Here is a 123,433-nt window from a genome sequence, read left to right as displayed (position 1 = left end):
CAACTCAGGAGAAAAGACAAGAAATTTTTTATCATCTTCCTGATGTTGACATTCTTGATATGTTAGAACAATTGTTGAAAGCCCGACTAATTCACTTTCCTGAGTCCAAACAACCAAATGAGATCCAAAAAGTGGACGATCCAAACTATTGTAAGTACCATCGAGTCATCAGTCACCCAGTGGAGAAATGATTTATTTTATTAGAGCCAATTCTAAAAATTGCTCGATAAGCATTGTGGAAGGAAGGAAACTAAGTATTTTTGTGAGTGATTTTCTAAAAGAAATAAGTGTTTTGAAAGCATTCTTTCTAAGTCTTTATGTTGTTGTAAATACTTAATGTATTGTATTATTGTTGATGATGTTGTTATTTGAAAAGAAAACTAATGTTTCTTTGTGATGATTATGATGCTTGTATACGAGTAAACAATTAGCCTTATTTCTATGAATAGATTAACTATTATGTGTACATAATGAGTAAAGGCAACCATGAGAAAAAGTCTTCATGGCAAGATGAAGTTGACCAATGCCTAAAAGGAGCGTATTGAGCTTGGCAGCTTGAGCAACGACAATGAACCAGAAAATTTCCCAAGGGATGCTGGTGACATGAATCTTAGGTCTATGCAAGAAAATGACTCATGTTCTTAGTGGAAAGGAATAAGTAGAAGCTAATATGTAATTGTGTTTTATTGAAATAAGGCGTTGAGGTCCTATTTATGAAAATGAATTTATTGATTGAACTATATTCTCCAAAAGAATTTTTAAAACCTCACTCACTAAATATTTGACTTATGTGTTAAGTTTTCTTTCCCAGGTATGAGACATTGAGGCCAAGTAAAGAATGATAGGATAAGCTGCTACTCATTGAGGCAAGCAAGCTAGTCGTTTAATTGAAGAAGCTTTAAGATAAAGTTTATGTTTTAAGCTTTGTTGTAAAGAGAGCATATTAATTGACACATGTTGTTAAGTTAGTAAAGAGAAGTTGTTTATTCCGCTGCGTTGTGTTATTTTTGACGATAAGCTAAGGTTCAAGTTGCGTTGAGATTGATTATTAAAGTAATTTCGCTTACTAGGCATTCACCGTGCTATCTCACGGTGAGATACGCGTTGAGTGTCTAGGTGGTCACGTCTCCACTTGGTCGCGGAAAGTGACACATGGGGCAGAGTGTGACAACATTTAACTTAACAAGACAAATAACGGAGAGTTCTCTCACATTAATTACTTCTTATGTCATTTACCCTTTTTTATTTAGACTTTAATAGTTATGAAAGATTAAAAAAAAGTGGGAGAATGAAAGTAGAAAGAAATTGCATTCAAACTTAAAACGGTAGGTCTTTTGGCCATTATGTTCAAATTACAAATACAATTATAAAATTTCCAAAATGAAAGTATAGAGATATGCATAGAGTCGTTGAGTATGATTTCTCATACTCATTAGCCAACTTTTTGCCTATACACTGAGGGGAAGCGAAAGGGGTGATCTCTCAACTCTGTTATAAGTTCTCACCTAAAACAAAGAAGAAAAAATGGAAGTTGGAAGTGAGCTTGCTCTTCAATAGAATTCACACACCCGTTCTTGAAGACGTAGCATTCTATTTATAGGCAAGGATTGACATGGCATGTCAAAGTTTATGTGTCACACCCCTTCCCGGAGCTCCTTTCCTGAACCTCTAACATAGCTCTAAAAGAGGGTGTGTGGGCTGCCATATCTTGACAACATTCACCAACCAACTAACCCGTCTAACTTAACTAGCAGTTACAACACAAATGCATGCTTGAAAGGAACAACAACACAAGCCACGTGCTTTTACTAACAATTTGAACTACTAGTTGCAACTTTTGCGATACATTAGCAGAAACTTAAACTTGATGATATTAATCTTTTCACTAATCTAACCCACAACTTTAAAACTTTAACTATAAATATTAGACATGTCCACTTTGAACCTTACTTACAGATCCAAGACTAACTTCCATTATATCTTAACAATTGCTATTATACTAAATGACCTGATAACAGTAAGCTCAATATTAGGGAATACACAATTCATACTTGAAATGTGAGAAATCATTTGAAAGAATAAGTCAAAAGACTTAGTGAGTGATGATTTTTATAAAACATGCATTTTAAATCAATTATGCGTAAATTCTTGGTTTATAAAAACAATCAAGCAGTTGAAAATCATTTCATAAACTTGATACTTGAACTTAATACATTTGATAACATTTGATCAATATTTCTTGATCATAAATCCACAACCCGTTCTTAGCATGAAATCTAGGTGTTGGTAACACCTCATCGTCAAAAGATGACCTAGATGGCAGAACACCTCATCATCAAAAGACAAACTTCTCTCAACATAGGAACAATTTTCACTTTATCCTTCTCCTCGTAGGTACAACAAAGTGTACTTTCCTTCATATATTTAAGCAACATTCTCTCAGTTGTTGGTTATGGCAAATAATCCTATCCTATATCCAAAGACAAAATGTAATGAACGAAGATGGAAGTGATCAATGAAGAGAATATTTGCCCTAAAACTCTAAAAGAATCATCAAAGAAGAAGTTGGAAAGTTCGACTAAAGGTGAAAAGCTTAGATTTACACTAACATTCTCACCAAACATTTATTCTCAACTAATATTTGTTGTTGATATCGAGAAAGGGGCAACAGTTGAGGAGAGACTTTTTAAAATCATGAGGAAAATGATCAAATATAATATTTTGTGCACACTTAGTAATTAAAAACAACCCATTCTTCACCTAACAATTTTGATAGTATTGATTAAACTAACTTAGTTTTCCCAAAACCACACTTTTTGAAAAAAGAAAGAAAAAATAGATCACCTTTGTATTGCACATAATGTCCAAACTTGAAAGTTGAAACCCACAACTCCACAAGTGATGAAGTCAAAAAGTGAAAGGTTGTAATATATATATATATAATAGCTTAGAACAGGGAACACATTGTGCGGCTAATACTTTTTTAACTTTTTGGGCTGCTCGGTCAATTCTCTTTTCTCCGTTGATAGTGACCAAAAAGCTAAAAATAATTCCCTAAAAAAAAGTAAAATAAAATGAACCCACCAAATTTCTAAATATATATATTTAGAAAGTAGTGGAAAATAGTAAACACTTGCAAAATAATAAAATTCTAACCGTTCAAAACAATCTTTCAAATGCTAATATCTTTATACACCAATTGAGCAACTTTTTATTTGACAACTTAATTTACTAGTTTATTACTATATACTATTTAGTAATGGTTAAATATAATGATTTCTTCACAAAGTTAACCTCTAATGATAATTAATTATTTATTTAGGATTTAGGGTAAATGTGTATGTAATTATGGATAAAAATAATTAATAATATTTAATTTTTTACTTAAATTTAAATTTTATGTCACTAACATTGGTTTTGAATAACTAATAACATATTTCTCAAGTGAAAAAAACTGAAAAATATTTGTAACATACCAAAATTTCAAAATCTATTGACGATATATACCGATTGATATTAATATCTATCAATATCAATGGAAGCCTATCATTGAAAATTGATATATTATAAAATTTTACTATAATGATAAAAGTTTTAATTTATTCTACTTGAAAAAATTCTATTAATAATTTTAAAATCACTCACAAACCGTAGATTGGACAATAAATAAAAGAAGTCTTTTCAAAAGTGACTTATTTGATTCTCCCTTCAACAAATATTCAAGGAAAATAAATATTTAAGTAAGAAAAAAAAGTTACAAATGGTACTTTTAAAACTGTTTTTTTAAATTTTATTCTAGTTCTTATAATCTGATAAAATCCTTATAAAAAGTCCTTCACGATCGATAAAATTGAAGAGATAGTTACAAATTTAGCAATTAGATTTAAAATAATTAGGTATATAACAACATTTAAAAAAATTGTAAATATAATAAAAGTTGTCTAATTCTATCAATGACAGAAGACTATCATCGATAGACCATGTTGTAAATATTGGTTTATCATAACTATAGATTTTGCTGTATTTGCAATTTTTTTAGATATTGTTTTATCCTTAAATATTATTCTTAAAATGACAATAAAAGAAAATGCAATCGTTGGATAGAGTTTTATTAGAAAAAGAGACCAAATTTGTTAAATAAAATTGGTTGGTGTTAACATTTACATGGTATTTTTTTGGGTCAAATAAAGAGAAAGAAAGCACGAAAGAATATATGTGTGTGTGTGTGTGATGTTGGTTGGTGTAGGGTGTAGCACTATAAAATATTTGAAACCATATTGATACGCTTTCACTAGCAGAGGAGAGGCGTGACCATTAAGAATCAGAAGTCAAAATTTGAAACTATATGATATGATATCATACGATTTCCAAACCCCAATAATCTTTGTCGCCAATCACAAAAGTTCAATTCCCACTTCTCAATTCCAACACCCATTTCGATGCGTAGCTTCCAATTTCTAAGTTCCTCCATCTCATAAGTCATACCCCAATAGACTAAAACGTCTATTTATGCACAGAGTGGAGTGAGGAAGCAAATGTTCTCTTTTCCTTTTCCAACAACAGCTTGGAAAAGTCAGCATAAATTCGCATTCAAACGGCTGCAATCATTCCTCTTTAGGTTGGGAACTCTTCTCATCCCTTGAATTTCACTACCCATCTCTTGTTTTCTCAAATATAATTCTATTCCTTTTATCCGAATACTGAATTGTTGGATTCCGAACGAAAGCTCCATCTGGGTCTGTTTGAGTTGTCCTCTTATGCACTGTTTTTCTTTCCCTCTTTTTTTTTCTTCTTGTTAGTTGGGTTCTGTGACTCATCACTCAATTTTGGTTTGTTCTCATCCGGGCTGTGGGATTTGTCTGTTCTAATCTTGTTTGAGCGTTAAAAACAAGAAGATAATGAGGAGTTTCAAGAATTTTTGCACGAAAAAGACCGTAATCGGTCTTGGGTTGGGACAATTTCTCTCTCTCCTTATCACTTCCACTGGTTTTGCATCCTCTGAACTTGCTAAAAGAGGTACATTCTTCCTAATTTTCTGCATCTTTTTGTTGTTTATTGTTTTTTTTCTATTGAATTTTCATGTACTTTTCTCAGTTGGGAACATGAGGCTTCTGTGCATTATAATTAATTTTGGTTTAAACTTCAACTTGTTTGTGAAGAACAGAGAGTTCTACCAAGTGCCATTGGAAGTCTTTGCTTTCCACTTTATATGTTCAAAGTTTTACTAAACGTTAAGAACATATATAAAGTTTCAGCTTAAGTTTTTTAATTTATTGATATTTTAATAGTTTTTGTTTTGGATTTTATGAGTTAAATTGGAACTCGATCCCACACATCAAGGGACATTCTTTAATATACCATAATGTATTAGTTATTAACATTGTCCTATTGTGCAGGAATTAATGCACCAACATCACAGTCCTTCATAAACTATGTCCTCTTGGCAATTGTCTATGGAAGTATAGTGCTCTACCGTAAGAAAGCACTCAAGGTGATTATGATTCTTTTTTTATTGGATTTCTTAAAAACTGATCCATTGGCTAAGTTGAACAATTGAATGTTTCTCATATTGTTGATGAAGTTTATGAGACTAAGTTTTCTGAATGTTTTTCTTGCTTCCTATTTCTCAACCCGCAATTCAACATACAATCATTTAGCATAATTTGTTTTCATGCCTCCTTTTTCCATTTGGTCACTTCGGACTTTTTTATACATGTAGATTAAAAAAAGTTCAAAATATTGAATCAGAGTACTTGCATGACACAAAGCATGGTATGGTGATGCTACCTTAAAAATCTAAAAAGTTCATTTTATGCATAAAACTTTTTAAGTTGTAGATATAAAAGATCAAATTTTCTCACCGTTTGTCTTTCTTTTTTGGGTGTGAAGTACAAAGATAACTTTCCCTGAAAAGGAGGTGATCTGGCCTTGTTTTACCCTATGCGTCTACCTTGTTTAGTTAGATGGCTAAAGGTGGCTGTCACATGTTATAGTGATTTAGTTGTTGAAGTAGAGCTATGAATTGTTGTGTGATCTTACTCATATTTGTTGAACTAGGCTTGAGTACAGCCATTGCTATTTCTTTGTCTTAAGTAGAAGCGACTGATAGTGCCAAAATAGTACTGAATTATAAGAACATTGAATCATAAGGTGACATGGGACTTGGGAGAAGTCCTTAATCTATTAGGAGTAAAACGTTTTTCACATAAAGATGTTAGAACTGCGTGTTGTTTTTTTTTTATATGCAGCCGATTTTAGTTTCTTTTGCTAACTCATAGCAATGATGTGTGAATTTCTTACTTGTCTTGTTTTCAAATATTTCAGGCAAAATGGTACTTCTACATACCACTAGGATTGGTAGATGTAGAAGCCAACTACCTTGGTACGGATATTTTTCTTGTCTTACTGGTTTTATTCTTTGAGAAATATTCTAACGAAGCTTTATATGACATGAGGATAAAAACCTTCTTCCTTTGTGTTTTCCTTGTAAAAGAGTATTTTTATGAACATTCTCCAGTAATCATTGGTCAAGAATCATGAGCATAGCCTATAGAAGCTTTATATATGTGGGTTTTGATCTTTTCTTTCATAATACTATGCTAACTGTTTGATAATGTGAAACTGGTGTTATTCTTATGTGAGGTGCAGTTGTGAAGGCCTATCAGTACACATCTCTAACAAGTGTCATGCTGCTGGATTGTTGGACAATCCCTTGTGTTATGCTGCTAACCTGGCTTTTCCTGAAAACAAAATACCGATTCAGGAAAATAGCTGGTGTTGTTGTTTGTGTTGCCGGCCTTGTCATGGTCATCTTTTCTGATGTTCATGCTGGTGATCGAGCTGGTAATGAAACAGGCCCCTTTATGCTCTCATTGGGTCATCCCTTACCCTCTAACTTGGTTTTTTAAGACATTTCACTATATCCATATGCATGGTCATGATGAACTTTGCAAATTGATATTTCCTTGTATTTACGTGCACCAATATGACTTGCAGGAGGCAGCAGCCCACTTAAGGGGGATGCTCTCGTCATAGCTGGTGCTACCCTTTACGCTGTTACTAATGTCAGCGAGGTAAAGATACATTTTGAAGTATTACTTTTCCCTTACTGGTAGGGTCAAGATATTTGATGACTGGGTCTCTCAAGACTTTTGGGACATTAATTGTTATTGCTCGCCTACTTGCGTGTCTTAGTTTGTGATATACAATTATTACACACTTTCTAACTGTCAATTTAACTTTCTGGTGAAGGAATTTCTGGTGAAGAATGCTGACAGAGTGGAGCTAATGGCTATGTTAGGTATCTTTGGTGCCATCATCAGTGCAATCCAGATGTATCCTTGGGTTCATAACTCATAATTGTCTTAATGTTCTTTGTTTTTTTTTTTTTTACCCTAGATTTTCTCTTGTTCAAAGAAAGAATTCAAGTGCAGACTCTCTATGGTTCAATATTGCTTTTGATCTTTTGTTCTAAGAAACGTCACATTATAAAATAGGCATTAAAGTAACTGCTGCTTCTAACTTTTTTTTTTGAAAAAAAAAATGTGTACGATGTTCTCCTTGACAGTTCATTTAGAAGCATAATTGAGCGCAATGAGTTGAAAGCCATTCGATGGACAGCCAAAGCAGTAAGTCCCTTCTCTCTCTCCCCCTAGCCTACAAACAACCTCAAATTGTCACACAGCATGACATCCCTCCTTACAAAATTATTTCGTAGGGAAAATGTTTTTTTGGTTAGAAAAAGGTGAGGTTTTCTTTAGTGATATCAAGGTGAAACAAAAATTTTGTGCCAAATGTAAAAATGGGGGGTGGCTGGAATCAACTCAAAACAAGCCATTTGAGTTTCATTCCTCCTTCCGTAACTCTTACGAACCCAAGCCATTAAATCAACGACTTTCTTAACTTTACATAACTTTAGATATGTACTACATGGATTGAGTTCCGATGTTAATCTCTCCTAGAATTTGACATTCTGATGTGTAACAATTGTTTTCATCTTATTTCTTTCAGGCAATTCCTTTTACTGGATTTTCTGTGGCTATGTTTCTGTTCTACTCGTTTGTCCCAATACTGCTTCAGGTATGGGTCAGAATATTTGTTTATGTTGTCTAGTTCTTTTCTTTGCAAGAAAGAGGACAATGTAAGATGTTTAATCCAATATAATGCAAGTTGATAGCTGAATGCTAATCATTGTTATCACGTCAAGTTGTAATCTTTTTAATTTTGTTATACACCATGAAGAAAAATTGTTTATAAGAACTAGATGTATATTACTTAGTTTTGCTTTAATCGTCTGATGTTTTGGTTATATAGATGACTTCTTTTTTTCACTCTTTATGAGAGTACACTGTTAGGTTTTTCTTAATCCTTGCAAACAGAAAAACCCAACAAATATCCAAAAACAGGGGAATAGCCACCCCAATCTTGTGATATATTGCAGAGAAACTAAATTACAAGCAAATAAGAAAGCTCCAGGATCAGGATATAAGAACAATGCAATAAAGAATAGTTTATTGGTATTTTAGATCTATAGCATATTTTATGTTAGAAATTGGTTCTAAGCATATGTATCTTTTGCAGATTAGTGGATCCACAATGTTGAACCTGTCTCTACTAACCTCAGACATGTGGTCAATTGTGATTCGCATTGTTGCTTATAATGAAAAGGTCCGTGATCATTTGTCACCATCATGGTGCACTTTCATGACTCGTATTCGGTGTTTTGTTTGTCTAAATCAAGTCATTTTCTGCAGGTTGATTGGCTTTACTACTTGGCCTTTGCTGCTGTTATCATTGGGCTCATTATTTATTCAGTGTATGTAATCTCTCTCATTTTACATTCTCTTTCGTTTACTTCTCTTGCAAAATGCTCGTAAAATAAGCATACATATTGCTCGGGAAGTGTCACTTGAACAATCCCGGGGTTGAATCATAGTTCCATTTCCTTTAGAGTATGGAGTGTTGTAAGCTGATGACTGGAGTGGATGATGAAGTTATTATATTTGGGTTGTGTTAGATGTATATTGTAATATAACATGAGAATCAGCCATTTTCACAAAGTAAGTTGACATACTAAATTGTTTGTTGCTCGGACTGCGTCGGAACTTCCATTCCATCCGAAATGTAACTATTTATTTAACAGACAAAAAACATGAAGAACAGCCATCTTACCTACTGCATATTTTGTTGCCCTTTCTTTTGTATAAAGTAATTACTGCTTAAGCATTTTTCGGCCGATAGCTACATAGATCGCCATTGCCTTTTGTCCTTGTTGATTGTGGCTACTATAGTTTTATACACGTCTGCTTGTTTAGAGTACTGTGATTCTTGGATATGTTGCTCTCTTTCCATCTTAGCTTAACTTTAATCTCTATGTGCAGGGGTGAGAAAGAAGAAGAAGATCAACTTCAAGCTAATGTTGGTGACGAAGAAGCCGAGCATGAAAAACGTCCATACAAGGAATGCCCATCAAGAAACCGGGTACAAGGAATATCAGCCAGCAGTTCAAAGATCTAGGATGGTAGAAAAAAAAAAGAAAATCTTAGGAAGAAATAAATATTTTGCTTCCTAGGATGAATTAGGAAAGAAGTATCTTATTCTTATCTAATCCCCATTTAGAGTTTGCTTATTTTTTGTTGGCCTTTGGATGGGGTTGTCATTGCTCAACATCCCATTGCTCATTGCTAACAATCTGGCTAAGTAATTATTGATGAAAGCTTTGATTTTCTGTTGTGGTCTGAAATTGAATTTGTCGGTTAATTAAATATGTGCAAGTTACAAAAACCATACTACAAAGTAGAATGATGATAGTTGTACTTGTAACTGCACCCTCAACTTTCAATAACTATTAAGTCCCTAGACTAAAATTAACCATCAAGCTTACAATAATGTTGTACGTAAGTTTGAGGGTTTAATTTCAAATTTTGAATAAGTTTGAAGACTTCAATTTTAATTTTGAAAATTTTAAGGGTATAATTGCAACTATCAACATACTTTATGGATGTTTTTTGCAATGTAAATATCATATGAAATACCAAGGATATAAATGAAACATAATCACCACAAAATGGCTACGAAGATATGTGTAGCAGAAAACATGATCAATTTTACCATAATTGTATCTAATCCTATTAGAAGTTAACATGTATTACTACCCTAATTAAAATTAAATTAGAGTTAAGGAAAACATACCTTTGAAGCATTCCATTCCTCATGATCTCTTCACAAACACGAATTCAAGACCACCACTAGTATTGACCTGCTATCCTCTAGACTCAGAATTGAGTTGTGGGACTTGTTAGGAGAAAGAGGAAGAGAAGGAAATTTGGGAGAGAAGTAATCAAAATCACTTAGAGGTGTAGGTTTTTTTTTTTTAAAAAAAAAACAAATTGTGCTTTTTAAAGTGAAAAATTACAAGAACCACTAAAAGTCTTCGACCTTTAACATAATTATACACAAAAATGCATGTAATTAGTTCACCAAAACACAACTTCTCACATTTCACTAACCATTAGTGGAATTTAGTGTATTAGGTGTCTACATCTCATGTAGCCACTTATGCTACTAAGAGTTAGTGGCCACTAAAAGTTAGTGAGATTATTCAACAAGATGTTGGTTTTTCCCACAATCTTTAATCAAATGGCCAAAATGACTATTTGACCTTCAAGTCAAAGTCAAAAGTCAACATTGACTTTTTACCATTTTGTTTGTCTTGACTAATTCCGATCTTATGAGCAGAAATCTGCATTCATATTTTAATATTTTAATACAAAGCTTTATCTCTAAACTGATGATCGATCATTATATCACATATATTTGTCAATTTCTATCTTCTTACCCAATTTGAACTATTTGAACTAATCCAACATACTGTTTTAAATTAATTTCATATGAACTAGTAAGATAACCTAATGGACCTATAAATCATGGGCTCTAACGATTCGAGATTAATTGACCAAACTCTTTTAGATCGAGATAATCATTATTTGTATACTAACGAGTCATTTCGCTAAAGTCTCGTAGTTGTACTCCCCACACCTTTTTTTTTTACATATTGCGAATATGACAAATAATTAGTGATATCAAATGACTATCATACGGTTATCAGATGGCTTTCAAAGGGTTATTGACTTTTAAATTTGCTACTTTTGCAATTTATAAAATGTAGTGACATTGATTCTATTATCATAAATATTTTTACTTTTCTTTTGCAAGCCCCCCTAAAAAAAATCAAAAGACATTTTAGGGAATATTGACAAAACTAGCACCTTTTTTGTTTTATATTTCAAAAGTAGCATAATTTTAGAAAACTGCTAATTTTGTTTTTCTCAAGATCAATCTTGGTCGAGATGTACCCCTAGATTCTTCCCAAAATTTAAAAAGCTCTTTGAAGGAAATTTCTCGATCTCTCTCGACCAAATGCGTCACTGAAATAATGCATTCTTTATTAAAAATTTGAAGTTTATTAAACATATCTCAAACAAAATTTTCCATGAGAGTCCCTGAGTCGAAAATGAAAGCATTTAGGTTAATAGTTCTAGGGCCATTATGACCCCGAGATGCACCAAGCTAAAAAACATAAGCAAATATGTCAATATCCCGAACCAGAGTTGTCCCAAGATGGTCCCAAACTAAAAAACCTAACCATTATGTAATATGATATCGGACTAAGATTGCCCCAAGGTATCTCAAGTTTTAAAAAAATGCTAAAATGGAAACAAAATAACTAAGACCTAGACAATTTTTTAGTTACTTTTTAGAAAAATATCTTAACCATAAGGAAAACTAAAAAGTAAGAAGATGACATATCGTAGGCAAAATGACCTCATCAAACCACTTTGTAAAGCTTCTAAGCCGAGATTGAGCCGATAAAAGCAAAATTACATTTTTTTAGAAAATGTACTACTTTTAAAATATGAAACAAAAACGAAGTGCTAGTTTCCTCGACTTCCCCCTTTGTGATGCAAAGGACGCCTCAAGTTACACATTTGCCCAATGTTATTTCCTTCTTCCCCTTTCACAGATCCTTCTTCCCCCTTCTTCCCCCAATGTTATTTGCCCAATGTAATTTGCCCAATGTGAGAGGCGAGAGTTGAGCATGAGTGAAGGTAAGTAAACGACCCATTTGTTTTATATATCAACGCAAGCAAGAACATGAATTTCATAATCATAAGTTCAATTTCTTCATACCAAATTGTCACATAAAAATTAATTAAACATTCAGCAGTTCCAGATTCAACATATTTTCAATAAAACACGATTTCATTTCTAAGGAACAAGATCCAAAAGAAAAAGTAAGAACTAGACAAGATTAAACTACGCAAGGATTCTACATATCAGACGCCAAGATGATGGTTCATCCATAGATCTCTAAGCTCTCTCGCCTCTAATCCGTCTGGCCAATTGAATATCTTTAGGCATAATGGTAACTCTCTTAGCATGAATCGCACACAGGTTAGTATCTTCAAACAATCCCACGAGATAAGCCTCCGCCGCTTCCTGCAGTGCCGAAACAGCGCTGCTTTGGAACCGAAGATCAGTCTTGAAATCCTGAGCGATTTCCCTAACTAGCCGTTGGAATGGAAGCTTTCGGATCAGAAGCTCCGTGCTTTTCTGATACTTTCGGATCTCTCTCAGCGCCACTGTCCCCGGCCTGAATCTGTGCGGCTTCTTTACTCCTCCAGTCGCAGGAGCCGACTTTCGAGCGGCCTTAGTAGCCAATTGCTTCCGAGGAGCCTTACCGCCGGTGGATTTACGGGCTGTTTGTTTGGTGCGAGCCATCGACGCGTTGGAGATGAAGCTTGTAAGGCAAGATTTGAATAAGCGTTTAGGATGTGCGAGACTTCGATAGCAGCTCAAGAAGTGGCAGAGAGGAGTATTTATAAGGGTTTATGGGGCTCTGAAGGGAGATTTTGGACTGTGGATTTAAGTTTGATTGACGGTTGAGATCTTGTTTTGAGTTGAGCACGCGGATCCTGATCCGTGTTTTTTGGCAGAAGAAAAATTCGGGAGAGGGAACCAAAATATACAAAGGGACGAAAAAAAAGTTTTGGCGCCAAAGATTTTGTGTAGTTATAGTTTTTTCCTTTTAAGATAGAAGAGAACGGGAAATTTCAAATAAGGCCCCAACATTTTGAGTTATGTTAATCAAAACTTTAAATTAATTCAATTTCATCCAATGTGTAGTTTCAAAATGGCAAAACATATATATGTGTGACTTGTTAAATAATTAATATTATTATTTGATTGTTAAATAATTAATACGTCTCAAAATTTTAAAGTTATCAAATAATATATTAAAAATTTATAGAGTTTTCATCCTTAATTTTACAAATAAAATACCAAAAGAATTTAGAGTTTTTTAAAAGGTATAACAAATTGGTAAAAATTTTACACTAGACCCAGATAGAAAATACCAAAAATGCCCCAATCAATGTGCGAGTAATCTTCTTCTAAATACATAATCGTGTAGTTCTCTTTAAAGATGTGGAAATAGACTTCAAATTTAAACGATCGTGCTGACCATAGCAAATGATCATATTGATCGTCATAGAAAACGATCGTGTTGATTATGGTAAGTGATTGTATATTCCAATGTACATGATCGTTAAACATTTCAAATCAAACGATCGTGTTAACTACGGTAAGCAATTTTTTAGATCATGTCCAACACAATCGTGTAGTTTGTTTTGAACGATTAAAAAAATGCTTTAAATTTAAACGATCGTGTTGACAATGGTAAATGATTGTTTAGATCATGTCAAAACGATATTTAAACAATAATCTTGATATTCTTGAATATGAGGAAGGTGGAGTAGTTTCATAGAATTTTGCTAAAAATGGTGAAGATGAAATAAGATATTTAAACAAAATAATAAATCGTTTTAAAAAAATATATGGAAGAGGAGGTGAAGAAGTTTAGAAGAGAAGATAAACAAATCGCAAAGCAGATGAAGAAAAAATGATTAATCGTCTCCAAAATTCAAGAGCAAAACTTGAAATTATGAAAATAATTTTTCGGCTTGATGGACTTTTATTTCTTGTTATAAAGGTCATAAATATTTTTTGGTTTTGTTACCTTTACATAAATTATCATATAGCAAACATCACATATGGTTTTAGAATTTTGTAAATATGGTAAAATACTTAATTTTTCATCCTTTCTCTTATCATTTTTGCAATTCATTCTTCCTCGTTCATTTTTATTGGTAGATTTCAATTAGCATGCTCATTTAAATTTTAAGTTATATTTCCATCATTAAAACGAACTACACGATCTTCTTGATTTGATCTAAACGATCATTTACCATAATCAACACGATCATCGATCATTTACGTTGGATTACACGATCGCTTACCATAATCAATACAATCGTTTTCTATGATCAACACGATCGTTTGTCATGATAACATGATCACTTAGCATGGTCAACACCATCGTTAAATTTAAAGCATTTTTCACTATATTTAAAAAAGAATTATTACACGATCGTGATCATGACTGTAGTACATGATAGTTCAGAAAAAGATCACTCATGCGTGTATGACCGATTAATCGTATGTTGACTGGGATATTTGGTATATTTTTAAAAAAATTCTCTAAGATAAAATTAACATATTATTGGTAACAATTTAATTTCTTTTTAAAGTGTAGATGGAAGATAACTACAAATCTTTTGATTCTTAGAACATAGATATCATTTGACCTAAGCTCTTACTGGACTACAATCATTCGAAAAAGATCAGAGAACAAGTTATGGAAAATTTTCATACTACCCTCGTTTATTCCTTTCATTCTTTTGTTTGACATAACCATAATTTATTCCTTGTTGCATAGGAAGGAGGTAGTATGTAATAGCAAAAGAGAATTTCCTATCGACTAGTTACAAAATTCATAATAATTCCCAAATTCAGAAAGAGCTTTAAGAAGAATTATTAGACAATTCGATCAAAGGTACAAAAAGCAATTAAAAACAGAAAAGAAAAAAATAATATAATGAAACACATCACAAACAAAGAATTAGAGCACAATGGAGAAAATTTTACAATCACATTCTGAATTCCAATTCAACAAACCTAAAGCCTCTTGCAAACCTCCTTCATCAAATCAGGATTAGCCCTCTGAAAATCACAGAGTTCCTCAAGCGAAATGTAACCGTTTCCGTCCTTGTCGATCTCCGACATTCGTCGTCCAACCTCTTCCGGCGCAGAGGAGCCAAGGGCGTGCAGAGCAGCCTCAAGCTCCGATAGCGAGATCTTTCCGTCTCCGTTGACATCGAACCGCTTAAAGATTCGCTCGCATTCCATTCTGTTTCCATCTGAGTCTGCCATTTTTTCTTTTCTTTTGGTATTGTTTTATATTCTTTGTGCTTCTTTGGACTGGATTTTGTAATGTGGAATTGTAATAACAGAAAGAGCTTTAGAATCGGAGGTTAGAGATGCTAGATGAGGCTAAAATGATGCAAAAGAGAGAATGAGAAAATGAGAGAATGAGAGAATGAGAGAGTTTCTCTTGCAAAAATAGTTAACTAAATTAGGAATCATTGGTCCAAATTTGTTTGAAATTAGACACCTTGATTATCTTTCTTTTTTTGATTGGTGACTTTTTAAAATTATTTTGTTTTTTTTTTGTAACTCCATTATTATCCATAAAAATGCTGTACACCTGTATATATTATAATTCTAGACATGAATACTATGATATCTATCAATATCCCATTCAAATTAGTGATAAATAATTAAGGATATGAATTGTTATATTTTATATATTTTATGTCTTTGAACACTGAAAGGGAAAGTTACATATAAGGACAATGCAGGGGAATGTCGGAGATTCGAATTTCAAATCATGGTCTGAATCCTTGGCCTGAGTGTTACATAGCAGTAGTTTAATCATTTTGAAAATGTGAGCTAAAGCCTAGTGATGACCAACTTAAATAAAACATACTTTGAAGCATATTAGTAAGAAATCCTAATCAAAACATTTCTCATACAAATACACTAACACGATTAATCATAAACCACTAAGTATCTAACTACGTTGTAGTATGGCACGCCGAATACTCTCAATGTCCTTGTCAAATTAGGACATGTCCGACACTTCTATTAGCATCGTTAGCATGGAGTAAACTCAACATCGAGAATGGAATACTCTTTGTGTGAACACATAATATACTAGCCTTTGGCTTCAATAACTCACTCATGCTGGTAGTGAAATTCTCATAAATTAATATAAAACTTTAAATCATGCTATCTAAATATAAATCATGCTTATCTCAAGATCATGCCTTATATTTATATCTCAAGCTTAACTTATACTCATGCTTTATAAATAGTTTAATTAAATCAGTAAGTAAAACATACTTAAACAACTTGCTCAAAATGTTTTAGCTTGAAAATCAGGTTTAGAATCGGAACTTAAATTTACTTTGTCACTCACATTTTGAAGCTAACGTCCTTAGGTCTATAAATTTTCTCAATCTCTTCTTGCTCTGAATACGATAATTTAACCTTAAATTAGTCCTTTTAATCGTAAAATAGTCTAAACTTTGCTAAAAAAAAAACTACTAAAACATAAAAAATGGCCCCATAGATGCCACAAGGCATGGTTGGCGGATGACTGGGAGATAGGGGGTTGCATGTGCAAGCACGACCTCATCAAGGTGTCAGGCCGCGTGCTAACCTCGTGTGGGCCTTGTCGTGTGCCCACCATGGCTGCATGCTTGCTTAACGCCTCAACTTACCCTCGCGTGCCCACCTACTTTATCATACATGGCCAATGCTCAACTCCACAACCTAATAACTTGTAAAAATACAAGTTATTATAGCATTTTAGCTAGAACAATGGAGTCAAAACACAGGATAAAATACCAAAATGCATAACTTTTACTTTACATTTATAAAGATAAGAGACTACAACTTACATAAGTCTTTATGCTTTATTTTCTATGCTTTTCAATGTTTTTATCGTAAGATAATGAAGAAATGAAGGAATATAGTGAATCACAAGAAGAATGCGTGCGAAAGCTGAAGCGATAAGAGGATTCTCCGACGATTAACATCATTAGGCGAGATGCCACTAATCATACAAAGAGATTCACTAGAAGACAAGAATGGTCGTTCGAGTTTGTGTTTCTTGACAGAGCTGCATTCGATGCTGACATGTGCAAAGGAATAGAAGCTTCCCGCTCAAAGTTGCTTATATAAAGTCTCCATCTCTACCATGTAAAGGAGATCTAAATGGACCAAAACCTAAAGAAGCTCCGATAGGCTTGTCTCCATGAGAGCTGGTGGAAAAGGATAGTCTTTTCACTTTTGTAGAAGTTTTCCCCTCTTCACCTTTTCTCGGTCAACTTCTAAGTGAGAGCTTAGAGAGAGATTAGGGAGAGAAATGACCAATCATTTCCCCTAACTTGTAAAAGAGCCAAGGAATGCATTTTTATGCATATTGCGGCTCGCTCCCCTTTTTTCTTTCCATTTTGTACTTTTAATGTAATGTCTCGACTTCTATATTTTCATGGTTGAAAGGTCTACATCTATCAATAAATTGCATCTTTTTTCAATGTCAATCTATCATTTCTTTATTGTTCATCTTGTTGAAGTATTATAAGTAGTTTAAGCTTGTGATAAGTGCTTGATAAGAGATCTTTACCCTATCGCTTGAGTTTAGATATTTCATACCGCCTAGAGGATAAGTAATCATTGTAGTTAAGTTTGATAGAAATTTCATATGCTTGACCTTGACTTACTTAGGAAACCTCTCGCTGAAGGGATTAAAGTCCTTGACAACAAAATATTATACAGAACCTTAGATCAATTTAATATGAGAATCCCAAAATACCAATATATTGACAATATTTAGAAACAAAATTTTAAAAGGCTAAGCATGATTTTAAATTAAAAGATACAAAGAATGAAATTCTCACGTAGTTTGACGCTGCTGAATCTACTAAAATAGTTCAAATTGGGGACACCACTCGTCAGGGCCTTCTTATCCTCTCAGATGAGATTGATTTGTGAAAACCAATTGAAATGGAAAATTTTTTAAGAAAAACTATTTGCAGAGAGGCAAAAGCATAAGTTGAAGAAAAATTGTTTTCTTTTGCATATTGTTATCTCTTGTTCCTTCGGGGAGTAGGAGAGTATTATGAAATTCTAAATTATTAAATTAATATAAATTTCAAATAAACTAATTAATTATTAATTATTAATTAAAAATAATTCATTAATTAAATTATATTTAATTAATATTTCATTTAAATCATATTGAATGAATATCTCTCATACAGCTTATAGTTTTAATTTAATTTAATAAAAGGAAACCAAACTATTAATTAATTCTCCATTTAATTAATAGTTAATTTAAATATATTGTATTTAACTTAAATTAAATTTGTAATCATATTCAAATATAAATTTGGTTTAATATGAATCTAACTCACATTAAATTAATATTTGAACTCACTCAAATACTTTATCTTTCATAAATTAATTTTGAATCATATCCAAAATTAAACTTTATCTTTTATAAATTAATTTTGAATCATATCCAAAATTAAATTTATACAAAAATTTGATTAAAATAGAAACTTTATATTATAATGTATTTATATTATAATGTATGATACATTATACTAATTTCCAAAGTAAATTTGAACATTTCAAATTATAACCAATATAAATAAATTTCATTACCTTTACGATCTAGAAAGAAGACCTAATGGACCTACAAATCAAAAGCTACAACGATATGAGATTAATTGGTTAAACTCATTAACCACATTAATCAATATTTGTTAATTGTATATACACTCTACTATAGACTCACAACTGAACTTATCTCACTACAGATATATTTATGTGTCCACGAAGAGATAGTCATCCTTAAATGTGAAATACTAGAAGATGCATCATGTGTTTCTTCTAGACATAGCTCGCCTAGCCATACTTGGTCATATGGATCTCTGAAAAGCAGTCATGTGTCGCATATATGCATTCGAGAGTTGCATGTCTTAATCACATGTGTGTTTTAGTAAGTTATCTCGCGTCAATGTTATCTTTCTGCTTTTACATATGATATCGTGTGGTCATTCCTACATTCTTTCCCTTAAAACAAGTTAGATACATTGTTCTATCTTTCTCTTCACATTGCATTACAGACTTTAGTCGTATATTTACTTCCAACCTGTGTTCAACCTTGGATCAAACAGGTAAACCTATTGTTTTGCTTGCACTTGGGCAAACAGTAGGAAAAATTGTACCCAACGAAGATTTAAGAGTCAAGCGATGAAGAGATACATTGTGAGCATCCTCATATGCTATAATCATACCCTATGATCCATCGCCTACAAGGGAAACGTGCGATATAGAGAGGTACAATGAGCGCATTTCACACAATGACCTGACTCAATGATGTATTGCATTTGCATTGATTGCAACAGAAACTCTCAAGTCCTTAACACTGGATAGAGAATAAACCACCAGCTCTTGCTTAAAACTTTACACGTGTAAATTTTGCATAAATCTTTAATCTTACACGTTAACCCTTGTCAAATCAGATTTGACATTTCCTTCGTCGGATCTTTCTTCTCGCCTAACTTCATTCCATGAATAACTTGAACCACTCAACATAGCTTTCAAAGGTTTTAAGGCAATAACTTTTTTTTTTCTCAAAACTTCCTCGCGAATTACCTTCTTAATCACAAAAGTTATATTTAAACATAAAAGTTTTTATCTCTTAATCCTTTTCGCGGATTGATTCATCCAACGTCAACTTCTTATTGCAAAGTGTTACTTCAACTTCTTGTTGCAAAGTGTTACTTCAAAACTTAAAAAAAGAATTATGCAATTTAGGTAAGATCATGATAGGTGTGTTCAAAAATTAAAGTGGTTGTGAAAGGTGCTTACCAATGCCTTGACAAAAAAAATATTTGTAGATTACCCTTTGCTCTTAGTGTAGGATCATGTAAGTATGAGTATAGAACTCAAGAGAGCGTATGATATATGCTTTCTTGAATGTAAGCTTGAAATGAATGAGATTATTAAAAATGAAAAGAATAGCATACAAAATAATTTGGGAGAAATCATTAAGAATGAGAATGAAAAGGAGAAATTTGATTTGCAATACAATTCCCCATAAAAGAAATTGAAGATTGAATTCCAAGAAGAGAAGTTGATCTAATCTTATCATTGAATCAATGATGGTAAAGGAATTTGAATCATGTTTAATTAAGAGTGGATTTTTTATTCAAAATCTTTCACAAGTTCAAATTGCTTGATCTTGGAAGAATTTTGAATCCAAATTCAAGAAAAGAGATGAATTTCATAGGGATTAGTTCAATTCTTGCAATTTTAACTAAACCCTTAAATTGTTCTTGAAACAAAATTATAAGATCATTCATAATTTTGCAGAAATTAATATATGCACTAGAAAAGAATGTAATTACTTTCCAAGAATTGACTAAGAACGAATTTTCGTGCAGATACAAGTAATTCAGTTAATGTTGCACAAGTAATTCAATTAATCTTGCACTAATTAATATATTTAGGTAACTTGCTTATAAACATTGAATCAAACGGATGTCAGATTAACCGACAAGATTGGCTTGCGAAACACACGTTTGATGGAAGCGAGAGAACTCACGGGACTTCGTCGAAATGATGACGGACGATAGTGAGAAGCAAACCAGAGCAATAGTGATGGAGAAGAAGTTGTGGGCGGCGACTAGGGTTTGGTGAGGAAGAAGGAATGAGGAAGAAGATGAAGGGCACGAAAATTCAAGGCATCCTATAATAATAATAATAATAATTATTATTATTATTGTTATTATTATTATTCAAATCTTTTCATTTTCCTTTTTCTTTTCCAAAACGTAAATCAAACTAACTTCTTCTCTCTCCTCGATAAGACCCAAGCAATTATCTTTTTGCTTATCTTTCAACACATCACTTTTCTCTTTCTCAAAACATAATTATATATTATCCTTAATATAATTATATTTTTCTCTTTCAAAAGGTTAATTTTATATATTTATATATAATTAATCAAAATCCTTCAATCCCACCCAATTGATTAACCAATATCAATCAACTTAAATCAAATTTTTTGCAACATTAAAATTGAAAATTTTAATAGTTAATTAAATATTCTTCCAAAAATATTTAATTAATTCCAACTTCCACCAAATCAAATAATCCTCCACAAAAATATCAAATAACTCCCAATAATTCCAACATAATTAAATTAAACCAAGATAATTCAATTTAAAATTTTATTATTTTTGAGGCACTACAAATAATTTGAATTTTTTATTAAAATATTTTATTGACATTACAAAAAAATTAGGCATGTTGGTATTTTTTAGTCGAGGAGAAATTGGATGGATATCACAACCAATTCATGATGGTAAATGATTGTTTGCATTGCTACAAGTTTTGGTCAAGTGAATGTGTATCTTCAACATTGATAAGTTCATTTACGTGCTGCCAAAGAGCACCATAAAATCGATGCTAGACAGTTGAGGTAGAGTACTATATTTTGATGGTGGATGTTTTGTGAACGGCGTCATGAGTTGTTGGTCTTGCGAGGAATCCATGGTCTTGGAAAGTTTAAGATGGCGGGGAATTATGGATGGTTAGTGTTTTGCTTGAAAAATTAAAGAAAAAGTTGATTTGGTTTGGGAAGCGTGATTTATTTAGGAGTATTTGGGTTTTGAGAATGATTGTATTTGGAAGATGAATTTTTTTACTAGACTAAATGCATTTAAGGCAATTTCGTAACAATATTTCTTTCATTTTTTTTTTTAATTTTCCTTATTAACAATTAAAATAAAAGAAATTCGTTTATCCAAAGTAAACTTTTAAATTTGCTATTTTTCCAGTGACCCTTTTCAAATTTCATAGGCTATCGACTTAATTTTGTTAATTATTTTTGCTAATGATGCAAGAGCCTAAAAGATTTTTCACTATAATGTTGTTCTAATAAAAAAAATAGAAAATTTGTTCTTCATTTGAACTCCAAATAAAACTTTAATAAATTAATGGACTAACAGAAGTAAGACTTTAGAAAATGGGAAATTATCATAAAAGGCAAAACAAAATAATGTTATGGAATCTTAGGAATTGATATATTATTTGTATTATATCGAATATGGTTCTAATATCCCATGTAGATGTTAAAAGTTTGTCTTATCACTTACCAATTACATGAATGAAGACCAAGAATCACACCCATGGAAAATGTTCATATCTTTCTTTTTAAAAAACAAAATTGAAATTCCAAAGTAAAAATTTTGAAAGATCACCATTCTTCCTAACATTATTGATTAACCTTGTATATAAATTGTTATTAAAAAGACAACCATAAAAAATCTATAGGAGCTATTTGGATTGAAAGAATTGAGATGAGAATAAGATTAATGGAAATTAAGGATGACTTACAATAATAATTGTGAGAATAAGATTTGGAAATTGTGATGGATAGTAAAATAAAAATAAAATATTTATAAAATATAGTAAAATAAATAAATAAATAAACAATAAATTGTTTCATTACCTATTTTTTAAAATATCCCAATTAAGAATAATGCTTTTGTTAGTGCATGAGAACATTATCGAGAATGTATGAAAATAGTTTTATTATTATTATTATTATTATTTGTGAAATGTAATCATGAAAGCTCTATCAAATTTGAATATGTTAATTGATAAACACTAGATCCAAATTAAAAGAAGATGCACAAAATTTGTCTTAAGATTATTATCAATATATTATCATCACAACAAACAAAAAAATCATATATGTATTATAGATCTAAACTCAAAAAACTCACATTGTCTGTTTAAGACAAATTTACTCACTTTGGTGCTTGAGTTTTGAAAGTAATTGTTGATATAATAGATCATATTTTTTCTAAGAGTAGCACCTCGTTTAGAAGATGAACGAACGAAACTTTGTGGATCTCATGAACGTTTTGGATTTTTTATAATGGAGATAAATGCTTTTTGAGGAAGACAAATGATTATAGAAAATATATTCTCTTACTTCAAGACTTACAAGTCGTGTCTTTATAATAATTTAGTTATTTGTATTTTCAAGGAATTGATGCATCCAATCATAATGCATCTATTCATAAAGAAATGCAAACAAATAACCATTTATTCTAATACACAATTCACGTAGTGATATTACTTTTCTTATTGGGTAAGCGTGAGCCAAGTGGCAATTGATATCGTTTTCTCAATTGAGGTTGGGGGGTTATCTAATCCCTTCAACAGGATTGTACATAAAAGAAAAAGAAAGAAAGAAACATATCACAAGAAAGGAAGGTGAAAAATGATACAGTCCCCTTTTTATGGAAAATTGAAACCATGGTTAAGAAACCATAAAAGATGAACCACGTTCAGTCATTTAAATGAAAACTTCTATAAAACCCACCTTAACTTGCCTTCCTTCTATATCAAGGTGAAACAATATGACATCTTTAACGTTTTACATTATCATCGCCTTTCTTTCTCTTGCTACTCCTAGCATTGATGGAAACCAACTCTCTTTGTCATCCTCAGATTTAGTGGTTGATGGCTACAAAAATTTCATCAACGTAATACGACAACGTCTCACCGAAAACACTCTAAAACTATACGATATACCCATCTTAGAAAGCTCACTCCCTCCTACTCAACGTTTCATGAACATCAACATCGGCAATCAAAATGATGAAACCATTTCCCTGGCAATAGACAGGGTGAATCTCGGAGTCGTGGGATATCGTTCAAATAACAACTCATATATTTTCCTTGATGCCCCAAAAGCAGCTTTGGACGTCGTCTTCCCTGAGACTTGTAGAGTTGTTCTCGGTTTCAATAGCGACTATGAATCCATTGAGAAGGCCTCTGGTACTACTAGACTCCAAACCCTCCTTGGACTTGAGCCTTTAAATTCAGCCATCTCCAACTTGTTTCATTACCGTCGAGCTGATATTCCCGGATCATTTCTTGTGATCCTTCAAATGGTATTAGAAGGATCAAAATTCAAGTTCATCGAGCAAAGTGTTATTCAAAGCTTAAAGTATGGTTACAACTTCAAACCTGGCCTTGCAATTGTTAGCTTAGAAGACAATTGGGACAAACTTTCTTCGCAAATCCAAGCATCTCCATCACTACAAGGACTATTCGGAGAAGCCATTAGGCTTTACGATTCCAACGATAAATTCATTGATGTGGATAGCATATATTATGTAATCATAACCACAAACATTGCTTTTCAACTACATCATTGCAATGTTAGTACAAATTTTATAAGGATGCCAAGTGATGTGGACGACTCATGCAACGTACAAACACGAACTGCAATGATTAGCGGGCAAAATGGATTTTGCGTCGATTCATCGCGCATACTTGATTACAATGGTAATCCTATCATTTTATACCGATGCATAAATCAATTGAATCAAGAATGGACTTTTCTAAGCGATAAGACTATACGATATTCCAACAAGTGTTTGACATTTGAAACATCAAGATATGTGGTTCTTTACAATTGTAGTGAAGTTGAAGAAAAAGGCAATATTAGATGGAATGTTGCAATAGATGGAACAATCAGCAATCCAAGCTCTGGGCTTGTCTTGACAACAGATCCATCCACAAACAGAAGTCAATTAATAGTGGAGGTTAACAAATTCACTACTAGCCAAGGATGGAGAGTGGGAAATTATGTTAAACCAATTATAGGTTCAATTATAGGAATGGAAGAGATGTGTTTAGAAGCAACAAATAACAACACAAACATGTGGTTAGAGAAATGTGTGAAGAACAAGGCAGAGCAATACTGGGCAGTTTATAGTGATGGAAGTATAAGAGTAAATAGGAAGCGTAATTTGTGTGTTTCGTCCTCTTCAAACCGCTCAGGGGCACTTCTTATCATCGATGAGTGTAAAGGAACATCAAACCAACGTTGGAATTTCTTGGCCAATGGTACAATCTTAAACCCCGAAACGAAGAAGGTCGTGGATGTTTATGGTTCCATGGTTTCTGCCAAAAGAATTATTTTATATCCTAAAACTGGCCTGGCTAACCAACAATGGACATTATTCTACTAAGTTCATGGCTTTATCCACAAATAATGTTAAGTGAAGCTGATATGCATGATCGTGTGATTTAATAAGTAATAAAGGTGTGGATTTTGCGTGGATGGTATTGTAATAAGTTTGAAAGTTCAATGTCATAAAGTCATAAGTTATAATGAACCTTCGTGGTTTTTTCCTTTTTTTAACCATACTTTGTTAAGTTATGAAAATCTGTAGTAATTTTGACAAAGATGGGTAGACGTACTATATATGAATTTTGGGATTAAATGTTTAGTTGTTCTAACTATGCATATAACTTAGCTATTTTCAATATTTCCCATACTACATCCTTTGTCTAAAGTTAAGGACGGTCACCTGGACCCTTCTTTTTAAAGGGGTGGACGAAGACTAAACATTTGTCTTCAGATTTTTGCATCAGCGCCCCTCACTGCTTTGAACACACGATGAAACGTACAACATGCTTCAAATCATTTGAAACCTTCTTCAAACGCTTCAAACGTTTAACGAGCATCAACGATGACTCCAAACAAATGTTCCTTGAAACAAACGTTCAAAGGAGCATCAACGAAAGAGCATCTTCTTCTTCTTTCAAACAAAATAAATTTTCAACGATTTAGAAAAGGGGTTTCAACTGCATTAGCCATCTCAGTTGATTTTGGCCATCATAAGGCAACAAAAAACAAGTTTACTAATTTCAAAAAGGCTTGTTAAAGTTGTATTACATGCTCAACCATTTTCTAGAGGCTTGATGTTTTTTACTGCGAATACTTTTCTGACTTTCATTAATGCTAATACTTCTGATTCTGTTAGTTTATTTGATTTGCTTAACAAATAAAAACCTTAAAATGTAGCAAATATTTACACAATCACTACAACAAAAATGGTCTACGACGATAGTTATTTTCTGTCACGAATAAAATCTGTGACAATTATTTCAGTTATAGTATCAGGAGTCATGGAAGGACACCGTTTTCGAAAACTGTCGCAATAAGTTTTTTTATGATAGAAAATAAATGTCGTTAATTACTATTTTATGACAACAAATAACTGTCATATTTTATATTATGACAACAAGTAACTGTCATCATTTGCGTGTTAACAAAAGTTAAAAAAATGTCGCAAATTTGTTTATTATGACATTTTTTAAATGTCAAGAATATGTCAATCGTGATAGTTTTTTTAAAAAATAAATGTCATTGTTTTGCGACATTTTTTTTCTGTCAAATATATGACAATCGTGACCATTTTTTTATAACAAAAATGTCATTGTTTTAATATTGGCGACAATTATAGAGTGTAACGAATTCATATATTATGACATTTATTTTCGGTTGCAAATTCCTCAATTACTACCGTTTTCCCTGTTCTCCATGTCGCTCCGCCATGACACGAACCATTTAAATGACAATAGTGTTATAATACATAACACCCATATAGAAAAAAATGGTCGACACTTTAATATATACACGCTATAATACAATTTGTAATATTCGTACATTTTCAATCAAGTTTGAACAATTTACAAGTGCATAATTACAGTCTTTCATCAAAACCAGTGTAAATACCACAACAATGATAATTACAAGATCATCCAAGTGCTTCTCATCCACAAGATGAACTGCAAGACTTTCACTTCCATCCTTTTCTTTTAGGGGCACGAAAAACAAAGTGCTTACCTTATGAAGAATCTTCTTTTGATAGCGATACCCTAAATGCGCGCGTCTTTCATTTGCTAAAAATCTTATTCTGGGTGTTTTTTTGCTATATTCATATGCTATCTTTAAATTTGCTATTCCTATCGTTATCTCAATTAATAATTGTGTAACCCACCATTCTTTATTACACTCAATCATGTAATTTGATTGACCCAAAGGTAAGGAGTATTCTTAACATGATTACATATTACATGGATCAACCCCTTGTTTTTTCACTTTGCACAATTTACTTTTGTCTTTATTTTATCATGTTAGCTTAGCTCAGTCTCTCTTGTCTCACCCTTCCATTTTTAGTTCCCATCCCATTTTCCATTTCCCCCTTCTCACACACTCGTTTTCGGTTAAACTTTTTTAAAACAAACTCTCTTCCCATTCTCTTTCTTCCATATATAAAAACCATGAACATAGACACCAATAAACTCGAGCATACGAATTGAAGTAATAAATTTTGCAAATTGTACGCTGGCTTCATAAATATGTATGTTTAGAACTAATTCACGAAAATGATTTTTCTGACCATCTTTGGCTTTTAAGAATAGAATATGTGATTTATGCATGATGGTGATTTACCCATAGGCTATGCGAATGTGTTTCTGTAGCACCACCTATGGTCGTCAAGAAATTATGGGGTTGAAAGTGACGATGACTGGAGATTTGAGTACCTAAGCCTAGGTGAAGATGTGAATAGAGGAATGTGGTACGACTTCGGGCCTAGTTTAACCCATGGTGGGTGACTCTATGTGCACATAGGAGGGGAGATGAAGGTGGATACTGTGGTAGGTGTTAAGTATGCGTGAGTTCGGTTTGTCCGCGTGTTTCCTTGTGGACATGGAACACGTGTGAGCTATTTCTGACCATATATTTAGTATGCTGTCATGGTCGGATTGGATGGATGTTACTATCATGACGGGTACTAAATATATATGAGCTAGTTGTGGTCGCATGATTCTTTGATCATGCATGAGCTACTCTTGACCATATATTTAGACGCCTTACCATGATCGGATTGACTACATGTTTGTTGGTTGGCTTGTTGGATTATGTGATGATATCATTTAGTTAATAAATATTTATCAATGCATATTTACACATCTTGTTGAGCTTGTTTTACGAGTTTTTACATCTAATTGCCACTCACTAAGTTTTCTACTTACGTTTTCAATGTTTTCTCTCCCTCTCTAGGTAGCGATCCAGGACCAAGCATTGCTTGAAACCCCATTTGTTCTAGTATATATCTTCATTTTTGTATGTATATAGCTTAATTTTTTGTAATGCATGATGGTGTGGTTAGTCTTATTTGGAGAGACGCTATGAACTCGTGTTTTGGAAGGTCCCTCTTAGTTTGTAATCTTTCGTATGTAATACCTATTTTGAATTTTAACTCTACTGGAAACTGTCTGGATGTGTGTGGTGAGATACACTAGTTGTATGTAGTACCTGAAGTCTGTTTATAATTTTATAGAAGTGGAAACATCATCTTTTTCAGGTGTGGCTACCCCATATTTTAGGGGAGGTGTTGTTGAAATTTCTATAGATTTATTTTTTTTAAAAAAAAAAAAGAGAAAAAAGTGTTTTATAAATCTTACATTTAAAAAAAAAAATGCTTTAAGAAGTAGATTTACACCACGATCTAGTTTAGAGGAAAGTTCTAGAACGGGGTGTGACAAATTTGGTATCAGAGCTAGGTTTTGGGAGACCTAAGGGTTATGAGCGAGAGGTTTGAAGGATTCTAAGGGTCATGCATTTGAGAAATTACATGTTTTGTAATGCTTTAATAAGTTACATGGTTCTATTTATTAAATAAATGTGTTATATCATTGCGTTATAGGAAGCATGTCACGAGGTAGACCTCAAAAGCGTCCTGTCACTGAAGCTAGTAACGCTAATAGAGGAGCAACTATGGGGAATGAGGAGTCATATGCTGAATCTAGTCATCCCCATGTTGAGGGGAACGTGGAAGAGCAGTTGCTGTAATCTAGTATTAATTGTAATATCAAAACTTGTAAAATAGTGTTAAGTTAATAAAGAGAAGTAGTTATATACTCCACTGTTTTATCATTATCCCTTGAAATTGTTGCCTAAGAGTTAAAGTCGAATTGTGTTATATGTAATTGAAGTATTAAAAGTTGAAATTTTCCACCGAGTTAAGAGAGTTTAAGTCCGAGGCAAAGACCTCGCAAAAAGAGACTAAAACTATAGTAGAATAACTGAATTGAAAAGTCTAGACCGGTCAAGATTTTATAAAAAATATATTAAGTTGTTGAAGAGTTGCGGAGGTCATAGAAGCTTAAGCTCCAAATACATATTTGAATGTTGAAGGGAAGAACTTACTTAAGGAGAAAAGCATCAAAGAATTAGTTGTATTAGAAAAATTATAGTTGCAATACTTAAGTCCATAGATATACAAAATTCATTTATCAAATTAAATTTCTTGATGCAGTTGTTAGATCTTATTTTTCTATTCAATTTTGATTTTTATATAAGTATACAAATAATATACATTTTTTTGGAAGGCCACCAAAATGATAGAATAGAGAACTTTAAAGCATAGGGTGAGACTATCCATCCTCTCTTTCTCCAGTCTTCTTATTTTGGATAATTGAATGAACTTGACTACAACTTTTCTCAAGTCTTTAATTAATTTCATGTAATTTGTGGAAGATACAAAAGCACCGGAGACTTAGAAAATATGCACTATATATTGTCCTCATCATTGTGCATAGTCTCTTCGTAGACTTTCATCCTCTTATTCTTTTACATCAATGTGTACTCAACTCTACGTTTATAATTAAATAATAATAATAATAATTTACCTAAACAATTAAGTTATAGAAAATGGTAAATTATTTTTTTTGACATTTTAAAAAATAGCAAAATAAATTAAAATATATACAAGTTATAGCAAAATTTTGGATTCTATCATTTATAGTTTTTTATTACTAATAACATATCAATGACTATGAGTGCTAGAATTTGCTATAAGTTGTAAATATTTTGTAAAATTTGCTATTTTTAAAAATTTTCCTTTTTTCATGAGACGTGTAATAATCTACACATTTGTAGTAATTTTAAAAGAGGTATTTTTAAAAACAGCAAAATAAATTAAAATATTTATAAGGTATAACAAAATTTTGGATTCTATCCATGAGAGTTTTTTATCACTATAGCATATCAATAACTATCAGTGGTAGAATTTACTATATGTTGTAAATATTTTGTAAAATTTGTTATTTTTAAAAATTCTTCTATTTTAAAACTATTAATTAAATGAGTAACAATATTTTAAAAATATATATATAAAATTTCAAAAAAGTTAAGTAGACTCTATATTGTTTACATGGTTGATAGACATGATCAAATGAAAGACTCTTTAATTGATAGCTTCAAGAGCCAGATGTATTTGGTGCTATCTCTAAAAATTCTTTTGTAATGTAACACTAATATTTTAAAAACAATTGCTATATTGGTAACTAACTTAATCATATTTCTTTTGTCACAAAAGTTAGTTTTAGTGCCATATAAGTGTTGGTGTGAAAGTTTGAAGTTTATTCTCAAATTTATTGACCATGGTTATATTCACTCTACATTGTTACAAAGATCTTGATAGTTTTGAACATATCTAAAAGTGAGTAACTCAATGTACAAACAATTGTGCTAGAAATCGTCAAGAATGTGATTAGAACTAAAGAAACAGTATACATTTTACATAACATATCATATATAATAATTAAGTTTCAAATTTTAGCACAAATTTGAGTTTTTAAACAATCCGCTAACTAATCAGAAGTTAATAAAAATAATTAACTCCGTCCAAAACATGAACGTCCTTACAACTTGAAAAAAGATTTCTACGACCTAATTATTTGGGTGCATCTTGAATTGTAGTCTTAATTTACTCTTTTAGAAATTCCACAAGCTCTCCGACTTATCATCTTGCAACACCCAATCAGATGCAGCCATTTGGCCATCAAACTCTGCACCTCCACAGGTAGCACCCAACAAAGAAAATGGGTGTTGTAATTGTATTTGTAATTGGTCCACGTGAAGGAACTCACCATTATTGTTATTATTCAGTGGCTGCACATCAGAATTATTCCCAAACTCTTCTGAAGCCCTTTCAGATGATTCTGGCCATTGATAATAACCTCCACAGCTCTGAATTGAGGTCTGTTTGGCTTCAATGGTGGCTTCTGATGAGGATGAACCACATGAGTTTTGATAAAAAGTTTCTTCTAAAGATGGAGGAGGGCTATAGTTTGAGGAGTTTGGTGATGATGATTTTTGGTCCATTTTTTGAAGCAACCTTGGAATCCACAAATCACGAACTGTCTCCAAGAATTTCTTGCTGTTTGATTCTATGTTTAGCTGTTTTGCTTGTTTCTCTACCCTTGTTCTCCAATAATTCTTTATCTCGTTGTCTGTTCTTCCTGGTAGTTGTTGTGCAATCTTTGACCATCTAAGGATTGACAACAGAAACAAACGAATAAAACATTTTAAATTTTGCTTCAAATGACGTTACAAGAGTTAAAATGAAACCTAAATCAGGATTAAGATAGAGAATGAAAAAGAAACTTGAAAATTCATCTTGTTTAACAAATAAATATCAATATTAAGAACGAAAGAGAAAATATGGTTATGAAGTACAGATACGAAGACGTTAAGTCAAAACACCATTTACCTTTTGTAAGAGAAAATAAAATACAAGAGAGAACACAAAATCTTATTCTGTTTCGTGGAACAAATGATTATCAATGTTGGTTCAAAAATATAATTTAACTGAGAAAATGTTGACAGGAGCGTTACGGTAAATTTAATTTTCTAGATTCGTATTTTCAACTACGTTCTTACCGGTTGCCCCACTTGGAATGGAGTTCAAGGATGAGGAGCTGTTCTTGAGGGGTGAAATTCCCACGCTTGATGTCTGGTTTTAAGTAGTTTAGCCATCTCAATCTGCAGCTTTTTCCTGTTCTCTTGAGGCCTAGAGGAAGAAGAAGAAGAAGAAGGAGAAGAAAAATAAAAAAAAAACTAGAAAGGGGAAGAATGTTCAATAAATGAAAAGTATAGAGGTGGAAATAGAATTTTGTTTGATTGCAGAAAGAGACCTGCATATTTGGCTAAATTGTTCCAATGACCTTCACCATGACAAGCAATGTAGTGAGTGAGGAGTGTGTCTTCATCAATGGTCCAGGGGCCTCTTCTTACCTCATTTTCTGCTGATGCATTATGATTATTATTGTTATTGCAGTTTCTAATTATACTTTTTCTAACACTTTCCATCACAGACAAAAGAAACAGAGAGAAACAGAGAAAGAGCGATTTCAAATTTAATGGTTTTGGGTGTGAGAGAGATTTTGAGGAATCAAAAAATTTATAGAGACGGAGAAGAGAGGCAGGCCAAGAAGTTTGATCTATGAAGCTAGGCTAATACTTTGGTCCCTATTATAGAAGAATTTCTTCACATGTTTCTTCCTTTTTTTGCTTAACTTGAGTGGAATTTTCTTATGAAATCGGACAAAACCAATCAAATTTATAATCCAATAGATTTTAATACTTCAACAATTTGAATTTTAAAAAAAAGAAGACTTTCTTTCTTCTCTCTTTAAACTCCAAAGAAAGACTTCTCCAAGTCCACTTTGCCTCGATAGGTTAATGAGATTTTTAAAATGCAGTGACATTTCTTTTTTATTTAATTAGAATTTCATCCCTTTTAGGGATTATTACGCAGCATGCATGGTGTAATCATGGTGTAATTTTTGGGTCCAAATCTCGAAATTTCAATTGAAACTTTAGGTTTTGAAACTGATCCGAATTTGTTAAAAGAAAATTTTGGTTTTCCTCTGCGTTTGTAAGCAAATATTTTATGCCTTCTTTAATTTTTGTGGTTTTATGTGTCAATAATTTTGCATGTTTTTAGTGATTTTTTAAATTTATAATATTGCTAAAATTGTGTTATTGCCTCTCATTTAGAGTCATTTTTAGTAACTTTAATCTTTTTGTAGTATTTTCTAGTGAATTATATATAATAAAAAAAAAAACGAGCATCCAAAGTCAAAAAACGCTTTCTCTACTGCAATTTATCTTATTAGTCGAATGCCCTATTTCTCACATAAAATAATTTCACCGTTTGAAATGGATTTTGGTTACACTCTTGATTTTACATAATTTAAAAGTTTTTGGGTGTGTATGTTGTCCCCTTCTCAAGCCCTACACCAAACATAAATTTGAACCAAAAACTACACAACACATAGTTTTATGTTATCCTCACAATTTTAAAGGTTATATTTTTTTTTATAATCCATTAACGAAACAAACCATTGTTTTTCATGAAGCAATATTTCCCTATGACAACTCCACAACTCCTCCTCCATTCCAACCTTAACCCACTTCTAATCCAACCTTACTACTCATCTTACTAAACATTCCACACATCGTACAATCTTAAATTCTGCCTCCATTCACAATATACAACCTCCTAACTCTCCCGTTGTTTACACTACTTGCTCATCGTTTATGGATATTAATGTCACTTGTTAGTCTTTGCATGTTTATTCTATTTTCGATACAGGAAATGATAGATATCATCGCACCCAACATACCAGTTTCACCTTTGAAAATTTGTATAAGAAGAAGAGAAAAAGACGATGAAAAGAAAAGAAAATCGTAGAAGAGGAAGAGAAAGAAAGATGATGAAAAGGAATGGTAAACCTGAAATACTTTAAAAAATATCCAGCTTCATGGACTTTTTCATTTTGTTACACCGAAAATAAATATTTTATCAGTTTGTTATATATATGGAAACTAACCTTTTAACTTTGTGTACAACAATTATGTGAATTAATTTTGTAAAATGTTGAATGAGTCAATCATTTGTAGGACATAAAATTGAATAATCTATTAAAAATCGAAAGCTTTTGTTCAAAATTTATAATTTAACGTAATCTTTTTCTTTGTAATGAAACTATTTTTTTTTTCACGTACGTTGCACGTGGATACATGTTGTCTTTTAAAATATAAAATTATAATATAAGTTATAGTAGTATCTCACTAATAATTATATTTTCATATTTTTATAATTTTTTTTACCTAATTTAAAGTTACTTCTCTTAGTTTTTTTACTTCTATTTAGAATTAATATTTCATTGTTAATTAATTAATGATAATGTTTCAAAATATTTTTTTTTAAAATAATGGATACAAACTTTTATTTTTTTAGTTAGTCTCTTTATTTCAAGTTTAGTTATGAATGTGATAATATTTAATTTATCTCTTTTAAAAATTAATATTATATCACTAAATTATAGAATATTTTTAAATTATATTATTGAAGATTATTGAAAGAAGTAGAAGTAAAGAAAAAAAAAAGAGTTAAGTAATATATAGAAACATGATAGCAATGACGGTTCAAGAATTGATGTAGAAAATATCGGTATATATAAAATGTTAAGTTTTTATGAGATTAAATAGTTAATTTATTGTCTCTTACTATTTTAGACTTGGAATGTTTGTAACAAATATTGATAAGTCGTCCATAGTAGGTACGAAATATAAAGATCAAAATATTTTTAAACTAAAAATTCATAAACATGTATCTAAAATCATTGATCTGAATTTAGTTTCACCATATTTCAGTTTCAACTCATTTGGTTTTGTGCTTATATCTAAATACAAAATTTTTATCATCTAAAATAAAACTAAATTTAAAATTTAAAAACACATTCTCCAAAAAAAATATAATGTTAGATATTTTAGAGTGTTGATCTATAAAGGTATAACAAAGAGATATATTAACTTAAGATAAAAGACATATAGAAAAAAAGTTTTTATGTCATTTTACTTTCTCATTTTGGCTAGAAAAATATAATAGAAAATAATATGGAAGAAAAATTTTCATTCTATATAACTTAAAAAATAACAAAAAGAAAAATAGTTTCAAACAAATAGAAAATAAAAGAATATTTACAAAGATGAAAGAAAATATTTGTATAGATCTCCAACACCGAATAAATAAATTTTGTCTCCTTGCATTTTCCTTTCTTCCTAATTGATGACGTGATTTTCTACATTCACTGTTTATCATGATCTTTTCATCTTTCTTGTCTCTTTGCACTTCCCTCTCCACTTGACAATGATTTGTTGCCTCAAGCAAGAGGATATCATACATTTATATATTGAAAAAATTGGTAGAAAGTGTGAGTTAGAGAATTTTAAAAGGCTTCCTTAAATTGATTATCGTGTCTATAAAAATTCTTCCACTACCTATGAATTTAATTAAGATAATAAATATTTTTCAATCAAATATTAAAACGGTTAGAGAAATGGAAAGGAAAGATGACCACTATTCATGCATTGAAGTTGAATGACAAAACTGTCATAAAAAAATAGTAAAAATGCTTATAATCAAAAGGGTAAAATGAACTAAAAAGACTAAAAAAATTTGCTTTTATATATGCAAATATAATGCTCTTCTACTTTTTAGGAGTTCTTTCGTTTTTCATCATATGTCCCATTCACTCCTCATGGATATTCATATATTTTCTCATAAATGTATATACAATCTAGATGATATGTGGCTTCACTAGTTGAGCGAGTCGCTTAGGTTAACATAACTAGGCATCGTACTCATAACTTCACATGAGGACTCTCCATTAATCAACTCACTGTCAATTAGTTTTGAAATCAAAATAGTTATTGGTAGAACCGATGAATCTAACAACAAATTGAGAACCAAAAGAGATTATGGGGAGCAGGTTGAAAACTTTGTGTGTACACTAAATTCATGAATCAATAGCATCTATAAAAAATATTAAATTATTAATGAGACATGAGAGGATTGAATAATTAGATGATAATTGATATCTTTTAGATATTTAAGTATATTAGGATGAAAAATTTAAGATTACAATTAGGAGAAATTTTGAGAATTAAAAGAGGATAAATGTTTTTGAGTAATTAAGAATGCCTTCTCAGATTCATAATAATTTTTTGCTATGACTAAGAGAGAAACTTTTAAGAGAACCACTTCATTTTGACAATGGTGCTCATAGCATAAGCAGTACTTTCGAACAAGTCCATGACATAATAATATTTGAACAAAGAGAATATAATTCAAAAGAAAAAAAAAATGAGAGGGTGTGGGGGACGAAAGAAAAAGGAGAAGGGGTATATAAATAGGGCATAAGTATAAATAAAAGATATATATATAGAGAAGGGATACTCTTTAATAATTTGATTGATAGACTTAAAGTGAGAGAATGAGAATCAAATTATGAATATGAATATGAATATCACTCTTTCTTCTTTAATTTCATCAAAAACTCACTCAAAAGAAACCACAAACCTATTATTATTATAAAACTTTACACTTTTCTAAAGCCAACAGAAAGTAAAACCCATTATATAGGTAGCAACTGATTGAAAGGAACAACAAAACCCAACTCAATAATTTGCTTGTTTATTCAGTCTTAATCACATAATGTGTATATCTCTCTATATATAGAAGAGAGAAAGAGATATATGTATTGTTTTGTTTTGTTTTGTAAAAGCTTATCCAATTGATGAATAAGTTGGTGCAATAATTGGAAGTGAGATTATGTGAACCAGAAGAAAGTTTATGTTAACAAATGTAGGAAGCAAGCATGCTTTTGGGTGGGGGACACTTCCACACAAAATAAAGATGGTGTTGTCCTTTTTTCTTCTTTTATTTTATTTTTGTTATCAGTATTTTAAGATAAAAGTGATGAAAGAAAGTGATTAAATATTCTGAATTTTTCTCAACTAAAGCAACATCCAAACAAATATTTACAAAAATTATAAAATATCATCGTTTCTTTACAAGAAGACCGTGATAGACTACTATATAGAATAAACGTTTTTATAAAATAACATAAAAAATTGAGGTATGAATCTGATTAGAAAAAAAAGTTGAACTGAAAGAAAAATATATATCTTGGTAAAATTGTTTTAAAAAGAACTAAAAAAGTGTTAGTGAATGATTAAATAAAAAGTGATGGAAGAGATTTGTGAGTTAAAAATGTTGACTAAATATGGAGAACCAAATTATGTTAAAGTTATAGGAACATAGAATTTTTAAGACTATAGCAACCAAACTAAAATTATGATAAAATATGAAGTTGCATTTTATGTAAGGTGGTTAAAGTTTAAGAATTAAAATTGCATTTGTTTGGCTTGTGTAAACAGGAATAATAGAAATTAAAAGAAAATAATTCTCATTTCTTGACAAGCAAACGTAAGACCTTTGATGCAAGGAATAATATAGACTTACGTACATAGGGATATAACTTTCAATCTTCATTTGATTTTTGTAATGGATGAATATTGTCGTGAATGGTAAGAAAGTTAAATAGGAATTTAATTCTCCTTTATTTTGGAAGATTCAAAATCATAAGTATGATTTTGTGGAATTTGGTCATTATCATTGTCTCACATTCAAGTACTATGCGTCATAATAAAGCTGAAATTTTCAATTCCACATGTCATCCATCATCTAAATTTCCAATGATAGAAGGAAAAAAGAATACATCTTTTAAGCTGTGATCCACTTTGTTTTCTTCTTTCTTCTTGGCTTCGTACGTAGATCCATCTCAATTTGACTTAAAACTTGAAGGAGTGTTTATGTTTATTTCTCATCATGTTAGTTTTGGTGTTTGCTTGTCATAATCTTCTTTTGATCGGTTACAATGTTTATTTCTTTCCTTTTGTATTACTTGCTATGTTTTGGGAGTACTTTTATGGTCGAATGATTTATTTCCTTACTTGTGTGATCTACATTTTTATCGTAAGTTTTTCTCTCTTGTATTACAAAGAAAAAGAGTATGTTAACCTAGTAAGTTTGTGTGTATTAGAGAAGACGGTATCGGGTGAAGAAATAAAGAAGTTACCCCAAATTATAGGGATTTTCAAATGTATATATATATTGACTATTGGTCATTACATGAATATGAGGAAAAAGGGAAATATTTCACAAAACTGTTCTGTCCTAAAACTCTTGTGTGGCTGTATACATTTGATGTTCATGAACAAAGTTTATCTATACTCTGAAGAAATTTTTTCGTTATGTTTCATGAACACCATTTTGTTGTTGACATGTTGTTCAATATTGCTTGAGAAGTGAGAATATAGTGTTTAGGGAGACTCTAATCAAAATATAATTAAACAATTTAGAGAAAGCCTGATTTTTGCAAGGACAACCAATGCAAGCATCAACAACTTAGGTGGAGTCTAAGTGATTGTCTATCATAATCTTGGTTTATCTCAAGATAGTCTACTAAAAGATAAGTTGCATACTTGTAATCCATATATACTCTAGTGAACACATATCTTCTTAATTGGGGGAATCCCTCAGACGTAGGTGAATTTCACTGAATTGGGTTACCAAGTGCTTTGTGTTATTTTCTCTTGACTCTCACTTTTCCCTTCTTAACTTTCTTGTTATAAAATTAGATCAAACTAGGTTTTTTTACAAAAGAAAAAATTGCATATTTGATTTTGCTTCTAGATCATATAGTTTCATTTTATCCTTTATGGTTATTTGATGGTTTGAGTTTAAGTTTGAGGTGTTTCAACCATTTTTAAGTAAGGTTATCCCGAGATTCACCAAGATCTAAAATAGAAAGGTTCATGTGTGTAGATTTAGGTGTAATGTTGTCCAGAGATCTACTAAGATTTAAAACAAAAAGGTTCATGTTTTAGATTTTGGTGCAATGTTGTTGCTACTTGCTTGTGTAAATGCTTTAAATGCTTTGGAGTCAATCCCCCTCAACAGTTGGTTAACTCCACAAGCTTAGGAAGAAGGTAAAATGCAATGTTGTACATGCATATCTACTTTTGAGCAACAAAGATTAAAAACTTGGAAATAGTGTTGTTGCCTATGTTGGTGTCTCATTCTACATGATACGTCATTGATCAAGATCATTGCATACAAAATGCTCGGTAAAGATCTTTTTATCATGTACTACTAAGTCCTCGTTGTGTACAAGTTTTTCTATTGCTTGCCCAAGTGTAAGCAAAACAATAGGTTTTCCTGGATAATCTAGGATTGAACATAGGGAATTGATATCAAAGCTTAGTTCTAAAGTCTACTTATCAATGAAGTGATATAAAAGAATAACTATACAACATGGAAGGGTGTGAGTGTAAACCCCAAACCCTGAGGAACTTAGATTTTTTTAAGAGCTTGAAAGGGTTTGCTTTTAAGTGATGTTAATATAAGGAAGTGAGCTTGAGTAGTGGTTTTGTAAATGTTTCTTAATAAGTTGAAAGAAGGAAAGCTATGAAGAAATGATTTAAAAGTTGAAGAAAAGTTTAAGAAAAGAATTTGGCTAACTCCATGTTCTAGGCGTTTGGCTATGGTAGGTGGCCAAATGAAGAAAAAATAACCTCTCAAGAGGTTATTTGGGCGAGGATGTGTGCTAGGTGGCAAGTTGGTTGATTGTTGTGTATGGCCAAGAAGGATGAAGAAAACCTCTAAAATGTGTTTGGTGGTTGGGCTAGGTGAGAAGAAGGCCATTAGAGGTTAGCTAGGCATTGAGACTTGGTGAGATGACCTTGGCTAGGCGAAGAAGAGTGTCTATAGAGGTTAGTTAGGCGTTAGGACTTGACAATGAGCATGATACGCGAGAAGGGAATGAAGGTTAGGTATGTGATGAGAGGTTAGCTTAGGCGTTTTGGACTCATCTTTGGATATTAGGCATTTTGATTAGGCAAGATAGTGAAGAGGTGAAGTCGGTCAATTGGATTCCAGGTGTCCTTGCATGCTTAAGCTAAATTTTGACTGAATGAGGTGTCAATAAAGTTTCATGCAGGCTTCAATATAAATAGGTCACTTCGGGTGAACTTTTCTCACAATCCATTCGTGTGCTTTTACTTAAGTTAGTCTCAAAAGATCACAAATTAAATCTATTTTCGAAGTTGAGGATTTCGAACCAATTTGAGAAAGGAAAGTATGAGTTTGAGTTGAAACAAGTAAGGAAGGTCAGAATTCGAGTGTTTTTTAGCAAGGTGGACTTCCATAGGGTTGTAGAGTTCATCCATTTGAATATGAAGTTAAAAGTTTGAGGTAAGAAAGTTAATTTAATTTGAAACAACTTTGTAGAAGGACGTATTTTATTTGATTTATGTTTTTTTTACATTATTAAGCTCTAAAGTGGAAGTAAGGTTCTGACCCAATTATGAGTTCTGGACATTGAAGGTTGTTGGTCGAGCGTTAGAGGTTACTTGGCAAGATGGGCATGTGTTTTGGACTCATAGAGGTTTTTGAGGCATTTCTGGCTTGTGTTGGATGTATAGCACGTGCAAGGTGCACCTGCGACCAACCCTGCACGCGAAGAAGACGTGTGCGAGACGCAAGGCAAGCGCTGCCAAGCATGCACGCGCAGGATGATCAGGCGAGATGCGTGAGGTGTACACAGGTAACACACTTGCAAGTTCAGCACGCGGCTGGCCTGCGCAAGCCATGCGCATGTGTGCTGCCTTTGCCGCCCACTCCTTGTGTGCCAGCCATGCCAAATGGGTGTTTTTGGGTGGTTTTTGATATTTTGGAAAATTTTAAGTAAAGTTTTGATGTTTTTAGGATAAAAGGAAATTATTTGGAGTTATTTTCCATTATTTTAGGACAAGAAGAAATCGGGCAAGTCTACAAACCACGAGTTTGAACTATAATCTGTGAGTGAAAAATGAATTTATTAAAGATATTTCGGCTTATGATTTAAGAATAAATGAGTTTGAAGTTGATTTCTAAATTTGATTATTGATCAAATGGTTTAAGCACATCTTGTTGAGTTTCCTTTAGGAATCTATAAGTATGTTTTAGAAAGTATTAAAGTATGTTATTTAGAGATCATTTCAAAGTATGTAATGTATTTAATGCTAAAGCTTATTGATTTATAAAGTTATGTTTACAAGCATGTTCAGTTCTAAAATAGGAAGTTGTTTAAAGATCATGAGTTAAAAAGGAACAGTTTTAAAGAAAAATCATGGTACTTTATATACTGAGTTCTCAACGGTCAATGTGGACAGTCAAGGGTATAGGGCTACACTGACCACTTTAGTCGCTACCACCGAGTCCAAGTAAGATCGTAAAACCAAAAGTGCTATGCTATCTTGACCAATTTTATTATAAATAGCATGACCAAAGGTGCTCTGCTAGTTTGATAGAGTTTTGGCATAATAGTAAGACCAAAAGTGCTATGCTATCTTGACTAAGTTTTTCCTGGGTATAAAGTATACATAGATTGAAAGAGATTATTTAAAGACCTTATAAAGATGTTATGTTTATGTAATTTTATGAAAAAGTTTGAAGTATATTTGTTTTAAAATGTGTTTTATTAAAACCATCGCTTACTGGGCTATTTAGTTCACCCTTTTCAAATGTTTTCTCACTTTCCAGGTAGAGGTCGTGATTTGAGACCATGACCGTTGTCTTCAAGTGCGCTGTGCGAAGTTATAGATAAATTTATTGTTGTTGGTTTAGTACTTAGGCTTACCTTCTTGTGTACATAGGTTTTGTTAAAGGGTTTAAGCTTAGCTGTAGTTTCTGTATGGTTCTAAAAGGATAGTCTATGTAATGACATTTAGCCTAAACTTGTTTTGATCTATTGTAAAGTAAGTTATGTTAGTTTTGTTCTTGTATTTTTTTTTCCGTTGTGTAAGTTTTAAATTACTTAAGATGTTTAACATTATAAAAGATCAGTAGTCAAGGTCGATTGGTTTTGTTTAGAGAAAGAAAGCGACGTCGGTTGACTTCACACCACATCTCAAGCCGAGCAAGCAGATGCTCGGGGTGGGGTGTGATAGTGAATATGACCTATATCTACTTATATACACTAGAAAATGTTGTAAAGATAATTTAACGAAGGTGGGTGTGAGATAGATATGTAAGAATGAACTAACTTGTATTAGAGAAGGTGGTGAAGGAGTCTCTAGTGCTACCAGACAAATCAAGTGTATGAAAGCCTTGATGCGATATGACTTACTTAACTAGCTTTTGAATAAGGCGAGCTCCTCTTGGAGTCTTTAAACGTCACACTTAGTCTCCTTTTGGGATCCAAATGACTAAGCCTAGCTAAACAAGGTATATCTAGAAGATTTTACTTATAAGAGTTATAGTGCTTCACGTGTAAGGGCGACAACCTCTCGGCCCTAATGCACACACTTATTCACCTATCGAGACACAAATTATGGAAGTTATCTTGCCAATGTGGAGTTTGTCTCCTAACTCTTCCTTGCGTGCGTTAATCATATCCAACATCTTTTTTGTTAGAGGGCAAATTAATTAAAAATTGTGGGCTAAAAGTCAAGTTTGTTGAAAGTTTCAAAAAAAAAAAGAAAAGGAAAAGCTTCAAACTAGGACATTTGGGTTGGAGAAATAGTTGAAGTCTGCAGGGTTATCCGAGGGTAAGATACAACCAAATTAAGAAAGAAAAGAGAAAGAATGCTGCAACGAAGGAGAAAGGGGAGCAAAGGGAGAGTGAAAGGAAACATAAAAAAGTAAATAAAAAAGACAAGAAAAGAAAAGAAATATAAAAAGTTACCTAATAAATTAAGGAGAAATGTAAAAGAAAATGTAGCATAATAATAGACTTTGATAGCCACTAACATACTTGACAGTGATAGAAGTTTATCGGTGGGTATCATCTATAGAATCTGTAATTTTGCTCCAACTTATAAATATTTTAATTTATTTTACTATTTTTAAAAAATGTCTATAAAATTAAACAATATATTATTACAGCTTAAAATAAAATTTGTGTGCTCATGCAATTTTTGATTAGTTAACTAAAGATAAAATGGTGAAGGGATAATTTAGAATTATTTTACACTTTTTGAAACTTTAGTACCAAATAACCACTAATCCGAAACTTAAGAGAACCAAAAGGATAATTTTGTTTTGTTTCCTTTGGTGATTTCTTGGCAATTCCGGTTTAACCTCAGCCGTTGACGAAGACCTCTGTTGCCCGCCAAATACACACTATCCTCATTTTGGGGGAGGAGAAGAGGAGCCGATTAGGGGGAAGCTTGAGGAACATGAAAATGGAGACCAATGCTTCGGACCCTAAGATTATTTTTTAGAATGTGACCCAGACTCCTAAATCGAACCATTGTGTTTCAAGTTCCTAGAGTTAGAATCCAGCTAAAATCACCAAAAACGCGTTCTCATAAGAAGACAGAGTGTTAGTGTTCCTGTTTCGAAAATTGTTTCCGATCTTAGGCCCAGAAAACGATTAAGAAGCTCGTTTACCTGCTCGTTAGAACTACGGCGAGGAATTTTAGTTCTTCGTTTGAGGTGATTGAAATTTTTTGCTTGTTTTGGTGTCTCAAGAAATGAATTTTAATTTTTCGTTTAAGGTGAGTGGACTTTTTGTATTTTTTATCTCTTACAGGATTTCCGCCATGTTTTGGGTGATTTTGAAATTGTTAATTTGTAATGTTTAAAATGAGAAGCATGCTTTTCGTCATTCAGGTTAAAATTAAGTTGTGCAAATTGCGAAGTTAAAAATGTTAAATTGATTTTGGATAATCAAAGGGATGTTTCAGAATGTTCATGCTGATTGATTACCCATGTTTAGGTTCGTCTCTGTTGAAGCTGACTACGCAGCAAGAAAGTAAAAAGTGGAGCAAGAATGGCTTTTAAGCCGTTTTTTTGGTATTGTCGTCCAGTTGCTGGTGGTGTGTGGAGGAACGCAGTGGATAATGCTTTTGGCGCTTACACACCATGTGCCATTGACTCTCTAGTGGTTGTTATTTCTCACCTAGTTGTACTGGGTCTGTGCATCTACAGAATATGGTTGATCAAGAAGGATTTTAAAGTACAGAGGTTCTGTTTGAAGTCAGGGACATACAACTATGTGTTGTGTTTATTGGCTACTTGCTGTGCATTCGAGCCTTTACTCAAATTGATCATGGGAATTTCAGTATTGAATTTAGATGGGCAGACTGCACTTGCTCCATTCGAGGTATAATTTCCTTAAACTACTTAGAATAATTGTTGATCTTTTGTTTCTTTACTGCAAATTACTCACACATATTGCAAGCGTAATAAAAGATATGTTTTGATCTTGTACTTCCCAATTTAGTTAAAAGAATAATTTTAAGTCTATTTGGTCGGTTGTTTCTGACTTTCTAATATTACTTTACTTTGTACCAAAAGTTTCTTTTAAATACAGGTCCTTAAGTTTTCTTAACCGAGTTCATTAGTATTAAGTCTTATGTCCTTTTGTTTCAGGTGGTTGCCCTGATTATTCAGACTCTTGCTTGGTGCTCAATGGTTCTAATGCTTGTTGTAGAAACCAAAGTGTATGTTTATGAGTTTCGATGGATCGTCAGATTTGGAGTTGTTTATATATTAGTAGCAGATATTGTAATGCTCAACCTAATTCTTTCGGTGAAGGATTTCTACAAGAGGTATTCTTAATGTTTGTTAAAGTTATAAGTTTAGTTTTATTCTTAAAATCATGTATGGAATCTGGATGATATTTTTCTGTTTTGGTTCTGCTGTCCTTCCTTTTCATTAGAATTTTTCATGTATGAAATCCATTGTCTTTTGGAAATGTGCCAAGAACTTAGCATCGAAAATATTAAGATGTTAATTGGAAATTGAACTGAATGTACAATTTTAGGCATCTGTGAAATATGATGGAAAAATCTCAATTTGTCTGTTGTGAGAAAAGAAAAAAAAACTGTTCAGTTTCTTGAGCATACATTTAGTTGTAACATAAATTCACTGTTTAAATTTTGTCATTTCAGATATGTCCTATATTTGTACATCAGTGAAGTCTTCTTCCAGGTTGGTTTGTTTTCTGCCTTTGCAATATGCAATTTTGCATTATTTTGTACTTTATAGGTGTTACCTAATGAGTTTGATAAATTATGCATGAGCAACTAGTACTTCGAGAACTTTTTGTATTCCTCGTATTCATTCATTTTTTTGAAAAGGAAACAAATCTATTCATATATATGTAGAATGAAAGAGACTAATGCTCTAAGTACATGAGAGTTACAAAGAGTGTAAAGCATAAAACATAACTAGGGCCAGTAGGTGCACCCAAACATCTCCACTAGGTTGACACTCCCTTTGTGCCCTCATCATTTCCTTAAAACATAACTTTAAAAAGTCGATCGAGGCTTATAAATTCAGCTATTATAGATTGAACAAAAAGACTATTGATCACTAGCCTGACTAGGGCTTCAACAAAAAACATACAAAAGGCGTAAGCCAAAAGTGCAATAAGAGATTTAAACTCAAGACAAAAATGAAGATGGGAAGATAAAAGCTCTACAATTTGAGTAGATTTCTTGAATGTGTAGCTTTCCAAAGGCTTGGAGAAGGAACACCACGATGAGGCATTCTTATGGGCAACTTCAAAGTGATCCAATCAAACAAAAGATTTATCGTGGAAAAACCCTTTGATTTCTCTCAATCCATAATTATGTCAAAAGTGACTTTACCGCATGTATCCAAAATGATTGAGGGATTTTTTTTGAAGTGCACCCCAAATAAAAGTTATGGATATTTCTTTGGAGGTCAGCACCAAACATCTAGAAAGATTAAAGAAAGAGAACAACTTCTCGCAACATTGTGCTGCGTATGAACAAAAGAAGAAGAGATGTAAAGGATCTTCTCCATTCCGATGACATAAAGGGCAAATGGAAGGAGAAAGACAGCTGTTAGGAATTTTATGTTGCATTACAGAGGATATGTTAAGATGACTGATCATCATGATCCAAACAAGAATGTTACCCTCCTTGGGCTATTAGACTTTCATAGCACTGAGTATAGCAACTTGTCCATTGGGGAAGAAGGGGATAAGTGAACTGTGAGAGACTTTACGGAAAAGAACCCATTTCCCATCAAAGACTATGATCTTCTATCAATATCATCAGAAATCACTCTGGCTGCAATTTTTCCAAGCAACAATTGGAACTCAAGTATTTCCTCCTCTTTTAGCAATCGCCGAAAAGTGATGAACCAGGAAGCTAGGAGCTGTCCCAGTGATCTGTGGATCACTGATCCTCTCTCCTCTTTCACACACTGATTGTGCCCGTGATCTGCCACTGACCAGAAAGGGTTTCTTGAAAAAATCGATTTTTTCTGGCTAATGAAATCTTATTTGGCAATTGATCCCTCTTCCATTCTTATGGGTGAGATACCTTATCGTACTTTAGGACCCGAACAACATTTGTTTTTTTCTCCAACAATATTTGGTTGTACCTACTTTGTTTGGGACGTTCACCCTCGACTTACCAAGCTAGATCTAAAATCCTTAAAATGTATTCTCCTTGGTTATTCTCATGTTCAGAAGGGGTATATGTGTAATTGTTTTAGTTTTAATAAACACTTTATCTTTTTTGATGTCATGTTCTTTGAACATTCCTCATACTTTTCCTTACCTTCTTTCTCTTTGAGTAAGAGTTACAAGTAGCACAAGGACGAATAGGATGATTTCCTTATCGACACAGTTATGTCTTTTTTGAGCCTCTTATCACTTCATCTTCACTTGTGTCTACCTCTATTCGTCCACCTATCACAGTTTCACTAAGGTCTTTACTCCACAAAAACCTTCTTTAGTTCCATGCCCTATACCAGAGCTTCCTTTATCGTTGAAGAGGTGACTGTTTCTCTCTTTCAATATTGACTATAAGAAAACACAAATTAAAATGTGACCACCTAATCTCCTGTGTAAGCTGAATGGGTTGACAGTGAGAGAATACACGAGGAGGCTCAAAAGGGTATTCCCAAAAATGAAGAGAAAATTTGTCATACTTCCAATTTGTTGTCTTAATCTTGGCCAGATTGAAATCACAAATATTTTCTCCACTTTAATTATAACAGTTGTACAATCAATGGAATTAAAGGGTTGTTTGAGCCCCCAATTTGGAATGGGTGAAGTGGGCTTAGGGTGTAGGTATAATGACTCATTTAGCATTTGTTTGTTGTTCGCTCTTTTCGAATATTTGTATCTTGAGCATTTATCTCTTTTCACTACATTTATAAAAACCACGGTTTCCGTTTAAAAAAAAACTCATTAGCACTTGAAGCTTGTTAAGATAATAAGGGGTAATGGTTCTCCTGTTTTACTATAGTAGCATTTGTTACGATTCAATGGGTAAAATACCCCACTCTTCCTCTCTCTAATGTTTCCAATGACCTCACTTATTGACGACCAACCATCAAAACAATCACCATCAGTGACCAAGACACCCATTTTGTGCATGTCAGGACACTTATAAATGCCAATATATTTAGTCAAAGTCAAAGGTCACTCTGCCTTCAAAACGACTCAGACACGACATGACATGATAGTGACACACCTTGTTCTTTAATCCTTTGCGAAAGATCGTTCAATATTTTGTTCTTTTGTTAGGTTCTATCTTTGGTTGCTTATTGTTTTTTCTTTTCTCAAGCCTAAGCCTTGTAGAGTTGTTTCTTTTGCTTATTTTATGTAGTTTCTCTTTCTCTATTATTAACAAAATTACTGTCTCCTTTTAAAAAAAAATAAAATAAAGAAAACTCAACCGTGGGTTATTTTTATTAACAGTAGTTACCCCATCCAATAAAATCAACAAACTAAACAACCTATTAGTGTTTAGTTGGATTTCATCTTCTTCCACCTTGCTAACTTATTCTAAGACTATATTCTTGGTGTAGGCTTTATTTGGTGTTCTCTTGCTCCCATATGTGCCTAGCTTGGATCCTTATCCTGGTCATACTCCCTTAAGTAGTGAATCTGTTGATGTTGCTGAGTATGAAAAACTCCCTGACGGAGAAGATATATGTCCTGAGCGGCATGTGAATTTATTTTCAAGTAAGTATTCTTTCTATAAAATCCAGCATTGTTGCCTTTATGTGGAGAAATATTTAGGATATAGATTGCTATTTTATGATGGAGATTGCTATGTAATTTCCTTTTAAATTGTTGTTACTTTTTACTAGAAATTACTTTTGCATGGATGGATCACATAATGAAGCTAGGATATAAAAGGCCTCTCACGGAGAAGGACGTTTGGAAATTGGATATGTGGGATCGAACTGAAACAGTATACGATAAGTCTGGTCATCTCACTCTCTCAGCATTATTATCTGATTTTTTCACATTATTGTTGGATCTTATTTATTGTTTTATCTAGCTTCCAGAAAATTTGGGTGGAAGAGTCTCATAAATCCAAACCATGGCTTCTTAGAGCATTAAACAGTAGCCTTGGAGGGAGGTGAGTCGTAGACCAGTGAGATATAGTTTTCATTGAATGATTGATATTTGAGTAAACTACTAATTTACTATATATTGATGAATGGAAACCTCATTTCGTAAGTCATTAATGTTAGTTATTATCTTATTCTGTTTGGATAAAGAGTTTCCTCATTCTGAATCACATTTTGCATTACAGAGGTTCTTTTTCTATTTTATTTATTTTCTTTTAAAGGAATTTCATTGATAAAATGAAAAGAGATCAATGCTAAAAAAATATACAATACCAAAAGAAACAAAGGAGAATAACAATATGACGATTATCTTCTTTTCAAGCTTTAGAGAAAATTGCATTAATTGAAGGGATAGAAATCAAGTGAACTTGCATCACACACCATTTGGAGATAAGTTATTTGTATTCCCTCTCTCTTCCTTCTTCTCTTTGGTCAAGATGATTCATCGGCAATTTCTCCAAGGATTTCATCTGACTCAGAAATGGAAGTGGAGAGCTGCAAAGTTGTCGATTCTTTCTATTGCATATGGTTCGAAAAGGGGCTATTTCATATTGACGACGTATACTTGCGCAAAATCCTCCGTGTAACTAAGCATCAATTAAAATGGTTTATTGATTCCCTATCAGATCTTGTCCAAGGGCTGGAACGGAAGTTCTTTCTCAAAAATGGTAATGATGGAAATGGAGCCTCAAAACTGACCAAGTTTTGAACTTCATCAGGTTGGATTCTAAGGTGTGTCGTCCTCAGGAATTCATTCATATTCACGTTTTCTTTGGAGTTGCAAAACAAGAATGGTTATCGTTCTTGAACATGTTAAGAAATTTCTTGTGAGATATGGTTACATGTCATGGCATTCTACCATACACTTTAGATTCTAGTTGCCCCGTCTCTATCAGGGTTGGTTTATGCAAACGAAGTAAAGTACTATGGAGAGCTGATTCCTCCTCTATTTTGATCCTTAAAAACAGAGCACGGCTAAAGCGACCAACAATGCTTGTCAAGTTCAACTCTTTGACTTCCAATTCGTTCAACATAGTGTGCAACAATACTGGGTCCGAAAATATGATGACATTCTTCATTATGGGTTCTAAAAAGATTATTTGCTTTTGATGAATGGAATGATATTTCTATCTTCTTGGAAGATTTATTTTAAGTCAAAATCAGTATTAATCCTTTGTTTGCAGATAAAGCTATCATCAAGACAACTTTTAGGAGGTCCTTATCTTAATAAGACCTCATGGATAATCTAGTGGAACACGGTTAAAGCTCTATTGACAGAATTATGGTTTAGAAGAAATCAAAGGGTCTTCCATGACAAATGTATCAAATGGCTAAATCGTTATGAAGTTTGCTAGATATATTATCCATGTTCATCTTATTTTGTTATAATATAATTAGGGCACTAAGGGTGTCAACCTAGTTGAGATGTTTAGATGCGCTTCCTGGTCCCTAGGTTCTTTTGCTCATTGTATAGTTCTCTTGTACTGTGAGTTTTGGTCTCATTTTCAATTAATAAAAGAGACTCGGTTCCTGTTGATTATTCTCGTTTTTTGTGTTATATTTTATTGTATTGGTTGTACTATATTTGCCAAAATCATTTTTTCCTTCTTTGTAATGGGTTGTTCTTCCATTTAAAAAAACCCTTCTCTCTTTGTGAAATATAAAAGAAATATATCATTTTGGCATGGTATCAGAGCAGGTTTTTTGAAAACCCTAAAAAACCTTATATCCCTTACAGCCCCCTGCTGTTGCGTACATCTGTTGCCTTGAGGGTCGTCTTCGCTGGTGGCTCTACTCCGACCAATCGCCCCCGTTGCCCCAACTCATAGGACATCGCCGACAGTCGGTTTTTCTTGCAGTAAGTTGGTGGTTTCATTGTGGTTTCTCTTTTGACTTCGTTGGCCGCCCTTGCTGCTGCTGATTTCGCCACCGTCCGCCGCCCACCGCCAGTGATGAGTTTGGTTTGTTTTTTAGATCTTTTCTGTTTGTTTCCTGAACTTTGTTGCTTCAGCCATTTCAGATACTAAGTCACCTATGGTTAAAGTCGACAATCGTATCCATTCCAATAGCCCCACTATTTAAGTAACCACGATTTGACTTAATGAAGACGACTTCCTTCGTTGGTCACAAAGTATCAGTTTGTATATGACTTGGGTTGTCACTTTGAGCCATTAGAAGTTCCTAACATTGTGAAAAAAGAAATGCTTCTCAGCAACTTTTCTAATCTTATTGATTTATGTAGACTGAATATGGTTGCCACGGATGAAGAGGTTCAGTTGATTTTTAGACCTATCAATCTCGCCACTCTGGTGTACAAGCTGATTGCAAAGGTACTAGCAGAAAGGCTAAAGAAGATCATGCCAACTGCTCCCACACAGAGTGCTTGCCTGGAAGGCCGATGAATTTTGGACTTTATTCTCATTGCAAATGAAGTAGCAAGATTGTATATGACTTTGGTTGTCACTTTGAACCATTAGAAGGTCCTAACATTGTGAAAAAAGAATTGCTTCTCAGCAACTTTTCTAATCTTATTGATTTATGTAAACTGAATATGGTTGCCACAGATGAAGAGGTTCATGTTCCTCTCCTTCAATTTGCAGACTACATTTTAATATTCTGTAAGTTAGAAGAGGCAATACTGGAAAATTTGCAAAAGACATCAGAATTATTCAAATGGTGTTCAGGGAAAAAAATCAATTGGGAGAAATTTTCCATTTGCGGTATAAATATCGAGGATAATAAGGTCTCCTCAGTTGCCTCAAGACTAAATTGCAAGATTGAAAGTCTCCCTATAAAAACAAGGCCCTCCTTGCTAAATGGGGTTGGAGGTTTTTGAAAGAAGACTCTGTGTTGTGGCATCAAGTAATTAGATGTATACATGGCTGCAAAAAAATTGACTGGCAGACTATAAACAAATCAGGAAACAATCTTAGAAGCCCATGGATCAGTATCTCTAGAGAATGGGAAAAGGTGGTTGAGGTGGCAACTTTCAAAACAGTGAACGAAAGGAGAGTAGCTTTCTGGACAGACTCGTGGATAGGAGATCTACCTCTTAAATCTCAGTTTCCACATCTTTTCAGATTAGCTCCGCAGCCAAATGATTCAGTTGCTACCCACTGGGATTTTTCACTAAATCTTGGTCACTAGTATTTTGAAGATTGCTAAAATACGAAGAAATTCAAGATTTGTCTTTTAACACTCATATCTTATAAAGGTCTAACAGACTTGGATGACAGGATAGTTTGGTCATTAGAATCCTCAGGCCATTTTTTAGTTGTCTCTTTCAAAGCACCTTTCTCCCTCTTCACCTTTGGAAAAAGATTACTTTAAAGCACTTTGGAAAACCAGCAGTCCAAGGAGAATAAATGTGTTGGTTTGGATTATGGAAGTGGGTTCTCTAAACTGTTCTGAGACTATGCAAAGGAAGCTTCCCAATTCGTGTTTGCTGCATTCAGTGTGCCCTCTTTGCTTGGAAAACAGTGAGCTATTAATTCACTTATTCATTTTCTGTCCCTTCTCATCAAATTGTTGGTTTAACATATTTTCTATGCTTAAATCAGTTCGGGTCTTTGATGGCTCATTTAGTGCCAATGTGCACCAATTACTGAGGAGGCCTTATTTATCAAAAAAACCTTTTCTAATTTGGGTTAATTTGATAAAAGCGACTCTAGCTGAGATTTGGTTTGAACGTAACTTTCGCATCTTCCATGATAAAAAATGGAATTGGGTTGACATCGTAGAGATTTTTAAAAGAAACGCAGCAGCTTGGTGTTCTTCAAATGCAGAATTCAAAGATTACTCCATTCAAGACATCTGCCTCAATTGGACCGCCTTCATCGGATGAGTTTCAATGTAGTTTCCCCTGATTGCCAATTCATAATTAGTTCTTCTGTAGTTGGGATGGGTTTTATATGTATTTCTGCCGTTATGTTTTTACTTTTCAGCCTTGCTTTTGTCTACCGTAGGTAGCTTCTGTTGTTATTTTGGTCTTTTCATGACCTTAGTATTGTTCTTGTACTTTGGTCTTTTCTTTGTATTTTGGATTCGACGAGGGTGCTACGGGGTGTCAACCTAGTTGAGATGTCCGGGTGCTCCTACTGATCCTATCTCTCTATCTCTCCCTCATTTCTTGGCTTTTCTATTATTCTCATTGTATAGCTCTCTTGTACATTGAGTTTATTAATAATAAAGAAGCTTGTCTCCTTTTCCAAAAGAAAAAACAAAGTCTCCCTATAATGTATCTCGGACTTCCCTTGGTTGTATCCTAAGAGTTCCTCATTTTGGTAGCCTATCATTGATAAAATTCAAAGAAAGCTGGAAAAGTGGATGAGGTACAATCTATCTAATGGGGGAAGAATCACCCTTGAAACTTTTGGGAAGGAAACAAAGGAGGAAAAATGAATCATCCGGTGAAATGGGAGCTGGTCATTAAAATCTCAAAGGGATGGGGGCCTCAGTCTATAAAAAACAACCCAATCGATCAATCGATAAAGAAGAAAAAAACTGACAAAATCAGGAATAGTGATTTTTGCTCGGAACTGACCAATGAACATTGACTGGAAGGCGATGGCAGACAGATGACACGAGTTGATAGATGACGACACCCTCCAGCAGATGGATGGAAAAGTTTCACAAGCATTGGATAGGATTGTGTGGATGTTGATCACCGTTCACAAGCAAGCATGGTTGAACCAAAAAACACTGCTAGTCTTCAATTGAATGGTTGACATACACCTGCTTCGATAGTCAGCAAAAAGAAAAAAAATGGTGGCAATGGCAGAAACGACAACAGGACTAGGGTCAGGGTTAGGTTTAGGAGCATTCAAGGATTTTATTCATGCCATCTGATTTTCAAGGTAAAATTAAGAAAACAATGCTTTCTCATGTTTTTTTGTGGTCTTTAATTTCGAAGATCTTTAGTAGAATTCTATAGGAGTGAGTTATTTTATAAAATCACAATTTAAATGCACTTAATAAATTACACTGTAGCTGTCTTAAAAAAATAAACCAAAGGTAATTGGTAGTATTCTTTTGCTCGTCCAGTTGCAAAATCAAGTACTGGCCCTCAAATTTCCTTCGGGAGGTTGGAATAACATCACAGACATCTTTTAGAATTTGACTAAAACTAAGATAGGCAGAGTACTGAACATGAATTGAATGTGTTTTACTTAAATTTAGTATATGAAGGAATACTGCTTCTTTTGTTACTCAATCTTTGTATTGTGCATAATTAATTTTCTTCTCTCATCTCCATTTGTAGGTTTTGGTTGGGTGGGCTTTGGAAGGTATTGTGATCTATCACTTGCGAGCTTGATTTTTTGTATGCCTTTGTATTATTTATTTGTTTCTTTTCTCATTGAAGTTGTTGTCTTTATCCAAAAAAAGAGAGAAAAAAGAGAAAGAAAGACGATCCAACCTTAAAGCATACCAATCCAATACTCTTAAAGAAATAGATCACCAAAGTTGATGATAGCCAATCGATTTCATATTAAACGCACAAAAATCATTGAGTCACATTGAAATCACAAAGAAAAGAATTTAGATTATGAAAGTTTATGAACCAAATGATTACCACGAGAGAATTTCCATGAGTTGAGTTGCATTTGCTTTATTTTTATAAAATGGTCCTTAGTGTATTGGTAGTGATTTCAATGTGACTGGATGGATTGATCAGAGGATCCTAGTCATACTCGTGGGGAATGTGACATTTTTGTCAGATTGTTATGGTGCTAAGACTTGTCTAATGGCTGATTTTGTTGGTCTAAACAGAATGATGACTATCTTCAATCATTAACTGACAAATTTTTGGTACAAATGAGCAGGTTGAGATGTTTGAAAAGGGTATCTAAACAAGTTTTTACCTTCTCTGATCCCTAAGTATCTTTTTTGTACTCTTAGTATACATCTAGTACTTTGAGTTTTCGTATGCATTAATAAAGAGACAGTCTCCTAACCTACCTAGGAATTAATTTAGGCGGGTGTCCCGTGAGATTAGCCGAGGGCGCGTAAGCTCGCCCTGACACTCATGGATATAAAAGAAAAAAATACAGTCTCCTTTTAAAAAAATAACTTCTCTACCATTTCCCTCTCCTTGTTGATACATCAAATAACTTTGTAAAACAGTGTTCTGCTTGGGATCATTTCTCAATTTTTATGTGGAGCTTTCCAATTTGCCTCCACTTACCATCAAACTCAATGCAGAAAATCAGCACTCAATTTCAATAACGCTTTATCAGCCTTGGAGGGGTTATTAGAACAGGAAGTCTTTGTCTCCATTTTAAAAAAGATAGAACAGTTGGATCTAAATCAATCCAACTTCCACATTATTATGAATGTCTTTTCAAGAGTTGTGAGCTAGTAGTCTAGAAATCACTAATTGTAGATTATATCTACGACTTTTTCTTTCTTTTTTCTTGAAATGGATATCAAACATTTCATTACGACAATGAAAAGTGACTAATGCTCCAAAATACAAAAAGAAACTAATGCTCCACTGCTTTTTCTTTCCTCACCCAAGAAGTATAAGCATTTCATTTCTTCTTTTGCACCACTCCTGCCTAACTTTTGTGGACTTGATCATCTTTGACAAGCTCGGATTGGTATATTTTTCCTTTCACCTTGGTTTGGAAAAATGGAAGTTGAGTGCTATTTTGGGATCAATAGGTGCACCTAGATATCTCAACTAGGTTGGACACCCCATAGCATGCTCATCATAAATGCTGTGAAGTCTCATTTGCTGCCATAAAAAGGGGACAAACTGATGGAGACAAACATTGATTTATGAGTTTCCTTTGCAGCAGGTGCTGATTTTTTTTTGAAAAGGAGACAGGCCAAAAATTCTATTAATAAAATTAAGACTAATGCTTCAAATACAAGAGAATTATACAGAGAGCACTGGAAAAAAGAGAGACTGAGATCAACACGTGCATCCGAACATCTCAATTAGGTTGACACTCCCTCAGCGTCCTCAACATCTCCTCCCAAGATCCAAAATCAGAACAACTAAACAAAATGCAGCATGTGCTGATTTTTCTCAACTTAAAGAAAATCTTGTGTCAGGTTCCAAGAAATGAACCAATCTTTTCAGCACCAACGGATACATGTAATATCTTTCTACTTTTATATGGTGGCCAGAGAAAGCATTCCCAAAATCGTTCTGATTTGCTTACAAAAAACGTGTGCACTGGACTTTGTTTAACACTTCAATAATTTGCACTTCAACAGTTAACAATAAAAAAGATTTTTTAATTTAACAGAAAATGACCAAAAATGTTTTGTAGGCAGTCGTGCCACTCGTTATGGGTTCGATCCGTTTGGTACAGAGAAAGAAAGAGAAGAAAAATACATTAACAGCAAATGTTCTTTCTAATTAAAGAGGCTATTTCATTTGAAATCGCAACTGGTTCATGTTCATTTATTTATTTATTTTGTTTTTGCCGCCAAATTTGACTAACATATTGTAGCACTTGCAGATTGGCAATGATATGTCTCAGTTTGTTGGACCTGTCATCTTGAATAAACTTCTCGAGGTTGGTGGGCTTTTCTTTCTTTGTTTCTTTTCTCTTTTTTCCCTTCTTGGGTTTCATCACTATAGTGAAGGTTGATCATTGGAGACAGTTACAGGAACAATATGAAACGAAGAAAACAAAAAAAAAAAAAAAAAAGGTAAAATAAGGAAACAGACAGAGACAAAAAACTGTGCATTAATGATATTATAATATTATATTTATTTAGGAAATAGGGAAAATCATATACTTTCCAAAAATACTCTAAGGGCCAAGCCCACTCATTCTAACACTCCCCCTCAAGTTGGGACGTAAATATCAATGAGGCCCAACTTGCTAACACAAAAGTCGAAGTTTGGTTTGAGAAGCCCCTTGGTGATAACATCAGCAACCTGTTGGCTCGAAGGAATGCATATGCTCCCACTGTTTTTTTTTTGGAACGGAGACAAAATTCTTTATTAATAATAAGAACTCAATGTACAAGAGTGTTATGATATATTTATAGTATATGTCCTTTATTGTAATTGTACATAACGTCTAGGGTTTATTTTGTTCTCTATATAAATATGTAACTTTTCTTTGACTAAAAGATGAATAAGAAATATACTTCTCTGAATTCTAGATTACATGTTATCAGAGCCATTAGGGTTTCGAATAGCCGCTAGCTTCCTCCTCCGTTAGGCTTAAGTTTAGGTTCCCTTCCGCTGACCGTTTGTCGACACCACCCATACCTTAAGTGCCACCTCCGTCCGCCCAAGTCTGTCTTCACCGATCGTTTGGAAATACCGCACGTGAGCTTCATGCGCCGCCTGAATACCTCTGCACATCACCCAAGTGCTGGCGCGTGAGAACTACGTTTTGACCTCCGTGTTCTGGGCTTGTCTCGAACCTCTGTTTCTGGTCAGTCTGTGCCGTTGGGTCTATCAAAGAGTATTCAGATTTGACAAAAACTGAAGGCTGCACCATTGTTTTAGGGTTTTCTTCCAATTTTACAGCGGTTTGAATCGATTTTTCTTTGTTTGTGTACTAGAATCAGTGTGTGACTTCAATATGGCCGACATAAAGAATTTGGTAGTCTCCTATGTTATTCCCTTAGCCTCTAAGATCATAGAACATAAGTTAAATGGATCTAATTATTACGACTGGCGTCAGACAATTTTGTTTTATTTTAGAAGTACTGATATGGATGATCGTATGACCGAAGATCTCCCAGAAGATGCAAAGCAGAAGAAGGATTGGCTTCGTGATGATGCCCGTTTATATCTTCAGATCAAAAACTCCATTGAGAGTGACATAATTGGATTGGTTGATCACTGTGAATCTGTTTAAGAACTTATGGAATTTCTAGATTTTCTATATTCAGGTAAAGAGCAAGTGCATAGAATGTTTGAGGTTTGTATGCAATTTTTTCGTGCTGAACAAAAAACTGAGTCTGTCACCAGCTACTTTATGCGGCTTAAGAAGATAACTGCTGAGCTTGACTTGTTGTTACCTTTTAGTCCTGATGTTAAAGTTCATCAAGCTCAATGAGAGAAGATGGCTGTTATGATCTTTTTGAATAGACTCTTACCTGAATTTGGAATGGCAAAGGCACAAATTCGCTCTGCCTCTAAGATTTCATCATTAGATGATGCTTTCACTCTTATCAAGATCATTAAGGATTTTTGAAGCTTGCAAACCTGATTATTAAATTGAGCTTCAAATCCAGGAGGCGGACTCATATTTACTTCCTCTTTAAGATCCCCATTCAAGAATGCATTTTTAACATTAATTTGATATAGAGGTCAATCTTTATTCACTGCAAAACCGACAAGAAAACTCTAATAGTGTTCAACTTTGCCACAGGAGAAAAGTCTAAGAATAGTCAATCCCATAGGTCTGAGTGAACCCTTTTTGCAAATAGTTTGGCCTTATGTCTATCAATTGTACCATCTGCCTTGGATTTAAGAGTGAACACCTATTTGCATCTCACAGTTTTGTCCCTTAGTGTAGATCTCCCAAGTCTTGTTTTTCTCATGGACCCTCATCTCTTCCATGACAACATTCTTCCACTCAGGACAGTCTAGAGCAATATGGATATCTTTTGGTATCACAGTAGAGTTAAGACTGGTTGTGAAGGCTCTGAATTGAGGAGATAGGTTCTCATAAGAAACATAGTTAGCAATAGATTGCTTATTGCAAGATCTGGTACCCTTCCTTAATGCAATAGGCAGATTAAGAGAGGGATCAAACTTACTGATATTCTCTGAACGATCCTCCCTAATTTCATTTTCAGTAATTTTTGCATTGACCTCATTTTCATCATTACTACCCTTTTTCATTTAGGATGACCTCAGTATCAACATTGCCCTATTCACCTATATTTTCAGTAATAGCTGTCTCGGACTTGTCACTTTTACTCATTTTACTGTCAATATGAGTCAATAGAATCAGTCATACCTTGATCTCGTAGAGGTTAGAATCTTGGACAGGAGCCAGCTGATTAGCAGGAGATCCAACTTCCTTCTTAAGATTCCTCCTATAGTAGGCTTTCCAAGGAACTTGGTTTGTAGGTAGGACTGTGTAGTGAGGATCTGGGCTTGGTATGGTAACAAGAGTAGGACTGGTAGACCCTAAAGATATCACCCAACTAGAGTTAGACTCTTCGTTCTCACTCTCCCCCTGAAGATGGCTAATGGAAAAGAAAGAACGATCTTCGAGAAAGGTAACATCTATGGAGACAAAGTACTTACGAGAAGACGGGTGAAAGCATTTATAGCCTCGTTGATGTAGAGGGTAACCAACAAAGATACATGCCTGAGCTCGAGGAGTAAACTTAGATAGGTTAGGACCATGGTTATGAACATAGGTTGTGCACCCGAATACCCAAAGAGGAACATCAAAGATGAGGTGGGTGGAGAGATATGACTCTTTAAGACACTCTAAGGGGGTTTGGAGATGTAGGACACAAGAAGACATTTGGTTGATAAGATGGGCTGCAGTGAGAACGACATCTCCCCAGAGATAGGAAGGAACGGAAGTAGAAAACATAAGAGAACGAACGACTTCCAAAAGGTGACGATTTTTGTGCTTGGCTACTCCATTTTGTTGGGGGTGTAGGTGCAAGAACTTTGGTGGACAATGCCTTTTGAAGACAAAAACGATATCACCAATGGGATGGTTTATTGTGGAAAACTTGTTGGTTCCTTTCAAACTATAATTTGGACAGTGAGGCTTTTACCACGCTATTCCAAATCAAAGAAGGCCTTTTCTTAAGGGCTGGATGAACCAAAATCTGATGAACTTACTTTTGCGTTCAAAGCCAAAAACCCAAGATAGGTTAAAGGTTTGAAACAATTTGAACCAGCATTTTCTTGCAAAGTCACAATAAAAAAGGAGATGATGTAAATGTTGGACCGGTATGGCAGCCCTAGAGAGGGGGTGAATAGGGTTTAATTAAATTTTTTAACAAATAAGCCTAAATTAAACTAATTAAATAAAAAAAAACTTTAGCTAAATTATGTTAAATAACAAGATTGATAAAAAAAAAAAAAGAAATAGAATATGCAATCAAACTCAACCAACAAAAATATGTAGCTAAAATTAAATACAAAAATAATTAGAAAAGAGTTAGAGAGGAGACACCATAATTTTATAGTGGTTTGGTCAAACTCGACCTACATCCACTTTCCCAAGCATCTCTTGGGATTTTGATTAAAAATCTTCTTTTGACTTTTTCTACGGATTAGAGCCAAATCGCTATTTGCTCCTTTTTTGGGTTCAGGAGCAAACACAATTCTTTCCACGAGTTAGGATCCAACCGTTACAATATGTTGAAGTTTTAAATCACACAAAAGAAAACTCTCTAAAAGAGTGAGTATACAATTTGAAGCTCTCACAACATTTAATCCCACAATACAATAAGAATTCTCTCAAGGACAAGATGAAAAGAATAAAAATTGGAAGCTTTAGAGAGAATAACAATGGTGACTTTTGCACTTATTGAGAATTGTGAAGTTGAATAAAGTTGTTAAAAATCTGGAGGAAAATGAAGTATTTAAAAACAAAGAAAAGATATTGAAATCTAAAATCATTTTAGGTCATTGGACATAAGTAAAAGAAAATTGAATGGTTGAGATTTAAATCAATTAGCTGTTAGAAACAAACACAAACAATAATATAATAATGTCCTTTTTAAAGTAATTTGTTTAAAGCCCAAATAAAACAAGATTTCCTATCTTAAAAAACTAGCCGTTAGACGCAAAGATAAACAATAATATTCAACCTAGTTGAGATGTCCAGGTGTGCCTCCTTATCTTTTGGTCTCTTTATTTTGCTCTTCTCGTACTTTGAGCTTTAATATTACTAATAAAGAGGCTGGTTTCCTTTAAAAAAAAAGACAAAAAAAAAAAAAAAAACAAAAAAGGCCACCATAATCGAAGGATTTTTATGTCATAGAAAAATGTCTCAAAAATATGTACGAAAAATTAGAGATGTACAATTTATTGCTAATGGACATTTGTGAAATATAACAATGCCTGTTTGTTAAAAGGTGGTGCTATGCACAAAAAGATTGAAAACGAGATTGAGATTAATGAGGATCCAGTAGTGGATTCCAATAATTGATTTCATTCCCACAATTCAATGAACATCATGAACAGGAATAGAAATTCGTTCCCATTCCTTGATTCTTGTTCTCTTGGAGTAAATTGTGCATTACTTTTGTTTTGAGTTGTTTGTATCTCTTGTTTATTGTTGGTTCTTGTTTCACTTTCTCCCTTTAGTTTTAGGAAATCATATTTTAACAATTTTCTTTGAAATGTTTATTTCTTGTCCCAAAAAAATGCAAAAGAGAAATAAAAAACAAAAATTTTAGGACAATGAAAGCCTGGATTTGTTAGCACATTTTATTAGCACATTTTCCTAGTGAATTGTGTCCCTGTATATTCTCACATATTTCTTATGAATACCTGCAGTCCATGCAGCGTGGAGATTCATCTGGGATTGGTTACATATATGCTTTCTCAATATTTGCTGGAGTGGTATGACTCAAATTCTTGTTTTAGTTTTTCCTCAAATCTATGCATATCAATTAGTAGATTTGTAATTATGCTGGATTTTCTTACATTTTTGCAAAGTTAGCTGAGTATTATGATTATTTTCTTAGAGGAATTGATAATATGACAGGGGGAGCCTCACAGCAGAGTTAAATTAGTGTTTGAGATGGGGAGTTTAGAGTAGTGAAAGGACTTGGTAGGGGTCTGCAGAAACTGACCTGTTAAAGCAATCAGAGGACTGAATTTTAGTGCTGCACACCTCCATTAGATCAGGGTTTTTTACTGAGTTGGAAGGCTCTGTTCGATGGATCCATGAGGGGGCTGAAAGTGGAGTTTTGAGGGAACAACATCCGTTCAGTTCAAATTTTAGGAAAGCTGTCCATAAGTTGTTGAAAGAAGTTTGCTTTCTGATGTAGTGCTTAAGGATTTTCGAGGCTTGAAAGGTTTTTTCTCCTTTGGATGGATTAAACCTTTTGGAGAAACCAGAATCTGTACAGTGGTGGGCCTCCGGGCTGACAGTCAATGAAAATACAGTGGCCGAATCAGAGAATAGAAGCTGTTTAGGAGTGGCCGTATAATTACTGTGGAGGATAAATCATAATTACTCATGATAGTAATTAAGGGGGCTTTACCTTTGTTTCTCTCACTTACCGGCTCTTTAACAGTTGGATTAATAAGGTTTAAATTAATTCCAGTGGGCCCCATTACTTTTTTGGAACAGCTGTGCTGATTGGGTTTGGCATTTATCAAAGACTGTTCAGTCAAATCCTTCTTCTGTATTTGGCACGAGAATTTCTTTTCAATATTGAAGATGTTTTGTGGATTTACTATTTACATTTGAGTTCTCCTTTTGGGATTTTGATTTGCATTTAATTTTCTTTCAATAGAGAATCTCTCTTTTGTATTCCATAATTTTTAATTCATAATAAAATTCTCTGGTTGGTTTGGTTCACATTAGTCATACTTGTTTTTATGCAGTTTTATTTGCTTGTTTTATTCTCATGTATGTCTTTCAATATGCTCATATCAATTGCCCGGCCCAGTTTGTGTAGTACATATCTAATTGTCTTTTGCTTTACAGCTTATTGGAGTGTTATGTGAAGCACAATATTTTCAAAATGTGATGCGTGTTGGTTTTCGACTGCGGTCAACATTGGTAAATTTTTCCCTACTATTTTATTTCTTTATGGTCGCTTTATTCATAGTGTTCCAGAGTCTGGAATGTGTTTGTTTTTTTCAAATTTATTGAAACTTCAAATTTTCTCCCAATTTGTAACATAAGGTGCTTAATTTCTTTTGTGGCTTTAATAAAATGGATTGTGTCTACTAAGGAAGAAAAGTTCTTGGGAGAGATGTTATCTTGACACAGGTCTGATTTTTTTTTTTTTCTTTGTCTTTAGGTTGCTTTTGTTTTTCGCAAATCTTTGAGGTTAACCCATGAGGCTCGCAAGAAGTTTCCTTCTGGAAAGATAACCAACTTGATAACTACCGATGCTGCAACACTTCAGGCATATTTTAAAGTTTCATATTATCTCTGGTGTATATGCAGTGTTTGTTGTTTATAAATTATTTATATTTTTCCAACCATCAAAATTTCATATTTGTTTTGCTTCGGTGTAGATGTGGTTATGCAAATTGTTTTATCAAAATTTTACTGGTATTACCGGCCTTGAAAAATAAATGCTAATTCATAGTGGACACGGCTTGTGGGCCTCATTGGAGTTTGTAGTTACATTAGAGAAGAATATTTCTGAATCTCTGATTTTATGGAGTGTTTCATTATTGTACAGTACAGTCCTAATTTAAAGGATAATGTTTGTACAAGAAAGTAAATGAAGTCGTGGGAAACAATTACAAGATAAATGGGAGAAATCTGGTAAAAGAGGGAAGAAGGAGAAGGGATAATATTGTCCCTAGTATTTCTACAAGTATCACGAGTAGCATAAATAGACCTCAACATCCACCCTTAAGCTGGATTCCATAAGTACCCATTTTGTTAATAATTGTTATAGTACTAATATCATGGTTGCCCAAACACATTGAAGATTATTCTGTCCAGGGCATTTGTCTTAATTGATATGTTTTTATTTATGTGCATGTTTTATAGATTATAGTACTATTTTGTATGTCATAGTGATGCTGCTACTGAAGGAATTTCTGTTCTAAGAAATGTTTCTTATTGTTCATATTAAATTCTAGTACTTATAGTAGATTTTATTTTGTGTCTTACTTTTTGGTCTCGGTATCCAGCAAATAACACAGTACCTGCACACGTTATGGTCGGCTCCACTTCGTATTACGGTTGCAATGGTTCTCCTTTACCAGCAGTTAGGAATTTCTTCACTTTTTGGTGCGGTGCTGCTAGTTCTTTTATTTCCTATACAGGTATGTATTTAACAAATTTTTATCCTGTTCCTCTTACAAATGTGTGTTTGGTTAGCATAGCTAGTTGCTGCATCACGAATTATGGGTTGACCTAGTGGTAAAAGGAGGGATATAGTCTCAATAACTAAGAGGCCATGGGTTCATTCCATGGCGGTCACCTACTTATGAATTAATTTCCTATGAATTTCCTTAACACCCAAATGTTGTAGGGTTAGATGGGTTGTCCCATGAGATTAGTTGAGGTGTGCCTGAGCTGATTCGAACATTCACGGATATCCATACATTTCCACTTGTTGATCTTTCTTCATATTTTGAGCCCATAATTGAAGGTGTGTGTTAGATATTATATTACACTTGTTGACCTTTATGTAAGATGATACATCAATAGGCTCAATAAACATGGTGGTTTTTGGACGATTAACTTAGAAGTTGACTAATATTAAATCGATAAATACTGCACCCATCTTTGTGCAGCGATCCTAGTGCCCAATGACAAATTACCACATGACAATTTTTTTCTCTAAGAAAAAATATCTTTGTACTATATTTTTTCCCTTTGTAATTGGAAGGAAGGCATGGATATGGGTGGAGCTTGGGACTGCACCATGTATTATTTTATTAAATTAATTTGAAATTTTGAGTCAACCGGTGATTTAATACATCTATCACCGAAATAGTAGATGGAATGAACCCACAACAATCTGTTCTAAACTCTGATCAACACTTTTGTGGTGAGCTCCTTGGAAGTTACACCATGTATTTCCATTTAGTTGAAGGTGTTAAAGTTGAGGTGTTAATATTCTAGAGGTGAAGAGGGATAGTTTGTATCTCTAAATTTTTAATCAATCTTCATAACTTGCACATGCATTTTGTGTACTTCCGATCTGTACAACTGATTCATGTAATGGTATTGACATATAAAAATAACATTTATACATGATGTGAAACCCATTAGTTTTTATTATATTCAAATCTCCCAAGATGTTTGTATTTTAGAAATATGTAACATTAATGCTATTATGTTTTGGGATTACAGACACTTGTAATCAGCAGATTGCAGAAACAGTCCAAAGAGGGCTTGCAACGCACGGACAAGAGAGTTGGTCTCATGAATGAGATTTTAGCTGCGATGGATACAGTGAAGTATGCAGTCTAAGAATAAAATATTTCAACTTTTTATTACCTAAAACTTATCTAATAATTTTGATGGCTGTTGGAAATTGGATTAGATGTTATGCATGGGAGAATAGCTTTCATTCAAAAGTACAAAGTATTCGGAATGATGAGCTGTCATGGTTCCGTAAGGCAGCACTTCTTGGGGCGGTACGTTATATATTTATATATTCAAGGTTAATCTTCTCTAAACAATGTTATACCTAAAATTGCTGCCTAACCTTTTAATTCAATCTTCTAGAGTTTCACTAGGATTAACAGAATTTTTAAGGTTCAAGCTGTTCTGTAGTTCATAACTAATATGCATTCAGTATCTTCTATGGGTTTCATGAATGATGACATTCCTTTCTCTCTCATGAGTTTGTCAGTGAAAAGAAATTTAGACAACTGGAAGTAAAATCTTTGCTTAGCAGTAGTTACCTACAAAAGACAAAAAAGAGGATTGGAAAATACCCTTTCACCAACCATGAAAAAACCATCTAGCAAATGTTTAGACCCTTGGCTTGGAAATCACCTAGCTTTTTGTGAGATTATTATAGGCACATAAACCTTGTTTACATGGTATCATAGCACTAGGTCTACGTAGGGGTAACCAGGGTTTTCTGAACTTTAGGTATAAGGTTTGGAAACCTATTCGTTTTTTAGTGATGTAGCCTAACTGACTAGATAGAGTTTTCTCATGAATGAGATTTTAACCTCTTGTTTTCGTGAACCTTAGGATTGTGATATATTTTAACAATATTACTTGTTTTTGCAGTTAAATAGTTTCATACTGAATAGCATTCCCGTTTTGGTGACTGTGACTGCTTTTGGATTATTCACGGCTTTTGGGGGCGACTTGACCCCAGCTAGGGCATTTACATCACTTTCGTTATTTGCAGTGCTACGATTTCCTCTGATTATACTTCCTAACATAATAACCCAGGTTTTGTTATGTGCCTTTCTGAAATTTAAATTTTAAACATTTTCTGCCTTGGAAATGAGCCTCATGTTTACTTTGTGCTATACTATGATGGCTGTGGTTGTTAACACTTTGAGTTTCTTGTTTGGGCTTCTCGCTTTTACTTTCTATTTTGTGGTAGTAATGTAAAATGACTTGATCATTTTGTTTGCACCTGTCTAGAAGGATCTAACTTCATGTTACTTGCATAGAACTTGTATTAATCCTTGAAGTCTTTATCCTATCATAAAAAACTAATACTTGGGGTAAAAATTTTCATCCCTGTGCCACGGGTAATTAAGCATCCAGCAACAATTTGCTGCCGTAATTGACATAATTGTTTGCTGATGCTTATTAATAGTTCTATGCTGAATTTTAATTATCTGAAGTCGGTTCATCTTAGTTGAACATAATTATCGACTGTCTTCTACAGAACTGGAAGCCTTTGGATCTCGTTTAATAGTGCTGATATCTGTTTCCGAAGCCGCTAAACATTCCTCTATCTGGTTTTGTGTCATCTTGCTCCACCTCCCCAGAGTGCGACTAGCTCTGATACCAATGCTAAGCTCCAAAATACCTGCAAGTAAATACAACCAGCACACATGCAGACACAATAATACTGGGAGGAAATATTATGTATTGAATCAATCAATACTGCCAAAACAGTTCATCAAATGGTTCCCAGCCAAATAAGAGGGCTATCCTCTCCCAATGAACAAAAGTTCACACAAAATACATAACCAAGAAGATGAACAGCCCTAGCACAACATACCTATATATATATTCCCTCTCCTCTACTGCCACGCAATTTTAGGACCACTTACCATTCTAACTGTTGGTGATATATAATTAAATTTGCCTTCAACCACTAGCTTAAGCTTTTGGGTGAGTTGGTGGTTTAATATGGTATCAGAGCAGGTGGTTCAGGGAGGTCCTGTGTTCAAGCCCCTGCGTTAATGTTTTCTCCCCAATTAAAATTGATTTCCACTTGTTGGGCCTTTCAAATATTTCAAGTCCACAAGTGAGGGAGAATGTTGGTGATATATAATTAGATTTTCCTTCAACCACTAGCTTAAGCTTTTGGGTGAATTGGTGGTTTAATACTAACTACCATACTGTCCATGCAGAATTTCCCGTTTTACCCCTCCACTTGTATACTTGGCTAATGGGTGACCTAGCAGTACCCCCATGGAGAAGAGACACCTTGTTCTCAAGGTGGAAATCTGGGTACTGATTTTTGAATACAGCATAGGACTACCAAGTGGCTTCATGAGTTGGTCGATCCTTCCATTTCACCAAACACTCCCAATCACCAAGCACTCCCAATCACGTTCAGCCTCATTCCAAATGATCAGAAACTGACCTGGTTATTCCAGATGGTGTGAATGAGAGAGCTGCAGTTTTCTAAAAGATGTGGATTGTCACTCGAAATTGGCGGTCTGTTAATGTTCGGCTGTCGGGGTACTTCTCTTGGATCTTAATATAGCATGCTCGTGAAAGTTCTAACCTTAGAAGGCCAGTCCAGTCATTATTGAAACAGGTTTCTTTCTGAATAAAGTGCTTTAGCGAGATCCTTGGAGAGCTGGATTTTCTTTTGAGATTATTGATCCGGTTTTTTGGGGATGAACTGAGGCATTTTTTACTGACTGATTGTGGTTTCTGAAGCTCTGAGTCCGGATTAATGGGAGAAACGTTCTTTTTTACCATACCAGGGGGAGGAGATTCATTAGTACGAGAATGTGAGCCACACTATAGTTAATGAGGTTTAGTGTTTTTGTGGCTGTCTTTCAGCCCTCCGAAATAGTTCCCAATTACTTCAAATGTTTTCTGCACCAATAGTCGAGTGGTAAGTTCCAAATTTGCAACCAACAACCGTATCCTTTTAACACTTTAGGTCTGCTATGCTTGAATTTATCCCATTTTTTGAACTTAAGTTGGAATGATCCCATTGCCTGCCATTTTCCGGATTCTGATATGAAATCTTCAATTGCCCCTTGATCAATACTGATGAGGGCATTTTCATCAAACAGGGGATTAATAATGACGTGTTCCACAAATAAATTTCAGCAATTTCAGAATCTTCCTCCAGTCGTCAAAAGTAAAAAGCCTCAAGGCAATCCATAACTGATCAAAGTGCGCATTGGAACTTTGGGTTTTTTATCACCCATTGACTCTGTTTTACTACCTTTGAAATAGAGGAGTCTTCAATCTTGGAGTCAGAGTGACTAAACGCAAGAGTAGCTCTCTGTTTTCCTTTCTTTTTTTCCGATTCTGTGCCATCTCCTACTAATACAATATCTGCATAGCTTAGACTCTTGCACTTTGAGGAGAGATTAGCCGAATGCCTTGTATTCTCAAACCATCTTGATTAGTCTACCTTAGTCAGGAAGTTCTTCAACATTTTATGGAAATCTAACCAACCCTGCTTGTCCACCACTCAACACACTCGGATGTTGGAATGACCACCTGACAAAGGCCAAAGATCACAGCCTAGCATCCATCCACCTTTGAGTCTGATTTTCGACACTTTCAACCTTCCTCTATCCAATGCTTCCAAATTTTGAAAGAAATCGTATTTTGGGCCTCTCATGAGGGCCGATATGGAATTTGTGAGCCACTTCAGCGACATCTCTGAAGTTGACAGACTTCTTTGTGCTTCCACATTTTGTACTTGGAACCTTCTATTTTCAAACCAGATACAATAGTGTGCTTGGAGGACATGACAACTTATTACTTCCCTTGCTTCAAAGTTTCTGACTCAAAGTTGAAGAAATGCTAGGGAGGCAGACAAGTAGGCAATGTTCACCGATAAAAACCATCAGAGACTGTTGTAGAGGAGAGTGGAGGGGGAAGATGGGGGAGGAGGGAGGACAGAGGACAGAGGACAGAGGGGAGAGAACTTACCTTGCTAAAAAGATAATTAGAGTTTATGTGTTCTCTAGCGTTGGTTTCTTTTTTGAAGCTTGTTTGTTAGGTGTTAAGTGTTTGCTTTTGATGTCTTCTTTCCTTTTTATCTCGATTGAATTGTCTTCTTTTGTTTTCTCAGTTTTTCTTCTCTTTAAGATTAATGTATCTTTTAGCATTTGTCTCTTTTCATGTTCAATGAAAAGTTTTGTTTTGTTTTCTTAAAATAATTATTAATCCCAATTATAATTTTCTTCTTGTATTTAATATTAATACAATTCATAACTTTGGTTTGTATCCTCAATCTTGCCATGCCACCTCATGAAATTACTCCTATATGCACAGCTTTGCACATACCTTGTATTGTTGTTTGGTCAGTTTGTAGCCTTTAACCCAATAATGTTGTATATAATTTTTACTTTTACTCTTAGGTAGTAGTTTTGCATGCTACCTTCAGTTATCTGGATTTGTTTTATCTTGTTAATATTAGTAACATTTGAAAAGGTAGTGTTGGGGGGTGCATGGTCATGTTTGGTTTATTGTTTTCTTCACTTGTACTTTTTGGGTATTAGGTTCTTTTCTTTCGGAATTCACATGTGACCTTATCTGTGTTTTCAGTCCTTTTGGCTATTAGGTTCCTTTCTTTTAGGTAATTGCAAGGTTAAGCAAATGCTATTACAGTTATGATGATATGGTTTTATTTGTACCTTGTTGGTTAAAGTGCCGTTTATTGTCAGGTAGTAAATGCTAAAGTATCACTAAATCGTTTAGAGGAGCTACTTCTAGCGGAAGAGAAAGTCTTGGTCCCAAACCCACCATTAAATCTGAAACTTCCAGCCATCTCAATCAAGAACGGATACTATTCTTGGGATTTAAAGGTGCATTCAGTCTTTACTTTAGATTTTTGGCTGTTTTTGGATTTAATAATCAGTCTTTACTTAGTCTGAATTTGGATTTAATACTCAGTCCTTACTTAAAACTGAATATGGATGTACGAAAATAGTTTGAATGAATTAAATCCGAATTCAGTTTAAAGTAACTTATTAAACAAACTGTTATTAACATTTGTTGATTATTTCCCTTTTTGTATTATATTTTACTACATTGGTTATATTATATTTGCCAAATTTAATTTTTCCTTCTAGGTAATGGGTTGTTCTTCTTTTTAAGAAAACCCTTCTCTCCTTGTGAAATATAGAGAAAATTACATTCTCTGGTATGGTATCAAAGCGGGTGTTTTAAATCCTAAAAAAACCCTAACATTTTGTAAACCAAAAAATCCTAAAACTTTTATAGTCCTCCGTTTTACTCCGACTGATCGCCGCTGCCAACCACAACTTGCTAGACGCTGACGATAGCCGCGTTTTCTTGCAATTTTTGGCTGTAAGTTAGTGTTTTTTTTTGTCTTTGTTGTAATTTCCCGTGGTCCTCACCAGTTGTGCCTTTCTAAGTTGTCCGCTGCCGATTCCTCCACTGTCCGCCGTCGCCACCGAGTTTGGTTAGTGTTTTAAATCCATTCTCTCCATTTTTGACCTTTGTTGTTGCTTCAGCCATGTTGGATTCTAAGTTACTTATGGCTAAAGTCGACAATCGTGTCCATTCCAATAGCCCCACTATCCAAATCACCATGATCCGACTTAATGGAGACAACTTTCTTTGTTGATCACAAAGTGTTATTTTTTTAAAAGGAGGCGACCTCTTTATTAATATAATAATAATGAGACAAAAGCTCATAGTACAAGATAAGCACGTAACCATGGATTAGGAGATGCACCTAGCATCTCAACTAGGTTGACACCCCATAACGCCCTCATCATGTTCAAACAAGCTATAAACCAAAACAAAGGAGTAATGTCCAAAGACAAAACAAAACCAAAAGAAGTACAAAGAAATACAAGTACAAATAAAAAGACTACAAGACTATATCAGACTAAACATCCATCAACTTGCAGTGAGACAAACTCGAGATCCTTGGAGAAGGAACACCACGAGGAGGCTAAAAGTTGATGACTCCACCGAGGTCTTATGCTGAGGAGCTTACTCAGAAAAAATCTCTAGGATCTTGTCAAACACAATTATGAGAACCATGCAAACAAGTTGAGAATAAGCAGTTAAAACCACTTTCTGTGAAGAGTCACTAGCGGAAGAGCAAAAGTGCAGATTGAAGGAGACAAATAGTGTCTAAAAGCCATTTTCCAAATTAGATTAACCATTCGACATAGACTTCTGTAATCCCATAGAATTTTTCCAGCTTTAATTTAGAGGAATGAATTAACTCAAAAAAATTTCATCAAAAGCCAACTTTGTTTGATTATAACCCTTTCTTACTGTTGATTTTATGGAATTAATCTATATTTCATTCATTATTTAGTGGAGATACAAGCCTATATATAACCATAGAGAAATACACTTAAGGAAATAATATCAAATAATATCTCCAGAATAATATCTCCTAAGAATAATCTAATTATATTAATACCCTCCCTCAAACTCAAGGTTGAAATCACAAACTTGAGTTTGCTAAGAACTAAGAAAAGAAACAATATACTTAGAGTAGAATAAAAAACCCGAAGAACAAACACACAAAGAACTTTTAGGTTACAAACCCACGAAAAACTTCTGGGATAGAAACATAGATCCTCGTATAGAGATCTATAACAGAACCTAGGAAGAACGAAACAAGAACTTCGGGGGGAAAAATGAAAGAGCAAAACTGAAGCAAAGTAGAATCAAAGCTGGACGAAAACAGGGTCGGAATTGGACAAAAGTGTTTTGTCGGATCAGAATGGAACCGAACGAACTAAACTAGAGCAAGTCAGAATCAGACTAAACGGGAAATCTGGGGCGAACAGAACGGAAACTGAACTGAATGGAGCAGAGAGGCTTAGCAGATCTGAACAAAAACAGAAACGAGGCGTCGTTGGATCTGGGCTTCGATCTAAACTTTGAAGGCAGACATGAAGGATGGGTCTGAACGAAATTAGACAGATCTGGAACAGATTGGAGGCAGACGCGAGGATCTGAGGACATGGGGTTTCATGGTTTTGTTGGGACAGCGTAAGGAGATGGAGCAACGGCAACGAAACGCAGCGGCGAGCGGAGCTTCTTGGACGACGGACAAAACCAAAACTCTTCGGCTGGGCGTTCGGCTTCAACTGACAGAGGTTCAATCGGCTGCTTGGCTAACGGAAAAACAAGAGGTCGGACGAAGAACTATGAAGGAGATGGCCGCCGCAGACGCTAGTGAAAAACGAATGGGGTTTCTGGGGTTTGGATGGTGGCAGATTTGAACAGCAATGAGTGGCAAAGGGAAGGTGCAACGACAACGGCGGGTTTGCAGATCTAAGGGGCGGCTTCAGCTAATGGGAGATGATTCTGCCTCCGTTGATGAATGATCAACGGAGGCAGAGATCAAATGGGATGTGGAGGCTAGAATTCAGTAAGACGAAAACCCTAGAGCTCTGATACCATGTTGATTTTATGGAATTAATCTATATTTCATTCATTATTTAGTAGAGATACAAGCCTATATATAACCATAGAGAAATACACTTAAGGAAATAATATCAAATAATATCTCCAGAATAATATCTTCTAAGAATAATCTAATTATATTAATACTTACAAGTGTGACTAAAGCCCCATAAGAATATGAAACTCACTCACTTCTTCAATCTTCATGTTTTCTTGAAACTGAAAAACCCAACTAATTACTTTCTGCTATACATCTAATCAACTTCTTCTTTCACATGGCATACTGTCTGCTTGAAATCGGCTTCCACACTAAATTACCTCCAAAAGATCAAGGCTCCAGACTGTGTATTTGTGGACAAAGGAAAATTTGCTAATTACCGGAGGGAAAATTGGTTATTACCGGAGGGAAAATTGCCCCTAAACCAAACGACTCTCTGTTTGCTGTATGAGATGTTGAAACTCCATGGTTATGACTTGACTTGTAAACTCCATGGTTGAAGACACCAACTTGTGACACAGATCACTGATATTTAAGTTGAATCTCAAATCAAGAGACATACTCCAAGGATTTGGCAAGACTTGGATCTCTTTGATTTGTACGAGTGGAAGTCTACAGACTACAGATAATAAAAAACATTACAGGAAAACTATAGAAGTTCCTTGCCAGCCTCAATGTTGAATTTTATGAGGTTGGAGGTCGAATACCTGGGAAAACCATTATTCCATCTATTAGTGACTTTTTTCTTCTTCTGAAGTTCGTAGATAAGAAAGCCACAAGAATGTTATGATTGAAGAAAAGCGTATTGATTCTAAAAAGTTCTGCATTGGTGACCGACAAGTAGTCAAGAAAGCCTTTGATCTCTTCAAAAAGACACATGAAAAGCCTCGACTTTGGAATAAGTTAGGAGGTGCACCCGGGCATCTCAACTAGGTTGACAGCTCCTTAGCACCCTCATCACTTCCAACAAAATAAAGTACTAATAAAATAAATAATTACAGTCCAATTGGGGGCTAAACACAGCCAATACAGACCAATAAGAAATATGGAAACATATCTAACAAGACTAGGAATAAAAAACAGTCAACAAGGAGTTGGAAATAGAAGAATCATTAGAGGTTGTTGCCCAAAGTTGGATTATCGATCAAGTAGGAAGGATGAATGCCTGCTAATTTAGAAAGATTGCTTGCATTGAGAAGTCTTTGAACTGTTTACTTAGAAAGCACCATGAGGAGGTTCATATCTGCATGATCAGATTTCTTGTAATGGTTGCTGTAGAAATCAAGGATTAGTTGCTCAATTTTTGGGAATGAGGTGGTGGGGATTCCTTGATCATTAACGAGCTCGGGAATCAGATTTCATTTTTCAACTCTATTGTAGTAAGAAGCCACAAATTTTTCCGGATTTCAATTCTGGCTTCCGAACAGTTTGTGAGATTGAGAGTATCTAGTGCAATGCTCTCCAAACCCCAAAATGTGCTCCAATGGCTTCTAAAATGTTTGTTGTCCATAAATCTAGTAGAAAATTTTTAATGGAAAACCACCCTCCAAAGCCTTTGATGAGATACAACTGGACACAGACCCCAAATATTAGAATGAACTAACCCAAATGGAGCAATTGCTCGTTTATCGACTCGAGGACTCGAACTAAGACAATGAAATTTAGTAAATTGACACGAATCACAATTTAAAGAGAACAAAGACCCAAATTTTGGATAAAGTTTCTTCAACACGAACAAAGATGGATGACCTAAACGACAATGGACTTCAAAGGGAGAGGGAATGACAGGACACGCCACAACTTGCGATACTTGATGATCAAAGAGAAAAAGGCCTCCCGACTCATATCCTCTACCAATAATCGTCTTCGTCACACGATCCTAAAACAAGCAATAACCAGAAAATAACAAGACAACAAAATTTAGTTCATGAGTAAGTTGACTACTAGAAATTAAATTAAAGGATAAGTTAGGCAAATGTAACACAAAAGACAGAGAAAAGGATGGGGTAAGGTGAATTGTGCCAGAGCCAAGAACAGAAGATGTGGAGCCATCTGCCAATGTAACAGGTGGAAAAGGGGCAGTAGACAATGGTCTAGAAAATAAGCAAGAATTACCTGTCATATGAGCTGTGGCACCAGAGTCTATGACTAGATGATGTAAGAAGACACTTTGTATTACCTGGGGCAACGGTGGATGCAACTGGAGCAGAGGAAGATGACGCTTGTAATGAATCTTGGTAATTCTAAAACTTAGCAAATTCATTTGCAGAAATAGTAATTGACGCCTCTGGTATATCACATGTGGAGGCTATCTGAGCATGTTGAGATCGTTAACTATTTTTATATAATAATTTCCGACAATCATGTTTCATATGGCCTGGCTTACGACAGTAGTTACAAACAATCTCTCAAAATCTAGTTTTCAATGATCATTACTATTTCTTTGAACATTGCTATTCATCGCTCGAGGTGCTCGAGGGTTATTGTTCTTGCTAAAGAGAGCACTACTGGGTTGAAGAATAGACACACCAGTCGGAGAGCTTTCAATGCGAAGAACACGAGTGAAAGCATCATCTAATGATGGAATCTTAGAGTCAGAGAGAATCTGTGTCTTTGTCATTTCCAAATTCAGGTAAGAGTCCATTAAAAAAGATCATAACAGCCATCTTCTCTCGTTGAGCTTGTTGAACTTTAACATCAGGACTAAAAGGTAACAACAAGCCAAGCTCGACAGTTATCTGCTTAAGCCGCATAAAGTAGCTGGTGACAGACTCAGTTTTTTGTTCGCATGAAAAAATTGTATACAAACTTCAAACATTCTATGCACTTGCTCTTTACTTGAATATAGAAAATCTAAAAATTTCAGAAGTTCAACAGATTCACGGTGATCGATCAATCCAATTATCTCACTCTCAATTGAGTTTTTGATCTGAAGATATAAACGGGCATCATTACAAAGCCAATCCTTCTGCTTTGCATCTTCTGGGGGATCTTCGGTCATATGATCATCCATATCAGTACTTCTCAAATAAAAGAAAATTGTCTGACGCCAATCGTAATAATTAGATCCATTTTAACTTATGTGCTGTGATCTTAGAGGCGAAGGGAATAACGTTGGAGACTACCAAATTTTTTATGTCGGCCCACACAAACAAAGAGAAAATCAATCCATACAGCTGCAAAATTGGAAGAAGACCCTAAAACAATGGCGTAACCTTTAGTTTTCGTCAAACCTAAATACTATTTGATAGACCCAACGACACAGACTGATCGGAAACAATGGTTCGAGACAAGTCCAGAAGACGGAGAACAAATCAGAGTCCTCATGCTCCAGCGAGTGGATGAAGTACAGGGAGATTTTGGCGGCACGTGAAGGTCATACGCGGTGTTTTCCAACGATCGGCAAAGACAGACTTAGGCGGACGGAGGTGGCACTTCTTATGGTATGGGCGGTGTCGATAGATGGTCAACGGAAGGTAACCTAAACTTAAGCCTAATGGAGGAGGAAGCTAATGGTCGTTCGAAACCCTAATGGCTTTGATACCATGTAATCTAGAATTTAGAGAAATATATTTGTTATTCATATTGAGTCAAAGGAAAGTTACATATTTATATAGAGAACAAAATAAACCCTAGACACTATGTACAATTACAATAAATGACATATGATATAAATATATATATATCATAACACAAGGAATACACAAAGACCAAAATGGTTTGAGTTGAAAATTAGTAGTGGTGGAAAAGATGAATGCTCGGAAACAAAATTGCACATGAGAACATAGTTGAACTACCAAAATCTTTTGGGTTAAATTGGTGATTTAAAAGTTTTCATCTTCGACTAACTCGTCAGCAATGCCTAAACACCATCTTATCACGGTATTTTCATTTTTTTAAAAAAATATTATTGATTATTGAATCGAAAAGTTGTGGTTCTTCAAGATTTTATATCGCACGATATCTCTAATTTTCGATTCAAATCTATGAGTGCTATTGTTTTATTGGATATTATATGAAATTTACCTTCAGCCATCAATTTAAGTTTTTGGGTTGAATTGGTGATTTAACATGGTTCTCCATACTTTTGTTTTGAATCCTACGATATGAATAATGTATCATACTATTTTAACAACGTTGTCTGGGTGCACTCATTAATCAAGGATTAGTGTTGTCTCTTAATTGTACTACATTACCGTGTATTATTTCATTTCGTTATCTTAATGAAAGGACCAGGACTTGTGTCCTTTTTCAAAAAAAAAAAAAAAGAAAAAAAGTGTCTATGTGGTGTGTGTATATATATATTATGTTATTAGAAACCAAACTTCCATTGTGATAATATGAAATAGTATGAAAGTCAACAAGAGCATATTAGAAATATAGTTATACATACGAAAGCTATTCCAAAGTCAACTTTACAAGCAGGGGATCCAAGTCAAGGTAATAAGACCAAGAAGATTACTATAAATAGTCATAGAGACCAATGATCAATCATACGATTACTTTTAGGTACACTTGTTATCTATAGAAACAACAAAACAAGAGGATGTTGTGAATTGTTTTATAGGCAAGATGTAGTTTATTATCAAAGGAGAAAGAAACAAAGCAAACAAAGTCAGTTGAGCTACTTTCTTATCACACGCTTTTTAAAATATATATATTTAATTTATAAATTGGGGTTTAATAACTTACATATCCCCGACTATCTCCATGAATTGAATTGTTGACAGCAACGACGAATAAGATGACTCTCTTCCTCTACTACACTTCATAGTCTTGTTTTGTTATTTTTTAATATTCTTGGCGATGATTGTAATTTTTAAGTCTTTATTAAGTTATTTGTAAGTTCCTTTTTGGAGGTGATGATGGTGCTAAGGGGTGTCAACTTAGTTGAGATACCCAAGTACACCTCCTGATACGTAGCTTTATGCTTGTTGTTTCCATTATACTTTGAGCATTAGTCTCATATCATTATCTTAACAAAGAGACTTGTTTCTTGTTCAACAAACATATCCTCGACAATCTTCTCTTTGTGGAGTTAGTAACCACATCGATAGAAGTTTGCCTACAGAATGGCTTAGTTCCAAGGAGATAGTTTTTATTGAATTGGGGATTATTTTTTGGATAACAGTTTTTCATTTTGACATATTTTTCTTTATACTACTTTCTAATGGTGATTTTTCATTTGTGTTATTTTTTTAAACTAGGCCGAGAAGCCCACGTTATCGAACATCAATTTGGACATACCGGTTGGTAGCTTAATCGCAATTGTTGGAAGTACAGGAGAAGGAAAGACATCACTCGTGTCAGCAATGCTTGGAGAAATTCCATCAGTTGCAGATTCTAGTGTTGTTATTCGGGGAAGTGTTGCATATGTTCCACAAGTTGCGTGGATTTATAATGCTACAGTAAGTTGGTATTACTTGCCCCAGGATATATTGATTAGATAGATATTGTTCTGCTTATTTCTGTTCAATTCTTACGTCGGATTCAAGCGTTTAACGTGCTTCTAAACACGAACTCTTTCTAGCATCTTTTCATATTATTTTGACCAAATAATACTATGATATTCCTCTTATTTGAATTTTATGCAAAAAAAATTCTAGTTTTTTTTTAAAACTTTTTGTCTAGTTTTATTTAAAACTGTTTTACTTTTGGGAATTATTAAAAAGTAGCAAAATGACGGAAATATTTACATTTTATAGCAAAATTTTAGATTTTTTTAATGCTAGACACTGATAGAAGTCTTTTAGTCTTTTTATTTTTATTTGTATTTTTATTTCTTCGTACTTCTTTTGGTTTTTAGCTTGTTTGGACATAGGAGTGCTATTGGGGTGTCAACCTAGTTGAGATGCCCAAGTACACCTCCTGATCCATAGTTACATGCTCATTGTATTATTCTCTTGTACTAACTTTTGTCTCATTATTATTATATTAATAAAGAGGTTGTCTCCTTTTCACAAAAAGATAGAAGTCTATCAATGTCGATCAGTCTCTATCATTGATATAATCTAAATTTTGCTATATTTTGTAAATATGTTGGTTCATTTTGTTATTTTGGAAAACACCCCTTTATTTTTCTTTCTAAATAGAATTCATTAACTGTAAATATTAGCATCAATCAAAATTATATTATTTTTGTTTTTGAAGAGACAATAGTGTTGTTACGAAATAATAAAGGGAGAATAAAAAGAGAGAAAAATTTACAAAACAAAATGGAAGCTTCTAAAGAACAAAAACACAGAAAGCCATAAAAAGGGACAGGAACCCAAAAATCTACAAGACGAGACTTGTTGAACAAGAAACAACTTTTGCATTGATATATGAATCAGAAGAAAAAGGTTAAAGGATACAAGTTTCCAACGGGAACGTGCATTGGCAACAAAATCAGTAAGAAGCCTAGGAAATACAATACGATAAAACAATGAACAACAAGCGAAGCAACCTCTAAGTAGGAAAACCTTCTTCAGATTGTTATTTTCTTCGTTTCATTCTACTTGGAGCTTTAGTCTCTTCATTATTTCAATGGAAAGTCTTGTTTCTTTAAAAGAAAAGGAAATCAACAAGCAAAACAATCAAAACACTCAAAAAATTGCAATTAAGAGTATTGTGCCCAGCTATAAGGAGGAAAGTATGACAAAGATATAAGATATGAGGTCTTGAAATCAATGAAAAGTCTTCAAACAGGTAAGTTCTCTCCCCTCCCTCCTCCCTCCTCCCTCCTCCTTCCTTCATCCTTACTGGTATTTGGCAAAGCCCCTTCTCTTCGATCTTTTCTGCCGTTTGCTTTCTTCATTTTAATTAGCACTCAAAATGGAAGTGGTGAGCTGCCAAGTCTTTCAGTTGCACTATTGCATCTTGCAAGAAGCTCACAGACAACTATTGAAAGTAGACTTACGTGGAAACCCAAGTACCGGAAGAAAAATCACGATATATTGTTCTTATTATTTTCTAATGAATTACAATAGTACAAAGAGGGAGAATAAATAGAATAGGGGCAAAAGGAAAAAAGGAAAAAATATTTTTGGTAAACTTTCCATAACTATTTTTTCCATGAACTAACAATTTTCAATGGTTGGAGAGACAATATAGTGGAAGGTTTGTTACCTGGAGTTTGAGATTGGATTGGTGAGGAGTCAACTATTTGGTCTTTCCTCATTTGATTGAGCCTTCTTCTACTATAAAACTTAAACTCCGAATTTAGATCAATATGATCCTTTTGTAATAATTCTCCCCCTGAATTAGAACTTTCTAAACTTGGCATTGTTGAACTAGCAAGATTAGGACAAACATCATTTTGGAGTTGGTTAGCTACATTCAAATTATGATCTTTGTTTAATTTCTTCCCCTGGAGAATTTTTGGTGAAAAAAGATTGGTTTTCCAAAAACAACTAGTCCATACTCACATAAAGTTTTTTGGTTTGAGGATAAAAACATATATACCTTTCGTCTTGATGTATAGCATAGAAAAATACATCTAATAGCTCGATGATCAGATTTTGATAAAAAATGACTAGATAGATGCGGTAGATGCACATAACAAATACACTCGAAAACTTTAATAGTTAAATCAGAGGGCAATTGAGTAGTTGTAAAACAATTTTTCAAAACAAAAAGTGGAGTTCTAAAATTCGATTTATTAGGTAGACAGCTGTGAGAATTTCCTTCCAGCACAAGTACTTGGGAATATTCATAGTAAACATTACAGCTCGAGCAACCTCGAGTAAATGCCTATTTTTGTGTCGTTCGTTGAAATATTCGGTCCCATTAGTTGAATGGAAAATACCTATTTTGGAAAATTGGGTTTCAATCATTTTGTAAAAACATGTGAAAACATCTCTAAGAAGTATGGACATGGATATGAGACGGTCACGGCGACGCGCCATTTTCTAAAAATCTAAGACTTGACACAGCAAGGACATGTTTATTAAAACATTTATTTTTAGAAAATTTAATAATCTCTATAGTAAAATGAAATTCATAGTAAATGAATTGATGTATATGTTAAAAAGACTTAGTTTGATCTATTCCACATTCAAAAGTTATTATTATTGTCATATATGTGTCTTTTTAGTCTATTCAATGAGTGTTCTATGCATGTCTAATGCATTTGTTGCACTACCAAGTTTTCGATACTTGTCTACCAAGTGTTTGATAGGTGTCCACCAAGTGTTGGAGTGTCCAAGTGTCAGACATGTGTCAGATATGTACACGCTAGCCAAACTAAAGTGACTATTCTTCTTAACATCCATTAACTCAGATTTTTTTTAGTGAGCAAACCCGACACAAGCGAGTATCATCGCCCATGAAAGTCACAAACCAACGTTTTTCATTTTGGATTACAATTTTATAGGGACCCAAAACATCACTATGGATTAAGTAAAATGGTTTTGAAGAAAGAACAAAAAGAACAAAGTGTCTAGACTACACTCTTAGGAGAATGGACAAAAAGGACAAAGTGTTTTTAAGGAGAAATGAAAGCTCTAAATTCGTACAATTTTTTTAAGACAAAAAGGTTTCTATTATTAATAATTTAGTAAAAGGAGACAAAGGCTCATAGTACAAGAGGATTATACTATAAGGAAAAAGAGAAAAGGATCAACAGACGTATCCGGACATCTCAACTAGGTTGACATCATATAATTATTACTAGGAAAAAATAATTGAATAATGAAGAAAGCAAGCACCAAACCCTAGAGTCTAGACTGGCCTTCAAATAGTTTTGGTTTCCTTTCAAACCAAATATCTAAACATGATGAATTTGAAAGGCATTGTTTTATTTATGAACCTTAAATTTTCTTTCCAGGTGCGTGATAATATTTTATTTGGTTTGGCCTTCGAATCTGCCAGATACGAGAAGACAATAGGTGTAACTGCATTGCAGCCTGACCTTGACATACTGCCCGTAAGTGTTTTTGTATAGTAGTCCTTGATTATTATTTCTATAATCCTGCCGTGAGCTTTTGTCTTTTTGTTGGCTGCTAGGGTGGTGATCTGACTGAAATTGGGGAACGAGGAGTAAATATTAGTGGTGGTCAGAAGCAAAGAGTTTCCTTGGCTAGGGCCGTGTACTCCAATTCTGATGTGTACATTTTTGATGATCCCTTGAGTGCTCTGGATGCTCATGTGGCTAGAGAGGTAGATATACCGTCATGATTTATTATCCTTTTTTTTATACGCATTTCTTTGTGTGAGAATTGGATGATTCTGGTAGCCCATGTCTGATAAACTTATGGCTATTTAATATCTTGTTGACTTCACAATGTTGAGGTTTTATAACCTATATAATATAACACTAAATTGACATCAATTTTTCTTCCTTCAATGAGTTTTCTCTAGTATTCATGTGGTTTTAGCTTTTAACTCGTAAATAAGTCCTATTTAATTGAGTTTAGTATTATTGGAAGCAATAATTCTATTAGGAGAGTCTGGTCAACAATTTTCTCTGAGATTTTACCGTTGATGTTTCAACTTTTGGTGTTAGGTTCACAATTTGATTATGTGATACTATTAGTCAAAGTGTGAGCCTAACTTCAAAAGTAAATTCATCGAGTGTGATGTACAATTGTTTACTTCTATGAGTAAATTAATCCCAAACTTCTGGTGTTATGTACAATTGTTTTGCTATAGGGTTTTACTCGAATTCCTTATTATGGTTTTTCCTATTTAAAAACAGAGATATTGTTTGGATTCAGTATTCTTTTTTATATGTTCTTTCAATAGAGAGACATTGAAATTTCTTGTTTGAGTTTGCTTGTACGATTCTCATGCTGTCATCCAACCATTGACAGGTTTTTGAAAAATGCATCAGGGGAGAGTTAAGAGGGAAAACAAGAGTTCTTGTGACCAACCAACTGCATTTTCTCTCCCAAGTTGACAGAATTATGCTTGTTCATGAAGGTGAGGTGAAGGAGGAAGGAACGTTTGAGGAACTTTATAAAAATGGCAGATTGTTCCAAAGGTTAATGGAAAGTGCAGGTAAATTGGAAGAAACTAGTGAGGAAAATGAAGATAGTCGAACCGTCGATACTAAAAGATCTTCTGAATTTCCTGCTAATTTGACGACAAATGATTTGAATAAACAGGATGTAAGTCCTTCTGAAAATCGTAAAGAACAAAAATCTGTTCTTATCAAACAGGAAGAAAGAGAAACGGGTGTTGTCAGCTGGAATGTTTTAATGAGGTAAGAATTTTTTTACCACGAATCTCATTGTCCATTTTTGTGGTTATATATATATTCCAATACATGAAAATCTTTGCAGGAATGAGTGCATTTAAAGTAGTAATAGAAAATCTTTTGTGAAAAATTCGAATAAGTCTTGTTTGCTGAATGCAAGAGCTATTAACAGACAGATTTTCACTGGGGCATGTCTCTTCTGTGGGGACAATAAGTCAACAACTTATCCTTCTTAATTTAAAGGAAAAATACATTTTTGGTCCTTTGGGTCTAGTTTTCATTTGGTCCCTAAGTTTCAAAAGTTGCAGTTTTAGTCCTTAAGTTTTGAGATTAGTATAGGGTTTTGAGTTGGGTATTCCATTTTGTTTCTTATAAAAAAAATTGGTTTCAATTTAGTTCCTATATTATAAATTGTTACAATTTTATGTTTGAAGTTTGAGTTTTGTTTCAATTTGATCCCTAAGTTTGAAGATTTGCACTTTGACCTTGATTTTGCACTAAATACTCACTTTAGTCAAAGATTTATCTATGTTAATCAAATTAAAATAATAATGAAGTGGAGTTTTAAAATTAATTTTTATAGTGATGAACAATGAACAAAAGTTAATTGTAAGTAGAAATTGAATCGGAGTGTGTGAAAAATCAAGGTTAGAAGTGTGAATCTCAGTACAGAGACCAAAAATCAATTTTGTTGCGCTCTCCTTCCATTTTTTTTCTATCACTCAACGCTTTTCTTTTGGCTCCTTCCAGATACAAGGATGCATTAGGAGGCCTATGGGTGGTCGCTATACTCTTCCTATGCTATGTTTTATCAGAAACTCTTCGAATTTATAGAAGTGTATGGTTAAGCATATGGACTGACCAAGGCAATATAGGACCAAGTGAAACATTATACTACAACATGATATATGCGGGTCTGTCACTTGGTCAGGTATACTCAACTAATATTTTGTGCATGCTTTAAATCTTTATCTTCTATATAAGGATAGTAATTTTTCTTTCATTAAGTTTTATTCCATATATATGAAACACAACTTTTGATGTCAGGTGCTGGTGACACTGTTAAATTCTTATTGGCTGATCATATCAAGCTTATATGCAGCCAAAAGGTTGCATGTCCTAATGCTTACTTCTGTTTTAAAAGCTCCAATGGTATTTTTCAACACCAATCCTCTTGGGAGGATAATCAATCGATTTTCAAAGGATCTTAGTGACATCGATAGGAATGTTGCCAGTTTTTTCAACATGTTCTTGGGGCAAATTTCACAACTCCTTTCTACTTTCATCTTGATAGGGGTTGTGAGCACTTTATCATTGTGGGCAATCCTTCCTCTTCTGTTATTGTTTTATGCTGCCTATTTATACTATCAGGTAATTCTATCGTTACTTTTATGGCATCCAACTTCTCTGATTTTTATTATTTAGTTATAGATTTTTATCTACTTTTGTTTTTGTGTATCATTCAATTTCTAATCCTTGGTTTGATTGAAATCTCGATAAATAAGAACATATTTAAACCCATTTTTAATTTTGAATTGACTCTTCAAATCCCATACTTCAAGTGGGTTGGGTTCAGCCCATATAGGCTTGGCTTGTCCTTGTAGGTGGGCTATTGGTAGATTTGTACTACGGTAAGTTCCTTAGAACTACTGTCCTCAACGTCTCTTACATACTTTGTTATAGGTAGCATTTATTATTATTTATTTTCTTTTTTTTTCCGTTTTAGAAAATGGTTCAAGGTCACAGCTTAATAGGTTATTTTCTTTTTGTCAAGGCTCATTGTGGCCTATAAATATTCCATCCCTTGTATTCTTTTGATAATAATAAAAATATACAAAAGATTCATATTGTGGTTTGTTCTCCCTAAACGAGGGTTTGCCACGTATACCTGGTGGTATTTTTTCCTCTTCTTTCATTAATTGTTATAAGAACCTTATTAGTTATTTCTTTCTAACACATTTTCTATTGATCTAACAATTCATTGTCAAGGAATGCTGACTAATCAGAACTTACAAACATGTATTAATTTTTTTTATTAATATTAATTTGAATTAAGAAACGTTTGAATTTGATTTCCATTTCTTATCATTAATTAATGAATTAACTAATCAGTAAGTAATCAAATCATTCAATTAGTTCCAAATCTTAATTAGGTAGTGTTTAATATAAGTTAATTAATTTGTATCGGAGTTCCTCTCTTTGAAATTAAGAGTGCTCATACCCATGGAGAAGGAAAAACTCTTGTGCTTCGATTGATCATGCTCGTACATGTGGAAAAAGGAAAAAAAAATATTTACAATAATATGGTTGTATTTATCTACCTTTGTTAATCAAGGGAGTTATTTTATTTTATTTTTATTTTTATTGTTATTCAATAGGAACCTCCGTTTTCAACTTCATCGTATCAATGAACATTTCTGTTTTCTATTAAAAAAAATGTTATTTTTTAAGCTTTGAATAGTGGGCTTATGCATATTCAAGGTTTAACTTCATTTTTTTTTCCTTTGCTATAGAGCACAGCTAGAGAAGTAAAGCGGCTAGACTCAATAAGTCGATCTCCTGTTTATGCTCAATTTACTGAAGCTTTGAATGGTCTTTCAACAATTCGTGCATACAAAGCTTATGATAGAATGGCTGAGGTTAATGGGAAATCTATGGACAATAATATTAGATTTACCCTTGTGAACATGAGTGGAAATCGATGGCTTGGAATCCGCTTAGAAGCTGTGGGTGGTCTTATGATATGGCTTACAACCACCTTTGCTGTCTTGCAGAATGGCAGGGCAGAAAAACAGCAGGAATTTGCATCCACCATGGGTCTCTTACTTAGCTATGCTTTAAATATTACCTCTTTGCTCACGGGTGTACTAAGGCTTGGAAGTGTGGCCGAGAATAGCTTAAATTCTGTAGAGCGTGTTGGGACTTATATAGATTTACCTTCAGAAGCTCCGTCAATTATTGAGAGCAACCGCCCCCCTCCTCAATGGCCATCATCTGGACTTATAAGATTTGAGGATGCTGTTTTACGATATAGACCTGAGCTCCCACCAGTGTTGCATGGACTATCTTTTACAATATTTCCCAATGAAAAGGTTGGAATTGTTGGACGAACTGGTGCGGGAAAATCAAGCATGATAAATGCCTTATTTCGTATTGTTGAACTGGAAAGGGGGAAAATATTTATTGATGGTTTCGATGTTGCAAAGTTTGGGTTGTTTGATTTGAGAAACGTTCTTGGGATTATACCACAATCCCCCGTTCTTTTTTCAGGTAAGCAATAAAAAATATGGTACCCGAGGAGCACTTAGCATTTCTAACTTCTAAAGGGCTCTTTGTTTCTTTTCTTGTAAATCAAATTGCATTAATAAACTAACTAATTATTATTTTCATGTTTCTTTCTCATTCTGTGAAGGAACTGTTAGGTTTAATCTAGATCCATTTAACAATCATAACGATGCTGATCTTTGGGAAGCTTTGGAGAGAGTACATTTAAAGGATGTCATAAGGAGAAATACCTTTGGCCTGGATGCTGAGGTATATTTTTATGAACTTTGTTTGAAATGTATCTGTTTGGTGGTGTGAATCAAATGAAATATTCAGTTGTCTATTTGCAGTTTGATTACCTATCTCAGCAGTTTTCTATTTAAATACTATGTTCAAACTTTTGTCAAAGTTGAGGTGGATATGTGATAACCCAATATATTGAAATATAAACAATAATACAAATACACGACAAACTGAACAATCTTGGACCCTCCCTTTCTCGAGCTTTGTTGTCCGAAATCACTCACTAAAATATCGTACTTCCCTATTCCACTTCCCTATATTGATAACAAAAAACCACAACATTTGCCAACTAATTACTAATATACCTTCATTTTAGTAACCATTTACAATTGGTTTCTCTTTTGTTCAAACCTGATGCAAGAGAATTTCCACAACCAATTTCCTGAAAGGTGTTGTATTCTAAATCAATATCACATTGGCAAAAGTTTCTGTCGGTTTCTATGCACATTTATACAATCATACTCAATCAGAAGAACAATATAATTTTTTAACTGAAGTGATTTTCTTTTCGGTTTTAGGTCTCAGAGTCCGGGGAGAATTTTAGCATTGGACAGAGGCAACTGTTAAGTCTTGCTCGAGCACTTCTTCGGAGATCAAAAATTCTGGTTCTCGATGAAGCAACTGCAGCTGTTGATGTTAGAACAGATGCTTTAATTCAGAAAACTATAAGGGAAGAATTTAAATCTTGTACCATGCTCATCATTGCACATAGATTGAATACCATCATAGATTGTGATCGGATCCTTGTACTTGAAGCTGGTCGGGTATGTTTGTGTGCTAAAGCATTTTAAATTAATAATAGATAGCTTTACTTTGCATTTTGTTTCAAGTTTATTGAATCCCACATTATTGCTCTTTAGGTTTTGGAGTACAACACGCCAAAAGAACTGTTATCAGCCGAAGAAAGTGCTTTCTCAAAGATGATTCAGAGTACAGGAGCTGCCAATGCCCAATACTTACGTAGCTTAGTATTTGAAACTGAAGGTGAGAAAAGTTTAGGATTACAAGAGAAGGTTTAAATGGATGAATAGAAGAGATTGCTTGCTGATGTAATTTGATGATATTACATCGTTGTGGAATAATTGGATTCTTGCACTAATACATTGCGGTGCAAACTCCAAAGGTTCAACATTTTATCTCAAGTCCTTAGTTCGGATGTTAACAAGTGTGACCCAAAAGTTATAACAAAAAATTCAGGGGCCCTTTAAGCCTATTCTTAACAATTTTGGACTTAAAAGTCTATAGTTTGAAAATTTAAAGATCAAATGCTTCAATTATAAAAACACTTGGGACTAAAAAGGCAACGAAAACTCAGAGATGAACTGTAGATATTTTTTAAAAGTAGTTTTTCCTAATTTATTTCATTTATTTGATTTTTTAAAATTTATGATTATTTACTTTACATCAGGTTTTTTAAAATTATTTAAATGTTATCTTTAGCTATCATGTAGAACTAATAATAAGTTATTTGAATCTTTTACCAACTAGTTAAACCAGTGATGCTTTGGTCCTTTAATTTCAGTCTATAAATCTAAAGTTTTCCTGTTCAAAATGTGTCTTTTTTGTTTGCATTCGTAATTAGAGTCCTTTGTATCTCTACAAGTATTAAATCGAAGTCTATAGTTCTGTTAAACATAAAAGTTTAGTTTTATAGTTTTTGTATCTTTTAATATTTATAATTTTTTAATAGTTATAGTAAAATTTTGGAATGTAGATCTCTATCGTGAATTGAGATGTCACCCAACATGCTCTAATAATCATAGAGAAAATAACAAATAAGTTGAAAAATAAACAATCATAACACATAAGAATTAGTAATTCAGATTGATGATATAACACCTATGTTAGAGGGGTAATTAGTCTAGAAAAGATAATCCACTAATATCATTGAATCAAGTGATTGCAATGTTGTCTTTATCTCTATACACTTACATCATAGTGAATGAAATAACATAACTTGATGGACACTTCGGCTCTTTTGAGTTGCAAGACTTCCTCTCTTTAGAACTTAGGTTCGTCATAAGTACGAGACACCCTTTAGAACTTAAGCTTGTGACTATTAGTGGTGATAAACTTAGACTCCTCTTGAGCTTGTGAGATCCCCTCTCATTAGATTGTATTTTTCCTTCTCTTTCTAAACTCTTTAACTTAAAAAGTGAACCTTAGGCTTTATGGATGAGAAATTGTTCTCAAAGAACTCAGCTTCAGTCTCCCCCTAAAGCGTTGTAGTATGCCTCGAATTCAATGTAGACATTTAACAAACTATAGGCAAGAACTGTCGTTACGCTCATTGAAGTTGTTTGCTTCAAACCCAATATTCTATGCAAATTTTCAATGGAAAAACAAGCAGAACATGTGTGGCAACCCTAGCAAAGAAAGCTTTTTGAGCTTCCAGTGGAGCAATAAAAACTATCCTCATAATAAATCGATAGAGCTCTGGAAAAGATAAATATACAGAATAATGTTAATAACAAAAGAAATAATTTGTAAGAACTGCAACTTTTGTGACAACAGTTGAGACAAGGTCACTTTAAAGCGTATTCTGGAACAACTACGAAAATAGCTTAAGCAACAAGCTAGGGATCTTAAACAAATGTGAGCCAATTAGCAAGACACTAATAAACTCCCCCTTCGGCTAAGATATATATTTTTTCATATAGAAAAGTCTCAAATACAACATCTAATAAGACAAAACATATAACATAGACATGTTCATAATCTAAGCTTTAATTGCAAAAGCAGCCCATACAACTTTAAAATAAGGACGGAATAAGATAACAACCAACAACAACAGAGATTGACAAAAACAACATCAAACAACTTTCATAGCCCAACCACCAAACCAAAAGAGTTGTTGAAAAGTGACCAACACTAACCAAAGACATCATAAAAGCAAGCAGTAGAAGCACATATCCAAACAACTCGACAGCTACCTCATCTCCCATATTACTCCTCATCTAGCTTAAATATCAACTTGGTCATTAATAGAATGAACGTAATAAACCTCATCTAGAAGGACAATCACTTTCCATTTTCGTTTTATGGCACGATTAATAAACTCATTGAGTATCTAATTTCCAGGATTTAGAGAGTGTAAGAGAGATTGTTAAGCTCCAAGCTAAGGTACTAGCTTGCAGAATCTCAACTAGTGCACACAAACACAATAGAGAATTCCAAACCAGCACACACAAACATAATGATATTGGAAGGAATAATATATATAATTTGTATTGATCCATATCAACATGAAATATATTCAACAATATTTTTCAGTCAAGTAAGAGGGATGTTCTCTCCAAATGAATATAATTCATTCAAAATACACAATATCCAGACTAATCAACCCTAGCACAAAACATTTCCTCGACTCTTTTCATCACCACGTACGGGCCAAAATACTTGGGCGACAATTTTTCACAACGCTTTTTAGTCTTGACTGCTGTCTATACAACTGTATTTTTAAATACAATCGTCAATGTTGGAAACCAAATCTCTACTGTGCACATCTTCAAACTTTTTCATTTGTTCTTGAACATGCTGCAAGTGACTTGTTAGGGCAGCCAACATTTCATCCAAAGATTGCAACTAAAATTCCACCGAATCATTCGGAGTGGTGTCCAATTGTCTGCATGAAATTATTGGAGGGGGTTGTCTGTAAACCACCATACAGGGAGTGTTTTCTTACCAATATTTGGCCCATTCTATTTTCTCACTCCATGTTTTTGGTTTTTCATGATAGAAACACCTTAAGTACAATTCCAAGCACTTGTTAACCCCTTCTAATTGTTCATTAGTTTGGAGGTAGTTATGTTATATTTCTCTTTAATTGAGTCCCTTACAAATGGAACAACTCTTTCCAAAAGTTACTAAGGAACACTCGATCTCGGTCAGATACAAGGAAATGAGGGTACCCATGGAGACGAACTATATATGAACCCTAATAAAACAGGTATGAATGAATTATATCTTGCAACTTATGTCCCCGATTATCATCCTAATCTTACCTATGAAATGGGAGTTCTATTGGAGCAATGCTGGTGAACTTCCCTCACGTATGTAGATCTAAGGATAATTTCGTGTAAAATGAGTTCATAGTTAGCTCAGTATTAAGGTTGATTTACCTATATAATTTGTAACCAAAATAGTCATTTTTAATCAGTTAACAGTATTATACGGTAAAAAAGTCTATTTCATGGTCTGTTCTTATACAATCTCATTGCATATGATGCTCTCACTAAAATATCTCTATATGAGCATCTTTGGATCACTTTGATTGTACTAACTACAAAGTGGGTCACATCCACAGTGTCCGCAGAATAAGGCGTCCAACATTATTCTTATACTATAGAGCATTTAGAGTATTACTTGAACTTGACCCACGTTTATGTCTCTACATAAATTCAAGTACTCATACTATAGTCAAGGAACCTTGTTTATTGGATTATGAATTCTATCATAAGCAATTCTCTTATTCAATTACAATTTATTAAAGATTACTTCAAAAAAAACTTTATCGAATAATAGAATATTTTAACTTTTGCAAATCATGAGTTTTAGGACATATAACCCAAAAACTTTTGCATAGGAAATCCTTTTCTTCCCAATCAACAACCAACTTGGTTTGTTCCTAAGTGTGATTTTCTTTTCAAATATCAGGTTATTCTATGGAATAAGGATCGATAACTTTTTTTATGGTGAGGAATGGACGGTTGAGTTCAGAAGACATAACGTCGGATTATGCTCTAAAGCCATAAGAGCATATGAAGACATCTTTAAATTGTTATTGCTGAAACCTCCAATTGTTATTGAAAAGAAGCAAGAATTGACCACTCTGTCGATGTTGAAGATTTGGAGTAAGGATCATTTCTTACATATATGACATTCTCCGTGTTCAAGGGGCATGCGTCAATACTGTGTGATCCACCGCATCCTACTCCAGTCACTTGTTGTACCACGTGAATTAAGCTTCCTGCAACATTGACTTGTGATAGAGCCATGGACTAAAGGAGTTTATTCATCTCTGCTACTTGTCCCTGTAATGTCACCATCCCGTTCCTATCCATCCCTTCTTCTATTCTTCCTATATCTCTTCTACGTCCCTTACTATCACTTCATGATCCAAAGTCATCATCTCTCCGTTCTTGACTATTGCTGGCCATAGCATCCAGAGTTGTTTTGATCTGGTTATAGGATGATCTAAGCATCCCACATCTTAACACAACATCGACAGATCGTTGTGTATCCCTACTTATTCCAAAGTAAACTTGTTCCATCAGAACACATCCACGGATGCTTTGGTGAGGGCATTTCTTGATCGTTCTCTTGAATCACCTCTACGCGTCTATCAAGTTCTCGCTATTGCTCTGTTCGAAGGTCATCAGGTCTTGTCTTCTTATCGCATTCTCAATGGGTGGAAAGAATTTCTTCATAAATTTTTCAATCAAGTTGTCCGATGTTGTTGCTTCTTCTTCTTCCAAAGCATTGGCCCATTGTTTAGTTTCATTGTGTAATATGAGCGGAAATAGTGCTAAATGCAGTTTGTCTAACGATATGTCAGGCATATTAAACGATGCACAAATAGAGTAGAAGTTTCTTATATACTCATGAGGATCTTCACGCGGGTGCCCCCAAATTGTCAAGCATTCTTGATCATATAAAGCATATCGACTTAATTTTGAACCATGAGTTTTCTTAAATTTTGGATACGTGATGCCTAGATTGAAATCATAGAGGTTCGATGATACATATGATATGATGGGGCGATCTAGATCATGCGCTAAGTATACGAGATTCTATTCTGGGACATCCTAGTTGGCATGGTTATTGTTGGTTTGATTGTCCATGTTTGCTCGATTTCTCCTTTGTCTTTGCCTACGATTCCTCCAAAATGTTTGTTCAGTCTTAGGGTCAAGTTGGAGTTCAAATTGTTCGCTCTCATTCATAAACTTGTTCGTGAGCTTCTCGGCTAAAGAACGCGATTTAGTTGAAATTGAACTTTTGCACAATTTAACACACAATTAAGTTAAATAGGAAAAATATAAATTTCTTGCAACGTTGCCAAAAACTTGCCTAGTTTCAAATATGCATTATACTCTACAAGCATTAGGGTCGAGGATTTAGCATGAAAGGCTCTACGTGAGCGACTATTAGGCGACTAAATAGGACTATGCGAATAATAAGATCAAAACGCATAAGAAGATGGTCGAAACGCGTAATTTGTGTTGTAAACACATAAGTATTTAGAAATATAACTTACATAAGCATCATGCATGTTTTATGTGATTATAATGTTTAAATGCAGGATAAGTGAACAAGAAAGGAGCAAATTGCAAAGGACACCTCGTGCATAGGTCATGCGATAGGAACTCATCTGGCGACTAACATTTTGAGACAAGGAACCATGTCATCACGCAAGAAAAGCTCACTACAAAACAAAAATGTTAGTTGAAGTGATATGACTTCCTATGATCTGCAACAACACTGACAAGATCAGAGGAACATAAATTTTTTGCCTAAAGTTGCCTATAAAAGCACCTCATCTTCACCAAGAAGAGAGACATCTTAATGGACTGCCAAACACACAAAAGAGTCTGAAAGAGCGAAAACCTAGAGAGTCGATGACAAGGATTAGTCTAACCAATGGATGTACAACACTTCTTCTTTTTTTTTATTAGAGTGTAACGCTAAAGCTTAGATTTTGAGACGAGGAGAGTCATCCACCGTTTCCCCTAACTTGTATTTCAACTCATTCTTCTTTCTTTCCATTTTTGCATTTCTATGTAATATGTGTTGTTCATATTTTACTTTATAGTGACCTAAGGCCTACATTCTTCATTATTACATGTTTATACCTTTCCAATCCATCATTTCTTGACTTTTCACTTGTCAATGTGTTATTTGTAGTTAGGTTTGTGGTAAGTTCTCGATAAAAATTCTAGCTTATACGACTTATCACATTCGTTGAGCTATATTAATCACTTGGCTAATGTCAATCGCCAACTACCCAAGAGGAAAAGTAGCAAGGATAATGTTGATGTGTGCAATGAGGAGTTTGATAAAAAAAATTCCACCTTATCGAGATAACCTCCAGCATTTGTATCCCAAAAGGTAAACAAGTGCATACATTAGGTATTGAGAGGTTGTTGTCCTGACATGAGAAGTCCTATAAGTGTTATAGGTGAAGTCTTCTAGATATATCTTGCCTAATCAAGCACAGTCATTTGCATCCCGAAAGGTGAGCAAATGTGACATCTAAACACTTTGAGAGAAGGTTTCCTTAACCATAAGCTTATTATGTAAGTTATATCACATCGAAGTTCTCACATTGCTTAATTGCCTAATAGTGCGTAGACTTTTTCCTTCCCCTTTCTCTCGCATGCAAGTTAGTTAACTTCCTCTTCCGTTTTACCATATTTTACCTCCATGTGCATGTGTCTATAAGTGAGTGGAAATAACTTTGGTTTTACTTATTCTCATCAACAAAATTCAAATGAAACCAATGATCAATTCTAAAATCATAAAACTAAAATGTAAGAGAATATCAAAGAAAACCTTAGTGTAAATCTTGGGGAAACCAAATTCTCAGTCCATACTTTTATGCATCACTTGAAGATCTTGAATATTGAAGAAGATGGTGATGTGTTCTTTCTTTGAGCCAATTCTATTTTATCCATAGTCTTTTTAAGAAATCTAAATGAATGAAGGATATCACATCTTGAAACTAAGTATTAAAAATGGACATTTTTATTACAAACATTTAATTATAAAAAAAGAGGGAGATTTGGTATGATTGGATTTGAATTGATGTGTTGGGTGTTGCCTCTTCATCTTCCAACATAATATTCATCTCTCAAAAATTTAAGAACCAACACTGCACTTTCCCCCATCCTCTCCTAATCCTAAATCCAAAGTCCAAAATCCAAAATCCAATCATTTTTCTTTTTCATTTATTGAGAGAGGAAAACAAACAAAAAATTGGTGTTTGATGCCCATGTGCCACCTCTTAATTATACTTACACTTCTATCTTCCTCACTACATATATCTCATCATTTTACACCCAACAAAAGAATACAATATATATGCAAGGTACGGAAGCTTGGTACATTATTGCGAACCGCTTAGACAGCTTTTTCATTCTAAGGGAAGAAGCATTGCATCTTCATTAATGGGGAAAGGGTCTTTGGTATTCCCATTTTCAAAATCATTTCTTGCTTCTTAACCATCAAACTATATACTACAAAATATACTCAAACTTCAAAGATGTTGGTTTTTCAAATTTGAATTAATTTATATATATATATATATATAGTAATAATACTAATCTAGTTTATGCATATATGCAATTCCTATTCATATATATGTTTTAACTATTTGATTATAAACTTATCTTTAAATACTATCTTTTATTTTCTTTAATTTGATTGTCCACTAATATTTTCAAATTTTAAATCAAAAGGTATGAAATATGAAGAAAAAGTTTTGAAATTAGGGATTCAAAATTTTAGGTAAGAAATCTGAAAATTCATAGTAAAGAAATTGCAGTGAAACAAATACAATTTCAAAAACAAGAATTGCAAACTCAAAGTAGAGTTAGTTTGATTGCATAGCTTATTGTTTAAACATTTTTTTCTTAACGTAGTAAACATCTTTTTATATCGTACAATTTTTTAAATGTTACTTTTAAGATAACAATTATATGTATAAAAGATCGAATCTTCAATCATAGTTAAAAAATAAAAAAAAGAAAAATTGTACAAATTAACGTTGAAATAAACGCTAACTTTGTTACTTTTGAACCATTGAGAATAATAAATATGACTGTTATATTTATAACTTTTTTAAATAATAACAAAATATGAATTTAAAAAAAACAATCAAATAAACTTCATTAGAGAGAAACTAATCTCTTACAAAATTCACACATAAGAGTAGAGGACATCTAAGTTTGGAAATTAAACTCCCACAAAAATTCCAATGACCTAAATTAGAGGTTAGTGAGGAATGAAACATGTGCATCCGAGTTAAAAACAACTCATTACTAGAAATTAAAGTGTGCGACAAAATATAATTTTAATGAAAACCACACTCACTAGACTAAGTATCTTCGAAAATGCATCAACTACATTCTTTGTTTAGACAAATCGGTCAATGGCATATTGGAAGATTAAATAATCTATGTTGAGTGACATGTAATAATCATAATATTTAGGCAATCTATCCTCTAAGAGGCTGTTTGACCCTCATGTTATGAAAGAGTGGAGTAGACTATTTTAGTCCACTTCATGTTAAGACTTATACTTTTTTTCATTATTTTTCCTATTCCTCACTCTCCCTTCACTATCGCTCACCCCGTCTCTCTTATATGTCACTCTTCCTCACTCCCATATTTTACTTTTCCTCATTTTCCCAAATATAGATTATAATAATCCAAACTATAATAATTTGCACCACAAACACAGACTATAATAACTTACAAACTATTATAGCTCACATACTAGAATAATCACATATTATAATAACTCACTTCACGCCCAAATGCTTCCTATGTTAAAAAAAAAGACAAGTTTATTTTAGCTTTTTATTTTTTATTTGATTTCTTTTAACACTTACGAAAATTTGATGGAATAATTTTGAAAGCAGAAAAAAAATAACTTTTAAAATGGTGTTTTTATCGTTTTTGAGTGATAGATGATCACAACGTAATGAAAGACGTTTATATTTTATGTACTTATATTTTATGAATATGCATATATATTTTGTTGTCGAGTGGTTAGCTAACACTTATCTTTTGTGTTTTTGGTTCAAATCTTAGATGATGCTATTTTTTAAACACCTTTTTTACATGAAACCTAAATGAAAATTAATTTTTTAATTTTTTATATTTTTATACACTTCTCTTCCAAAAACAAAAATAAACATTCATATTTATTCAAATATTAAAATTAGACCCTCCAACGTAACTGTATTAATTGTATTAATTATCTAAGTTTGAAAATTATTTTTTTATCATATTCAAGTTGAACTTTTATTATTTGCAATAATTCTCTTACTAAAAAATTCATTCATTTTTAAAGAAAAGAATGATATCAAACATAATTTTTGTTTAGTTTATAAAATTAAAGAATAAATATGAAACATTTCTTTCCTTTTTTGTTTTTTGGAAAACAGAAAATTAAAATAGTAACCATGTATTTTGTTTTTCCAGACAAAAAACCAAAATTAGCTTTCTAAAAACCAAAAATTAAATATAAAAAAAAAACAAAATAATTATTAGATCTAAATCTTCCTTTAAAAAAAAACTTAGTAAGTTATTACAATATTTGTAATGATGCACGTAAAATGCTTTAAAAACTTAAGTTTTATTCTTTCGCTACATTATATTTCTTAATTATTTGGTAAGGAAAAACCTCAAAATAATATTTTATCGTCTAAAGTGTGAATCAAGTATAAGTATTTAAGGTACTAAACACTTAAGCAAAGCCGAAAGATTTAAGTTGAGTTTTTTGAGGTTTAAACACGTGGGGAATGCTCAAAGTCATGTTGCATAACTCATTTCGTTGAGGTGCATGCACAACCAAGTGTGACGTGATATGCAATGACAGTAACATCATGAATCTATTTACTAATATTTATAATACCAATCACATTTTGATTTCCTATAGTATTTAATAAGAATTTTTGTGAGTTAATTTCAAACCAACTTATTCAACAAGAATTCACCTATTACATGGTTGATAAATAAATTTTAAAATTAAGGGTTTTAGTTTTCAAATATAGAAAAGTGAGCCAAATTTAATTTAATTACTAACTACACTCCTTTCCATTTAGCCCACCTAAAAACAAGTCATATGCCAATTTTTTTCTTTAATTAAAAACTCATTTTCCAATTATTTAGTCTATCAATTTTGATTTTGAAACATTAAACCTATAAACACTGTTTCTACCTCCAAAAATTTTATTCGTTGTCTACTTACCAATAATTTAAAAAATCAACCAAAATTTGAAAACTAAAATAAGTAGTTTACTTTTAAGATTTTAGAGTTTAGTTTTCAAAAACCAAAAACAAAAGATGAATTCATTACTAAAGATGGACTAGTTATTATTTTATCTCAATGTGATAAATGATAGGACGCTACATGAAAATGAGTGTAGTCAAGCATTACTTTTACAAATATAATAAAGTGTCATTGTTTATGAGTAATTTTATAGACATGTATGAGATCACTAATATTGTATAGGGTATGCGTATGTACATATAAGACATCATATTTTACTCTATAATTTAACATCACCTAGATTTGACATCTCTCTTTTTTTAGTCAAAAGCAACATTATCCCAAAATGAAAAGTTACCTATAGTTGAATTTGGCAAGAAAAAAGAGGTAAGTGGAAGAAATAGGAGAGAGAGCTTTTATGTTTTCTACCAAGATAATAATTTAAGAGCTTAGTCAAAATTAATATTTTTCAAATGTAACATATCAAACTAATGTTCAGCATCCACAGACAACTCACATTGCTTTAACTTGGAGATGAAGTTGATGATGGGATTGATTCCATCAACTTTTGTGAATGAAATTTCCTTACAATTTCAAAAAAAAAAAAAGCCAACCAACAACACTTTCTTGCATGTTCTGACATTTTTCCATTTCTATTAAATAAAGAAAAAGAATTAATAAAAAAAAAGGGCATGTGACTTCAATTTATTAACAAAAGAACATCATAATTAGTTCAATTAATTAAGGTGTAGAATCATAGTGTCAGCCACCTGATTGGGCATTATTCAAGAAACACAAATATATATATATAAATACTCTGTTTCAACAAAGAGAGGCTTCAGGAATCTCATTTATGTTTATTTATTTTGTTTGTTTGCATTTGCTATTCCCAAGTGTATATTGTTTTCGCACATTAATGATGTAAGTGTGATAAATAATCTAATGTTACATTGAAAATCATTTAATATGTTGTTTATAAATCCCTCAAAATTAATTAGCCCATGAAATGCACTTCTATTACGTGTATAACTTATAGATGTTTTGATTATTCGATTCTTTACTCTTGACTTTAAATTTTCTATGGTTCTTGTTCATATAAATTCTCGTTCTTAAGTTGGAAAATGTATAATAGCAAGTATAAAGTTTGAGTATTAAAATGAGCTTATTTTTTAAAAGAAAAATTCATATATGTATAATGATTGTTGACTTCATTCTCTACCATTAGGGTTTTTGAACTATCTTTTTGTTTTATTCGTCATTCTTAGGGTTAGATTTTTTATGCGACATCCCTTATTTAGTATATAAATTTTTGTGTCGGCCTCAAGAAAATAATATCGAGCCTCATACCATTTTTCCTACCTTATCTCATTTTGGACTCCACCTTTAGTATATTTCTAGGGGTTGATCGTCATAGCCTTTGCTAAGGTTAAACACCTTCTCTTAGTCATATTGTCGACCTAAAATAATCTTTTAGAATGAGCATGCATGAGACATGTCTCATTAAGTATTTTGTGAAAGTTGAGATCAAATATGAGTGTGCCTCCTCTATTAGATAGAAAAATAACTATGGAGTGAGGGATTACCACTTCAACCCTAATCTTGCTATCTTCCTCATGTAGGTTGTTTTTATATTTTGTAACATTTTGTTTGATGTGGAGTATGCTATTTGGACCAAAATCACTAATAACATTCACAATTAATGGACTTAAAAGAAATGGAGAAGAAGAAAAATTGTCTTTGTCATTTTTTTTTCCATTAACAAGAATAGTTTCATGGTTATGTTATATTGAAATCAAATGGTTCTAGATTATTTTTCTTCTATGTTTGGTAAATCCAAATAAATGTTTGAATTTTTATGTTATAATTAAAAAAATAGAAAAAGTTTTAATTTGAGATTTTAAAAATTGTATAATGACAAATATTTTCACGATATCTTTTAAAAAATATAACAAAACTCCAAAATAATTTCGAAAACAAAAGAAGTCCACAGTCCACAATAAAAAATACAAAAAATGTCCAGTGATTAATTGACATACAACCTGTAATATATTTGTGAAACGATCGTTTAGATTTGATATTCTTTCATATATGATCGTTTATATTTGGGTAATTTTTTAAAAGATTTTTTTGGTACGCGATCGTTTAGATTTGACACGCAATCGTTTAAATTTGAGTAGTCATATCTAAACGATTTTTTTAAAGATTTTTTTGTATGCTATTGTTTAGATTTGACACACGATATTGATAAAAATTTGGTACACGATCGTTTACATTTGGTACACGGTTGTTCAAATTTCGCAAAAAAAACATTTGACAATCCAATGTTCCAATAATTTTTTTCTCGATCTTTTATATTTGACACAAAATCTTTAAAAACCAAATAACAATTTGAAAAAAAATTACAAAAGAAGAGAAAAAGGCAATGGAAATGAAAAGAGAAAAAGGCGATGAAAAGGAAAAGAAAACTTGCAGAAGAAAGAATATGAAAAAGAAGGAAAAATATATTAAAAATATTGGAAAAAAATTGTAGAAGAGAAAAAGATATTGCAATAGAGGAAAAGAAAAAAAAATAGAAGAAAAGAAGACAATGTTAAGAAAGAACAAACCTGAATTTTTTTTAAGAAATTGTCAGCTTTATAGACTTTTTCATTTTGTTACACACGCGCTAAATATTTTGATAGTTTGTTAAATTTATGAAAATTAACATATTTTCAATTAAAAAAATTGAATTGAAAATAGATCCTCGTAACCGTAGCAAAATAAATTAAAATATTTATAAATTATAGTAAAATAAAAATTAGTTCATATTGTTGTTATCTATATTGTTATAGTTTGACCCTCAGAATAATGATAGATGTGATAAAATCTATAATTTTAAATACGCGTAATAAAAAGAATCTAATTATATTTGTGATGAGGATGGCTCTATTCTTATGGTTTTGGCCTTAATATTCTTTACAAATATAAAGAAAATTTGCGCAAAAACAAAATCTTTTTAAATTCTTTGACTCACTTTCCAATGTGAAATTAAAAAAAAAAACAACTAATAATGGTCAATTTCATATTTACCTATGATATAATGGGTTTCCTCAAAAAAATTTCTTTCAAGTAGGAAGAGTTGCTCAATATAATATTAAATACAGCTGCCTTTAATTACAATTATTAATCCCATTTTTTGTTAACTTCATTAAATAAATAGATTATAAACATTAAATTAATAGTTCGGAAATAGGGTGAGAAACTAAACAAAGACTAAAGGACATTTATATGGTCAAATATCATAGAGCTGTATTCTATACTTATGAAACTTCTGGGAAATTTTGAATTTCCATTCTATTATAAAAACAATATTTTTCAATTCCAATTTATGCTTCACATGTGAATTTATTTTTGATTTTATGGACAATGTGTGTACTTGTGAGCTTTTCAACCCTTCACATCTAAGTCTAAAAGGAATTATGCTTAACCTCTTGAGTTAGAATCCTATGTGTAAATTGTAACCTAATATGGGGTATGTATGCACATCAATAACTCTTTGTTTATCACAAATCATGTTTAGTCTCTCGAGTTTCAAAATTTTAGCTCATAGATACAATCGGGAGATTATAAAGTACTCATGTATTATGTTGTATGCAACTTTCTATTATTGTGATACTTTTAAAGCCTATTAACTTTTTAATTAAAAAAAATTTATGAATTGCATGGATTAAATAGATACACAACATTATAATTTTATTTTTGGTCCCTACTTCCCAACTTGTGTTCTACTTTATGGTATTTTAGACTCTCAAAATGTGCAAAGTTAAGAATGGAGTGAAATTAGTCTTTTTAACTTTAGTATATAATCAATTTTTTAATATATATATATAACACAATCTCTTTAATATTTTCTTTATAAAGTGTTTGAAAATATGTTCATGTGGTGTCTTTTTTTATTTAAATTTATTATTGCGATGATAAATAAATGAAAGGACTAAAATCAAACCCATTAAATAGTACATCAAACATGCAAAATAAACGGAAATGAATACAAGTATAAGCATTACAGAAAATTCAAAGTTTGATGAAAGTGAGAGTGGAAGTGGAAGGATTTAGTTAGGGTTTTTCACCAAACCAAAGAAAACGCGGTTGATATCATGAAGGGCAAGAAATCTATATCCATAAGCCTTTATATAATTAGCCAGTGAAGCAACAGCTATCTATTTTGTTTTACTTAGAATTAGCAACTCCACACATAAAATACACATCTCTCTCTCTCTCTCTCTCTTCATTTTCTCCAACTCTTTTTCTTTTTTGTTTGTCTTTGTTTTCATTCTTATATATTTTCTTACAGAGCCAAAAGTACTAAAAACTGCAAGATCCAGGAACCTGCCTCTACATCCACAGCATCCTTAATAATATGTCTCTCTTTTTCATGCAATAATTAATCAACCATACACACACACACTATACCCCCATTTTAATTATCTTTTCATTTCCCTATTCTACCTTTTCTAAATATATATAGTAGATCTCTGTCTTGAGTAACATTAGATATTATCCCATATCATAAACTATTTCTGTTTAAATTTCATTTTCTAATTATTTTGTTTCTAAACAGAGTAATCAGTATCACTTTTGTAATTGTTTTAAGGTTTCTGCCCAGATGATATATATATATATATATATATATATGTATAAAATTATATTTTTGTATAATTGTTGTGTTTGAAAACGAAGATGTCTTGTTTCAAATATCATTCTCCATTTGTCGTACTAAAATAAAATTATTTTGTTCTATCATTAATATTAAATTTTTGTTAGTAGCATAACTTCATTAATAAATAATTAATAATTTTGCTCTTTTAGAAATCTTGAACCAAAATTTTAAAATTAGCTTAAGGAAAAAAATATATTCCTGAGTTATATCTTTCTATCATGTTTTTAATTAAAATACAAGAAAATACCCTTAAACTTTGTGTTTAGTTAAAAAATATATTCTTAAACTTTAATAACCATTAAAAAATGTGATTGAAGTGTAAGTTGTTAAAATTTTAGATAGATATTTATTGAGTCATGAAATGTTGTGACAATAAATCTAAAAATAAATTTAAATCACCATACATTCATTTTAATTATGTCATTGTGACACATTCCAAAGACTCAAATTCTTTTTGGTAATTTCAAAGTATTTTTAATCTATAATATTTTTAAAGTTAAGAACCATAGATATGTATTTTTATGGACAAAGTTGAAGCTTAGTTTTTATACATTAATTCCCCTCAAAATTACTAGATTTCGTTAGAGTTAATTTCCCAAATTTTCTCTTTCCTTTTTAAGGAAGAGAACAAAAGAATAATAAAAATCCTCACTAATATAAACGTAAATATAACTCTAAGTTTGACTTCTTCAATAGTAAAGAGTTATTGCTAACTTTTCTCTCTCTCCCTCTCCCTCTCCCTTTCAAACACAAATGAGGTTTGGTTTTAGATTTTAGGTTTTCAAATCTTCTATTTATATATTTTTTAATCTAAAAAATATCTGTCACCCATATCGATTTGCGTGTGTTTTGTAAATCAAACTATTTACACTACAAATTAAACATAATTCACTTAGGAATCTAAGTCAAATAATTAATCAAACCAAAAATCTAGCCTCTCTCCTTCTCTATAAATACACCACTCATTTCATTTCCCCTTCCCTCAAATATTCATATTACTCATTTACATTTTCAAGCATTGGCTCACAAAGAAAGCTTATTCATTTTGATATATCTCATCAACATGGTGAAGAAGGAATTAGGAAATGATGACAATCATTCAACGTCAGTCCCAACAAGTAAAAAGAAATACAAGGGAGTAAGAATGAGAAGTTGGGGCTCATGGGTTTCTGAAATTAGAGCTCCAAACCAAAAGACAAGAATATGGTTAGGTTCATATTCTACAGCCGAGGCCGCCGCAAGAGCTTACGATGCCGCCCTCTTGTGTCTTAAAGGCTCCTCCGCCAATCTAAATTTTCCAATCTCTTCTTCTTCCTTTGCTCATTTTCACAATTTTCTTGATGATAATAATGTCATGTCTCCTAAGTCCATCCAAAGAGTTGCCGCCGAAGCTGCTGCCAACACCGCGTTTTTTGATGGCAATGTTCAAAGTAACATGGCGGGATCTAGCGATGTCCCACCGTTGTCGCCATTGGTTTCCTCTTCTTCTTCTTCCTCGTCAACGTCAAATAGTGAATCGTTTATGATGTCGGACCCGTCGTGGTTCAACTTTGATGAAATACTTTCTCCTAAGTATGTTGGGCAAATGATGGATTGGACTCTATTTGATCCACCCGTTACTGATGATTTTTACGAAGAAAGTGATATCCGTCTATGGAGCTTCTGCTGATTTTTTTTTTTTTTTTTACGTCTATGGACTTTATTTGTTTATTTATTTTTTTTACAATTTTTTTGCATATTCATTCTATATGAATTCCTCAGGTTGTTTCACAAAACTACTGACAAAAGTAAAATTTTACATAATAATACATAAATATAGGTTACAGCCACAGATTATTTTTCTGGGTTGGTTGATCTTTTTGTTGGATTTCATACCTTGTTGTTGTATTCCCTCAAATATTATCCCTAAACTTTTTAAGTCATTTAATAAATTCTTTGAACTTTTAAACTTTTGTTTAATAGATCTTTAAATATTTTATTTGGTATCTAATTTGTTTGAAAATTGATTGATGTACTAAATATAAAATACTAGTTAATGTTTGTAACTTTGTAGATCCGTGAACTTTAAATAGAATGGAACTTTAGACATTAAATTTATAAATTTGTAATTTAACCTGTGAATGCAATGCAACAAAACCAGTGGCTGCATTTAAACGTGTCTTGTTTGACATTGATTCATGAAGTATTTTTCGGTTTATGATTATCTCAAAGTTGTGTTTTCCAATGGGTGTGTGTTTTGGGCGGTGGCAGGTTTTGAAACTCAAAAAACCAGTCATAATATATAATGTCAGAACTACTTACTAAATATATATCGTCAAGGTTTCGCTTATCGTCTCCCGTGGATTAGAAATGAGAAAGACACATACTTAACAAGAAAAAGACAACGTGACCACTTTGCTGCATGACCTCTTTTGTATTGGTTTACAATGACTTTCTTAATACCACTTCAAAATGTATATGTAACTAGCTCTTTTACATTTTTAAACATTGCCGAATGACACAAGTTAAAGTTATTAGCGTTGAGAGTATGGTTAATTATATAGTGAATCATGTGGATTGATATTTTAGTTAATTATATATTTGAACAAATAAGATAGATTAGTATAAAAGTAGTACTAGAGACGGAAAAAAATTGGTCAAAAACTTGTGAGTGGAGCAAAGTGGTACTTTTTATTATTTTTGCAAAAAATGGTGAAGCAAAGAGTCAAATGGAGAGAAGGGTGAGGTCCAAATAGAGACTGAAAGTATCAAATCAGCCTTAGAACTAGACAAATTTTTGTTGTGGGGGCTGATGAGATATAATTTGAATATTGCACATGATATGTTTATATTTTGTTTTTGAAGTTTATAGTTTTTATGTTGGGTAACGGGTCATGGAGTCCCATTCTGTGTTTATTTGTTGTGTTGTCTTTTACATTGCATCTAGTCTATTACTCATTCTCTCCTATTTTCTCTTTTTCTTCTTTTTTCAAAGTTCATGAATGAAATCCTTCCCATAACGTTTCATTTCACTTCACAGTCATCATAAAATCAACACTCTTTCTCAGCCTTATCTTTCTTTTTCAAAAACCAAATAAATATAATCAATCCCATTTTTTCTCTCTTATTATTTAGTAATATCTAAAGTTTTGGTCTTTCCTTACAAATTATCGTAGGTTTTTGGTTGTCGGTATAGAATAACTTCTTCTTAACTAGTTCACGAGTATGTTTTGATTTGGATATGATAAAAATGTCATAAATGTGTAAACCTAAGGTGGTCTCTTTGTTAGTATATAAGAGTAGAGACAAACAACAAAAGAACTTAAAAGATAGTAAAATCAACAAGTAGAATTTAGCATACAGAAGGTATTGTTTACTAGCCACATTGCTTGAAAAATAAAACCTTCACTATAGTAAGCCAAATCATAAGCAACATAATAATTATGTTGAGAGGTTTCATATTTGAAAAAATCAAGAAAACTCACACTACTTGTTAAAATAGATGAATTCCTCTTTTCATATGGAATAGTTCACACTGCTCACGTTTAGAAAAACCAACTAAAAGAAACTGGTTTTGAGTATTGAATCTCATACTATCTAGAAGAGAACTTTTAACAGAAATAATAATTGTATGTGGAATGTACAGACTTGAACTTCATTCGCGTATCGTGTTTTGGATAATCAAGAGATATATTCCAAATAATAAGTAAATAAATTTTAACCTAGGAAACGAGGTAAACGTGCTTTAAAGGCTTTGGACAAACCCGACCTCATATAAAAGCAATAGTTTCAAAAGCTTTGTAACACAAATAATGTTCAAATTCTTACGTATCTTCGTTTAAATATTATCGCATTAGAGTTCACCTCGAAAAAATCTTGAAGAGTAGCCGGTCATTTAATCACATATATCATTACACTCACTTGTCATATATATTGTGAACATTAAAGGCTTTATGAAATATCCTACCTAAAGATTTAGTGGAAAAGTTTGACGATCACAATACAACTAAAAACACATAAATTTGAAGTATAGGGGACATGTGGATGGATATTTATATTATTTCTCATCAAAAATACAAATTTCAACATTTTCTTATTAATAAAAGGTCAAACAAGATGACTAAAATTAGAAATTTCAATTTAACTCTAATATTGTTATCACAAGTTGTAAAAGCATTTTTGTTAGTAGGGAATCAAAATCTAATAGATTTGAAAAAAGAAAATTGGATAGATTAGTGAAAATATTGAAGGTTGAATGAGGTATATAATTAAGCATAGGATACCATATAACATGAAATGAGACTGAAAATGGAAAAAGGAAAAGAGCATTTTATCCCCCAAAAAAATAAAAAAAAAATAAAAGTGGAAAATAGCACATGATCAGAAATGACAATTTCCAATGTTGCAATATGACACATCATCACATGTGCCCTTCTAAAGCATATATTCAAAGTTCGAGATTTTGTTTATTATTTCCTATTATTCAATTTAAATTACTTTGATAACCTATACTTTTATTTTATTTTATTGTTTAGTACATTGCTAATCTAGAATTAATGATATATATCATATATGTCTTCGTGCATTTTGTTCTTAGAGAGAGGCATTTTTGGAAGTTAGATCCAACACAGAGCGTGGAATTAATGATGTGGCCTTGGCCTTATTAAGACAAACTTAAGGGATAATTCATTAAATCAACTTATAATTAATTGCCCTTCATAATATTCATAATGGGATTTTTAGTATTTTAATAGAATAACTCATTTTTAAATTATATATAGATTGTTTTTTTTAAAAATTTTACAAACATGATTTCTTTGAGTTCTTTGCTTTGGCTTAATTTTTTACAAAATTAATTGTATATAAAAATGAGTGATTTTAAAAAAAATAGCAAAATATTGATTGTATGTACTTTCATTTTTCTTTTTTTACTTTCCATAATAGTTTTCTTTAAAATATTTATTTCTATTTTGAACAAAAGTTTCATTTCTATTCTTGGATAATTTTAGGAAAATTTACACATATTTACAAAAGGAAAATTGGGATGGGTAGTATTTTATTTATTTATTCTTGTACGAGAAAAATTATTTGTTCTTGATTTTAGAATATCAATAGTACAAAATTGCAATATGAAATATAATCGTTGCATTGATCAAAGTAATTTAACTTCATCTGTGATTTTTTTTTCTTTCTTCGATGTGTAATTTAAGTTGAATATGATTTTAAATGATTTTGTTTTATTGTTTTACATCGATTTTATTTTGGTTTTACTTAGTCTCAGTTTTGTATACCAGTATTGTGACATACTTATATTCTATGTATTAGTTGGTTGATATACTTATTACGTGATTTTCATTTTTTAAAATTTTATGCAGTTCATAATAGTATTATTAAGTATATAAATGATATAACCTAACGTATCATTATCAAGTATATCAACAATATATTGTTAAAGCATATTAGTAAAATGAAACATTATCAAGTATATGAATCAAGTTTACTAGTGTATATCAATAGTATATCAAGTGTATAAGTAGAACTTCAAGCATATCAACTGTATTTTATCAATCAAATGTATAAGTAAAGAATACTAAGTAATATATCTACAATGCATAACAAGTTTATCAATCAAATGTATAAGTAATATATCTACAATGCATTGTGTGTATCAAACATATCATGCACATCCAATGTATCAAATTTGTTGAGTGTACCAATTAAGCATAACAAGTTTATCAGCGGTGTATCAAGGTCTAAGGGATATCAAGTGTATCAAGAAGAATCAAGTGTAACGAGAAGTATTGTGTGTATCAAGATGGTTAAGGTGTGTATCAAAGAGTATCAAGTGCACCAAAGGTATCTATCAAATGTATTAGGTGTATCAAGAAGTATCAAGTGTACCAAAGATATTAGGTGTATCAGACATGTATAAGGTGTATCAAACGTATATTAGTAATGAGGGCATTTGTGACATTTTACCTTTTGATGTGTGGGATGAGCTTTGTTTTTGCCATTTTTGCAAATAATAAACTATGTTTGCTATAGACTTAATTATTATAACTTGTTTTGTCATTTTTACAAGTTTCCCACCAAATATAAACTAATTACAATTCATATAACAAAAAGAGAACCATTAGGCCTACTATATGGATTTTTTTAATAACAAGAATAACCTCCTTCAATTTCTTCTTCTTCACATCAGCAAGCCCTAGCCTCTCTCCTAAAAATCTCTTTCATTAACAAAGACAACATCAAGGATTGCGCTGCTCTTGTCTCTATTGCAATCACTGACGCGCTCATCAACGATCTCTCATATGACCTCAACATAGCTATGTCTCAGCCTCAATGTTGTCATCGAATGCCTCTTTCTCGGTGGTCTCAACTATGTTGCCTCGTCGACGTAGCTTTTGATAACTTGTAGAACTACAAGTTATTATAGCCTTTTAGAATAATGGGACCAAAATGCATATGAAATGTGTCAAAACGCGTAGCTTATGTTGTAAATTCATAAATATTTAAGAATACACTTTACATAAGCATTCATGCCTGTTTTACCCTGTTTTGAGTGTCTTAATGTAGGTTATGAACAAAAGAAGAAGTTAGTGAATCGCAAAGAAACTCGTCTAGAGACTACACGAGAAGACTCTATAAGTAGGCGAGAAAGAGGTTTGTTAGAAGACAAAAGTGGTAGATGGAGTTGATATCACTTGACAATAGGCAACTTTCGACACTAACATACTCCATTCACCATCAAGAAAAAGAGGCCTAAATAGGCCACAAGATGCTTGCATGAGCCAAAACAGTGCTCAAATGGGCCAAGCCCTAAATAGTTAGTGGAAAGAAATAACATTTCTACCGTCTGTAAAGGACTTCTTTCTCTTCTCCGGCCAGTTCACGAGTATAAGCTTGAGGTCTAAGAGATGAAGATCCTATTCCCCATCTCTCCCTAACTTGAAATGTCATTCCTACTCTTTCTATTTTCGTATTTCTTTACATTCTATGTGTTTGTATTGTAAAGTGGCTGAAGACCTTTATTCTTTAATATAATGTATATTTATGCCTTTTCAATCCATCATTTCTTTACTGTTCATCTGTTATTGTGTTATTTGTAGTTTAAGATATATGATAGATTCTTGATAAGAAGACTAACTTATAATTCTTATCGCATTAATGCTTCTTTTTAGTTTGTGTTTCATTTTTAGAAGTATTATGCTTGTAGATTTAACATGAGTGACTCACTATTAGGCGACTAAATAGGGTGATGCGATAAAAAGTACACTCTTACTCATGCATTGCTAAATTGATAAAAATAAATATTATAGCGCAAATTTTTCCCTCAATCGTCCAAGTGTAAGCGAAGAAAGGTTTCCTGGTAAGTCCTGGGTTGAACACAAGGAATTTAAGTTCCTAATTTATCCTATCGCGCAGTGAATCATGCGATATAAGTTGTATAGTATGATTATGAACATTATACTAAATATCCTAATTGTTTACACTACTGTGCTTGACAGTCCAAGGTGAGCATGACGAGATGGAACAATGGAATATGAACTCATTATAAGCATGGCGAAGAAGGAAAAGTTTAATTGTCTAAACATAATAATTTGTACTTTAATACTTCAAGGAGATACAAAGCATGCATTAACTAAGAATTAGGGCGAGCAATCTAGCGCTTTTGCCTTTTGGGATGCAAATACATAAAATTAAGCTATGATTTGTCTCTAATCATCTTAAATGTTTTATTAGTAACTTATCCTTAATTAATGTGGACAATCTCTCGGTACTATTGCCATACACAATATCCTTTCGGTAATGTATGTGAAGGATGAGTTTGGCGATAAGATTATATTGTCACTTCTAGCCACTTGCTTAGCTAAACGCAATTCTCACTTGTTAGGAAATCATGATCTATATCATTGCTCTTCTTTCGAATGCACTGTCGCGACGTGATCGCGACGCGGAGCGGCTGGCCTCCATCGTTTATTTTATTTAAATAAATAAATAGTTTTGGAGCCGCCACAAACCATATTAAGGTGTGATTGGTCATCCAAAGAAAAAAAGATGGTCTATGTAAATTTATGAGATTTAGGTTCGAAAGTCATTTGTGTGTAGGGAAGGTGTTAACACCCTACAACACTCATAAAATGATTACCCAATTTTATCTTTTAAACTAAATTATAGAGGTTCACAAAACAAAGTTTTTATTTAGGTATTTTTTAAATGTCCCATGGTTTTCAATTCACATCGAAGAAAATAAATCCTAAGCATGAATTGATAATTATGGGTTGCATAGAAGCCATTAGAAAAATGAAATTTATTTTTGTTCTAAAAGATTTTTTTATTCATCTTAAGAATATTAAGATATTAAAATTTGATATTTTAATCTCTATCATAGGTGTCTAATGAAAAATTTCATGTATATAAGAATTAATAAATTCATAGAAAATACTACTCAGTCACATTTAAAAATAACTCATTTCATATTTTAGATGGGTGTCAAGTAATTAAAAAGATGCAAATAATTAAATATTTCCAATAATTAACACAACACCCAGATAATTAACACAACATCTAATTAATTAACCAAATGAAATAATAAACATTAATTAACATTGCACCAAAATGGGTGCCAAATAATTAACCAATGATGCAAAACATTGATTAATTAACGCAACAGCCAAAATGGGTGTCAAATAATAAGCCACAATCATCAACCATGGATTTAATAATAATAATAATAATAATAATAAAAACTTACAAACAGGTCTACACGCTTCTTTCTTGATCCTCTCAATCTCTTTCCAAAACACATACAGATGAAAATATTTCTTTTTTTACGTGTCCTTCCTCTATAAAACTCCTTAAACCACAAACACATGAAAAAAAAAAATTATCAAAAAAATCTCCTTATTCTCCTTTTACAAGACACTGAAGTGGAGTGCAGACTACCAAAAGAAGGTGGGAGAGTGGGAGAGTTGGGAGAGTGGGAAGTATGAATGTGGTGACCAACGAAAACAAAAATAATAAGGGATGGTTGAGAAAAAATAGGAAAGGGAAACAACTTCCATTTTTAATTTTAATTTTAATTTTAATTTTAAATATATTTTTATTTTTATTTTTGTTTTAAAAAATGAATTTAAAATTTAAGAATTAAGATTTTGCTTGTAATTAAATTGTTTTTTTCAACTTTTTCACGACTTTAGAATATTTTATTAATTTTAATTTACAATTTATACCAAAATGATTTTTCTCTCCTAAATCTCAAACTTAAAATCAATTTTCTCTCACAAATCTCAAGCCTAAAATCAAACCTCCAATTTCCATATCTTTATCAATTTCCTTCACTTATTGGTCCCACCACCTGATTCTAAGTTCGGAAAATAGCGAGTAAACTCTAGTGGTTGTTCCGACTTTGAGTTTGTGAGAAGATTACGAGGATCGGGAGGCTTTGAAGGTACATTTTCTATTAACCTAATTTCATTTAATTAGAATAGTTTTGAAGCATGTTAATTTTATTGTTTAGATGCAATTAGGATAAAATAGATCATGTTTTTTAATGCGCGTGTCTTGTGTTTCATCAGCAATGTCAGCAATGTCAATGATAAATTTATGTAACATCGTCAACGGTGAGATAATTTCCCATTTTTCGTCGCAGGTGATGGGTGCGAGATGATACATATGTACTCAGAAGGCTTCCTAAACATGCATAAAAGCACTCCAAATGAATTAAGAGGTGAAGCATCAAACATTACTTTATTAGTATAACAATGTAACGTGTCTTATGTGTAGCATCAAACAAAAGCCAATTTTCTAAATGGCATCCTGACTAAATAGGGGCCAATATGTCATTAGCTATATCACATGGTTGGAGAGTAGTAGTAAATATGATTAAACACAATATTTTTCATTTCAATATATTTTGGTGTTGCCAATTCACGTAAATTATTGCTAGTTTTTTGTACAAGTAACATAAGATATTTTTCTCATCTCAAAAGGCAAAAGCATGGCCAACCCGCATATAGAAAAAAAAAAGTTGCTATAATCAAATAACATTAATTAAACAGATGAAAATGGTGGCAAAAGGGAATGAGGAGGTGGGGGAAATGGTGGGTTTTTGTATGTAGAAGTTTGAAATAGAGGTCACCGGAGATGGAAAAAACGGCAAGAACAAAGGATAAATTAATTAAAATGCGTAAAAATAGGAAATTGCCTCACCATTGCCAACGTTGCAGACGTTGTAGATGTTCACCGTTGTTGTTGTCTCACCGTTGACGTTGCAGACGTGCTTAAGGAGAAGGGTTCACGAGCAAGATAGCAAGAATCAAATATCGATTTTTTATTTTTTCTTTTGTTAAAGTTGATTTTAGGTCAAGGAGAAGGAAATTTCATCAACGGCAAAACTGACTTTTCACTAATAATCTGTCCTAAAACTCAAATTTTTTTCTCAAACCCAATCCTAAAAGTCATCAATCCCTTCAAAGTATTTTTTGCAATTTACCATTTTATTTAAGGTTAGCATTTTTTAGAATTTTAATTTCCATGATGTATTGTGCACAAAACACTTAAAAGACTTTATTTAAACAAAATGATAAGGTATGTTTTAACTCATTTGAAACTTTAAAGGTATTTTTAAAAAAAATTTAAATCTAATTGTATTATTAAAAAGAAAAAGTACATCAAATAACAAAAATATTAAAAAAAACAGCATATAACACCAATTTGTTGCATATTGTCAATATGATAAAATTAATAATATCAACAGTTAATGGTAATCATAGAACTATCATATGATAATCATAGAGTTATTAGAACTGTCATATCGTAATCATAGAGCTATTAGAAGATAATCACGTTTAAATCTGGTACTTTTATCTATTTAGAAACTATTGTGACATGTAGTTTTTAAACTCTATTTTTAACCGAGAGTAAAACTATGAAATTGCAATATGTTGGTCCAAAACAGCTACTAAAAGAAAAGAAAAAAAAAACTTTGTCATAACTTTTTAATAATTCAAATAATATTACAAATAAATCTTGATTTTATTCCCTATCGTTGTCTTTAGTCAAAAGTATGGACATGAATAAAAACAAAGAAGAACAACAACAACTAAACAATGTTAATTAATCCTTTAAAAATTATTTAAATATAGATTCTTTTTCTTCATTCTCCTTAATTAATGATTAACATTCTCCATTTCCAATTTGATTACTCACTGATCAAACTCTGTAAACTCTCCCATGGCCTTGGCCATTAACAACCCTCCTAAGGATATCGCTCTCTCCAATTACAGCACCTCCACCAACAACTCCGACGACCACTGCCACCTCGCCGGCAACTGGAACTATGGCTCTCCAATTGTCGACTGGGAAACCTTTTCCGGCACCCACAACGACTTTCTCGACGTCTTTGACTCAACGATATGCATCGAAAATCCACCATTTCTGACGGAGGATCGAGATGAAGAGGATGAATTTAAAGGCTTGAGGCTTTATCACCTCCTCACAGCGGCGGCCGACGCCGTGTTAGGCGACCATAAGAGTTGCGATTTGGCTCATGTCATATTGGTTCGGCTCAATGAATTGGTTTCCCCTTCACATGGGACTAATCTGGAACGCCTCACTGCGTATTACGCTCAAGCTTTTCAGGATTTGCTCGATTCAGCGCCAGTAGCGAATAAAACCCATCATCACAACCACCATATCCACCAGCGTGATGATCATACTCCAACGGACGTTCTTGCAGCGTTTCAGTTGCTGCAGGAGATGTCCCCTTATGTGAAATTCGGCCATTTCACTGCAAATCAAGCGATTCTTGAGGCTGTTGCAGAGGATCGAAGAGTTCACATTGTGGATTATGATATTATGGAAGGGATTCAATGGGCGTCGTTAATGCAAGCTTTTGTCTCGAGCCCATCGGCTCCACATCTCAGAATCACTGCTATTTCTAGAGGAGCCAACGGGCGAAGATCGATTGGGACGGTTCAAGAAACAGGGCGGCGATTAGTGGCGTTTGCAGCTTCAATTGGTCAACCCTTTTCGTTTCATCAATGTAAATTGGATTCTGATGAAAGTTTTCGTCCTTCTGGATTGAAATTGGTAAAAGGTGAAGCGCTTGTTGTGAATTGTATGCTTCATCTTCCTCATTTCAGTTACCGGTCACCGGAATCGATTGCATCTTTTCTCTCCGGCGCCAAGAGTTTGAGTCCGAGGATTGTGACTTTGGTGGAAGAGGAAATAGGTCATGGACCCACCATTGACGGCGATTACAAGGTTCAATTTCTTGATTCATTAGAGCGTTACTCGGCGATTTATGACTCACTGGAAGCGGTGATTCCGATGAAAAACAGAGCAAGAGCATTGGTGGAGAGGGTTTTTCTCGGGCCAAGGATCTCAGCGACTCTGAGGCGAATTGGACAGCGGAGGTGGTCGACGGCGGAAATGGAGGATAATTGCTTGTGGGGAGAGAAATTGGAGAAGATGGGATTGAAGACAGTGAAGATTAGCTTTGCGAATCATTGCCAAGCGAGATTGTTGTTGGGTTTGTTCAATGATGGGTACAGAGTTGAGGAATTGGGCAATAATAAGCTTGTTTTAGGATGGAAATCGAAGCGTTTGCTTTCGGTTTCCATTTGGGGTTCTTCATCTTCCTCGTCTTCTTTATCTGATTCTGAGTAGAGATGTGATTGTGTTCACTGTTCATGGTGGTTGTTCTTAGTTCTCATCACTCTCTCTCTCTTTCCTTTGTTTTTTTTTTTTTTGTTGGAATTCTTTACTTTATTCACTGTTTTTAATCAAATTTATGGACAAAAATGGTAACAATACTACATAATTTAATTAATGCACAAAAATTATTTTAATTGAGGATTCTTTTAATCTTTGTCTTAACTAGTGATGTGACCTTTCTCTTATTTAATACTTCATAAAAAAAAAATAGTTTATGTTCAACCATGGAGATTAGATCATTCATGTCTTATCGATTATATTTGGATTAATTAGCTTTAGAATAATTCATTATTACAAGAGTATTTTAAAAAATAATGACAAAATTGGATAGATGACACCGACGAATGAGTAGAAGTTGTATATAGTACACGACATTCATAACAAAAAAAAAAAAAGAGAAAGAAATGTAGATAGTTATCTAAATTCGGACCCTTCTCTATAACAAATAAGTTTAGGCCCAAATTATGATATTGTGCCACTACTAATCAACTAATCAAGTGTGAAATAGAATTTCATTTCTCCTAAACCTATCAAAGCAACAAATTCAATGTTTATTTTAATTCACAACTTTATGACTACCTTTCAACAATTTTCTTAGGTTGACCTGCCTTAAATTGTATTTATAATCTCTTGCCTTTTACCCGTGTATGATCATTGGAACAACTTTATAACAATTTCTTGCCTTTCCATTTTCTGACACACAATCATTTAGATTTGATGTATAATCGTTTATATTTAGAATACGATCGTTTATATTTGAAACACGATCGTTTAGATTTGGTTATTTTGTACTATCATTTACATTTGTCAATCCAATATTCCAATGATTTTTTTTCACGATCATTTATAGCAAAAGAAAAAAGACGATGGAAAGGAAAACAAAAATTGTATAAGAAATAATATGAAAATAAAGAAAAATTGTGGAAGGAAGAAAGAATATAAAAAGGAAGGGCAAATGGAAAAAAACAAAATTGTAGAAGAGAAGGGAATAAAGTCTACGAAAAGAAAGGACAAACCTCAATTTTTTTTAAAAACGGGTAAATTCAACTAACTTTCTCCATTGATGACATGGGTTGTAAATATTTTGGCTCTTTGTTTTATTTATGAAAGTAAGCCTATCATAAAATCATATAGTTTTCCTATAGCTAAAGAACTTCCCTAAAATCAAATAATTTTTTAAAAATCAAACAATATAACTAAACTCAAATAATTTTTCTAAAATCAAACAAAATCAAACAATTTCCCTAAAAGCAAATAATTTCTCTAAAAGCAAATAACTTCCTACAATTAAATAATTTCTCCAAAATCAAATAACATAATTAAAAACTAAATCAAATAAAAAAAAACCTAAATACAATTATTATATCTAATAAACATAAATTAAATTATTTTTACAACAAAATAATAAAATCAAATAACAAGCATAAATTAAATTATTTTATAACAAAATTGTGTACCCGATCAAGGATTTAGTTAAATAAACATACCTTGTAACAAAAAAACTGGAAAGAAAAATGGAGGGAAGACTTTTTTGGTGAAAGCTAACTAAAAGGGAGCCTCTCGGTGGCTGATTTTTTTGGTCAAAAAATGGAACGAATTGATAATTTGTTGTGTGAAGAATGGAAGGGGTGGTTGATTTTTGGTGAAGGATGTAAGCGTACATACATTTTTATGAAGGAGGAAGGCAAAATTGCAAAGAATATAAGTGAGAATGAAAGGCATAAGCAAAATTTGAAGTGAGAATGAAAGGTAGAATACTGGACGACTAGGGTTTTAAAGAGGTGAAATCATGTACCCGGTATACAACTTCACTGCATGAAGGATAAGTGTTGCAAATGCATGTGGGCAAAGTTGTATACCGAATATACGACTTCCTGCATACGGGCAGATGTGGCAGTCAACTGTAGCTTTGATTGCCATAAAGGATACATGTGACTGGAGTCGTGTATCGAGTACATAACTCTAGTCAAAAGACGTGGATTGGGTCTGTTCACACAAGATTGCGAAGAAATGTATTTCGTGGAATTGAAATTTGTATATTGATGAATATTGTGAATACAATCTCTAGTATTTACTCCTTTGATGCTTTCTCTCGAATACAAGTTAAAAACTTAGAATTTCTTGATCTTCGGTCTTTAGGATGTTGTAGTTGCAAGTCTATTTGAGCTTCAGTCTTTAGAATTCAATGAAAGTTTGATCTTCTAAGTCTTCAATCTTTCAGAAGATGATGATCTCGAAGTTGATAAGAACTTACACGTCTTGAGAGCTTTATAGAAGTTTGAATCTTCAATTCTTCAAAGCTTCAATTCTTCCTTCAACAAGAGACATCCTCAAATGAATGACAAAGGTCTCTATTTATAGAGAAATTTTGTGGGCTTTAGGTGGGCTATGGCCCATTTGCTTGTTGGGCTTGGACTTTGACCAATTTGCTTGTTGCGCTTAGGCTTGGGTCCATTTTCCTTATTGTGTTTGGACTTGGGCTTGGGCCCATTTGCTTTATTGGGCTTGGGTTCATCTGGTTGTTGAGCTTGGACTTGGCTAATCTACTTATTTGACTTGAATTGGGTTGGATTGAGTAAACTTAATTATCAAAATCCAATAAAATATAATTATTAAATATTTGTTGTGATGATGTGGCAGAATTTAATTGGCCGAAATTTCTTGCTCAACTGGAATTACTCCAGTCCGACATCGTAGGTCAGGTCCACGATTCTAGTTAGAATTCGAGCCAATAGGAGTGTACCCAGTCCACAATTTAGTGAGGGTACACGATTTCGCTACTTTATTTTTGTCGATAGTTCCACACCTACCTTAGTTTTGTCAATGTTTTTTTAAAAAATCATTATTTAAAAAAAATCGAACTATACTTCTCAACTAAATTTCATATTGTTTTTTAAGAACATTGGTGAGCACCATCGATATATGTAGAGCCAGTTGAGATACGTGCTCCTCTCAAACTATTGATTTTTGTATTTTAATATTAATTTTGAGGTGTCAAATTACAATATATATTAAATAATGTTTTATTTTAAATAAAATATGGTTTTAGTGTAATAGTTGTGCTCGCAATTCATAACTACCGAGTCAATCTTATATTTTTCAAATAGTTTCTCAATTTAGTTTTTTATTCCAAATATCAATAATTTTATTCCAAACATCAATCATTTTCTTTTCCAAAATATCAAATTTCTTCCTAAATTTTAATATTTTTCTTTCCTTAAATATTTTTTTTCTTTCCAAATTTTAATTACTTTATTTCTCCAAAGACTCCAAATATTAATTTTATTCTCAAATTTCAATAATGTCATTAAAAAAAACCTAAGATAAAACTCTAACTTATTTTCTAGTCGCCATTTATTATTTAACAAATATTTAGAAAAAAAAATGCAACAAAGTCGATGATATAAATTTTCACTCTCTCAACCATATTCCATGACAAATGTATTATTTTTTTTCTCTTTTATGTAATTTTTAATTTCACATTTTTATTACTTATGTATATATTTATTTTATTTAATTTCAAAATTAAAGGCTACAAAATAATATTTTTTCATTTATCGTTAGAATATACGTATCATATCAATTTACTAGTAAGTTCAAATTCATCTTAATCTTTTTAGTTTTAATACTTTTCAATCTATGTGATAAATCATAATACTCATATTGTTTAATATTAATTTGGTAGAATAAACATATCAATATAGAGAGATATTTTAAAAGAAAACAACAATAGAAACTATAGAGTCGTCATCTTAAAAAAAAGAGGCATATACCTGATTCTGATAAATCTTTTATAGAAATCAATTTAGGAGATTATCATTTTGGAGACAAAACCAAGTTGAGTGTTTGGAACATAATTACACAAGATGAAATTCACTCATTCGCTCATTTAAGGGTATGTAGATGAGTGTTCCCTTAAATAGTGTATCCAAGACTTGAACAAAGGGTCTTACACTCTCTATGGGAGGGGGGAGGGGGGTTGTTTACTGTTTGGACCATAGACAGGTTGTTCATCAGAAGAGTTCTAGTATTTAAGGAGTAGAGGTAACTTAGAGGTAAAACGGTAATTTAACACAACTGGTGTTACGAACACTTATGAAGGACTAACTTGCTGTTATTGGTCTATATCCGTGGACACATAAATATATCTACAGTGAGAAGAGTCGAGTTGTGACTCTTTAGTAGAGTGTACACATAGTTAACAGATAATGATTAATGTGGTTAATGAGTTTAGCCAATTAACCTCATATTGTTGTAGCTTTTGATCTGTATGTCAATTAAGTCTCCTTCCTAGATCATAAAAGATAGTGAATTTTTTTTATATTGGTTGTAATTTGAAATGTTTAAATTTACTTTGGGAATTAGTATAATGTAAAGTGATACATTATAATATAAAGTTTATATTTTTTAATCAAACTTTATTATATAAATTTAATTTTGGATATGATTCAAAATTAATTTATGAGAGATAAAATAATTGAATGAGTTCAAATATTAATTTAATATGAATTTTATCATATTAAAATTATTGTTTAGGAGAGAAATTTATATTTGAATATGATTCAAAGTTAATTTAAGTTAAATATAAGATATTTAATTTAGCTATTAATTAATTAATGGTTTAGTTTAATTAAATTAAATTAAACTATAAGATATTGGAGAGATGCTCATTAAATATGATATAAATGAAATATTAATTATATATAATTTAATTAATTATTGGTTGATTAATTAATTAGTTAATTTTAAAATCTTATAAATTTAATATTTTTTAAATTGATAGAATCACGTGAGTCTCTCATACTCCCTCGAGGAGAGAGTTATAAATGAGCAAAAGAAAAAAAAAATCAATTAAGTGAATGCTTTTACTTTCTACAAAGAGCACTTGTTGCCATCCTAATTGGTGTCCCTATTTGAATAGAGTATCGAATCAGGTTTTGGAGACTCTTCGAGCCGATAAACTATATGTCAAATTTTCGTTATCAGTTGGCCTCGACCTTTTCTACTAGTTTGCTACTCGTTTCAGCTTTTATGATATGTGATGTATGTTTTCATTCTCATACTATATATTATAATGGTACTATCAAACCAAAACTTCTTGATCACGTAGAAATGGAAGCGGTACAATACAATAGTTGAAAATAATGGTGAGACGAGATTCGAACATAGGGCTTTGGAGTTTAGAAGGGACACAACCATTACACTAGAGATAAATTTTAGTAATAATGAAACATTATTTAATATATATTGTAATCTAACGCTTTAAAATTAATATTAAAATACACGAATGAAGGGACACCATCAACTACACATAACACAAGCACAATGATATAAAGCGGTTTATTGTTTTATTTAAATAAATTTAATAATTTAATTTGGATTTTAAATAAAAAGATTATATCTTTTGATTGAAACATATAATAACAATCCCATTGTACAATATTTCAAAAAGGAAATCCCAACATATGTTCATCTTCTCTATTAATAAAAATTAAAATCGATAAAAAAAAAAAATGCAATTTCTATTTAATATACATTATTTTATTTGCTTTTCTTTTCATGCAAATATCAAATAAACATTTTAAATCTTTCCGAATCCAAACTGGATAAATCAAGATTTTCAAATAAATAATCGTTTTCCAATTCCTACTTGGAATTCTATTTTTTCTCTACATATATAACCAAACTCGGTTGAAATTAATCCCCAAATAATTTTCTCAGAACTTCCGTAAATCCCCCCACCATGGCTACTGATCAGCTCCACCTTCTCACTGTTCTTGATCGTGCAAAGACCCAATTCTACCACTTCACGGCGGTGGTAATCGCCGGAATGGGCTTCTTCACCGATTCCTACGATCTCTTCTGCATATCTCTCGTCACCAAACTCCTCGGCCGCATTTACTACACCGTCGAAGGCTCCCCCCGTCCCGGAACCCTCCCTTCCGTCGTCGCCGCAGCAGTCAACGGCGTCGCACTCGCCGGCACTCTCGCCGGTCAACTCTTCTTCGGCTGGCTCGGTGACAAGCTCGGCCGCAAGCGCGTCTACGGCCTCACCCTCATCCTCATGGTCGTCTGTTCCATCGCCTCCGGTCTCTCCTTCAGCAGCTCTCCGACTTCCGTCATCACCACACTCTGTTTTTTCCGATTCTGGCTCGGCTTCGGCATCGGCGGCGATTACCCTTTATCTGCCACCATAATGGCAGAATACTCCAATAAGAAAACACGAGGGGCATTCATCGCCGCCGTCTTCGCAATGCAGGGGTTCGGAATTCTCGCCGGCGGCACGGTAGCGATTGTAATTTCGTTAATTTTCAAGACCCTTTTCAAAGCTCCGCCGTACTCGGTGGACGCCGTGAAATCGACGGTGCCAGAAGCGGATTACGTATGGAGGATTATATTAATGTTGGGGTCCTTGCCGGCGCTTTTAACTTACTATTGGCGGATGAAAATGCCGGAAACGCCGCGTTACACTGCCTTGGTTGCGAACGACAATAAGAAAGCTTGTGCCGACATGTCGAAAGTGTTAAATGTGGAAATTGGTCAAAATGTGGTAAATGAGACTCAAAGTAACACAAATGCAAACTCAAACTTTGGGTTTTTTAGTAAGAAATTTCTGGAGAGACATGGGATTCATCTTTTAGGGACTGCCACTACTTGGTTTTTAATCGATGTAGCTTATTATAGCCAAAATTTATTCCAAAAGGACATTTTCAGCGCTGTGGGTTGGTTGCCACCGGCCAAAACAATGAGTGCTTTAGAAGAGGTTTTCAAGATCGCCAAGGCTCAGACACTCATTGCCCTTTGTGGGACGGTTCCTGGCTATTGGGCCACGGTTCTTCTCATAGATCGGGTTGGTCGGTTTTTTATTCAAGTGCTTGGATTTTTCTTCATGACTGTTTTTATGTTTGCGCTTGCAATTCCTTACCGTCATTGGACCGGGAACCATGTTGGGTTTGTTGTGATGTATGGGCTTACTTTTTTCTTTGCTAATTTTGGACCTAATAGTACTACTTTTGTTGTCCCTGCTGAGATTTTTCCAGCTCGGTTTCGGTCAACTTGTCATGGGATATCAGCTGCAGCTGGGAAAGCTGGGGCTATTGTTGGAGCTTTTGGGTTCTTGTATGCTGCTCAGAGTCAAGATCCATCCAAGACCGAACCTGGTTATCCGGCTGGGATCGGAATGAGGAATTCTTTGATCATTTTGGGAATTTTCAATGTGTTTGGGTTACTTTTTAGTTTTTTGGTTCCGGAATCTAAAGGGAAGTCTTTAGAAGAAATGTCAAAAGAGAATGAAGTTGGAGAGGATGGAGAATGTAAAGTGCAAGCTGCTAGATCAGTTGAACAGTTTTAGAAAGTTCTTAAGACCAAAATCCTTGGTAGTTTGGTTTTTGACCCAATTTTACTTTGGGATTTAATTTTTCTTTTCATAATTTTTGGACTTTCTGTAAATTAGCTGTTCACTTGATTTAATAATATATTGATTATTTCACTTGTTACATTCTTTGTTTTTTCCTTTCCTTCAATATTTTAGTGTCGCCCCGCCACAAACGCCCTTGCTTGCCATCCAAGACACAGCGTTAAACACCAAAGACACTTAGTCTTAAGGTCCTTAAGCTTTGCTTAATCGTCCAGTCCTCTACGTCTTAATTCTTACAAATACTCTTTAGGCGAAAAGAACAACTTTGAAAAATAGGTTAGACGATCAATAGTATCCTTCAACTATATCGAAAGTAATTAACTAAGAGAATAACTAGAGAAACAGAAAGAACAAATAACACAGAAGGCTTTGTTAACCCGTTCAAAAATTTTGGCCTACTTTTAAGGAGCTTATCCGTTCAGATAAGAAATATTATTAAGATTCAAATGAGTAATCAAATGCACTCTTTAAGTTATAATAGAAACTTAATCAAAGATATGCTCCCCTGAACTTGTGTTAGAACCTACTTGAAGATAAACTCAATCACTCTCGAATTCATTGACTATAGTTCAACTATTTCAGTTTTCTTTCATATTTCTTATCAACCGGTGCAACGTAAATATCACTTGTAAAACTTCAGTAATCCATCTTCGCAAAGAAGACAATTTAATTACCTTTCCAAATAATAAATCTTCAAGAGTGAACTTCTCTCAAATCAAATTTTCATCAATGTATCTCCTCCAACTTCTTTATACAAAGATATAGATAAAAGATTCCTATTGTGAAGGAAAATCTTTTATCTTTAAATAATATCCCTATCTTTAAGTAATATTCTTTATATTAAATAACCACATTAATAATAATAAAAAGAAACTTATTATTTCTTTTTGACAAAATTATCCAACAAACTTAATTCAAAATGTAATCAAAATAAACTTTATTAAACTTTAGCTAAGCATTTTACAACATAATACAATATCACAACTCTTAAAAACTTAAGAAGTAAAATATCTTGGCAGCTTTTTCGCCTACCAAACCCTTCAACTTTTCTTAGTTGGCCTGATTTCTGAAAGATAAAACTTTAAAACATAAGTTCACAAACTTAGTGAAGGTTTTACAAAAAAAAATTTACGAAATACTTTTTGTAAACATTAGTTCTCCAAACGTATCAAATCAGATAAAATCATCTTTTCATATAAACATATTATTTCACATAAATACATCATTTAGCATAAGCTAGCACACATTCGTCAACAATCATTCCTTTTGGTCAAGGATTCCGAATCATTCTTTACACTAGGTATCATTACTTCGCGTTTAGACCACTGTAACAACAATGTCTGAGAATGTACAGATTTATCCTTGTTGCTCAGGTCGAAGCACAATGCACATATTATATACATTGTCTTGCCTCATCTCACACCATGTACATCTTTTATACATGACTGCCTTTATTCCTTATGTGCACATAATAGTCAGCTCATTGTTAGGACGTAGAATAATAGTTTAAGCACCTTTTCATAAATATTGATACATATGAAACATGCTTGGAAACATAATAAAACATGCTTTAAACATAGTTTAAGCTTTACTCATAAATCTCTTTAGAAACACGGATGTTGAAATCATCATTTCAAACCATTAAAGAATTTATAAGAAAGCTATAAACTAAATACTTTGAAGAAAACACTCACGAACTTAATAACATAAACTCGAAATGTTTTTCTTGTTTTTCTTCTCGCGTAGTCACTTTGGTAACACTTCAACACATCAAGTTTTATCTTCAAAAATTCAGAGTAACAATACTCCAAAATCTGACTGAAGACTCCTATTTATACTAATCTCAAATCAACTTAGTCACCCTTGAACTCTAATAAGCTTGTCAACTTCTACTCTTAGTGGTGCACATGTAGGCTTAAGGTTTAATTTAATCCAGCTTAACTTAATCTCTACACATCGTCCATTAAGTAATCTTAAGAAAGTTCGGGGAAGTTTCCTTATTTCTTCTTGCCTAACCTTTCATCTTGTATAGTATCTTAATCGCATACTAACATTGAACCTTAAAAAATCTTGTCGCATAACTCTTCTCATTTTTATTTTGTTATTTCAAATATAAAAGATCCCGAAAAAAGTCGTTGGAATATTAGATACCCAAATCTAAATAATCGTGTACCAAAACAACCAAATCGTTTAGATTTAACTATTCTTTCCTACACGATAGTTTAGATTTTAAGCCAAATCTACACGATTTTTTTGGTACACAATGGTTTAGATTTGATCGTTTAAATTTGGGTAGCCAAAACTATACGATTTTTTTAATAATTTTTTGGTACACAATCATTTAGATTTGATCGTTTAAATTTAGGTAGCGAAATCTCAACGATTTTTTTCAAGATTTTTTGGTACACAATTGTTTATATTTGAAATATAATCGTTTAGATTTGGTCGTT

The 123,433-nt window shown here is 33.0% G+C and overlaps 8 protein-coding genes across 10 annotated transcripts; 6 read left to right on the top strand and 2 right to left on the bottom strand.

Moving 5' to 3' along the window:
- Positions 1–4,297: 4,297 nt before the first annotated feature.
- LOC101220907 (solute carrier family 35 member F1) lies at positions 4,298–9,798 on the top strand. Of its 2 annotated transcripts, XM_011658226.2 has the most exons (12): positions 4,298–4,618; positions 4,800–5,016; positions 5,397–5,491; positions 6,325–6,382; positions 6,649–6,843; positions 6,997–7,073; positions 7,252–7,334; positions 7,577–7,628; positions 8,011–8,079; positions 8,581–8,667; positions 8,754–8,815; positions 9,381–9,727. In XM_011658226.2, exons 2-12 carry the CDS (start codon positions 4,899–4,901, stop codon positions 9,514–9,516), a joined length of 1,032 nt encoding a protein of 343 aa, XP_011656528.1. In that variant the 5' UTR covers positions 4,298–4,618; positions 4,800–4,898; the 3' UTR covers positions 9,517–9,727. The 2 variants fall into 2 exon arrangements, with proteins under 2 accessions (XP_011656528.1, XP_031743416.1); XM_031887556.1 differs by having other exon boundaries at positions 4,298–5,016; positions 9,381–9,798.
- Positions 9,799–12,150: 2,352 nt separating this feature from the next.
- On the bottom strand, positions 12,151–12,865 carry LOC101220436 (histone H3.2). Its single transcript, XM_004140819.3, has one exon. It carries the CDS (start codon positions 12,778–12,780, stop codon positions 12,370–12,372), a length of 411 nt encoding a protein of 136 aa, XP_004140867.1. The 5' UTR covers positions 12,781–12,865; the 3' UTR covers positions 12,151–12,369.
- Positions 12,866–23,444: 10,579 nt separating this feature from the next.
- Positions 23,445–25,267, top strand: LOC101206283 (seed lectin). The gene has a single exon (XM_011658225.2). It carries the CDS (start codon positions 23,472–23,474, stop codon positions 25,092–25,094), a length of 1,623 nt encoding a protein of 540 aa, XP_011656527.1. The 5' UTR covers positions 23,445–23,471; the 3' UTR covers positions 25,095–25,267.
- A 5,182-nt stretch (positions 25,268–30,449) lies between these two features.
- LOC101206042 (transcription factor MYB62) lies at positions 30,450–32,287 on the bottom strand. Its single transcript, XM_004140930.3, has 3 exons — positions 31,900–32,287; positions 31,646–31,775; positions 30,450–31,253 (listed from the first exon to the last, which is right to left on the bottom strand). The coding sequence occupies exons 1-3, from the start codon at positions 32,072–32,074 to the stop codon at positions 30,698–30,700; spliced, it is 861 nt and encodes a 286-aa protein (XP_004140978.2). The 5' UTR covers positions 32,075–32,287; the 3' UTR covers positions 30,450–30,697.
- A 10,424-nt stretch (positions 32,288–42,711) lies between these two features.
- LOC101220197 (ABC transporter C family member 2) lies at positions 42,712–86,436 on the top strand. 2 transcript variants are annotated; one of them, XM_011658224.2, is made up of 27 exons: positions 42,712–43,097; positions 43,381–43,767; positions 44,037–44,215; positions 44,558–44,597; positions 47,460–47,616; positions 47,745–47,859; positions 47,939–48,019; positions 53,272–53,296; positions 55,484–55,540; positions 60,472–60,537; positions 61,634–61,708; positions 61,953–62,060; positions 62,803–62,937; positions 63,974–64,080; positions 64,167–64,260; positions 64,868–65,035; positions 68,692–68,832; positions 76,634–76,834; positions 80,233–80,331; positions 80,412–80,564; positions 81,218–81,609; positions 82,354–82,534; positions 82,651–82,974; positions 84,117–84,873; positions 85,016–85,137; positions 85,689–85,934; positions 86,031–86,436. In XM_011658224.2, the coding sequence occupies exons 2-27, from the start codon at positions 43,435–43,437 to the stop codon at positions 86,187–86,189; spliced, it is 4,515 nt and encodes a 1,504-aa protein (XP_011656526.1). In that variant the 5' UTR covers positions 42,712–43,097; positions 43,381–43,434; the 3' UTR covers positions 86,190–86,436. The 2 variants fall into 2 exon arrangements, with proteins under 2 accessions (XP_011656526.1, XP_031743698.1); XM_031887838.1 differs by having other exon boundaries at positions 42,712–43,159.
- Positions 86,437–101,844: 15,408 nt separating this feature from the next.
- LOC101205811 (ethylene-responsive transcription factor ERF014) lies at positions 101,845–102,812 on the top strand. The gene has a single exon (XM_004140929.3). The coding sequence runs from the start codon at positions 101,928–101,930 to the stop codon at positions 102,531–102,533; it is 606 nt and encodes a 201-aa protein (XP_004140977.1). The 5' UTR covers positions 101,845–101,927; the 3' UTR covers positions 102,534–102,812.
- Positions 102,813–112,015: 9,203 nt separating this feature from the next.
- On the top strand, positions 112,016–113,700 carry LOC101205577 (protein NODULATION SIGNALING PATHWAY 2). Its single transcript, XM_004140928.3, has one exon. It carries the CDS (start codon positions 112,082–112,084, stop codon positions 113,516–113,518), a length of 1,437 nt encoding a protein of 478 aa, XP_004140976.1. The 5' UTR covers positions 112,016–112,081; the 3' UTR covers positions 113,519–113,700.
- Positions 113,701–119,203: 5,503 nt separating this feature from the next.
- On the top strand, positions 119,204–121,062 carry LOC101205342 (probable inorganic phosphate transporter 1-7). Its single transcript, XM_004140927.3, has one exon. It carries the CDS (start codon positions 119,310–119,312, stop codon positions 120,915–120,917), a length of 1,608 nt encoding a protein of 535 aa, XP_004140975.1. The 5' UTR covers positions 119,204–119,309; the 3' UTR covers positions 120,918–121,062.
- Positions 121,063–123,433: the final 2,371 nt, after the last annotated feature.

This window comes from Cucumis sativus, chromosome 6 (assembly GCF_000004075.3).
Source record: "Cucumis sativus cultivar 9930 chromosome 6, Cucumber_9930_V3, whole genome shotgun sequence".
Lineage (NCBI taxonomy): Eukaryota > Viridiplantae > Streptophyta > Magnoliopsida > Cucurbitales > Cucurbitaceae > Cucumis > Cucumis sativus.
Note: the sequence above shows the minus strand (reverse complement) of the source record. Positions and strands in the feature narration are given on the sequence as shown.

Coding starts and splice junctions, on each gene's coding strand:
- LOC101206283 (XM_011658225.2), top strand. CDS start 23,472: ATGACATCTTTAACGTTTTACATTATCATCGCCTTTCTTTCTCTTGCT.
- LOC101206042 (XM_004140930.3), bottom strand. CDS start 32,074: ATGGAAAGTGTTAGAAAAAGTATAATTAGAAACTGCAATAACAATAAT. Junction 31,776..31,899: donor CAATTTAGCCAAATATGCAG/GTCTCTTTCTGC, acceptor TTCTTCCTCTAG/GCCTCAAGAGAACAGGAAAA. Junction 31,254..31,645: donor CATTCCAAGTGGGGCAACCG/GTAAGAACGTAG, acceptor GTCAATCCTTAG/ATGGTCAAAGATTGCACAAC.
- LOC101220197 (XM_011658224.2), top strand. CDS start 43,435: ATGGCTTTTAAGCCGTTTTTTTGGTATTGTCGTCCAGTTGCTGGTGGT. Junction 82,975..84,116: donor CTGCCTATTTATACTATCAG/GTAATTCTATCG, acceptor CCTTTGCTATAG/AGCACAGCTAGAGAAGTAAA. Junction 84,874..85,015: donor ATCCCCCGTTCTTTTTTCAG/GTAAGCAATAAA, acceptor CATTCTGTGAAG/GAACTGTTAGGTTTAATCTA.
- LOC101220436 (XM_004140819.3), bottom strand. CDS start 12,780: ATGGCTCGCACCAAACAAACAGCCCGTAAATCCACCGGCGGTAAGGCT.
- LOC101220907 (XM_031887556.1), top strand. CDS start 4,899: ATGAGGAGTTTCAAGAATTTTTGCACGAAAAAGACCGTAATCGGTCTT. Junction 7,074..7,251: donor CTGTTACTAATGTCAGCGAG/GTAAAGATACAT, acceptor TTTCTGGTGAAG/GAATTTCTGGTGAAGAATGC. Junction 8,080..8,580: donor TTGTCCCAATACTGCTTCAG/GTATGGGTCAGA, acceptor TATCTTTTGCAG/ATTAGTGGATCCACAATGTT.
- LOC101205811 (XM_004140929.3), top strand. CDS start 101,928: ATGGTGAAGAAGGAATTAGGAAATGATGACAATCATTCAACGTCAGTC.
- LOC101205577 (XM_004140928.3), top strand. CDS start 112,082: ATGGCCTTGGCCATTAACAACCCTCCTAAGGATATCGCTCTCTCCAAT.
- LOC101205342 (XM_004140927.3), top strand. CDS start 119,310: ATGGCTACTGATCAGCTCCACCTTCTCACTGTTCTTGATCGTGCAAAG.